The sequence below is a fragment of the Anabrus simplex genome, chromosome 3, assembly GCF_040414725.1.
Source record: "Anabrus simplex isolate iqAnaSimp1 chromosome 3, ASM4041472v1, whole genome shotgun sequence".
Taxonomy (NCBI): domain Eukaryota; kingdom Metazoa; phylum Arthropoda; class Insecta; order Orthoptera; family Tettigoniidae; genus Anabrus; species Anabrus simplex.
The window spans coordinates 474,861,642-475,005,820 of record NC_090267.1 but is presented as its reverse complement, the minus strand read 5'-3'; the positions used below and the strand labels follow the sequence as shown (position 1 = coordinate 475,005,820).

Genomic DNA, 144,179 nt, shown 5'->3' with positions numbered 1-144,179 from the left:
AAATGCCTTTATATTTACGTTGTTTTGGTGGTGTAATTTAAACTTGTGTGTAAAATTGGAATGCAACCTTATGCGCGACTCCGAGTGCCTGCAGCTGACTATAATATTATCCTTGGGAATATTTTGAATGAAATGGTATAAGTGAGTACTTCAAAATTGTTATCAACAGTCTGGTAAGTGGTCGTCTGGCATGATATTATCTCCAACAGACTTTCCATGTAAACTACTGGGTATTATTCTGCGGTGAGTAAGAAGCCAACATGCTACCTTCGTCGCTGTTTTGAATTAATATTTTTGGGAGACGTCTTGTGAACCACAACTTCGATATACTACTTGCAGGAGAGCAATGTTTATTCGCCAAATTATGTTCGGAGAAGGTTATCGTGTGAACCCATTTGATACTCTGGCATTTGCATTTGGCATTAATAATAATAATAATAATAATAATAATAATAATAATAATAATAATAATAATAATAATAATTGTTTTCTATCGAGAACTCATAAAATCTAGTTGCGAGTAAATATTCCTATGGGTTTCTAGGATTAATATTAATATCCTGCTGCATCTTGGTGATGTGATAGGATGGTTTTCCAGGCATTAATAAATGGAATATTTTCGAAGCTACTATATAAATATATTAGCTTTTGGTCACTCTCTCATATTTATATTTGTTAAGGTGAAATTTTAGGTAGATTCATTATATTTTCTTCCTTCTGAAGTATACGGAAGTTGCTAATTTTCTTAATATTATTTGCCTTGTATACATTGTTATATCGATCTTGTGACCATTAGGTTGAATTACCTTGATCTTATCTATGATTTTCGGTCGCATCCTTCATTATTGCATTCCGCCTATCTAAATATGCTCTACCAATTATATTATACTTAAACTAGTGATTAATTTCTATTGATGGACATATTTCTGCCCCACGAGAATAGTGTGGTTTTCAAGTGACGTGCTCTTTTAACAGGAGCTGTGACACGTAAAAGTGTGTGTAGTCTCTTGTATCATTAGCCTCATAAAGGCGAATGAATATTTAAAATTAATTTTAAACCCTAGTGAATACTGAAGCGTGTTTTGGGTCGAATTGAATTTAATTCCATTTCCTTTTTTTAAAAATTAATTTTCTTCCTTGATTATTATTTAATGTTATTTTATTGAATTTTCCTTTCTTTAAATTTTGGTTAATCGTTACTGATTTGAAGCTACACTCCATTTCAATTGTATTGTTGTTGATATGCTTTCGTCTTTTGTTTGCTTGATAACGGTGTGATTAGTTTTGCATTGTCGCGGAGTGAGAGTTGTAACAATAGTCGTGATGTGCAGACGTTCGTTGTTGTATGGCGTACCTATATTGTTGATGTGATGAACTGGGTCATGAGATGAGTTTAAATTGCTTCTATATTATTGTGCTACCTTATAATTATTGATTTCCTTCTATCACTTACTGTTTTTCTTTTTGATGTGGGCTCTTTTCTAATTTTATTTTTTGCCTTCCTTAATGTTTCTTGGGAACATTGTCGGTCTGTTAGAGGACGCGATTAAATGTTTTTATTTGAAACGCTTCCGTGTTCACTGAGGAATTTCAAACATGTAATAAATTATTTGGGGTAATTTTATTGGGACGCGCGTACCCACAAATCGGTGCACCTGAGTTATTAATGATTTTGAAAAATAATCATTATATTAACTTCCTTAAAGAAAGATGGTTTCGAGCTCGAACAAGCAAATTGTAATAAACAGTAAATTGTAATGAACCTCTAAGTTAAACTGAAGTTAATTCCGTCTGGAAAATATTGTTGAAATTTCTTTTAAAACATTGGTTGTAACTGTTGGTATGGTGACTATGATTGGTAGTATTGCTGTAAATGAGCCTTGTCATCAGTTTTTCCTTTTCTTAAGAGTTAATTGTTTTTAATTTTTGTTATATATTTAACTGCACCACCCGCCCTACTTATTCCTTTTCATTATATTAAATTTTGGTCTTTTGAAGTGTGACAGTGAGTGCCATTATTGTGAATTGCTCTAACTCATACTCCTTTCACCCTCTGTTATGGTCGTTGACCTATTGGCCTCGCCCAGATTCCCATCGCTTCCCCTTCCTGTGTTTGCGTTTATGGAGGCCCTTCTCTCCGTAGCTGGCATGATTCACGCTGGGAAGCGCTTCTTATATCTTTGGTGGCCGCGCTGACAGTAGAGGACTTGGGTTGCGGTATTGTGGTTTTACTTGTTCGATTCCCCTCTTCTTCGACTCTCGGTATGCCACGCTAGATAAACAACGTAATACGTAATCATACTTCATTTTACTACCATAAAACTGATAGTTTTGTAATGGTAACAGATAAAAATATGCATGCAACTTGCGAACTATTTTGCACTAATGCCTCGTGCTTAAGTTCTTCCATTCGCACAAAGAAGGTCCACTTTACGAATAAATTACATAATTCACTCTTATTTCAGCTTCAGATAAGTGTAAGTGGAGAGAGCAGTCCACCGATTTTTTATTTCGTATATATATATATATATATATAAACACTTACAACTATACACACTTAAAGTAGATAGAACAACAATCGGACGAAGGGTCAATTGATGGTAATACAATTTATAATTTAATGTCCAGAGAATTTAGCCAATTCATTGCCTCTTCACTTGCAGCATGAATTTCATGGTATCCTCCCTGGAAGCTCTGAAGTGGGCACATCATTACAACATGGTGGACTGTCTGAGCCACGTCACCGCAGTCGAAATGAGGGCTGGAAATTTTCCCCCACTTGTGGATCCAGAAATTGCATCTTCCAAGACCGGTCCGCACTCTGTTCAACGAAGCCCAGATTCTTTTTGGCAAGTTGAACCCAGCAAGTTTCCTACAAGGGTCAGATATCAACTCTAGCTGGTCAGGGTTTGAAGCAGCTCACTCTTCCCTCCAGGCATTCATCTTGTTGTACTGTGACTCAACCAGCCTCTTTCCTAGTTGCCATGATGGATGTCGAGATTTTAATCTTCCATTCTTCTGAGGGTTGCAGTGCTGATGAATCGGCAAGAGTGTATTTGCGGCACATTTTAACCATTCCTTTTTCAGAGCAGTTAGCCTTGGAAGGTGAGGAGGATGGATGTTAATTAATACTGGCAGCCATTTAAGTGGTGTGGATTTGAGTGTGCCAGACACTGTCCTCATGGTATCATTCAGCTAGACATCAACTGTGTGTGCGCTGTTGAACCATATAGGGCTGCAATATTCTGCGACTGGGTATACTAGGGCAAGAGCTGTTGTTCGGTGGACATTAGCATTTGCTCCCCAACTAGTGCCACTGAGTTTGTGAAGGATGTTGTTACGTGTTTTAACCTTTGCTCCTCTTCTGCAGAGGTGTTCATTATACGTCAAAGAGCGATCCAGCACAATACCCAAGTATTTTGGATTAGCACAGTATTTTAGCTGTTGGCCTCTAAATTGAACTTGTGGGATGTAATGGGCTCTCTTGTTGTCTAGATGAAAGGTACTTATCTCTGTTTTGTTTACATTGGGTTTCAATCGCCAGGTGTTGAAGTATCTTGTCAGTTTTTAGGATCTTGTGTGAGAATGGCTTCAGCGGTCTCAAAGCCTGTGGACTGTGATGTTAGGGCTATGTCATCAGCATATATAAACTTTCGGCACACAGTAGATGGAAGATCTGCCGTGTAGAGATTGAAGAGAAATGGAGCAAGAACAGAACCCTGCGGCAATCCATCATTTAATCTGTAGGATCTGCTTTTGTTTCCATTGAGATGTACTTTAATTAGACGATTGCATAGCATGTTGTTGAGCAACGAAGCTAGGGTCTTGGAAGGTATAATTTTCAGGAACTTCAGGATCATCCCTTTTCGCCAGACTGTATCATTGGCCGATGATAAATCCACAAACACAGCAACCGTTTTCATTTTTTCTTGAAAGCCCTGCTCAATATGGCTGGTTAGTGCCAGAACCTGATCGCAACAGCTCCTGTTAGGTCTGAATCCTGCTTGTTCAACTGGAATGTGGTGAAGTACTGTAGCTGAGATTCTGTTATAGATCAATCTCCCTAGTAGTTTGTAGCAGATACTCAGTAGAGCAATAGGTCGATAATCTTCCGCATTACACCCACTTCTCCCAGGCTTCACAACAGCAACTACTTTAGTTCTTTTAAGAAGAGATGAGGGCCTTCTTTTCATTAGGATGTCACTAAAGAATTTAGCAAGCCATTCCAAATTTCTAGGACCACTGTGCTTCACAAATTCGGGATGAATACCATCCAAGTCTGCTGTTTTCCCTATTTTGTTTCCTTCAAAGCAGCTGAGATCTCTGCAACAGAAAAATCCTCGGAGAACTGCGATTTTGTTTCAGCTCTGACGGAGATTCGAACCCATGTCCTTCCGGGCGAACCGAGCACGCCTTTACCGCCTCGGCCAGGCAGCCCGTACTAGTTTTTCTCAAATAGAAATATCATTCATATCACATGAGAAGTTTCCGAGTTTACCCTTCCGACAGTTTGGAGTGAATGTGCTGCTTTAAAAACATCACAAGGAACAAACTGTTATAAAAAAAAACTTCGACTCTGTGGTGTAGTGGTTGGTGTGATTAGCAGCTACCCCAGAGGCCCGGGTTCGATTCCCGGCTTTGCAATGAAATTTGAAAAGTGGTACGAGGGCTGGAACGGGGTCCACTCAGCCTCGGGAGGTCAACTGAGTAGAGGGGGGGTTTCGATTCCTTCCTTAGCCATCCTGGAAGTGGTTTTCCGTGGTTTCCCACTTCTCCTCCAGGCAAATGCCGGGATGGTACCTAACATAAGGCCACGGCCGCTTCCTTCCCTCTTCCTTGTCTATCCCTTCCAAACTTCCCATCCCCCACAAGGCCCCTGTTCAGCATAGGAGGTGAAGCCGCCTGGGCGAGGTACTGGTCATCTTCCCCAGTTCTATCCCCAGACCCAGAGTCTGAAGCTCCAGGACACTGCCCTTGAGGTGGTAGTGGTGGGGTCCCTCGCTGATTCCGAGGGAAAAACCGACCCTGGAGGGTAAACAAATTACGAACGAACGAACGAACGAACGAACGAACCCTTAAGTTTAACCAGCAGCTAATAACAATCTGCAGTGTTCATTCATTGCTTATAATATTTTTGTCCATCTGGAATAAGTATTTCTGTCCACATTATAATGGTAAAAATAGTGATTTTCTACTAATTTACTATAGTCTTCACAGACATGTGCCCTTAATGTTGTGTACTGATGAAACTAGTTGGGGGCTCAGTTATCAGTGATTCGCAATTGACTCTACTCAGAGAGCCGAGTTTCGAATCCCGGCAGCACTTGGTGTAAACATTTCACCTGAAAACTCACATAACATCAGGAAGAACATCCGACCTTGAACCCAGACCGATGACAAAGACCCAGAATGGCTCTAGCGACCCCTATAACGACAGAGATGAACTAGAGAAAATCTCTCACCGAAATGTATTCTGTAAACTCCATTTGCTACGACTCTCATACCAACATCGCACTTCTCAAACAAACTAAATGAAAAGTGATCACATGTCTACCTCTCTCTGAAGTCATTCACCCAGCATAACAACACTCTTTTGATAATGGATGTGCATTGTGAAAGAAATAATCACCAGACAATTCACTGAATAATATCGCATGCCTTGAAAATATCTCACTGAAAGGAAAATTGTTGGAGAAATGTAACTTAAATGGATGTTCATTACTGGGTTTTATATAGGAATTTATTACATCCGCAAAGGACTGGACAGTGTACGGTGATTAATGCCCATTAAGCAAAGTGGTTTACCTAGCGCATGAAGATTGAAACTCCGGCGCGCAGGTGATAAATGGCGGACTACTAGGGGGGTGGCTACGATAAAAGTTATATTTATGAGCGGTCTGGAAAATAGAATTGAAATTTATCTTATCGATTTTGATCGATAAAAGAGCAATGCATATATCGAAAGCCTCTAAAATACTTTAATGGGTGTCATAAAGGAAAATTTGGGAAGTGAATGAGCTCAAGTAATGCGGTGCTTGAACAAAGATTATACGTGAAGACTGTTTAAGAAGACAGTAAAGGGTTCAGAACGTTCGTTGGATTCCTCTGTCAACATTACCTAATTTTAAACAAAAGAGCGATGCTGGGGAAAACAGCTGCGGAATATAGGTCATGTCATAGGTCTACCTGGTTTGTCTATCGCCTGAATGACTGACTGCGGTTAATCCCACTAGTAACTACCTAAAGATTTCTCAAGGATGATAAGTTCTGGTGACAAGGATCTCGCTAATGTAGCCGTAGATTTTTCTACCATTATTAGGCCTATGCTCTGAACATCATAACTTCTCAATTTACATTTCGGCGCTGTCTAATGATCATGGATGGAAAACCCAGACATCAAACCAATCATAAGCTGCCATTCATATCGATTTATAGGTCCTACAGGTGCTAGTAGAGGGTGATTTTTTAACCTTATTGCCAACGTTCTTGTTTAAATTCACCGAGTGGTCAGTCTCTCTCAATGAATTTGTATGACTTAACGGAACGTGGCTAATACGTGTCCTACCCTAGGAAAAGCAACGGGATAAGATTTATTGAATTATTGTATGTACTACCTACTACGTGCTGGTACAACAAAATAAGTCTGGATAAGCTGAGGTCCAAGAAAACCGCTAAAACCGGTAATTACTTCAATAAAATGAACACATTCACAGTTCAGAAGTGATTTGAATTCTCATTAATGAATAATCTGCCAGCTGGACAACTATCCTTAGTCCTTACCATTCCATAATTTACGAAAAGCCTCCAACGATGGCACGGAATAAGTCGGCTGTTTTAAAGTGTTTGTACCCTACCGAGCTCGATAGCTGCAGTTGCTTAAGAGCGGCCGGCTGTACTTTAATTAAGGCCACGGCCGCTACCTTCCCATTCCTAGGCCTTTCCTATCCCATATTCGCCGTAAGACCTATTTGTGTCGGAGCGTCGTAAAGCAAATAATAGTAAAGTGTTTGTTCAATACAGTACGGAGCAGCAAGCACAGTAGACGGCTTGGGGGCGAACTTATCGGTCTCATTCATTTCTCAGAAGCCCCGTGGCTTGTTCGTGCAGTGAAGTCGTGAACTTGTTTTCACGTGTAGCTGTTCGCTTTCAACTCAACTGAACATTGACTGAGAAACAGGTGCTGATAATCACGTCTCTATATACACTTTTATTTTAGTTCTATTATAATGGGACTTCTCAGCCAAGTACCTTGTTCACGTCATCAACGTACCGCGTGCAGTCGTGGCCGAGTGGTTAAGGCGTCTGACTAGAAATCAGATTCCCTCTGGGAGCGTAGGTTCGAGTCCTACCGACTGCGAATATTTTTGCTTCTTAATTATTGATTGAGATACCAGAAGCGGTGGTATGTAACGCATATTGAAGTTCGTTATCAAAGTGTAGAAAGAAATTTCCTGAATAACCACAAAACTAAATCGTGGAACTTCCTTCTTGATCCTGCCAGATTTAAGTGTAAAGAAGCAAAGAATGATCGTGCACTACCCACTCTCAAACAGGCGCGGATAACAAGGGGGACTCAAAGGGCTCGCCGACCCTCCCTGCCCCCACCTCGTCGCATATTATGTTATACACGTTATCGTTATCTGCACTTTTCTTGATGGGGTCGGATGTGAAGTGAGATGAACCTCCGAGAGGATGCACTTCCTGACGTCAACCTCATCAGAGGAGTTGTGAGATGGAATGAATCTGAATGACATAATGTATGAGAGTAGGAAGGAAGGGGGTGAAACCCGGTTACGGTACATAGTCTACCCCTGTCCGAGAGCACCAAGGTGTCTGCTTAAGACTTTACAACCCCATTCATCGGTCGAATCACCATCAACAGCGTCATATGACCTCAGTCCATATGAGCATTGCGGAGAAGTTTTGAATTTAATCACTCAATCTAGTGATTATACGTTGTATACCACCAACGCTTCTACCATGCGGACCAACATTCTGATGTAGTTTTTTTTTTCCGCCAGCGGGATTCGAACCGGCTAACAAGGGTGTGAGATCATAAAGACTTCACGCCCTAACGCCTAACGATCATAACCACCGGACGTATGAAGGGACAAGGGCGACATAGTAGTAGTCCGTTGTGACCATTCGGTCGTACGAACTGTGGTTGGGTTTTCACATCAATAAAAAACCTGTAGGTCTACATTTTCCAACGGCATTTTGTACAAGAATCTGGCTAGGTGTTGGCTAGTGACAACAACAACAATAATAATAACAACAGCCAGGCTGAGTGGCTCAGACGTTTGAGGCGCTGGCCTCCTGACCCTAATTTGACAGGTTCGAACCTGGCTCAGTCCGGTGGTATTTGAAGGTGCTCAAATACGCCATTTTTACTGGCACGTAAAAGAACTACTTCGGGACTATATTACGGTACCTCGGCGTCTCCGAAAACCGTAAAAGCAGTTATCGGGATGTGAAAACCAATAATTTAATCACAGTTCCGCCCCTGTGATGTAGTAGTTGGTGTGACTAGCTGCCATCCCCGGAGACCGGGTTCTGCCACAAAATTTGAAAAGTGGTACAAGGGCAGGAACGGGGTCCACTCAGTCTCGAGAGGTCAATTGAGTAAAGGTGGGTTCGATTCCCACTTCAGCCATCCTGGAAGTGGTTTACCGTGATTTCCCACTTCTTCTCCAGGAAATGCTGGGATGGTGTCTAACTTAAGGCCACGGCCGCTTCCTTCCCTCTTCCTTGTCTATCCTTTCCAATCTTCCCACCCCCTACAAGGCCCCTGTTCAGCATAGCAGGCGAGGTCGCCTGGGCGAGACACTGGTCCTCCTCCTCAGCTGTATCCCCCGACCCAAAGTCTCAAGCTCCAGGACACTGACCTTAAAGCGGCAGAGGTGGGATCTCTCGTTGAGTCCGAGGGAAAACGCAAGCCTGAAGTGTAAACCGACTAAGAAAGAAAGAAGAAAGAAAAGAATGATAATCACTAGGGCTCGGATGTTTAAGACCTAAAAATAGCCCAAATAAGCAAGCAAATATGACCTCAAAAGTGACTAAATATGACCTCAAAAGCGACGAAATATGACGTAAAAATGGAAAAATATGACCCAAAAATGATTGATCTAAATATGGCCATTTTAAATTAAGTTATAAAGCGAAACAGCGATTCCTTTGATACATATTTGTTAACTAAATTGCTTATTCTTACTTTCATATTAATTTTATGAATATACATGTTTATCAATTATTCACAGTCTATTGTCCTCGATTTCCTCATCATTTGTGAATACATACCTATGAAGGATGAAGTTCGCTAAGATTATCAGATCACACAACGTGTTTAAAGTCAAAACCTGTTTGCACCCTTCATTGTTGGTTTAAAATACGAGAAAACTAGAAATAAATCTATATTTAAAAAAAATATTTTGGAACGTTTAAGGCCAGATTACATTAATATTATTCAAATGCGTTAAAGTTTAAATTGAGCACCACGTCAGTGCTGTCGAGTATATACTTGTCTTGAAATGTACTTGGACCTTCTCCTCGAAGAACATCATTTATCTTGCACACACTTCGATTAAGCACATTTTAAAGTTTCCATTTTACACTGACGCCAACTATTCCATGTGATTGTTGTGCTGAAAGTTGAACACTTCTCACATTTTCAATACTTGCATGGATTTCTAAGCTAGCAGTTTCTAAAAGAGTAATTGCACTCGATGTAATTCCAAAGTTCGACTTAATATATGCCAGACTTCCTGACAAACTGTAGGAAAACAATTCCTGTGCAATCTTCATAGAAGCGGCAGAGTATTCCACTTGTATTAAGTACAGATGTGATACGGAAAAGCAGTTTTGTGAATACTAGTTCTCATTTGGAAAGTTGACGATGATTTTGCACAGCTACAGCTGTCGTAAAACCGCCGAAATAAGACCGAAATATGACGTTCCTACTAAAATAACTAAAAATATGACCTTATGACAAAAAAATAGCCAAAATATGCATTTATATGACACATAAAAGTCACTTAATTGTGACGATAATCACCTGATTTGCACCAAAATCCAGTCAGGTAATAAAATGGAGACAAAGAAAAAATACGACTTTTCCTAAACATTCGAGCCCTAATAATCACATATCTTGAACAATTCAGAATAAACTTACACTTTATCTGCACTTAGAAATCACCGACTTTTACTGTCACATTGCTTCATTGAACTCTTATCCAATAATAAAATATATGTCTATGTTGAATACCCAGCCCAAACGCTGCTTGGATCCATAACAATGCTGCAATCAACTTACAGATAGCCTAGACGTCATTGAAGAAACATTCAATAGGAAATGAGAAGTAAGGTAGTTTACCGTTGCCGTTGGCGAGTCAGAAGGTGCTATTACATATCAGTCTGCCAAGTTCACTGAAATGAGCGAACTTTCACAAAGGTACAATAATAGTTAGGCCCTAATCTATTGGATAAACGAGAGTCGTGTTCGATGTACCTCCACTGCACTTGCTTGCTGCGAGGTTCGGCGGATGCAGAGTGAGTCTCGGCCCGGAAGTGGCTACGGCTCACGGTTACTAGACTAGACGGTAGGGGTCACGCGCAGGCTCGCTTTGGCTGGTGACGTCATGTGGCCTCCACTACCGAGCTTGCAGTGAACAGACCCATTGTAATTGTGCGTTTCTGTTAATGATTTGCTTGTTTTTATTTAACCACTTAATTAATATTTTTCAATTTTGTCAAATATAATTGCCAGTTGTTATGTGTAGGTAATTATGTTGTAATTTATTTCAGTATTCAGTATTTTTCAGAGCATTCTTCTTCTTCTTATTCTGCTTACCCTCCAGGGTTGGCTTTTCCCTCGGACTCAGCGAGGGATCCCACCTCTACCGCCTCAAGGACAGTGTCCTGGAGCTTCAGACTCTAGGTCGGGGATACAACTGGGGAGGATGACCATTACCTCGCCCAGGCGGCCGCACCTGCTATGCTGAACAGGGGCCTTGGTGGGGGATGATTGGAAGGGAGAGACAAGGAAGAGGGAAGGAAGCGGCCGTGGCCTTAAGTTGGGTACAATCCCGGCATTTTCCTGGAGGAGAAGTGGGAAACCACGGAAAAACACTTCCAGGATGGCTGTGGTGGGAATCGAACCCGCCTCTACTCAGTTGAACTCCCGAGGCTGAGTGGACCCCGTTCCAGCCCTCATACCACTTTTCAAATTTCGTAGCAGAGCCGGAAATCGAACCCGGGCCTCCGGGGGGGGGGGGCAGCTAATCACACTAACCACTACACCACAGAGGCGGACTTTCAGAGCATTACAAGTCATATAATAACACTGCTTAACACGAACAATTCTAGTAGCTTTCTCAGTACTAAATTATCTTTCGCCACGCAAATAAAGTATTTACGTTACGGTTTCCGTATTGTCTATCCATCCAGTGATTTTAGATCGCTTTTATACGCAGTTTTATTTCTAAAACGACTTACTAAAAATAAAGAAACATGACCAATCGCACGGCATGCTTTTTACCGTTGCTTTGGCGGGTTGTTAGTGTTACGGAGTTTTCCGTAGTAGGTAGAGGTGAAAGAAGGTGCGGGTGTGAATAGGTCTCCAGCTACGAAAGCAAAATTAATTTAAAATTTAACAAGGTTATATTTTCTTTTCAAAAACAAAGAAATAACAAGCATGGCAGGTACAAAGTAGCAAATCAAAAGGGTAGTTACAATATTTACAGAATTTGGGCTTCGCACCCTGACTTTACACTGCTTGGGCAATCAGCTCAGTTTTACCCCAAACACAAGTTTCAACAGAGGGGCAGAAAACCCCATTCATGCCTAGGAGCCCTTGCTCCAAATTACACTGAAAAGCCACCACGAGGCGTACAACACTCAATTTTCAAAAGAGCCACTCGCTCTCAAAATTTAAGCCTCTCCCAGGCCACACCAAACTCCACCTTCAAGTTGTCCTCACTGGACATAGACACAGGGGTAAAATACCCAACCTACTGAGGTCTATTAAATAAAAATGGGCAATTACATGACCTCTAAAATAACAATTTGAGAGGAGGCGATCTTGCACTCCTAATACACTTGTTTTTAAAAACCTAATCTGGCTCTAGGCCACTAATGCAAGGGCTAATCCCATACTACCGAGGTGACTTTAGAAAAGAGCAATTTGTTTTACATTAACGAAGAATAGGTTGAGAAAAAAGTTCACCTCAAGACAATGTGAGTGGGAGCTCCAGAGGGTTAGCACTCTCTATCCCAATATGCAGCTTAAAAGAGAATAGAAGAAAAGATCGTTACATTTTAGGAAAAGGTTACATGGAGGAACGCTTCGCACCCGCCCCGAGAGTTAAACTGCTGAGCTAGCAAAGAAAGAATTTATTAATCGGCCATTACCTTATTGATGACCGCTGCCGAGGAAAGAGGCGCTTCCCGCCTCCCGCTATGTACTTTATACACTGAAAGATGGAACAGAAGTGGCCCGGAGACCCTAAAATCAGCAGTTTATATCCTCTCGCGGAAGGTTCTAGGCGTTAGGGGAATGAAAACACCCTCCCACAAACTTTTTATTGGCTCGGGTACAGAAACATATCCAAGTTGGGGGAAGATACATCGGATTGGTCGGAAATAACTCAAAGAAATTCAGGATTGGTTAAATGCAAAACAAGGGGAAAGAGAGGGGTATACAGCCAACTTAAACAATAACTGAAATTTTTTTTTAGCAAAGACAAACATTTGAAATAAAAATTTCTCCAACAAAATAGTTCTTTGACTCCGCACTAGGTTGCACTATTGTTGATCTTCAGTAGTGTCCTCTAGAAGAGAAAGTTCACACTTCTTACTTCAAGTGAAACAAAACCACATCAAAAATGACACAGTTCAAAAACTCAAAATTTTCCACGTGGTGACATCTTCTGAGAAAGTAGAGAATTAATAGCGTAGATAAAGTTCAGACTTCCTCCAGCAGAGGAGTTTCAACTGGCGCACATTTTAAATTAGCGGAGTGGAGGTGTACCGCCCGGTACAGACCTCCCCCCCCAAAAGTTCCTCCCGGGGTGACAAATGAAATTGTTTGAAAACAAGGTCCAAGTTTTGATGTAGATATGGAGATTAATTGCCAAAAAAATTTATAAGATTTTCTTAATTTGGTTTGATTTAGTTTCAAAATTTTGTTGTTGCAGATGAAGAATAGTTTTTAAGTTTGTAGAAGTAGAATTCTGAGGATAAACTTTTAATACTTAAAAGTGATGAAAAATTTTGCAATGTCCACCAAATATTGCTGTTGAATTCCCGAGTGTAGTCATTGCTTATCGTAACTGTTCATGTAGTTGATGTTAATGAAGTTGGATGGCCAGACCGGCCGTTGCAGCTTGCGTCCAAAGGAGGCTGCTCGGACCCCTCAAGTACCCTGAGATACCGCTCGCCCGCACTATGAGGGGAGCAGAGGTGTTGAAACACGCCGCGCCCGCGGTGAACATATACAGGCTGCGGGCAAGTAGCTGGTCGTGCGCCGCACATCAGCCTTGGCCGGGAGGAGAGCTCCGGCTCGCCGTGCACATGTCGTCCTCGCTGGGGCCGAGGGGGGCCTTCCTCAAACCCAGCCGCGGCACAGCGCCGCGCGGCTGCGGGGGCACTGAAACATTAAAGCTAGGGGGCAGAATTGTGTTGGACCATCATGTTTCTTTGGAGGGCACAGGTATGTAGAGAGATTGAGGGGCCAGCGGCGTGCAGATATCCATGGCATTTCATCTAAGCCAGCCACTGTGTGTAGTGGAGCAGGAGACGGGAGCGTGGTAATGGCCGTGGCAAGGACAGGATGGCAGTTTAACAGATCGGGGGAGGTTTACAAGAAATGCTTAAATATAGAGAAATATAATAGAAGGAGCAGAATGCCTTAAGAGTGGAACTCAAAAAAAAAATATAACCTTCATATTCCTATCAAATTATATGAAGCAAGTTGACACAAGATTTACACCGGTTTCACCTGGGACAGGTGAACCCTAAATATCCTCTCGGTGGCTGGATTGCTTACTAACAATGTAACCGGAGTAAGATAATCGAGAATGATGCATGGCCCATGAAATCTGGGGGCAAGCTTGCCCGCGGGAACAAAATTCTTGACCATCACCTGGTCACCTACCTTCAAAGTGGTGGGTCTCCGTCCACGATCATACTTTTCTCTAACCTTTTCATGAGATACCTTAAGATTGGCTTTAGCCTTCTTCCAAAGATCTTTAATATTATCCGGATCTATTGTCTCGGGTAGAATGTCACTCAGAGACCAAAGGTTAGAGAGCGGCGTGTTGGGAACAAACTTGAACATCAAGGAAGCAGGAGTGAACTTATGAGATTCATGAACCGCCGAATTCAAAGCAAAAGCTAACCAATGCAGGGACGTGTCCCACCTGGAATGATCTTCATGATGATAGGCAATAAGTGCGGACCTGAGATTACGATTAACCCGTTCAGCCAGAGATGGTTGAGGGTAATAAGCAGAAGTAGTTACATGAGAGATGGATAAGTCAAAACAGAATTTACGAAATAAGTTAGATGTAAAAGCCTTAGCATTATCAGATACAATATATTGGCACGGACCAAAAGAAGCAAAAATAGAATTTAAGCAAGTAATGGTAGACTGAGCGGTAGCCAGCTTAGTCGGAAATAACCAAGAAAATCTGGTAAAACCATCTACACACACAAGGATGAACTTGTTGGCATTACCCTTTGACTGGGGGAATGGTCCTACATAATCAATATACAGGCGTTCCATGGGGCGCGACGCTTGCTGGGAAGACAAGAGGCCTACCTTGGTGGACATGGTCGGTTTACTAAGCAAACAGGATTTACAAGCCTTTACTAGTTCACGGATTTCACCGTCCATACCTTTCCAGATGAACATTTCACGAATCTTTTCACGGGTTTTAAAGATTCCAAGATGCCCTCCTAATGGGGTCTCATGATAATACTTGAAGATCATAGGTACAAGAACCGCTGGAACAACAACTTTCATCATCTTATCATGCCTCGAAGGGCAACATAGAACACCATTCCTCAGAACATAAGGGACAACATGTTCCCCAGAAGAAAGGGTTTCCATTATCGAAGCCAGCGTCGGATCTTCACGTTGGTATTTCTCGATATCCCTAAAGAGCATGGGAGCATCTGTTAGGATGGCATTAACCTTAGATAGTATGGACCCGGAAGGTGATGAACTGTCGACCGGTTCGTGGGTCTCGACGTCGTTAGAAAACATACGGCTGAGTCCATCAGCAACAACATTTTCGGTACCTCTGATATGTCTAACATCAAACTGGAAGGCAGAAATACGGATGGCCCAGCGGGCTATACGACCAGTACGACGCGGCCTACCTAAGACCCAGCTTAAGGCTTGATTATCTGTCTCCAGGTCGAATTTGACATGTTCCAGATAGAGACGGAACTTCTCTAAGGCGAATAAGACTGCCAAACCTTCGAGCTCATAGATGGAATACTTGGCTTCTTGAGCCGACAATGTCCTAGACGCATAGGCAATGGGGCGCCTCCCTAGTTCAGTCTCTTGAAGAAGGACTGCAGCTACCGCTGACGACGATGCGTCGGTTTGGACAATGAATTTCTTCGAGAAATCAGGCATAGCAAGTACAGGGGCATTACAAAGTGCTAATTTAAGGTCTTCAAAAGCGGCTTGTTGAGAAGGTCCCCACTCGAATTTGATGCCTTTCCTACGAAGAAGGTTTAAGGGCGCCGCTCTATTAGCGAAGTTAGGAATAAACTTCCTGAAGAAATTCACCATACCAATAAACCTGGCGATGCCTTTAATGTCCTTGGGAGGTTTAAAATCACGAATGGCCTGTGTTCTAGAATGATCGACTGCTACACCATCAGGTGACACAATATGCCCTAGGAAAGACATAGAGGGCTTAGCAAAGGCAACCTTGGACAACTTAACAGTTAACCCAGCCTTACGAAGGCGATCGAGAACCTCTCGCAGATGATCTAGATGTTCTTCAAAAGTCTCTGAAAATACGACGACATCATCCAAGTAGTGATATAAGTACTCAAATTTGATGTCGGAGAAGACCCTATCTAGTAGCCTAGTGAGTACAGCTGCTCCCGTGGGGAGCCCGAAAGGCACGCGGTTGTATTCATATAAATTCCAGTCCGTGGCAAACGCTGTAAGATGTTTAGACTCTTCGGCCAGGGGAATTTGATTATAGGCCTGATTCAAGTCCAAGATAGTAAAGAACTTGGCCTTACGAAACCATGAAAAACAAGAATGAAGGTCGGGAAGGGGCACAGATTGTAACACCACCTTCCGATTGAGAGCCCTGTAATCAATGACAGGCCTGAAGCCTCCTTGGGGTTTCGGGACTAAAAAAATAGGCGAAGAATACGCTGACTTAGAGGGCCTAATAATACCGTCCTTCAACATCTGATCGATGATTTCTTTTAGAGCCTTCATTTTAGGTGGAGATAGCCTATAAGGTGGAAAACGGACAGGAATCGAATCCGTGACCTCAATTTTGTATTCAATAAGGTCAGTAACACCAAGAGTATCAGAGAACACCTCGGGAAACGACTGACACAATTTGCGAATACTATCAGCCTGCTCCTCAGGTAGATGTCTAAGGTCTAACAACATCTCATCCTGGGTAGGCGAAATAGAAGAACATGATGCAGAATTACACTTTAATAGAGGGATATTACAATTAGAGGCAAATTTGAAAGTGCAAGACCTACTCTGAAGATCGAGCACAAGACCAGTGTGAGAAATAAAGTCCGCTCCCAATATAATGGGGCAAGACAAATGCTTGGCCACAAACAATTTAACTTTCCATGTGAATTGAAAAATACGAATTTTGACATATAAGGAACCGAGAATTTCTAATGGAGAGGAATTAGCCGAAACGTATTGGATCGCCGACAAACAATAGTTAGGAAGCTTACAAACAGATTTCAATTTTGAATACCAATCAGCCGAAATAATAGAACAAACACTACCTGAATCTAAGAGAGCTGTTATAGGCTCGTTATTTAACTCAATTTTGAGAAAGGGGACCGGTGCGGGGGAATTCGCCGCAATCCTAAGACACTCTTTGGGACCTTCAAAAGATGAATTTGAAAATTGCTCGTTCCCTGAATTTACAACCTGTTTACCCGGGGCTGAGTCTCGGGAAGATGGATTAGTCGACTCAGCCGAAGCCACTAGTCACCTTTTATTATTGGCATAGGTGGAATCTGCACCAGAAGTTGAGCAGGAGGGGGTGCTATTCGAATTGGGACAATTCTTGGCGATATGTGAGAAAGCCCCACATTTAAAACAGCCTTGTGATGACCCGGCTCCATTCCTTGTCCCACTTGACTTGATCAGTGGACACTTGTTGCGCAGATGGTCAGGCGACCCGCAAGCATAACATTTACGGGGATTGACTGGTCGGCGAGGTGGAGGCCGAGTATTTCTAAAGGAAGGCGGGGGTTCTTTCGCGACACGCAAAGAATCGGCGTATCTAACTCCTTCCGCTGAGACGGCCAATGCTTCAAGTTCAGAGAAAGTTTGCGGGCACGCCGCGAAACACAAATATGACCTGTAGGGTGGTGAAATCCCTTCTACAATAGCTTGTACAATCTGATCCTCAGGGAAATGAAGAGCAAACACCCTAGTATAAAACTTAATGTCCTGTATGAAATCAGCCAAGTTTTCATCCAGGCGTTGTACACGGTAATAGTACTTCTGAATAAGGGAGGACCTGGCCCTAGCCGGGATGAAGTTAGCTAGCAAATGGGCATGGAAATCCTCAATAGATGATTGCTCGGCAATGGCTCTTACGATTTTATCTGAGAGAATACCAATAGCATACGGATAGATAATTTGCAAAATTTGACATGGAGAAAGAGAAAACACAAGGGCATGATCCTGAAATTCAACTAGAAATCTTAAAAAAGAAATTACATCACTGGTGGTATTAACGGAAAACTTAGAGATACCTCTGAGCAACATTGCCAATGGATGAGGCAAGCTGCTAAACCCGGGTGACATAGTAGGTAAAGGTTTCAATGGCAAAGAAGTTAATTCAGAACGGATGTTACTCAATGATGCACGACGTTCAGATTCGTTGTCCAATGGGGCAGGGATAGTGTGAGCAGCAACGGTTATCCTATTAACTTCTCCCTTGGGAGGCGCTTCCTCACTACCTGCATTCACTGTGGTGGGTAAATCGCTTTTGGGAGGAACCTCCCCTGTTAACAATTGAGTGACCTTGCTAGATAATTCAGACATATTTTCAAGCAGCGTACTAGCTTCCTTCTTCTGAACGTCATTCAACTTTAGAGACAACAGATCGTTAACCCTATTCGAAAAGTGATATAGCCTAGCTTGCACACGCTTAATTTGATTAGGAGAAGGATCATTTTCATCAAAAAAACTAACTACAGAAGCTAGCCCAGTAATATTCTCCGTGATCGTGGAAAGAGTGTCGTCAATTTCTTTCTCTCCCAAATTGGGGATGGAAATGGGCAAATCTAGGGACTCTCTAAGCTTGTTTGTGTCTACTGCAACCGTGCCTCCAGATTGTACATTTCTAATAGTCAATTCATAGATCAACTCCTCCTTGCGCAAATAGTTAAGATGGAGAACATCGCGAGGGCCGGGCATGGTGACAGAACAATTTTGAAAAACTCAAAAATTCCAGCAACTGGGAAAATAGTTAGAGTTCGGAACAAACAATATTTAGCCGTCAAAAGGGGCTAAATTGAGACCCATTCAACCACGCTCTGCTACCACTTGTTACGGAGTTTTCCGTGGTAGGTAGAGGTGAAAGAAGGTGCGGGTGTGAATAGGTCTCCAGCTACGAAAGCAAAATTAATTTAAAATTTAACAAGGTTATATTTTCTTTTCAAAAACAAAGAAATAACAAGCATGGCAGGTACAAAGTAGCAAATCAAAAGGGTAGTTACAATATTTACAGAATTTGGGCTTCGCACCCTGACTTTACACTGCTTGGGCAATCAGCTCAGTTTTACCCCAAACACAAGTTTCAACAGAGGGGCAGAAAACCCCATTCATGCCTAGGAGCCCTTGCTCCAAATTACACTGAAAAGCCTCCACGAGGCGTACAACACTCAATTTTCAAAAGAGTCACTCGCTCTCAAAATTTAAGCCTCTCCCAGGCCACACCAAACTCCACCTTCAAGTTGTCCTCACTGGACATAGACACAGGGGTAAAATACCCAACCTACTGAGGTCTATTAAATAAAAATGGGCAATTACATGACCTCTAAAATAACAATTTGAGAGGAGGCGATCTTGCACTCCTAATACACTTGTTTTTAAAAACCTAATCTGGCTCTAGGCCACTAATGCAAGGGCTAATCCCATACTACCGAGGTGACTTTAGAAAAGAGCAATTTGTTTTACATTAACGAAGAATAGGTTGAGAAAAAAGTTCACCTCAGGACAATGTGAGTGGGAGCTCCAGAGGGTTAGCACTCTCTATCCCAATATGCAGCTTAAAAGAGAATAGAAGAAAAGATCGTTACATTTTAGGAAAAGGTTACATGGAGGAACGCTTCGCACCCGCCCCGAGAGTTAAACTGCTGAGCTAGCAAAGAAAGAATTTATTAATCGGCCATTACCTTATTGATGACCGCTGCCGAGGAAAGAGGCGCTTCCCGCCTCCCGCTATGTACTTTATACACTGAAAGATGGAACAGAAGTGGCCCGGAGACCCTAAAATCAGCAGTTTATATCCTCTCGCGGAAGGTTCTAGGCGTTAGGGGAATGAAAACACCCTCCCACAAACTTTTTATTGGCTCGGGTACAGAAACATATCCAAGTTGGGGGAAGATACATCGGATTGGTCGGAAATAACTCAAAGAAATTCAGGATTGGTTAAATGCAAAACAAGGGGAAAGAGAGGGGTATACAGCCAACTTAAACAATAACTGAAATTTTTTTTTAGCAAAGACAAACATTTGAAATAAAAATTTCTCCAACAAAATAGTTCTTTGACTCCGCACTAGGTTGCACTATTGTTGATCTTCAGTAGTGTCCTCTAGAAGAGAAAGTTCACACTTCTTACTTCAAGTGAAACAAAACCACATCAAAAATGACACAGTTCAAAAACTCAAAATTTTCCACGTGGTGACATCTTCTGAGAAAGTAGAGAATTAATAGCGTAGATAAAGTTCAGACTTCCTCCAGCAGAGGAGTTTCAACTGGCGCACATTTTAAATTAGCGGAGTGGAGGTGTACCGCCCGGTACAGTTAGCATTAAGTAGTCTATTGTAAAAACCTAACATTATATTATTGTATAAGTAATTATTTATAAATGTGTATTGGCCGGTGGAATGTTGGTGAAAAGCCCCTGAAGAAACGTCAACCTCTTCCACCATGTCAGGGGTCACTCGTTTTTAGGGGAAAGAGGCTTCCCATGGTGAAAATATATCGAATAATTTGTAAAGAGCATGATTTTGTTGCTCTATACAATTCCCATAGGCACTTTTTAAGCTGTTTGTACCACACACGTGGACACAGGAGTTTAGGACGTAAAATCCATTATTAATAGTGATTACAGTCTCTCCTACATAGCTGAGCTCTGGAAAGTTGTGGCATATTGCTTTACCCACAGTCAGTGATAACGGTTCAGCGGCTTTCCATACATTTTGCCTCTCCGTTTCAGTCACAAGAATATGCTTCATTGGAAGAGTATGCACATGTTGCAGGTCTTCGCCCTCACTTTGCATTTCAATTAATTTTGTAAATGCTTCTTTTGTAACAGATTGCCCACTTTTCAGTTGATATCCTTCCGCAGTAATTCAAGTGCATGAGGCACATCGGAAGAAAACCGCATCTTACATTCTTTACTTGATGGGTTTTCCAGCGAGGGTTTGTCCAACGAAATACTCAAATCAGTAATATATTTCCTATTTGAAGGTCCCATGTCACATACAACTGCTCTAAATTTAAATGCAGTGGTTTCTACGACTTGAATTACTTCTACTAACAGTTCACTTGACATCACTGTATCAAAGTTGTAGTAGATAAGTTGTATCCACTTTTGAGCTAAACTTCTCAGTACAATGACTTGGACATTATCATGGGGTCGTCTAATCATTTCTTCATTTTACCGGGCGAGTTGGTTGTGCGGTTAGGGGCGCGTGGCTGTGAGCTTGCATCCGGGAGATAGTGGGTTCGAACCCCACTGTCGGCAGTCCTGAAGGTGGTTTTCCGTGGCTTCACATTTTTACACTAGGCAAATGCTGGAGCTGTATCTTAATTAAGGCCACGGCCGCTTCCTTCCAAATCCTAGGCCTTTCCTGTCCCATCGTCGCCATAAGACCTATTTGTGTGGGTGCGGCGTAAAGCCACTAGAAAAAAAAAAAATCTTCATTTTGATCAAAACACAAGTCGTTGTTAACCTTCATTTCATCAAAGCTGAGAACATCTCTTTCAAAATTTGTAAAAAGACTTGACTGTATTTTTAAGATATTAATGCTCAACTCATTGAATCCAGGAGAAATAGAAAACTGTCTTAGCCGTTGTTTAATTGTAACTTCGCTAGGAAGAGGGTAATTAATCACGTCTCTAACAAAACACAATGCTTTATATGATATATGCCGGGCGAGTTGGCCGTGCAGTTAGGAGCGTGCAGCTGTGAGCTCGCATTCGGGAGATGGTGGGTTCGAACCCCACTGTCGGCAGCCCTGAAGATGGTTTTCCGTGGTTTCCCATTTTCACACCAGGCAAATGCTGTGGCTGAAGCTTAATTAAGGCCACGGCCGCTTCCTTCCCATTCCTAGGCCTTTCCTGTCCCATCGTCGCCATAAGACCTATCTGTGTCGGTCCGTCGTAAAGCAAATAGCAAACTTTATTTCTTCCGTAAGCCCCATTAGTATTGATAGCTCCTCATCGAATTCCATTTCGTTCGCCAGGTTGTTTCCAAGGAGTCCCTCGCCTGTCAAATGGGAGTAGGACTCCGTTACTCCCATAGGTCCGAGGCTTGCTTAGAATGTTCTGAACTCGGTAAATTCATGAAGCAGGAGCTGCCCTACTGACATATAGTCCAAGTGAGGAATTCTCCTCTAACGGGTTAGGGATCACCGGTGGATTGTATAGACCTAGCCGTCTGACCACAAGGAGGGCCATGACTCAGAATATGTCCGAGATGCCAACTCCTATTCCATAGCAACTGGTATCCCGATTCTCAGGACCACTTACTAGGCCACTCAGCTGTTGCCCATGGTTCACGAACTAGGACATGACTACAGTAACCCACACTATGAACCGCATCTATAAATAAATAAAATAAAATAAAATGAAATAAATAAATAAATAAATAAATAAATAAATAAATAAATAAATAAATAAATAAATAAATAAATAAATAAATAAATAAATCTCTCCTGGCCTGAGAGATGGCGCGGCGTCTAGGAGGCCACCCTCCTCTTTGTGGGAGTAGTAGTTGCAGCCATGTCTCAACCGTCCACTAGCTGCCAGCGTCTTGGAGAGTTGAACCCGGAACCCTTGACCAAAGGCCTGAACGCTGAGCATTCAACCAAGGAACCGAGCTACAGAGTCAGTGAATGAGCCATAATAAACTGGTTATACCAAGTATTGTTAACTACTCCCCTAATATCACCGAGTTTTCTCTAAGACTACGATAGATATTAAAAGGTTGATCCAGTCGTGCAATGGAGGTTGAAAAATGTTCCTCTCATCCTGTAGAGTAGGCGCTATTCATCACGGACCGCGATATTTGAAAGCGCTTGCATGGACCACGCCCAGTTCCTTCCTTCCGACCAGTGAAGAACTCAACCTTTTAATATCGATATTGCCTATTTAAGCGGGACACTGTAAATTAATTGCACGTCAATGTTGAATGTCACGCTATCATGGCACATGCCTTTCACTATTTGCTTCTTTCAATAAAAGTGGCTACGCCCTTCCGTGATTTCAAATGTGATTTCAATTTCTGGATGATCTGCTGCCAGTCTATAGAACGCTCTGGAATGCACACTACTTTCGTTCTATTTCACAGATGTTTGGATTGTTTAAAAATTATATTGGAATATCTGGAAATCACACTTTCTAAAGTGACCTAAAATTGAAGTTTTAAGGGAGAGACATTTTTCATACTGTCAACAGCCGAATTCAAACGCCACCTAGTTTAACGAAGTACCATTAATGAAATGAATAAACTAACTCACTTTATCTGTAAAAGGGGCTGCCTGGCCGAGGCGGTAAAGGCGTGCTTGGTTCGCCCGGAAGGACGTGGGCTCGAATCCTCGTCAGGAAGTCGTAAAATTTAAGAAACGAGATTTCCACTTCCGGAGGTGCATATGGCCCTGAGGTTCACTCAGCCTACACCATAAATGAGTACCAGGTTAATTCCTGGGGGCAAAGGCGGCCGGGCGTAGAGCTAAACACTCTACCCCATCACGTGCCGAGGTTAACAATGGTGGAAGCCTTTACCTTCCACTCCTCCAAGGGCCTTCATGGCCTGTACGGAGGTGACTTTGCTTTTTTACTTTATCTGTAAAATATTCCATTAATCACATTAAGTACATATAGCGCGCCTCTGCGGTGTAGTTGTTAGAATGATTAGTTGCCACCCCCGGAGGCGCGGGTTCGATTCCCGGCCCTACCACGAAATTTTGAACGTGGTACGAGGGCTGGAACGAGGTCCATTCAGCCTCGGGAGGTCAAGTGAGTAGAGGGGGTATGATTCAGGCATCCTCGAAGTGGTATTCCGTGGTTTCCCCACTTTTATCCAGGCAAATGCAGGGATGGTACCTCATTTAAGGTCACAACTGCTTCCTTCTTTCTTCCTTGCCTATCCCTTCCAATCTTCCCATCCACCCACAAGGCCCCTGTTCAGCATAGCATGTGAGGCCGCCTGGGCTTGGTACTGGTCCTTCTCCACAGTTGTATCTCACGCTCCAGGACACTACCCTTGAGGGGATAGAACTGGGATCTCTCGCTGAGTACTAGAGTAAAAACCAACCCTGGTCGATAAATGGCCTAAGAAAAAAAAAGAAATAAAGAGAGAAAGAAAATACTTACAGCCTACCTCACCTTCGCAGTTAATAAAAATGAGATAGGGGCTGATGGCCAAGATGTTAGGTCCCTTTAAATAACAACCATAATAAAATATGAGATGGTGCCTTGTTTGCTGACCGTGATGACCGTGCGGTCAGGGGAGCGCGACTAAGAGCTTGCATTTGGGAGATAGTGGGTTCGAGCCCCCACTATCGGCAGTCTTAAAGGCAAATGCTGTGGCTGTACCTTAATTAAGGCCACGGCTGCTTCCTTCTCACTTCTAGCCCTTTCCTATCTCATCGTCGTCATAAGACCTATCTGCGTCGGTGCGACGTAAAACAAATTGTAAAAAATTGTTATTTGTTTGTTTGTTCCGGATAGACTCGAAAACTACTCGACCGACTACTGAGCTGTAATTTGGTAATTATAATTACTGGGTATGTCCAAGTTTTGGGCAATTTTTGCCCTACAGTAACTAAAATAACGGCTAGCGGTTGGCCCTATCGAAAGAGGAAATGCACCGTGTGGTCTTGAAATTACATATTCTACAAGAAACGTCACTTGCACTTTCTTCGCAATTCAAACGATTTTCGAGAAAATTCATTCTTGTGTTATTCTCTGTGGTCGCGCGCATTAATGAAGAGGCTAATCATTTCGTGCGTAAGTAGGCATCACGTGAGGCTATGTTCTAGACCAGAGGTGTTCAGCTGGGCGCCCGTTGAGGCTAGCCCAGTGCGGCCGGGCTGTCGTGACGTAAACGCGGGCAGCCTACGTAAGAAGCATTTGTCAGAGTGAAGCGAGGGAGCGAACATACTTTGCAGGGAAGCGAGGAAGCATCGACGTTCGACTGTGATTACGAAGCTCTCCCCTACTCTTCAGTGAAGTGTCGACTGGGGTAGATTATGTTAAAACTTTAAAATCGCAACAACAACAAAAACTGACCTTGTCAAGATATTCCAGTTTGATTTATACTCCACTCGATATAAAAAGTCTGTTTTATTTTCTAATATTCATTCATTCAAAGAAAACTGGCACATAACTTTTGTGTTACAATCTACAGAGGTACAGGGTTTTAACGTACAGGCTACGATTTACAATTCCTTGGATGGGAATGACAGTATTTCTCCTCCTCCTCCTCCTTAATCTGTTTACCCTCCAGGGTTGGTTTTTCCCTCGGACTTAGTGTCCTGGAGTATGAGACTTTGGGTCGGGGGATACAACTGGGGAGGATGACCAGTACCTCGCCCAGGCGGCCTCACCTGCTATGTTGAACATGGTCCTTGTCAGGGGATGGGAAGATTGGAAGGGATAGACAAGGAAGGGGGAAGGAGGCGGCCGTGGCCTTAAGTTAGGTACCATCCCGGCATTTGCCTGGAGGAGAAGTGGGAAACCACGGAAAACCACTTCGAGTATGGCTGAGGAGGGAATCGAACCCCCTCTACTCATTTAACCTCCCGAGGCTGAGTGGATCCCGTTCCAGCCCTGGTACCACTTTTCAAATCTCGTGCAGAGCCGGAAATTGAACGCGGGCCTCTGGGGGTGGCACTAACCACTATACCACAGAGGCGGACATGACAGTATTTCTATTTTTTAAAATGTGAAATCCCTGTTATTCATTAAGCAAAATTAATATAATTACACGTTGCAACAATGATTTTGCAGTGTTGTAGTATTGTGTGACTTTTCCTTGTTCACTGAATTTCTGAAAATAGTATTTAAAATATGGCGAGAGGGAGTTTCATCAAGAGTATTATATTAGATCTATTAGAACTATTTCTAAAGCACATCTTAAAGTGTAATAGTGAAAACTGTAATGGCTTACGCACATTATAAACATATTTGAGGTTGTAGGCTTAATTCTTTATTGTATCCAGTCAAAATTCATAAACTGCAATGAACATAAACAACTTATTTCTTGTAGCGTAAATTGAAAATGATGTAGACTTCTGCCCTCTTTCTTTCTCTCACTATTTTCTGCCTCCATTTCAAACTCGGGTATCGCCGCAGTGATCGAGAGTGACTGGGAGAACTTCGCTCAATCTTCACGGCCTGTGTACGTAGCCACAGCGTCGCTGTGGTTGAACAGCATATGCTCACCGCCCGCCAGCCCGCTCACTTACAGTACAGTCACATTCAGTCGCGAAGCTCTAAGGCCCCATTCACAATGCAAACGTAACCGTAAACTTAACGACGTAACGTAACCGTAAAATTAACGTAAAATTTGTGGTGTTCACAATGGAGGAACGTAACATTAACGTAAAGAGTACACAGCAGCCAATCAAAACACTGCCATGTTATTTAGTACGGAAGTCAGGTTTTGGGCTATCTCGCAGTTTTATATTTCAATACCTAACTTAGATGGAATCAAACAACGTGGCAGCGGAATTCATATTACTTCAAACATCTATTGCTTTGCTCCTGGGAGCTGTGTAGGCCTACGGTACCTGAAAAAGGCAATGTAAACAACGGTGCAGAAAATGGGTTCATCCCTTGAATCAAAGAAGGTTATCTCAGGGCGATTTCGGTAATCTACTGTAAGAAATGACCCTCATCAGTTCGTTTTGGACATGCGGATGAAACCTGAACTGTTTGCCTTTCTTACGATTTGCTTCCCCTTTTCTAATAAAAAGAAATGTAAGGTCTCCTTTACCGACATCTATGACCCTATCTACCACACCCCGATGAGATGTTTGGATCTATTTGTTTGGATGATATCGTTTTCGTAAAATAGTAGTCCGTCATAATGTTAAGAAATATACAGGGACACTGTTTTATTTATTACAGGGATTCTCTCTCGTCCGTTTGCCAGCGCTGCGAGCTTGTCTTCCGCCATTTATTGTCAGATTTCATTACTACAGGATATTAATTTCCACCAATTATTTTTAGGTACAGCGTATTTGTAATTCTTTTTCCTTCTATCATACATAGCCTATACACTAAGATTATTTTGAAAGAGAATTACAAGTGTTTCGTCGAAAGAAGTCATTATATCGTGCACAACACACAGTGTTTACCTCTGCTCTGATTGGCTGGTTCTTAAAGTTAACGTAAAATTAACCGCAAGAGCTTGGAGTTTGCAATCCCTTAATTTTACGGACTCGCAGTTAAGTTTACGTCGGCGCATTGTGAATGGATCCATTAGATAAGATGGCCGCTAACTTCTAAGTTAACGTTAATTTTAAGTTTACGTTACGTTACGTTTGCATTGTGAATGGGGCTTAATAAGAGGAAGGTTCATCCACTTGACAGCTGAAGCGACACTAGCACCTCTAGCGGCGAGGTAGAGGCAACTTGCTAGCAGACAACAGATAACGAATTACCACCACAGTCTAAAATGGTCATAACTTCTGAACCATTCATGCAAATAATGTCCGGACAAGGTTTTTGTAATCCTTATGAAATAGTGGAGGAGGTCAAAGAACCATGGTAGAGCGCTGGCCTTCTTAGACCAACTTGACAGGTTCGATGTCGGTAGGTCGGTCACTTGCTTTCTGGGCTTACGCTGCCTGAACCGTCAACGATAGACCCCAAGTGTAAGCGTACGAATTATAGAGCATAGAAACCTCTACAAAAAAAAAGTCCGCGATGGTATATACTTATTTCGAACCGGTTGCCCTCTAAAAGCGATTTTATGTTATAGTCCGCGGTAAAGAAAAATAACTCCTTAAGATTAAATACATATTTCGATATTATCCTCGAACTCCTCATCGAAATAAATTGTTTGACCTCCTCCACTATTTCATAAGGATTACAATAACCTTGTCAGGACATTATTTGCATGAATGGTTCAGAAGTTATGACCATTTTAGACTGTGCTGGTAATTCGTTCCCTGTTGTCTGCTAGCAAGTTGCCTCTACCTCGCCGCTTGGAGCGCTGTAGTCGCCTCGGATGAAAAATATCATCGCGACTTGTATATATTAGACTGTGGTACAGTGTTGGGCACCCGCGGGACGGAACGCTCAGCGTGAGCACCTCTGTTCTAGACAATCCTTTTCATATTTAGTAGGTATAGATTTCACAGATGAGTTTGCTGGGGAGACCTAGTGTTTACAGTGCACTATGTCTTCTGGTATGGGCTAGAACTATTTTGATACTTTCATTGATCTGTCTCAGTCTTTTCCTTGGTTTTGACAGAATGAAAGTGACTGAGCGATGCTAGTAATGCTATTCCCTATTCCCTATGCTATGGATGGTGTGAAAATCTTACTCATAGGGTCGGTTGGTACATGCATTGCGATGGGCTTGGCAAACTGGTATGTAATATCAGCTTCTGGCTCAGTGAGGGAAAGCATTGGGAAACTACCTCACTCCTCATTTCCCTGATACCCCTCTTCAGTGATGCCTAGGCTGCATTCTATGACAGCTAATGGTGGAGCTGTTGAGGATTCAGCCAGCCTTCGGGCTCAGGACTGAGCATACATACATACAGATTTCACATTTCATTTTGCGTAGACTTAGAATTTTCATCTCTTATTCAGTTCATGTTCATGGTTCATGTTTGTGCGTTACTGTAGTCACGTCCTAGTTCGTGAACCATGGGCAACGGCTGAGTGGCCTAGTAAGTGGTCCTGAGAGTCGGGATACCAGTTGCTATGGAATGGGAGTGGGCATCTCGGACATATTCTGAGTCATGGCACTCCTTGTGCTCAGGCAGCTAGGACTATACAATTCACTGGTGGTCCATAACCCGTTAGAGGAGAGATCCTCACTTGGACTATGTGCAAGTAGGGTAGCATCCTGCTTCATGAATTTACCAAGCTCAGAACATTTTAAGCAAGCCTCGGACCTATGGGAGTAATGGAGTCCCACTCCCACTTGACAGGCGAGGTTGGAAACAACTTGGCGAACGAAATGGAATTCGATGGGGAGGTATCAATATTAATGGGACTTATGGAAGAAAGAAGGTAGAAGTGGCTGAGTCAGCAAAGAGGATGCATCTGGATGTGCTAAGAGTAAGTGGGTGGACTCAGGATATCTTATTCATAAGTTAGAAGTAACAGACATGAAAGTATAGCAAGAATGAACAAACCGGTGGGAACAATGGCAGGAGGGTACTCGGAATGAGGATATAAAGGCTAATTTAGGAATGAACTCGATGGATGTAGCTGTACGCATAAACCGGCTTCGGTGGTGGGGTCATGTGAGGCGAATGGAGGAGGATAGGTTACCTAGGAGAATAATGGACTCCGCTATGGAGGGTAAGAGAAGTAGAGGAAGACCAAGAGGACGATGGTTAGACTCTGCTTCTAACGATTTAAAGAGGTATAGAACTAAATGAGGCCACAACACTAGTTGCAAATCGAGGATTGTGGCGACGTTTAGTAAATTCGCAGAGGCTTGCAGACTGAACGCTGAAAGGCATAACAGTCTATAATGATAATGTATGTATGCATGTATGTTCAGTTATTATGATATTACCAGCTAACCCTGGTTACACTTCGCTGTGGCTCAGACTCATATGAAATATAAGGGTAGGTAAATATATGTATTCTAGCGAATATGAGATCAATTTCGCTTTTGAACATCCGGATTATATTGTTGTTATGTAACATTTTTTGCAACGACTCAACAATATGCCTTCTGATTCCAGTAGAGATTTGGCAGAGTGCATTCTATTGGTCATTTTCATCTCCGATGAAATATATTTTGAGAAATTATGATTGTACACTATGTGTATGTTGGGTATTCAGCCCGAAGGCTGGTTTGATCCTCCACAGCTCTGCCAACAGCTGTCATAAATAGCCTAGGCGTCACTGAATAGGCGTACTAGGGAAATGCAACTTGCTTTACGTCGCACTGACACAGATAGGTCTTATTGCGACGGTGGGACAGGAAAGAGCTAGGAGTGGGAAGGAAGTGGCCGTGGCCTTAATTAAGGTACAGCCCCAGCATTTGCTTGGTGTGAAAATGGGAAACCACGGAAAACTATCTTCAGGGCTGCCGACAGTGGGGTTCGAACCCACTATTGCCCCAATACTGGACACTGGCCGCACTTAAGCGACTGCAGCTATCGAACTCGGTACTAGGGAAATGAGGAGTAACGTAGTTTCCCGTTACTTTTCTCACCGAGCCAGACGTTGCTATTAGCCTGCATATGAGTCTGCCAAGCCAACTGAAATGCATGCACCAACCAACCCTATGAGCGATATTTTCACACCATTCATAATAGGGATTCGCTGCGTAAGGAATGGTATTACTAGCATCACTCATAGCTCAGTCACTTTCATATTGTCAAAGCCAAGGATGAGACTGAGACAGGTCAATGAAAGTAACAAATTTATTGTAGCCCGTACCAGAAGACATAGTTGACTGTAAACACTACATCTCGCCATCAAAGGCATAATTTATGATTATTGCTGAGAAAAGGAAGCAAAGGCTAATCATCTGTGGTAAATTTGTCCCTGAATTTTAAATGTCGGCATAAAATGCTCTGGTATAACCTTAGCGCCGAATGAAGTCATTTGAAAACAGGAATTGTAATTTCTTACGTTTTTGAGTAAATGTTTTGAGTCATCAGTCATTTCTTTTAATAAACTTTTCAGTGGTTCTTTTGGCTGCTCAAGTTCAGATAGCTCCACTTTTCCTCTCGTGAAACACATTCCCGGGGTTTCTCCTTTAAATTTCATTGCTGTGCAGTGCGAACAATCTTTGTCCATTTTTCCGATTTGAACGAATTTACATAGGTATTGTACCGTATCCTGTCTTAAATTCGGCCTAGTTCAGGGTAGAATCGCGTGGTACGTCCGGCTGGGGGCAATAAATCCTCTACTTACCAAAGTAAACTAAAAGTATACGGACAGGAAACGTACATATAAAACTAGTGAATGAGAACGCAGGTTATCGGATATGATAGATTTATCTAACTAAGAACATGAATTAAAATCATACTAAATAACAAATATCAAACAAAACAAAGCGAAGAACCGACCATTAAATTGGTCAAAGGAAGTGATCCGCACATTTATATGAATTGACATATTTAACAATGTATTTACATATTTACATGTTTACAAATTAGAAACGGGTAACGGACCCGAGTAATATGAAACCTGGTACATGGAATATGAATGGAGTACGACATTTCATTGGGTTGACTGCCTCGTGAAGTCCCTATTTTTTGCCCGAAGGCTCGATCTAAACCCGTTCATGAGATGCGAAAACAATATCCGATACACGAGTAATTGGCCTAATTTATATATGTATGCCGGGCTGAGTGGCTCAGACGGTTAAGGCGCTGGCCTTCTAACCCCAAATTGGCAGGTTCGATCCTGGCTCAGTCCGGTGGTATTTGAAGGTGCTCAAATACGACAGCCTCGTGTCGGTAGATTTACTGGCACGTAAAAGAACTCCTGCGGGACTAAATTCCGGCACCTCGGCGTCTCCGAAGACCGTAAAAGTAGTTAGTGGGACGTAAAGCAAATAACATTATTATTATTATTACATATGTTTATTCCGATCACTCGGACACAGATACGCAGTACAGTTATTACGTTCTGAGACTGATCGCATGAAGGCACTGTGGTGCAAATATAGCTCTTAGGTGGCGCCATGGTATTGTATCATGTCAGTTAGTCTCTCGTTCCTGTAAAAGACAGCTGAGTACATGCACTGGAAGCAGACGTAGGGTCGTTGTTGTGACGGTGATTTGAATGCGCCTGTCGGACGTTGAGATGTCACAGTTTTAACAACGGGCAAACATCAAGTTATGCCAGAAATTAGGCAAAACCGCTGCCGAAACGTTAGAAATGATGTAGCAGGTTTACGGTGATGGCGCATTGAGTCGCAGTGTTGTGTTTAGGTGGCACCGACGTTTTGTGCAAGGACGGGATAGTTTAGAAGATGATGTGCCTACTGGTCGGCCACAAACAGTTCGAACGGAACGCAAGATCCAGGAAGTTGCGACGTTGGTGCGTGTTAACCGCGCCCAATCAGCAGACGATCTCGCAGTAGCAATAGGGGTCAGCCATGGTACTTGCCACAAAATTCTGACGGATGACCTCAACATGTGTCGTGTTAACGAGCACAGTGTGCCACGAATCCTGTCGCAAGACCAACGTGATGATTGCATGACGATTTGTGGTGACCTCATCAGTAGTGCTAACGATAATCCGACGTTTCTCAACCGGATAATAACTGGAGACGAAACATCGTGTTTCCTTTACGATCCGCAACTGAAACGACAATCCGCCAACTGGAAAACGCCATCATCACCACGACAGAAAAAAACAGGACGAGACAGGTCAAAAGGCAAGGTGTTGTTGGAACTGTTTTTTTGATTCAAATGGAATTGTTCACATGGAATTCCTCCCATATGGTGCAACGGTAAACAAAACCCGCTAGAAGCAGATCCTAGGCCGTTTACGCGATGCAATTCGCCGTAAACGACCTGGGATTTGCCGTACAAAGAATTGGCTGTTGCTACACGACAACGCCCCTCCACATCGCTCTGTCTTTGTCCAAGTGTAACTTGCAAGGCAACAGGTGACAGTTTTGCCACACCCTCCGTGCTCACCTGACCTCGCACCATGCGACTTTTTCCTCTTTCCTCGCCTGAAAGCACTACTACGTGGGCACAGATTGCAGTCGTCCGAAGAGGTGTTGACGGCCACAAGAGAAGCGATACGGGACGTTCCTGCCAACTGCTTTCAGCGGTGCTTCCAGCAGGTATACCAACATTGGCAAACGTGCATAACGGCCAACGGCGAGTGTTTTGAGGGTGCATGTGGTTCTGTTTAAGTGGTTAACTGCCAACGGCGACTATTTTGAGGGTGGATGTGGTTATGTGTAGGTGTACGGCGTGTAATGCGGCATCGTGTGCAACATACAGAGTCGTGTGGGTGTCTATCCTCCAGGCGTCAAGTCTCAGAACTTAATGACTGCACTACGTATATAAAACACTTTTTCAGGACTGCGTCTAAATTACCCATCCAAAACAACACAGATACTAATCATATAGGCCCGTGCCCATGAGCAAGGGGTAAGGATAGAACCCCGCTTCCCCAAAATTAGCCATCGGGCCAAGGTCTCCCATTACTCAACAAAGGACAACATCATAACACACACAAAAAATGCGCTGGACACAACAACAAACAATACAAGATAAATATACATAAATTACACCTGCAAAATAAAACAGAATATGCACTTTAGTTGATAGAAGCGCCGGGATTCGATCCCAACATACTCAGGCTTCGAAGATTGCATGTCTCACAAAGACACAGCATTACCGCATACCTCGGCATGGCAGGGGACATCAGCTGGTTAGCAACATACATTTAAATAACTGGGGCTTTTGGTTGGCATTTCATGGAAATAACGGTATCTATTGTAAAGTCTTTCACTCACTCTGGTCCGCCCTCAGCATACAGCTGACTCGGAGGTTTTCTCTACCTGGGGGACAATTCTCTCGTCGGGGCTTGACCAACTTACTTGGTGCTGCATAATAGCACAAAATCCTCACTGAAAAATGTAGCTCACAGCCTGTACATTCTCGCATAAAAGCAGGCTGGCTTATCAATACATGTATATCATGGCTCCAAATAAAGCAACATGGTTTTCACAGCTTTTCTCCTATCATTTCACCCCCACAAATATCTCACGGCAATTCTAGCCTCACATATAAAGCATTCTTGGTTCAATGACCGTTACATTCATGAATTTGCCTGCAACCACATTGAAGACCCTGTTCTATTCCGACGTTGAAATAACTCCCCCGTTACATCTCCTTGCAGCAGAAAATTCATGTGTCATGCATAGAAACAACCTGATATTATGCTGTCTCTAGTCTACTCCGTATAAAATAGCGAAACTTATGACGCGCAGTACATTAGGTATTATGAAGAATCTGCCCGACATGTCTATCAAGAATCAACTCGTATAGGAATAAAATACCAATAACTAATGCTCACAACTATATCTAACCTACTCTGTCCCTTATTCCCATATAACTTATATATAACACTTTGCTCGGGGCCTGAACATGCATACAGCCCTGAACGTATTTAATTTTACTACTGAGCAAAGAAAATGCTGCACTGGCTTATATTAACAATTAATTAACTGGTTTAAGAATGGCCTAAACTAGTGCATTCAATATTACTTCACATGCTTATAGACCAAAAGGACTTAACTTAGCAGGCATCTCTCCATCAGTGAAGAATCACATGACCGCTATATCACGCGTGCCTAGCCCATGAAGACGGCACTCAGCACAGGGATGAAGGTCCTCGCCTCGAGTCCTTGATACACCATGGTTGTCGTCTGCTTGATCCTGGTCGAGTCTGGAACTGTGGATATATTTCAGAACATCTTCTTCACCGCTTAGCGTGATTGTACACAAAACTATAACCCTGTTGTTAGGCTACTGTTGACTATAGCCACCGCTCAGAGATGAGCCCCGACTGTGCGGCACTATTTACGGGAACCAGTTCGGTTGTAGTTAGTCCTTGACAGCGGTTATATTTTACACGACTCGCACAGGTTATTACCACGATACGCGTACGCGTTATAAATGTTTATACTACTTAATATCGTCACCAGTTCTTGTGAGTTAACTCACGGCGATTGTACAATAATATGACAACAGTTTCGCAAATGAACGTGTTCTTCTAAATAAATTGAATCGTATTACGATATGGTTTAGTATTGTACTGAATATCCGGTTGGCATGAAAAAGCAATTCGATGATATGAAGCTCGATTATTCAGATATTGCAATTGTTTACGTCTTCGCTGTTGATATAATCGTTCTTGGTGTTGTTGAGATGATTGTGCTGCACTTCTTCTCGATTCACTCGTAAGACTTCTAGTCTTTTTCCCGCTTATCTGCGGTTCTTCTACTCGCCTTGGGAAGTTTTGACTCTAACATGTTCATTGTCGTCTAACGTTCTTGATCAGTGTGGTTTGATATCCGTTGACGTTCTGTGATGACGGGTTGAGATCGGCGGCCTACGTTCGAATGTGGGCGATGCATTACAGATGATTAATGAATGTGGTACTATGACTTAAGACTAAAGTCTGCCGTACTATGACTAAGAATCTTTTATTATTACTTAAGGATATGAAGCTCGATCATTCAGGTATTGCAACTGTATACGTCTTATCTGTTGATACAATTTTTCTTGGCGTTGTTGAGACTATTGTGCTGCTCTTCTTCTTCTCGATTCAACTCATAAAACTCGTACTATGGCTGGCGAAAACACAGACGACGATCGACTACTTTTAGGGGTTTGCGGGCACAGGACACATTTATTCATGTTTATTCACATTTGTTCACATTTATATTTAAAATAACAGGCAATGAGTTGCCTAGTTACATGGAAGTGCATCTCGATCACGGCATGTTAGATTCCCGTTTAAAAAAACAAAAAACAAACAGACAATGAGTTGCCTAATTACGCGAACTTCCTAGCAAGAAAGGTACTTTATAAAACATGGCTGCGTGTTCCCATCCTCCTATATTCTTACCGTGCTATAATGATATAGCCTAAGTCGCTGTCGCTTAGCGACAGTCTGTCCATCAAGGTCGATCCAATCTTGGTGCGGATTTGTAATTAAATTAATTCCATAAAATTACTCATTGTAAAAAACGATCTATCCTATTTCGTTCAAACCACTTCCTAAACACTTTCGTATTCGAATGCAACGTTGTGTCAAAATTGCAAGTCAATCGACCGACTACTTTTAGAGTTTTGAGATCACAAACATACGCAAGCTGAATTTCTAATAAAGATTTTCAATATTCCGTTTTTATTTAGGGTAAAGATTTTCAATATTCCGTTTTTATTTAGGGTAAAATCTTTCCTAATATTTTATTGTTAGACGTGGTGTGACGATCACGGGCCTCAAACTGAGCCCGGCATTGGTGCCACTTACTTGTGCCAGGCTCTTCCTGTAATCTGTAAATGCACATAATGTTTAGCTTTTAACTCATGTACATAGACCACTGTTTATAGCCATGCTTTATTTAGGTGTGTTCTGTTTATGCATCGCTTATCGTTTTCAGTTTGTATGTTACTTTTTCATTATGACTTATTGTCTTTACTTTTTTTACTTTTATGCACCGGATTACTTTTTATTTTATTTCATTTTATCTGTTGTGCTTTCTTTCTTCATTATTTGTTCTCCAAATATTTTTTCTTTTTTTGCTATTTGCTTTACGTTGCACCGACACAGATAGGTCTCATGGCAACGAGGGGATAGGAAAGGCCTAGGAATGGGAAGGAAGCCGCCGTGGCATTAACTAAGGTACAGCCCCAGCACTTGCCTGCTGTGAAAATGAGAAAACACGGAAAACCATCTTCAGGGCTGCCGACAGTAGGATTCGAACCCACTATCTCCCGGATGCAAGCTCAAAGCCACGCGCCCCTAACCGCATGGCCAACTCACCCGGCAAAATCTTATTTAGCAGGTTATCTTTGATTTCGTAATAGAACGGTGCATGTTTTAATATATGTATTATCTTGTAATTTACGCGGTTAAATATAAGAGAGGGCCACGAGCCCTAATTTCACCACTGATTAAGTCAAATAATAAATAAATAAATAAATAAATAAATAAATAAATAAATAAATAAATAAATAAATAAATAAATAAATAAATAAATAAATAAATAAAATATTCCTTTGTGACCTCCCTTCGCCAATTCTTCTTCGTTTACAACCCCAACGGCCCTATAACATTCAAGGTCTGAAGAGGCTTTCATCTTTCCGCCTTTCACGACTCTTCCCTTTTCTTTGCCGATGACTTCATTTGTCGAAAGTTCGGACCTTCTTTCTTCCTCCTTCAAGTTGAAGAGAGCATAGATTCCACTTTTCACGGCTCTTTTACGCTGAGAACTTCAATTGTCGAGGTTTCGGACCTTCTTTCTTCCTCCTTCAAGTTGAAGAGAGCATAGATTTCACTTTTCACGGCTCTTTTACGCTGAGAACTTCAATTGTCGAGGTTCCGGACCTTCTTTCTTCCTCCTTCAAGTTGAAGAGAGCATAGATTTCCCTTTTCACGGCTCTTTTACGCTGAGAACTTCAATTGTCAAGGTTTCGGACCTTCTTCCTTCCTCCTTCAAGTTGAAGAGAGCATAGATTTCACTTTTCACGGCTCTTCTATGCCGATACCTTCAAATGTCGAGGTTTCGGACCTTCTTTCTTCCTCCTTCAATTTGAAGAGCCTTTCATTTTTCCACCTCCCACGGCTCTTCTCTGCCGATAACTTAATTTGTCAAGTTGAAGAGGTGATAGATTTCACCTTTCATAGCTCTTTTTTTTTTCCCTTTTCGATAACTTCATTTATCGAAGGTCGGACCTTCTTTCTTCCTCCTTCAATTTGAAGAGGCTTTCTTTTTCCCGCCTCTTACGGTTCTTTCCTCTTCTCTCCCGTTAACTTCATTTTTCGAATGGTTGGACCTTATTTCTTCCTCCTTCAAGCTGAAGAGGGGATAGATTGCACCTTTCGGGGTTCTTGCCTCTTCTCTGCCAATACCTTCATTTGTCGAAGTTTCGGACATTCTTTCTTCCTCCTTCGATTTCCTTGCTCATATGTCCGTACAAGAACAGGTACTTTAGCTAGCTAGTATCAAACAAGGCACGTTTCTAAACACTTTTGAAAAGCTCTGAAGCTCTGAATAAATTATGTACTTTGTTTAAATATCCTCAAGAAGTTTGAATAGTGTCCGGTTCCTAGCCTGAATGGTCAGAGTAAAGGTCTTCGTTTCAAAGGGTCCTCTGTTCAATTCTCGATTGGCCCGGGGGGTTTATTCACGTCTCGTTAATTCCTCTGGCTTGAGGACTACGTATTTATGTTATTCTTAACAGGCATCTCTTCATTTACACACCAGCATACCAGACTATCAAACACCACAGAAACACGCAGTAGTAAATATTTCCCGAACATCGGGAAAGGCATCCTGTCGTAAAACGGGGAAAAACCGCACTGAGTGCCGCCCCCTCCCAAAGTAATTGGGAAAAAGGCAGGACATATTAATTTCAATGGTCTGTGCTTGTACTGATTTGTAGTTTTATTTTAATCGATCTATTTTGTTTGTGAAAATGTGTACTTGGGCTGGAATTTATAGTTCTAGATATCTTTCCAGTAATTTGTAAAGAAGTATATAGGTGTGGAAAAATGAGGATGCTCGTTGATGTGTTACTAGCTCAGTGAGGAAAGCAACGGGAAAACTACCTCACACCTCATTTCCCTAGTACGCCTTTTCAGTGATGCCAAGGCACCTATTGCAGCCAATTGTGGAGTTGTTGAGGAAAAGCGGAGTGAGGTAGTTTGTCGTTGTCGTTGCTTTCCTCCCCACGCCAGAACAATTTATCGTTACTCAAATTTTTGAAAATGAAAGTTCGGATTTAAATACGTATTTAAGTGGTGTATATGATTATTATGGGGCTGGTCGTGATGGTAAAGGAGTACTCGGTTCACCCGGAAGGACGTAGGTTCGATTCCCAGTCAGGAAGTCGAAAAATGTAAGAACGAGATTTCCACTTGGGGACTTGCATATGGTCGTGAGGTTCACTCAGCCTACACCAAAAATGAGAACCAAGTTAATTTCGGGGGCAAAGGCGGCCGGGTGTAGAGATAACCACTCTACCCCACCAAAAGCCGAGGTTACGAGTGGTGAAATTCTTTGCCTTCTGCTCCTCTACAGGCCTTCAGGGCCTGTGCGAAGATGACTTTGTTTTGCTTTTATCTGATTATATATATATATATATACGTCCGACTCCTTGGCTGAATGGTCAGCATTGAGGCCTTCGGTTCAGAGGGTCTCGGTTCGATTCGCGGCCGGGTCGGGGATTTTAATCGCGTCTGATTAATTCCTCTGGCTCGGGGACTGGGAGTTTGTGCTTGTTCTAGCACTTTCCTCTTCATATTCAGACAACAAACTCCACTGCCAACCACCACAGAAACACGCAACAGTGGTTACATTCCTCTATACAGGGTTGGCGTCAGGAAGGGCATCTGGCCGTGAAACAGATCCAGATCCACATTTCCGACACAGTTCGCACCTGCGACCCCACAAGGGTTGGAAAATCGGAAGAATAAGAATTAGACGAATAATAATAATAATAATAATAATAATAATAATAATAATAATAATAATAATAATAACAAGAAGATATAAATGGGCCCCAGAGGATCTTAACTTGGGAGCGTGGATTGGTGACTACGGGGCCCTCAGCTGAGTCCTGGCATTGCTTCCACTTACTTGCTCCAGGCTCCTCACTTTCATCTATCCCATCCGACCTCCCTTGGTCACTCTTGTTCTTTTCCGACCTCGGCGGTATTAGAGAATTCGACACCTAGGCAGTCTTTCATTTTCAAGGCCCTTCGTGGCCCTTGTCTTTCTTTGGCCGATACCTTCATTTTTCTAAGTGTCGGAACCCTTCATTTTTTTCTCTGATTAGTGTTATATAGAGGATAGTTGTCCAGTTGTACTACCTCTTAAACCAATAATGACCATCACCACTTTCATGCACATCGATTATTTTTAGGCGAAGATGTGTATCGGTATTAGCAGCTTGTTCCATGCATGCTATAAACCAAGTACCTTAAAAACAACGAACACGCTTTGTGTAAGTTTCAGCAATTTCACGAGTGAATGTGAAGGAGGACCTCTACGTAATCATCTCCAGGAAAATATGGAATTTCGTGCTATGGACTACAAGTGTGTCACCATGAAGTTTTAAACCATCGACCACCGTCAGCGGCGGCGGGATGTAGAGTTTCTCACCCTAAGCTGCGTTTACACTAGCGAGACTCCCTCGTGAAAGTCGCTCGTACTCGCTTCGAGTAAAATTTCGCACTACCCAAAATTCAGAGCGAAAAATAGCGCGAGTGGGGCGAGCCGCCTTCGACAAACCTGAACCGCTTCTGTTCTTGTTTTGCAGCCAACATGGAAACTTGTTTTGTCCCTCCAACCGCTGCAGCCGCGTTTCCCATCATACCAATGTCATTTTTCATCAAGAAAGGGAAGAAGAAAAATCGGCGCCCTCGACGATGGTGGAGCAAACAATTATTCCTTGGAAGAAGCCAATATGGAAACAGCCTTATGAGAGAAATGGTACAGGAACCCATTGATGATACAATTAAGAGCTTCGTCCGCATGAGTACCCAAGATTTTGAACAACTCGTTTCACTGATCAGTCAAAAAGTTGAAAAACAAGACAACGTTCAGAAAAGCAGTACCGGTAACAGTGAGAGAAAGGTTGGCTGTCACACTGCGTTTCTTGGCAACTTGTGATTCGTACACAAGTTTGCAATATTTATTTAAAATATCGAAGTGCACAATATCAAAAATCGTCCCAGAAGTTTGTGATGCGTTGATTGAAACACTTCAGGATTATGTGATGGTAAGGAAAATAATTAATCGCATTTAAAACAGTAAATGGACTCGGTATTATATATGTATTTAAAAGAGTCAAATGAATAAATAGGAATGCTAATAATAAAAAATCACACAATATTAATTCAATTTAGAAATACATTTCGTATCCACACCGCACCCATTTAAAATTAGCGTTTGATATATTTGTTGATTGTTGTGGATCAATAAAAAAATGGGTGAAAATGTAAAATCAAGATAAAATAATGGAGGAAAAAATAAATCACAACCAAGTAAAATTAGTCGCAAGCGCAATAGCCCATCTAAATATGACGAATCCAAATGTTCAGCGCTTGTGCCTTCTGAATGTGGTGTCGTCTGCCCACTAGTGGAAGTTCTTCACAATGACCCAAGAATGCTTCAAAATAGGTACCGGTAGATTCAACAAAGTAATGAAATGACACAATTTTGCATTATAAACCAATAGTAATAGCTTACCTGATCCAGTGACTTTGCTCTTATTTTCTTACGATCTTTCACTTCGATATGATCCCAGTAGCGCTTTCATCTTCGCTTTCACTGTAGAGATAGGAAAGTTTAGTTGAGAACTAATTTCCTTCCACGCATCTTCTCTTTTATTGCGATTGAAATAGTTTTTGTTTTTCGAATTCCACATAAAATCTCTATTTTTGTAGAGCTCGATGAGCTGTAAGCACTGTTCTTGATTCATCCCTCGCGCAACTACGGGGACCACGTTTACAATGAGAGAAATTCGATGAGCGAAATCCTTTGATGCGCGGACAAAAACCGACTGACCTCCGGCTCGCAGCGAGGGCCCTCACTCCGCAGTTACTCAGGGGTGAGGGAGCGTCTACACTAGGCGCAATTCCCTCGCGAAATTATTTCGCGAGGAAATTGCGCTTAGTGTAAACGCAGCTTAAGAATGGCAGATTGAGGATCCAGACTTCCTGATGTGAAGACATCTCCTAAGTTAAGTCGATTACGTCTTATTTATATCTGTTCTATGTAGCTTTATTCTTTCTTCTTAGATTTGTCCTTCATTATCTAGTAATTTATTTTCTAGGCATTTTCTGGTTGTCTCTTCCGATAGAATATGTCGTAAAATTAGCACACTTTACTGATTAATGGCCACGTGGCAATGAGTTTGACAGCGAGGGTTCCGACAGAGTTATCCATGTGTTATCGAAACCATCCTTGCTTATGGTGTGAATTTCGTTACGAATGTGAGCTAATCTATGTCTGGCGAGTTCAATGAGGTAATATTTTGATAATGGTTTCGACATTTTCATGGAAATAGGACTTCTACTTGTACCTCACATTTGAGATAACTTGTCATCGGGATGTTAATTCTGAATTACGGGCATGAATTTAATTAGAGTACGTGCAATGTAGCATGTGATAATTAATTGGATTAGTTAATCATCGAGACGCATTTAAGGAGGATATGATGTATTTTAGGACGATGATAGGTCCTTATGTTTCGCGACTACACGTGTGTGATATTGGGATACGACGAGTTAGAGTCGTCATTGTGATGCACTGTATGTGTAAATTAGGTGGAATAGTTGCGTATGATATGAATCTTCGTGAAACTGAGTTTTTCACACGTTAATGTTGTAATACTGTTGTGCCTGATGCTGATCAGGATGTAATGAAAATATGGAATCTTCGGGACGTTATGCAGTTTAGTTAAGATGATAGTGTTTTCAGATGATAAAATAAAGTCCATGTTACTCGATGTACGCCCAAATTCGTGATAATATCCCAATCGTGTTTAGGAAATGCAATAATTTCGAGTTAAGGTATGGGTTGATGTTCATGAAGACCTTAGGTCTGGAGAACAGATCTTCAATTAAATATTTTAATAAGATTCGGTTCATAACCAGGCATGCTCACTCTTCAGAGTACAGTATTATTTCGCACTCATTTGGTAACTCGATCTTGTTGGTACATAATGGAATTTGTTAACAGGTGAGTGATAAGATTGATCGACACTCGACGACGTGTAAATATTGTAGATATTTTCTTCTTGATAACTTCAGTAGTTAGTAGTAGATGTAGTGATTTTCTAGTTGTAAGATAATTATTTTCTATGTGTTTTGATGTGCTGATGTGTGACACTTTGACAGTATTGATGATTGTGGATGGGATTTCCACACTGATGATGTTTCTTCATTTATTAATTTTCGCAAGCTCCTAAGGCGTGTTATTTTGTTCAGTTAATAACCAAATGATCATAAGTTCTGTATTAGTTCTCACGAAAAGATATGTGAGACGACATGAACAGATATATCCGACGTCTCGGATTAACTTAGAAAACATAAAGGCAAATTCAACTTTTCATATTTTATTTTATGTCAACCAAAATTTTGATAAAACGAATTTCATTCTTATATTGCCATGAAAGTAAAACTAATGAATCTTGGATATCTCTTTTTATACACGTTATTAAAATTAATGCATTTTTCCAGATTGTTCGTGGAATGTTTGGTTAAGACCTCATTTTTTAAGTAACAAATTTCAATTCGACTTTAAATTACTAATTTAATAACATTAAATCGAAGAAAATAATACACTAATAATGTAAAATACTCTGTTAGAATTGTAGGGAAAACAACTTACGTGTACCATCCCATTTGTCTGCATTTGATTTTGTTACATCAAGAGCCACAGTAAATTACGTAAAGTAGTGATCATATCTATTATCACAGACTGCAGGATGGCTAATTTCTCATTTTATTCAATAAAAGTGTCATATTTGTTCTACATTTTGAACATGGTTATTTTTCGAACCCTATGTTAATCCTGCCACATTCATTTATTTTATAAGCCTACAGCCATCGAACTGAACACCCCTGGGGTGTCTTGTGTTCGCTGACTGACTCGTCGGGGACAATACTTATGCTTATTCCATTGTGGTAACTCTCAACTGAGTGAAATTTGTATAAATAAAAGAACAGTAGCTTGAATTTTGTTGACTTTACTGTTTCAGCTCCGTGAACCGATCCGTGAATTATTTGCAATGAGATTTGCTGGCACCTTCTTCAGAGCGTGTTGCTTTAAGCTCAATATCTCGACAGCTGCAACTTCATCCCATAGTGGAGGGTGATAAGCTCGCTGGGAAGATCAACAACTAACAGCTCAACCAAGCGACAAAGTTATGGCCGCGAGGAATCATCTTAAGACTCGAGGTAGGAGGATAGGATAGCATATAAGCAGTGGCAGGTATTTATGAAGATTGATTTTATCATTTGTCTTTTTTAATACTTATGTCAGCGGAGATTGTTGGAGATTGTTTTATACTTTTGGTGGACATTTTATGGAAATTGTGGAAAAAGTTATTTTTCAACAGAATATTAAGTCAATAAGAGTATATTATTTCCTGTTACCATAAAATCCACAGGCAAGCAATCCAATGTTGAAAACATCCTAGGGATATGAGCTACGAATTTTAGGTAAATAAAATATAATAAAGTATGAGAAATATTCTTTATTTATTCATAAAAATTACAATCCTTTTCTTAATCATCGTTATCCAGTCGATTAGATTAGCAATTTGCCTTTTTCTACCACTGCGAGCGCTAATGTGAGTCAACTCAGAGTTTCACTTAAGCACCACTACGTGCGCTAATATGAGCCAATGCCGAGTTTCACTAAAGCACCACTACGAGCGCTAATGTGAGTCAATGCCGAGTTTCACTTAAGCACCACAATGTGCGCTAATGTGAGTCAATGCCGAGTTTCACTTAAGCACCACTACGTGCGCTAATGTGAGTCAATGCAGAGTTTCACTTAAGCACCACAACGTGCGCTAAGGTGAGTCAATGCAGAGTTTCACTTAAGCACCACAACGTGCGCTAAGGTGAGTCAATGCAGAGTTTCACTTAAGCACCACAACGTGCGCTAAGGTGAGTCAATGCAGAGTTTCACTTAAGCACCACTACGAGCGCTAATGTGAGTCAATGCTGAGTTTCACTTAAGCACCACTATGTGCGCTAATGTGAGTCAATGCCGAGTTTCATTTACTCACTTATAACTACATTAGGTGCGGACATTTAAAAAAAAGATCAAGAAAACGCCGGAGGGTATTGAGCCATTACACATTACAGAAAGGATTATGCAAATAAGTTAATTTGGCTAGGCTGTTTTTCCGGAACTGCATTTAGGCCGGAAGTGATTTTCGAAATTTGTTTTTGAGTTTGATAGAAGTACCAGAGACTTACAATTTGAAACCTTCCCGAGTCATTTAGCCCTTCAACTTTTGGCACATTTGATGGAATTGTTTAATTTTACGTTTTTCGTAGTCTGTCTGCTAAGAAATGTTTTCAACATTAAAACTCAATTGAGTGGAGTGGCCACGCGTGTCAATGCACTACGGCTATGGAGCCAAGATCTGTATTTGAGAGACGAGGGGATTCGAACCCCCCCCCCCCCACCGTTGGCTGTGCTGAGAATGTTCTGTGGTTTCCATTTTCACTTCCACGCAAATGCCGGGACAGTTCCCATCCATAGGCGACAGCCGATTTCTTCTACCTCCTTACCCAATTACAGTCACTCTCAATCATTTCATAATTAGCTTTTTAACTGAGGTTGGCGTCAGGGAGGGCATCCGGTCGTAAAACATACCATAAATTTCATCACACCTCATTTTTGTCCCCGTATCAGGGAACAGAACTAAGAGGTAGACATATACAAGGTGGTTGGAAACGACGTGAATCGGGTATATTAGCGTTAAAGAGTTGGTCACAGGACCCCGCAGACCCCGCGAGGTGATGGGGCCGATGGCCTGTGAGGGGCCCATGACTGTTTCTTAATTCAGCAGCTGAAGAATGATTTTACATATTGATAAAGCTAAAGCACACAACACAGTATTATTTCTAGTATAGAGGGTTATTCTAAACTTGGACCGTCATAGTACAGAGCTTTTTTAACAATAGGAGCACGGTGATTATTTCTGAAAGAATGTGGGTTTCCCAACCTGTTCCAATAATAACCATCCCTTGCTGCCACTCACAACAATCAACAAGGCTTTTGAAGTAATTAGCAAGTTCTGAGAACCCAGTAGTCAGCGAAGATGCGATAACAAATTCCCCCTGTGGGTGGGGGCGGTAGAATAACACCCACGGTATCTCCTGCCTGTCGTAAGATGCTACTAAAAGGGGCCTCAGGGGCTCTGAACTTTGGGGCGTGGGTTGGCGACCACGGGGTCCTCAGCTGAGTCCTGGCATTGCTTCCACTTACTTGTGCCAGGCTCCTCAATTTCATCTATCCTATCCGACCTCTCTTGGTCAACTCTTGTTCTTTTCCGACCCCGACGCTATTAGGTTTGCGAGGGCTAGGGAGTCTTTCATTTTCACGCCCTTCGTGGCCCTTGTCTTCCTTTGGCCGATACCTTCATTTTTCGAAGTGTCGGATCCCTTCCTTGTTTCCCTCTGATTAGTGTTATATAGAGGATGGTTGCCTAGTTGTACTTCCTCTTAAAACAATAATCACCACCACCACCTACGATAACAAAGATATCCTCCTTATCTAAACTCTAAATACTGAAGTTTCGAGCCTGCAGCTAACCTTCGATGGACGGTTGAGTTGTACATTATTTGGTCCTAGGAACGGGATTATTTCTTAATATTGTGATGGTCAGCGTCTTTGGTTACTACAGTATAATTGGAATATGCATTCTTTGTGTGTGTGTGTATGTGTGAGTGTTTGTGTGTGTCTGTGTTCGTACCATATAAGTGTATTATTTTATTTCCCTTCGGATTTGAAAACTAAATTGTGTAAATTATTATTATTATTATTATTATTATTATTATTATCGTTGCTGTTCATTGTGATTATATACAACCTTGTAGGCCTACTACGAAATAAACTTATAACTTTACTTATCTAGGAAACGAGAGGCCCATTTTCAGTTATTGCTGTGGGCCCCGAGCTTCTTAGCGCCGCTACTGCTTCCATCACTAGTATAAAAACCTTCCTTGGAATATTACTCTGCCTGTGTTTTAGCAGAAACTGGGATTGTTGTGCATTCCATCTGCACAACTACATCTCATGGCACAAAAGAAGAAATTAAGGAAGAAGAGTCATCGACCATCGTGATAATGACAAACAACCACACCCCCATCCACCCTCGTTTGGAGATAGCTGGCCGTAAAAATCCAGGTTCAGCAAAATACCCGCGGACGGAAACTTTGCGTGTTCCATTCTCCAGCATAAGGATAGCCCGTTGTTTTCTCAATCAATAGGTATATGGAAGCACTTCATCCTTAGGAATGCTTCTGTATAAAATTTAACAGGTCCAATTGAACAACATCACTTTATCCAGCAGCAAATAGCCTTAAACAGTAGCAGTGTTAAATTCGCGAATGTGTTATAATTTGGCTTATGGGACTCTATTTTGCGATATGTCGTGAATTTTATTCTCATATTATTAATCTGAACCCCCTTTAGACAAAATCTGTTCTATATCTAACACAATAGCGTCCAGAGCGCTTCACACTGCGCGAAATCCCTCCGCTGTACAGCTGTGAATGCACAGTGCAGAGTCGGGGTAGGAGTGGTGCCCGTTGGCACTGTGGGAGGGACGTACCCTGCAATGCTACTCGTATGTTTCATTATCAGTCCGTTATAAGACCGCTCCCTTGCAATGACCATATGACTACATCGTCAAAAAATGACAGCTTCTAAAAAGGGATGGAGTGGCGATTTGCCACACCAGTTTAAGAAAGAATGGGAGTTACAGTATTTTTTTACTTCAGACGAAGAGAACTCAAAAGATTGTTAACGCACAAAACCATGAATTATTGTAAATGAGAACAGCATTTAACATTATGTGTTTCAGAAAACATGTATGTCACTAGTTTTTAATTGGTGTGTAAAATAACTTGTACGTTTGCCATTGTAGAAATATTAGGTATTCTTTTTTTGTGAAGCTGTTATTGGGTGACATATGTTTTCTTGTTCCCTTTTGCATAAGAATGGAGAAATTTAATGAATAAATATAAATTGTGTGCGTGAAACAGTCCAGAGTTAACGCGAGCATAATTTTGAAAGGACATTTTTGCCGTTCTTTTCTAGCCTTTCCCTTCATATGACAAGCAATTTGATTAATTGTAAATAATATTTCATGAAAAATAAGTTTCTTGTTCTCGCAACGTTTACTGCAAAATACATTCGTCACCTAACATTTGACCTATAAACGTTTCTTGAACGAGGACACTCCCCCTCCCCGAGGAGTGGAAGGGAAGGAAAGACGTAGTTAAGGGAGGGGATGCACAGCTGCTATTCTGAGACACACACTGTTTGAACAGTGGAAGTCCAAAGTCCCTATTTTTAGATGGCGCTGGAGGCTATTCACAACGTGTAGATAGTTGTAAGCAGCTTCTGTAGATGGCAGGCAAGTACGCATGAAATGAGCGATTTTAACAATTAAAGGCCATTTGCCTCGACGCGAAGTATTTTAAGTCTAACCTCAATCAGTGGGGCCTTCTGACAAAGAATTAGTCATATAACGTCAAGTATTATGGAGATAATATTGGTGGATTGCATCGAAACTGACTTTACCCAATCGATTAACCTTGTTCGAACTCATATCTGTTTTAAGCGATAGTTCCCATGATGCTATTTGTGTTGTTTGAATTCCAACTGCTCGTGAGCCTGTGCTGTAAATCTTTGCTCCTTTTGATTAGGAATATATCTTATAAAGTCCTCCTGAAATCATATATTTCCTGTTTGAGTACACCACACGGACTGGAAGCTGAATTGTTCGATTTATATATTTGTATACATTTCCTGTCTCAGTGATACTCATATCTTGCGTATGCTGTGCTCTGCTGCCTTTCTTTTGACGGGATGTATTATTTGTCACAATATCAGCTTTATTTTAATGTGTCATTCATTTCAAGGTAAAGCTACTTGGTGGTGAGAGGTTATGATTGAGGTTATGTTCTCAATAACATAGTATACCATACGAAGTAGGGAAGTAGGGAAGTGCAACATAGTATTTGGAAATACAAATATATGAATTATAATGTATTGGGAATGGAAATAGTAGAACTGCATTAAAATCGTCGGACGAGGTGGGGATTAGCTGAGGGAGGAGCATGGGTAAGGAGGGTGGAGCTGCGGTTAGCATAACCAGCTGTACGTCACTTTGCCGGAACTTACTCCTCTGCGCTATCTGTTGATAATAATACACTAGTGCCCAAAAATTAAGCATAATCACTAAACGAGGCCATACCGCTTGATAGGAATATCAGATGGATTGCTGAACAAACGGAAGCTGAATCACACACACGATATGTCACACAACTTGTCCAGAAAACAGTATCAGAAAGGTTCTGATAGCTAAGGTACACCTTTGACAACAACTAACAAAACTTGGCAATGTCTTCCAGAACAAACTATGCTGCTAATAGGGGGTATGGTTACCCCTAACGGCCACACATGATTCTCAGTGTCGTGGCATGTTTTCTATCAGATGGTCCAAGAGCTCTTGTGGCAGTCGATCCCATTCCTTCGAAAGGGCAATCCGAAGGTCTTGGAGAGTCCTTGGTGGAGGCTGACGGGATGCAATTCTCCTCCCCAATGCATCCCAGGCATGTTCTGTAGGATTCAGATAAGGCAGACCTCGCTGGCCAGTCCATGCGATGAATGTCTTCCCCAGCCAGAAATTCATCCACCAGACCAGTGCGGTGCGGTCGGACATTATCGTCCATTAAGAGGAAGTCTGGACCAACCGCACCTCTGAAGAGTCGAACATGTGGTCTCAGTACCTCTTCTCTGTATCTCCGAGCGTTGACAGTGTTCCTCGGACCACCCGTGAAGATGTGCAGGTACGTACGGCCATTCAACATGATGCCGCTCCACACCATGACGCCACCACCACCATACTGGTCCCGTTCCACGATATTCCTGTGGTTGTATCGTCTACCTGGTTCTCTCCAGATTAATGTGCTACGAAAATCGTTCTGCAAACTGAACCGGGATTCATCTGTGAAGAGCACATGCCACCATTAATTCATGGTCCAGTTTCGATGTTGACGGCGCCACAGCAAACTGGCCCGTCTCTGAGCTGGAGTGAGCGGAATACACACCGCTGGACGTCGGGAAAACAGCCCTGCTGTTTTTTCCGGGAAACGGCAACCCCTCGGACGGCTGCAAGTTCCGCCGACAATTGTCTTGCGGGTGCACTCCGATTTCGTCGGGCGGTTAAAGCCAGATATCGGTCCTGCTGGGGGTGGTTACCCTTGGTCGACCTGGCACTGGCCTACGACTAACATCTCCTGTGCCTCGAAATCGTCCCCGACCGAGCTCGATAGCTGCAGTCGCTTATGCGTGGCCAGTATCCAGTATTCGGGAGATAGTGGCTTCGAACCCCACTGTCGGCAACCCTGGAGATGGTTTTCCGTGGTTTCCCATTTTCACACCAGTCAAACACTGGGGATGTACCTTAATTAAGGCCACGGCTGCTTCCTTCCCAGTCCTAGCCCTTTCATGTCCCATCATCGCCGTAAGACATATCTGTGTCGGTGCGACGTAAAGCCAATAGCAGAAAAATATCATCTCCGAAGCCTGGAAATGACACTTTGTGGCACATTCAAGGATACGGCGACTTCGGTCTGTCTCTGGCCTGATTCCAGGTGGCCGAGTATTCTGCCCTGCAAAACGGGGTCCAAATGCGTCGTTGTGCCATTATGTTTGTTACCGAGTTTTTGTGGTAGGTAGAGGTGAAAGAAGGTGCGGGGGTGAACAGGTCTCAGGCTACGAAATTAAAGTTAATTTAAAATTTAACAAGGTTATATTTTCTTTGCAAAATCAAGAAATAACAAGCATGGCAGGTACAGAGTAGCAAGGCAACAAAAGTACAATTACAGTATTTAGCGGATTTGGGCTTCGAGCCCCGAACTCACAATTCTTGGACGATTAGCCCAACTTTACTCCAAAATAAGTTTTAACAGAGGGGCAGAAAACCCCATTCATATCCAGGAGCACTTACTCCAAATTACACAGAAAAGCCTCCTCGAGGCATACATACTCAATTTTCAAGAAAGAGCCACTCGCTCTCAACTTTAAGCCTATCAAAGGCCACACCAAACTCCACCTTCAAGTTGTCCTCTAAGGACATAGACACGGGGGTAAAATACCCAACCTACTGAGGTCTATTAAGTGAGAAAAAGGTTAATTACATGACCTCCAAATTAACAATTTGAGAGGAGGCGATCTGCACTCCTAATACCTTTTGTTTAAAACCTAATCTGGCTCTAGGCCGCTAATGCAAGGGCTAATCCCATACTAAAGAGGTGACTTTAGAAGGAAACAATTTACATTACGTTAAGGAAGAATCGGTTACGAAAAATAAGTTCACCTCAAAACAATATGAGTGGGAGCTCGAGAGGGTTAAGCACTCTCTATCTCAATATGTAGCTTTAAAAGAGAATAGATGCTAAGAGTCTTTACATTTTAGGGAAAGTTACATGGTGGAAACGCTTCGGACCCGCCCCGAGAGTTAAACTGCTGAGCTAGCAAGAAAAGAAGTTATTAAACGGCCATTACCTTGTTGTTGAACTGCTGCCCGAAGAAAGAGGCGCTTCCCGCCCCCTGCTACGTACTTTACACATTGAAAGTTGGTACTGAAGTGGCGCAGAGACCCGAAAATCAGCAGTTTATATACTCTCGTGGAAAGTTCGAGGCGTTTCGGAAATGAGAACACCCGCCCACAAAAACTTTATTGGCTAGGGTTAAGCAAGATATACAAGTTGGAGAAGATACATCGGATTGGTCAGAAATTAATTAAAGAAATTCGGGATTGGCTAAATTCAAAACAAGGGGAAGGAAAGGGTTATACAGCCAACTTAAACAATAACAGAAAGAAATTTAACAAGGAACAAACTTTTGAAATAAAAATTTCTCCAAAAACAGTTCTTTCACTTCGCACTAGGGTGCACCATGGTAGTTCTTCAGTAGTGTCCTCTAGAAGAGAAAGTTCACACTTCTTACTACAGGTAAAACAAAAATACATCGAAAACGACCCAGTTCAGAAACTCCAAAATTTCCAAGTAGTGAGATCTTCTGAGAAACTTGAAAATTAACACAGTAGATAAAGTCCAGACTTCCTCCAGCAGAGGAGTTTCAACTGGCGCAAAGTTTGAATTAGCGGCGTGGAGGTGTACCGCCCGGTACAGACCTCACCCCCCAAAAGTCCCTCCAGGGGTGACACATGAAATTTGTTTGAAAACCAGGTTCAAGTTATGATGTTGCTATGGAGATTAATTGCAGAAGCATTTATAAAAATTGTCTAAATTTGGTTTGATCCAGGTTCAAAATTCTTGTAGTAACTGTTGAAGTAATGTCTTTATGTTTGTAGAAGTTGAATTCAAGAGGAAAAACTTTAAATTCTTGAAAGAGAAGAAAATTTTCTAAGTCCACCAGATATTGCAGTAAAATCCAAAAAAGTAATAATTGTTGATGTGAATCTTCCATGTAACTGACTAAATATATCAGTTGCCGATGACGTTGACGGCCAGGCCAGCCGCCGCTGCTTGAGTCCAGAGGAGGCCACTCGGACCCCTCAAGTACCCTGAGATACCGCTCGCCCGCACTATGAGAGGAGTAGTGGAGTTGAAGCACGCCGCACCCGCGGCGAACATGCAGGTCGCGGGCCAGTTACAGGTTGTGCGCCGCACATCAGCCTTGGCCGGGAGGAGGGCTCCGGCTCGCCGTACACAAGTCGACCTCGCTGGAGTAGAGGGGGCCCTTCCTCTATCCCAGTCGCGGCACGGCGCCGCGCGGCTGCGGGGGCACTGAAACATTAAAGCTCGGCGGCAGAATTTTGTTGGACCATCATCATTTTGAGGGCACAGGCTTTGTGGAGAGGTTGAGGGGCCAGCGGCGTGGAGAAATTCTTTTCATAAGCAAGCCACTGTGTGTTGTGGAGCAGGAGACGGGAGCGTGGTAATGGCCGTGGCAAGGACAGGATGGCAGTTTAACTGTGCGGGGAGGGTTTGCAATAAATGCTTAAATATATAAAAAAATATTATAGAAAGGGCAGAAGGCCTTAAAAGTGACACCCCTCAAAAATATAACCTTCATATTTCTTTCAAAATCATATGAAACAAATTAGTACAGAAATTATACCGGTTTCACCTACGACAGGTGAACCCTAAATATCCTCTCGGTGGCTGGATTACTTAATAACAACGTAACCGGCGTAAGGAAATCGAGAATGATACACGGCCCATGAAATCTGGGGGCAAGCTTGCCCGCGGGAACAAAATTCTTGACCATCACCTGGTCACCTACCTTCAAATGGGTGGGTCTCCGTCCACGATCATATCTTTCCCTAACCTTTTCGTGAGAACTTTAAGATTGGCTTTAGCCTTCTTCCAAAGATCTTTAATGTTGTCCGGGTCTATTGTCTCAGGTAGAATGTCACTCAGAGACCAGAGGTTAGAGAGCGGCGTGTTGGGAACAAACTTGAACATCAAAGAAGCTGGAGTAAACTTGTGAGATTCATGAACCGCCGAATTCAAAGCAAAAGCTAACCAATGCAGGGACGTGTCACATGAGAGATGGACAGGTCAAAACAGAATTTACGAAAAAGATTTGATGTGAAAGCCTTAGCATTATCAGATACAATATATTGACACGGACCAAAAGAAGCAAAGATAGAATTTAGACAAGTAATGGTGGACTGAGCGGTAGCCAGCTTAGTCGGAAATAACCAGGAAAATCTTGTAAAACCGTCTACGCATACAAAGATGAACATGTTGGCGTTTCCCTTTGACTGGGGGAAGGGTCCTACATAATCAATATACAGGCGTTCCATGGGGCGCGACGCTTGATGAGAAGACAAAAGGCCTACCTTGGTGGACATGGTTGGTTTACTAAGCAAACAGGATTTACAAGCCTTTACTAGTTCACGGATTTCACCGTCCATCCCCTTCCAGATGAACCTTTCACGAATCTTTTCACGAGTTTTAAAGATTCCAAGATGCCCGCCTAATGGGGTCTCATGATAGTACTTGAAGATCATAGGTACAAGAACAGCTGGAACGACAACCTTCATCATCTTATCATGCCTCGATGGGCAACATAAAACACCATTCCTCAGAACATAAGGGACGACATGTTCCCCAGAAGAAAGGGTTTCCATTATCGGAGCCAGCGTCGGATCTTCACGTTGGTATTTCTCGATATCCCTAAAGAGCATGGGAGCATCTGTTAAGATGGCATTAACATCAGATAGCATGGACTCGGGAGGAGATGAACTATCGACCGGTTCATGGGTCTCAACGTCGTTGGAAAACATACGGCTGAGTCCATCAGCAACAACATTTTCGGTACCTCTGATATGCCTGACATCGAATTGGAAGGCAGAAATACGGATGGCCCAACTGGCTATACGACCAGTACGACGCGGCCTACCTAAGACCCAGCTTAAGGCTTGATTATCTGTCTCCAGGTCGAATTTGACATGTTCCAGATAGAGACGGAACTTTTCTAAGGCAAATAAGACTGCCAAACCTTCGAGCTCATATATGGAATACTTTGCTTCTTGAGCCGATAGAGTCCTAGATGCATAGGCGATGGGTCGCCTCCCTAGTTCGGTCTCTTGAAGAAGGACTGCAGCTACCGCCGACGACGACGCGTCGGTTTGGACGATGAATTTCCTTGAGAAATCAGGCATAGCAAGGGCAGGGGCATTACAGAGAGCTAATTTAAGATCTTCAAAAGCGGCTTGTTGAGAAGGTCCCCAGTCAAATTTGATGCCTTTCCTACGTAGAAGGTTTAAGGGCGCCGCTCTATTAGCAAAGTTAGGAATAAACTTCCTGAAGAAATTCACCATACGAATGAACCTGGCGATACCTTTGATGTCCTTGGGAGGTTTAAAATTACGGATGGCCTGTGTTCTAGAATGATCGACTGTAACACCATCAGGTGAGACAATATGCCCTAGGAATGACATGGAGGGCTTAGCAAAGGCAACCTTGGACAACTTCACAGTTAACCCAGCCTTACGAAGGCGATTGAGAACTTCTCGCAGATGATCTAGATGTTCTTCAAAGGTTTCCGAAAATACGACGATATCATCCAGGTAGTGATACAAGTACTCAAATTTGATGTCGGAGAAGACCCTATCTAGCAATCTAGTGAGCACAGCTGCTCCCGTGGGGAGCCCGAAAGGCACGCGGTTGTATTCATACAAATTCCAATCCGTGGCAAACGCTGTAAGATGTTTAGACTCTTCGGCAAGGGGAATTTGATTATAGGCCTGATTCAAGTCCAAGATAGTAAAGAACTTGGCCTTACGAAACCATGAAAAACAAGAATGAAGGTCAGGAAGGGGCACAGATTGCAACACCACCTTCCGATTGAGAGCCCTATAATCAATGACAGGCCTGAAGCCACCTTGGGGTTTCGGGACTAGAAACATAGGCGAAGAATACGCCGACTTAGAGGGCCTAATAATACCATCCTTCAACATCTGATCGATGATTTCTTTCAGAGCCTTCATTTTAGGTGGAGATAGCCTATAAGGTGGAAAACGGACAGGAATCGAATCCGTGACCTCAATTTTGTATTCAATAAGGTCAGTAACACCAAGAGTATCAGAGAACACATCTGGAAACGCCTGACACAGCTTACGAATACTATCAGCCTGCTCCTCAGGTAGATGTCTAAGGTCTAACAACATCTCATTCTGGGTAGGTGAAATCGATGAACATGATGCAGAATTACATTTCAATAATGGAATTTTACAATTAGACGCAAATTTGAAAGTGCACGACCTACTCTGAAGATCGAGCACAAGACCAGTGTGAGAAATGAAGTCAGCTCCCAATATAATGGGGCAAGACAAGTGCTTGGCCACAAACAATTTAATTTTCCATGTAAAATTAAAAATACGAATTTTGACATGTAAAGAACCGAGAATTTCTAATGGAGATGAATTAGCCGAAACATATTGGATCGCAGACAAACAATAGTCAGGAAGCTTACAAACAGATTTCAATTTTGAATACCATTCAGCCGAAATAATCGAACACACACTGCCTGAATCTAATAGAGCTGTTACAGGTTCATTATTTAACTCAATCTTAAGAAAAGGAACAGGTGCGGGGGTATCCGCCGCAATCCTAAGACACTCTTTGGGGCATTCAAAAGATGAATTTGAAGACTGAACGTTCCCTGAATTTTCGACCTGTTTACCAGGGGCTGAGCCTCGGGAAGAGGGATTAGTCGACTCAGCCGAAGCCACTAGTCACATTTTATTATTGGCATTGGTGGAATTTGCACCAGAAGTTGAGCAGTAGGGGGTGCTATTTGAATTTGGGCAATTCTTGGCGATATGTGAGAAAGCCCCACATTTAAAACAGCCTTGTGATGAACCAGCTCCATTCCTTGTCCCACTAGACTTGATTGATGGACACTTATTGCGAAGGTGGTCAGGCGACCCGCAAGCATAACATTTACGGGGTGTGACTGGTCGGCGAGGTGGAGGCCGAGGATTACTAAAAGAAGGAGGGGGTTCTTTCGCTACACGCAGAGAATCGTCGTATCTAACTCCTTCCGCTGAGACGGCCAATGCTTCAAGTTCGGAGAAGGTTTGCGGGCACGCCGCGAAACACAAGTATGACCTATACGATGGTGAAATACCTTCCACAATAGCTTGTACAATCTGATCCTCAGGAAAGTGAAGAGCAAACACCCTAGTATAGAACTTAATATCTTGGATGAAGTCTGCCAAGTTTTCATCCAAGCGCTGTACATGATAATAGTACTTCTGAATAAGGGAGGACCTTGCCCTAGCCGGGATGAAGTTAGCTAGCAAGTGGGCGTGGAAGTCCTCAATAGATGATTGCTCGGCAATGGCTCTTACTATTTTGTCTGAGAGAATACCAATTGCATAGGGATAGATGATTTGCAAAATCTGACATGGAGAAAGAGAAAAAACAAGGGCATGATCCTGAAATTCAACTAAAAACCTTAAAAAAGAAATAACTTCACTGGTAGTGTTAACAGAAAATTTCGAGATACCTCTGAGCAACATTGTGAATAGATGAGGAAAGCTGCTGAACCCAGGTGACATAGTAGGTAAAGGTTTAAGTGGCAAAGACGTTAATTCAGAACGTACATTATTCAACGAGGTTCGGCGTTCAGACTCGTTGTCCAATGGGGCAGAGGTTGTTTGAGCTGCAACGGTTTTCCTATTGACATCTCCCTTAGTAGGCTCTTCCTCGCTACCTACATTCACCGTGGTGGGTTGATCGATTTTGGGAGGAACTTCCCCAGTTAACAATTGGGTCACCTTACTAGATAATTCAGAAAGATTTTCAAGAACCATACTGGCTTCCTTCCTCTGAACGTCATTCAACTTTAGAGACAACAGATCGTTAACTCTATTTGAAAAATGAAATAGCCTGGCTTGCACACGTTTAATTTGATTAGGCGAAGGATCATTTTCTTCAAAAAAACTAACTACAGATGCTAGCTCAGTAGTATTATCAGTAATCGTGGAAAGAGAGTCGTCAATTTCTTTCTCTCCCAAAGTGGGGATGGAAATGGGCAAATCAAGGGACTCTCTAAGCTTATTTGTGTCTACCGCAACCGTGCCTCCAGATTGCACATTTCTGATAGTTAACTCATAGATCAACTCCTCCTTGCGCAAATAGTTAAGATGGAGAACATCGCGAGGGCCGGGCATGATGACAGAACAATTTTGAAAAAGGAAAAAGGAAAAATTCCAGCAAGTGAGAAAATAGTTACAGTTGTAATCAAAGCAATGTTTAGCCGTCAAAAGGGGCTAAATTGAGACCCATTCAACCACGCTCTGCTACCACTTGTTACCGAGTTTTTGTGGTAGGTAGAGGTGAAAGAAGGTGCGGGGGTGAACAGGTCTCAGGCTACGAAATTAAAGTTAATTTAAAATTTAACAAGGTTATATTTTCTTTGCAAAATCAAGAAATAACAAGCATGGCAGGTACAGAGTACCAAGGCAACAAAAGTACAATTACAGTATTTAGCGGATTTGGGCTTCGAGCCCCGAACTCACAATTCATGGGCGATTAGCCCAACTTTACTCCAAAATAAGTTTTAACAGAGGGGCAGAAAACCCCATTCATGCCCAGGAGCACTTACTCCAAATTACACAGAAAAGCCTCCTCGAGGCATACATACTCAATTTTCAAGAAAGAGCCACTCGCTCTCAACTTTAAGCCTATCAAAGGCCACACCAAACTCCACCTTCAAGTTGTCCTCTAAGGACATAGACACGGGGGTAAAATACCCAACCTACTGAGGTCTATTAAGTGAGAAAAAGGTTAATTACATGACCTCCAAAATAACAATTTGAGAGGAGGCGATCTGCACTCCTAATACCTTTTGTTTAAAACCTAATCTGGCTCTAGGCCGCTAATGCAAGGGCTAATCCCATACTAAAGAGGTGACTTTAGAAGGAAACAATTTACATTACGTTAAGGAAGAATCGGTTACGAAAAATAAGTTCACCTCAAAACAATATGAGTGGGAGCTCGAGAGGGTTAAGCACTCTCTATCTCAATATGTAGCTTTAAAAGAGAATAGATGCTAAGAGTCTTTACATTTTAGGGAAAGTTACATGGTGGAAACGCTTCGGACCCGCCCCGAGAGTTAAACTGCTGAGCTAGCAAGAAAAGAAGTTATTAAACGGCCATTACCTTGTTGTTGAACTGCTGCCCGAAGAAAGAGGCGCTTCCCGCCCCCTGCTACGTACTTTACACATTGAAAGTTGGTACTGAAGTGGCGCAGAGACCCGAAAATCAGCAGTTTATATACTCTCGTGGAAAGTTCGAGGCGTTTCGGAAATGAGAACACCCGCCCACAAAAACTTTATTGGCTAGGGTTAAGCAAGATATTCAAGTTGGAGAAGATACATCGGATTGGTCAGAAATTAATTAAAGAAATTCGGGATTGGCTAAATTCAAAACAAGGGGAAGGAAAGGGTTATACAGCCAACTTAAACAATAACAGAAAGAAATTTAACAAGGAACAAACTTTTGAAATAAAAATTTCTCCAAAAAACAGTTTTTTCACTTCGCACTAGGGTGCACCATGGTAGTTCTTCAGTAGTGTCCTCTAGAAGAGAAAGTTCACACTTCTTACTACAGGTAAAACAAAAATACATCGAAAACGACCCAGTTCAGAAACTCCAAAATTTCCAAGTAGTGACATCTTCTGAGAAACTTGAAAATTAATACAGTAGATAAAGTTCAGACTTCCTCCAGCAGAGGAGTTTCAACTGGCGCAAAGTTTGAATTAGCGGCGTGGAGGTGTACCGCCCGGTACATTGTTGTCACGTTCACCACGAGGCTACACTCCGCACACTGTAACAGGGCATGCACGACTGAGGGAACATGGGGCGCAGGCACTGGCTGTGTTTACCTTGCGGTTACGCCGCTAGTCAAAGCAGAGAACACTCCTTTCCTATACAGAGCGAAAACGTAGGCTTGGTAGGTGCATATGTCGTGCGATTCGCGGTCTAATTCCTGTTGCCCTCCTTACTCGTAACTTATGTTTAACTTTGGGCTCTAGTGCAGTAAGGTATTGCACACAATGCGCATTGTGGCGCTATCTCTGACTACGGACTGAAACTACTAGCGGCTTGTGGCTTGGCACCGAAATTTATAATTGAGTTTCATCTCTATTCTGCTGATCTAACATGTCGTGACTCGTTATTTTCACAAATGCCCGTCCTGCATATAAGTTAAATTTTTGTCAATCGAACAAGTTGGACCCGTGGTCCAGGCCATGTACTGTATCCATGGGCACCCATATGACAGTTTGTAGGGGGTGGGGTGGGGGGGGGGGAGGGCTAGACGGGCTAGTATTTTTAATATTTTGGATGATGAATGGCAACTTGTATTCAGCGGTAGAATAACACCCACCGTATCCCCCGCCTGTTGGTGGAAGGCTTTTAAATCATTTTTTTTTGAAAGAAAGACACCTGAATACATTCGATTTTTGCCTTCCCCTGAGAGCTAGGAGAGGGCTGCGACCACCCCTTGCCCCCGGGCATGGGCGCCCATGACTATCCGCGTGCTTGCTTTCGGGAGATGGAAGGTTTCAACCCCACCTTTGGTGGTCTTGAAAATGGTTTTCCGTCGTTTCCTGTTTTCACACCCGGTAAGTATCTTAAAATATAAGTCCACGGCCGCTTCCCTTCTATTCCTATCTTATTGTCGGCGAAAAAACCTATTTGAGGTAGTGTGACGTTAAATCTAAGGAAAACCAACAACAACAACAACAAGTAAAAACACCGGGCGAGTTGGCCGTGCGGTTAGGAGCGCGCAGCTGTGAGCTCGCATCCGGGAGATAGTGGGTTCGAACTCCACTGTCGGCAGCCCTGAAAATGGTTTTCCGTGGTTTCCCATTTTCACACCAGGCAAATGCTGGGGTTGTACCTTAATTAAGGCCACGGCCGATTCCTTCCCATTCCTAGGCCTTTCCTGTCCCATCTTCGCCATAACCTATCTGTGTCGGTGTGACGTAAAGCAACTAGCAAAAAAAAAAAAAATGTAAAATGAGACGTTAAACCAAAAATATACTATAACTAGCAAATGTACCCGTGCTTCGCTACAGTATTCTACATTGTATTCGAATACCGAAGTAAATACTGTAGGCTACAGTATATGCAGTAAATAAGATTGTTTTAAAAGTGCATGTCTATTAGCGTTATCCGAGAAACAGCATGGGAAGTCCCCATACACTGTTTCCAATGTGAAGTGTTTCTTACGGATTTGTGTTATAATGGCAGGCTCACTTGCCTACTGCCATTCACAATCGATTTGGGGAGTTTTCGTTACAATGGCAGCCCCCTTTTCCTACTTCCAGACAGATAACAGTTGAGGAGTTTTTATTATAATAGCAGGCAACTACCCTACTATCAGTCGAAATTGAGTTGTCCAGTTATCATTATAATGTCAGGCCCCTTTTCCTACTGCCAGCAGCTTACCGCCAGTCACACCAAGTTGGTGAGTTTCCATCAAAATAGCAGGCCACTATGCCTAATGCCAGTCACATTTTAGATGAGAACATTTGTTTATAATTGCGGGCACCCTTGCCTACTGCCAAACACAATCGGGTAGGGGAGTTTTAAACAAAACTACATGCTCCTTTGCCTTCTGCAAGTCAAATCGAGAAGTGAAGTATTCATTACAGTGGGAGGCCTTCCTTACTAATGCCAGTTACACAGGAGTTGGAGAAGGACCCCATTCCTACTGCCAGTCAAATTCGGTGTGGGAAGTACTGATTACAATAGCAGACACACTCTTTCTCGATCGCTACAAATCGACATCAGTGAATATATATAGATCGACATAAGAAAGTATATGCTTGCTTACAACATTGCAGACCTTCATTTACAGGTTAACTGCTGCTAAACGGTACATCATATCGACAAAGGATTATACCATAAGACGCCGGATTTAGTGGCCTAAATGGCTGGTCCTATGATATCTCATCTATTCTTGGGTCAGATTGAATTAGAAACGTTGAACAGGGTAAAGTTTGTAAGATTATCTCACATTGCATTACTTTTCGGATAATTATGTGACAGCTACATACATAGCACTCACATTTGGCCACTGGGTGAGCCAATTTTCGTGAAAAGTTTGATGATTCTATATTTCCTATAAGTGATTGAAGGTATGAATTATGCATGTGAAAAGTCCAAATTTACTTAACATCGATTAATAGAGAAAAATCAAACGTAAAAAGGATACAGATACGACAAAAAGTCATAAAACCAAGGTTGTAGATCATTCCAGATTAAACGAAGATTGTGCAATCCGTTATGTGATAAGACTTCCCGAATGTCTGCACCATCATTAAAATAGCCTCCATATTTCAATATTCTTCGGGGATAAAAAGGGAAAAATTCAAAGATCTTGGAAGTTTTCCGTCCGTTACAGGCTAAAACGTATATTTTTGTCAAATTTCCATTTCCTTTTTCGTCTGGCAGATTATGCCGCAATCTGGATTTTGGGCGAGGAGGGTAAAAATGAGGACTTTCAGGAAACTAAACCAAAAAATATGCAGATGGTCATTATTAGCCCTTAAAAGGGTACTGTGCGAAAATTTCGCCCAAATAGTCAATGTAGAGGCACACAGTCGTTACGATTTTATTTATATTGATAGATAAAGAATCTGCTCCACGTACAACACCTTTTGGGCTATGTCCGCTGGACTTAACCTGCAAAACTGACCTTTCATGATATCTCCCTTATTAATCCTCCTGACGAAAAAATGCACATGAGAAAAACGTTTTAGAAATGGAATTCCATCACGTTTTGTCGATTTCCAGTCAGGTTGGTTTTGTACTGTATATATTGTGGAAGAGTAAAATCAAAATTTCGGTTCCCTATAAACCACCAGTCCATTCCGGGAACATGAAATATTATTGACCTTTAAAACCTACCTTTGGGCAGATGGATGCTAAATATAAAGTTTGGTTCGAATATCTTCAGTAGTTTTCAAGTTTTAAGAAATACGCTTTACACGCACCCGTTCTTGAGTTAAGTCCGATGGGACTTGTGCCGAAGAACGGTGCGTTAATGATATCTCCCTTATTAATCCTCGTATCGAAATGATGCACATGAGAAAAAAAAGGTTTAGAAATTTTCCATTAAGTTTTGTTGTGTATATTTTGTGGGAGTGCAAAATCATGGTTTCGGTTTCGTATAAACCCCCAGTCAGTTCAGGGATTTAGAAACGATATTTGCCCTAAAACCAACCCAAGGACAGGTGAATTCTAAATATGAAGTTTGGTGGAAATATATCCATTAGATTCTAGCACTCGCGTACATACGGAGTAATTAAGGAAGAAAATAATACAGTTAAGAAAGTTGAAATTAATAGAAAATGGATTATAACTGAGGATAGGCGGATAACGACTAAGATGTAAATGCCAAGTGACTGTATTGGAAAATAAAATGCCCCTCAAAAAATATGCTGGTGTAACAGAGGAGAAATTTAGGCACAGTGATTCTTAGGTAAACAGATAAGAAGATGACTAATGGTGTTACATCTTAATCTATTCGAAGGCGGTTATAACCTCCAACGATATTCCGCCAATATCCCCCAAATAGGCCGATTGACGCCTCCCTTGCCTTCTACCCAAGTAACAACCACGAATTTAAAAGCATGATGAGGAAAATAGCAACACGTTACGTCCCTACTGGCAAGCAGTCAGAGACGTTGCCATGGTAACTTGTAGGTTCGTTGTCAGTCTGTCGGTCACACGCAGGTTATGGTACCCGCAGAAAATAGTAAATTTCTCCTCTATGTGAAGAGTAAGGTACTTTACGAACATAACAAAAGTTGTTTATAATGAAGAGACGTTTCACGTACGGTCCATGGAGTTTACAGAAAATCAATAGTATAAGAGAAAATGGAGGAAAACCGTTCTGGTTTTCCTATAAACCCCTCATCTATTCAAAGATTTTAAAATGATATGCATATTGAAACCTTCCCCGGGATGAGTATACTCTAAATACGAAGATTGGTTGAAATCTATCCAGCCGTTTCGACGTGATGGTGGAACAGACAAACAGACAGACAGACAGACAGACACGAAAAGTAAAAGCCACTGATTCGGTCTTGATTGACCTAAAACGGATAAATATCTGAAAAATAGGCAAAAAAAAAAGAAATTACAGACAGCGGACCCCTACAACTTTATTTATATAGATAATTTTACTGCGTCATGACAATCTCGACTTGAACACAAAATCGTGGACGTCCCAACCACTTGGTATGACGTCATGAATTGTATGTCGAACTCTTGTTCCGTTTCTCTACGGTGTCGGATGTGAATTGAGATGAATCTTCGAAAGCGAGTTTTTACGACCGAATGCCCTTCCTGACTACAACCTCATCAGAGGTGTTAGTGAGATGAAATGAACGATGCGATAAATGATAGCAGGAAGGGAAAGGTTGAGACTCGGTGCCGGCACATAGCCTACTCCTGTCGATAAGCACCAAGGGTTCTGTTCAAGGCTTTACTTTTTCATCCGACGGACGAATTACCATCAACAGCGTCATATGACCTTACTCCATGTGATCATTGTGGAGAGGTTTGGAATTGAATCCAGGCTTTTGGCACGCAATCTAGTGATTAACAATTGTATACCACCACATCTCCTACCCTGCCGGCCAACATTCTGATGGTGAAATTTTTCGACCAGCGGGTCTCGAACCGGCCAACCACGGTGTCAGACCAAATAGACTCGACGCCTTAACAATCAAGGCTACTAGGCTGGTTCACGACGTAACCACTTCTTCTTCTTCTTCGTCTTCTTCTTATACCATTTTTCCCACACCAGTGTGGTCGCGGGTACGAACTATATCGCACAATTGGATGTGGCCCTGTTTTAAGGCCGGATGCCCTTCCTGACGTCAACCTTATATGGGGGATGTAATCACTATTGCGTGTTTCTTCGGTGGTTGGTAGTGTGGTGTGTTGTCTGATATGAAGAGGAGAGTATTGGGACAGACAAACACCCAGTTCCCGAGCCAGAAGAATTAATCAGAAGCGATTAAAATCCCCGACCCGGCCAGGAATCGAACCCGGAACTTTCTGAACCGAAGGTCAGTACGCTGATCATTCAGGCAACGAGTCGGACGAGGTCACCAGTTATTAATGAAGCTAATTTCAAAGAATATTTTCATCCGCAAGCCTCCGTGGCTCATGCGGCAGCGCGCTGGCCTCTCACAGCTGGGTTTCGTGGTTCATCTCCCGGTGACTCCACGTGAAATTTGTGCTCTCATCTTTCATTCCAGCCACACTCTCTAATATTTCATTTCATTTTATCTGAAAATGAAAACCTACAACCTGTTTTCCAGTCATTGACCGGGTCAGGGATGTAATGAATGAAGCAGATATAGGCTATTAGTACGACGGTGTCAGCACTTCCAAAGTCATTTATTAATGACCGATAGATCCTATTAAATGAGAATGGAGAGTGTTGCTGGAATGAAAGATGCCAGGGAAAACCGGAGTACCCAGAGAAAAACATGTCCCGCCTCCGCTTTGTCCAGCACAAATCTCACATGGAGTGACCGGGATTTGAGCCAAGGTATCCAGCGGTGTAGGCCGACGCGCTGCCGCCTGAGCCACGGAGGCTTCTAATTTTATCTGTCAGTCATTAATCATTGTAACCCTGTGGGTGGGGGTGGTAGAATACATTCACGGCATCGCCTGCCTGTCGTAACAGGCGACTAAAAGGGCCCTATGGGCTCTTAACTTGGGAGCGTGGGCTAGTGACCACGGGACCCTTAATTTAGTTCGAGGATTGCCTCCAATTACTTGTGTCACGCTCCTCACTATCATCTGTCCTATCTGATCTCGCTTGGTCAACTCTTGTACTTGTCCGACTCCGACTCTATTAGGTTCCAAGGACTAGGGAGTCTTTCATTTTCACGCCCTTCGTGGCTTTTGTCTTTCCTTGGCCGATACCTGCATTTTTCGAAATGTCGGATCCTTTTCATGTTTTCCTCTCACTGTGGGTGGGGGCGGTGGAATAACACCCAAAGTATAGCCTGTCTGTCGTAGGAGGCAACTAAAATGGTCCCCAGGGATTCTTAACTTAGGAGCGTGGGTTGGTGACTACGGAGTCATTAGCTGAGTCCTGGCATTGCTTCCACTTACTTGTGCCAGGCTCCCCACTTTCATCTATCCTATCCGACTTTTTGCTAGTGGCTTTACGTCGCACCGACACAGATAGGTCTTATGGCTACGATGGGACAGGAAAGGCCTTTGGAGTTGAAGGAAGCGGCCGTGGCCTTAATTAATGTACGGCCCCAGCATTTGCCTGGTGTTAACACGGAAAACCACGGAAAACCATCTTCAGACCTGCCGACAGTGGAATTCGAACCCACTATCTCCCGGATACAAGCTCATAGCCACGCGCTCCTAACCGTACGGCCAACTCGCCCGGTCCGACCTCTCTTGATCAACTCTTGTTCTTTTCCGACCCCGACGGTATTCGTTTTCCGAAGCCTAGGGAGTCCTTCATTTTCACGCCTTTCGTGGCTCTCGTCTTTCCTTGGCCGATACCTGCATTTTTCGAAGTTTAGGAACTCTTCCATTTTTTTCCCCCTCTGATTAGTGTTAATAGAGGATGGTTGCCTAGTTGTACTTCCTTTTAAAACAATAACCACCACCTCCAACACCATTAATCGTTGCCCTAAAGAAGTGTGACAGGCTTCGGCAGCCAGCACAGTTCGTATCCTGGCTGCTAGATGGGGGCTTCATTCGTTTCATTTCTGACCCGGTCGAATGACTGGAAATAGGCTGTGGTTTTTCATTTTCAGCCGTCACGTTCCTAACTCTATCTTAACCATTATATATCTTTTTTAGTTATAATGTTACCAAATACATTCCCTCGTGACCCTCGAAATTCTACCTGGGTGAACAATACTTCATATGAACTTGACTTCCTGGGCCATACTTTATTTCCCTTAGAAAAATAAATCTCCTCCTTGAAACTTTTACATCAAAAAGAGATGGCCTGTTCTTAATTTCATTTTGAGGGAGGCTTCTGAGTTTCAAGTACAATTTTTCTTTTATCTAGAAATGACTTGGAAATTAAAATTGTGCAAGTTATTGTAAGTTAGATGCTTCAGTCACAGATTTTACAGTCTTTCTTCTCGTTTTCTAAATCACGGGTTCTTTTTTCTTCGTATGACCTATTCTGTATGTGGCACACAACATCGACCTACTGGCTGACTGAGGCTGTATATAGCGGAGGAGTATGAGAAGGGGAAGGGAAGGTCTGTATGAAAGCTCTTTACGATGTTCTGCTTCATGATTTTAATCAAGTTTGGAGGCAAGGCAAGGCAAGACTGGCAAGGAAGACATGCTTGCTACTACTGCACTCTGGCGCCATCTTGTGCAACCCTCAGGCTACTCGCCCTCATTAGCATGGAACTTCCGAGTACGATGGCCTTTTATGAGCCAAAGCTCTTACCGCATTACGTGACGAAAACTTTTTCTCCCAAACCTTCTCTTTTCTTTTATTATCTCGTACTTTCTCCTTTCATCGCCATATCCTTTAGTTCTTATGTTACACGATCTTCTTATTTTCATTCTGTTTATCGTAGTTAAAATAACTTCTGGCTGGCCTATGTTCTTGAGAACGATATTAGCCAGTGAAGGCATCGTGTTGATGGTGCGCTATTTCACTGAAAGTTATTAAGACAGGTATATCTTCGTTAAATTTAGGATGCTCTTGTATCAGCTTCTCACTTGGTACCATCCTCGTTCTAAACCTCAGTCTAGAATCTTAAAGTCCTTGGACTGACCAGGAATTGAACCCGGAGACTGAGGGCAACTGGTAGACACGCTTCTCCTACACCACGAGGCTGACACAATGATAAATCTATATATATATATATAAAATAAGAGTTTTGTCTTACCTTGCTCAGAATTTGAAAAGAATAGTATTTCTGTATCGGTCATGTCCACAGTAACAAGGAAATGCACTTTTTACTTTTCCGTAATGTCTGTCTGTCTGTATGTACACGCATCACTAGAAAATGGCTAAAGAGAATGTAATGAAAATCGGTATGCAAAGTCGGGAAATAAGTCGCTACAATCTAAGCCATAAATAATTTTATTCACGGTGATGAAAATGGTAGTTTAGGGGAAGACCTAAAACTTTATTCTCAAATATTTATGTTATTAATGGTCCTATCTTAATGAAAATCAGTATGCAAAGTCGGAAAATAAGTCGCTACAATCTAGGTCATAAATACTCTTATTCATGCTGAAAGAAATGGTAATTTAGGGGAAGGCCTAAAAAAAATTCTACCGAGCTCGATAGCTGCAGTCGCTTAAGTGCGGCCAGTATCCAGTATTCGGGAGATAGTAGATAGTAGTCCTTTCCTGTCCCATCGTCGCCGTAAGACCTACCTGTGTCGGTGCGACGTAAAACAACTAGCAAAAAAAAAAATTCTGGAATTTTTATGTTATTAGTGAAAATCGGTATGCAAAGTCGGGAAATAAGTCGCTATAATCTAGGCCATAAATATTTTATTCACGCTCAGTGCAATGGTAGTTTAGGGTAAGGCCTAAAATTTAATTTTCAAATATTTGTGTTATGAGTGGTCCTATCGACAAATACTACATTACTAAAGTTATATATTATTAAATTTCCGATCATTTATGTCTTATACATTTTTTTGCTAGGGGCTTTACGTCGCACCGACACAGATAGGTCTTATGGCGACGATGGGATAGGAAAGGCCTAGGAGTTGGAAGGAAGTGGCTGTGGCCTTAATTAAGGTACAGCCCCAGCATTTGCCTCGTGTGAAAATGGAAGACCACGGAAAACTATCTTCAGGGCTGTCGACAGTGGTTTTCGAACCCACTACCTCCCGGATGCAAACTCATAGCTGCGCGCCCCTAACCGCAAGGCTAACTCGCCCGGTCGTACCGAGTATAACAGCCTGCCTGAATACTGGCGGGAAGTAGCTGGGGAGTTAGATAACTTTCTTCTTAAGCATGCCAATTCTCTGGTTCATAAATTTTCTGATGCTACTGGTACGTGACAAACTGGTTCATCATAGCAGTCTATCCGTACCCTGAGGCACTGATTGGAATGCGCAGTGTGTATGTTTAACGGAACAATAGCAGAGGAGTGTTCATGGCTGTCTGCGCCCTGGTCATTCCAGCACTGGAACTTTGGACTGTTAGATCGGCATCGTAGTACTGTTCGTTAAAAGTGAGAACATGTGCGATTTTTCATTTGAACGAGTATTTTATATGATAACACTGCTTTTAAACCCTACATTCTTACTGACGTTTTTCACGGGTACATCACCTAGTAAGTAAATATATACACATTCCGCCTCTGTGGTGTATTGGTTAGTGTGACTGGCTGCCACCCACGGAGGCTCGGGTTCGATTTCCGGCTCTGCCACGAAATTTGTAACGTGGTACGAGGGCTGGAAGAGGGGCCCACTCAGCCTCGGGTGGTCAGTTGAGTAGTGGGGGGGTTCGATTCACTCCTCAGCCATCCTGGAAGTGGTTTTCCGTAGTTTCCCACTTTTCCAGGCAAATGCCGGGATGGTACCTAACTTACGGCCATGGTCGCTTTCTTCCCTTTTCTTTGTCTATCCCTTCCGATCTTCCCATCACCCCACAAGGCCCCTATTAAGCATAGCTTGTGAGGCCGCCTGGGAGAGGTACTGATCCTCCTTCCCAGTTGTATCCCCGACCTAAAATCTCACGTTCCAGCACACTGCCCTTGAGACGGTAGAGGTGGCGTCCAACGCTGAGGCTGAGGGAAAAACAAACCCTTGAGGGTAAAACGAATTAAGAAGAAGGAGAAGAAGAGGATGAAGAAATACGTAAAAAATAAAAATTGGTATTAATTTTTACGGTGAATTAGATACATAGGTAGATACATTCTTTATTGGCGTAGTTAAGGCAATTAGGCCTTCTCTTACACCAAACCTGAGCCGGGCTGAGTGGCTGAGACGGTTGAGGCGCTGGCTTTCTGAACCTAACTTGGCAGGTTCGATCCTGGCTCAGTCCGGTGGTATTTGAAGATGCTCAAATACGTCAGCCTCGTGTCGGTAGATTTACTGGCACGTAAAAAGAACTCCTGCGGGACTAAATTCCGGTGCCTCTGCGTCTCCGAAAACCGAAGAAAAAAGTAGTTCGTAGCACGTAAATCCAATAAAATGATTGTTAATATTTACACTAAACCAATTATTATACATTAGAATGATTTTATTAATGATATCGTAATTAATACTAAATACAGTAAAGCTACTCTAACACAATCAAAATATGTTACAACTGAAATGAAGCTGAAATAAAATTCCACCTAAGTGAGACATACTTAGTTACATAATAATAATAATAATAATAATAATAATAATAATAATAATAATAATAATAATAATAATAATAATAATAGTGTAATAACACGATCGACAAAAGACTAAAACTGCACTGTTCACTCCCATCCTGCTGTAACTATCAACGCTCTTTTAAATAGCACTGTGGTTAGTATTCCTCTGACGTCGTCCTGTAAACGGTTCTATTCTCATGTGGCAAACACAGAAAATAAGTTTTCATATGGGGCAGTTCGACGGCGACGAATATGTCATGAAATTTCGAGAAATAATGGAAACGCGAATAGAAGTAAGATGGAAAAGATTTAGTAAGTACCGTACTCGGTGAAGGAGAGACAAGGTATGATGGTTAAGAAGAGTCACAACGAGTCAGGATTACAGTAGATGCATCCGGGAGATCGTGGGTTTGAACCCCACTGTTGGCAGCTCTGAAGATGGTATTCCGTTGTTTCCCATTTTCACACCATAGTTATTGTCACGGCCGCTTTCCTTTCACTACTAGGCCTTTCCTATCCCATAGTTGCTATAAGACCTATCTGTGTTGGTGTGACGTAAAACAAAGCAATAAAAATGAAAACTGCACTAGATTGAGCGGCCCAGTTACTGACTATTATCTTTCTTTCTTAATCTGTTTACCCTCCAGGGTTTGTTTTTCCTCGGACTCAGCGAGGAATCCCACCTCTACCACCGAAAGGGCAGTGTCCTGGAACGTGAGAAATTGGGTCGGGGATTAAAACCGAGGAGAATGACCAGTACTTCGCTCAGGTGGCCTCACCTGCTATGCTGAACAGGGGCCTTTTCGGGGGATGGGAAGATTGGAAGGGATAGACAAGGACGAGGGAAGGAAGCGGCCATGGCATAAGTTAGGTACCATTCCAGCATTTGCCTCGAGCAGAAGTGGGAAACCACGGAAAACCACTTCCAGGATGGCGGAGGTGGGAATCGAACCCACCTTTACTCAGTTGACCTCCCGAGGCTGAGTGGATCCCGTTCCAGCCCTCGTACCACTTTTCAAATTTCGTGGCAGAGCCGGGAATCGAACCCGGTTGCCCGGGAGTGGGAGCTTATCACACTAACAACTACACCAAAGAGGCGGACGACTAATGTCTTAGCACTGTGAATACAGCACGTTCACACATACCTTAAATCATTCGATAGCCTTATTACTCCAATTTACAGTGGGTTGAGCGTTGCATTAGGGGCTGCCTCGCCGATGCGGTAAAGGCGTGCTCGGTTCGCCCGGAGGGACGTGGGTTCGAATCCCCGTCAGGAAGTCGTAAAATTTAAGAAACGAGATTTACACTTTTGGAGGCGCACATGGCCCTGAGGTTCACGCAGCCTACATAAAAAATGAGTACCAGGTTATTTCCCGGGGGCAAAGGTGGCCGGGCGTACCCACCAAGTGCCGGGGTTTCGGATAGAAGAAGCCTTTACCTTCCACCCCTCGAGGGGCCTTCATGGCCTGTACGGAGATAACTTTGCTTCTTGAGCGTTGCATTAAAAGATAACACCATCACATATATATTTACACATAATTTACATAATGCTGGAGTCTATTCTTGAAGAATCTTGCATTTTTGGGAAAAAGCTCTAAGACAGCAGCTGGTAATGAGTTCCAATCATGATTTACAAACGAATATTTGCCGTAGTTAGTTTTCTGAGATTTACCTTTTACTTTATGCTGATGATATGTCCTGCTTATGTAACAGGGCTTTTCTAGTCGACTGTTCAACTCTCCCTAAGCTGTAGGCATTATACATGCCACACAACCGTGTTCGTTTCCTTCTAGTCTATAATGTCTCCCATTCAAGGTTTCCTATCATACTTGTCACACTACTTCTAGCAGGGGCGGTGCATGGTATTGAAGCAGGGTTGCACAACTACAAATAATTTTACATTTCATTGATCGTCTTTTCTTCTAATGTTTCTTCTAATATTCTAAAAGGGGCTGCCTGGCCGAGGCGGTAAAACATGCTCGGTTCGCCCGGAAGGACGTGGGTTCGAATCCCCGTCAGGAAGTCGTAATATTTAAGAAACGAGATTTCCACTTCCGGAGGTGCTCATGGTCCTGAGGTTCACGCAGCCTACACCAAAAATGAGTAGGTACCAGGTTAATTCCTGGGGCAAAGGCGGCCGGGCGTAGAGGTAAACACTTTACCCCATCAACTGCCGAGGTTACGGATAGTGGAAGCCTTTACTTTCCACCACTCCAAGAGTCTTCATGGCCTGTACGGAGATGACTTTACTATATATTCTAAAACGTGTTAAAATCAACCATGTTTGGTCGTTCGCTGTACTAATACTTTATAGCCAGCTTCGAACCAAACTCCGGGGGTTTGCTTTCGTATGGCAACTCCTCAGCAGGGACGAGCCTAAGCCTGTAAAGCATCAGGTAGCATGCTCGCCAGTATCGGTCTTTAGGGTGTTGCGCGAGACTAGCAAGTCCTCTATCGAGAAAAAGTTCCAAATGTCCTCGTTACAATGCGCCACTCTGCGGAGATTACTTCATTCCTACTTTCTCTCCTCTCGCCGAGGTAATTTAATTTAATTTTTTTAATTTAAAATTTTTGGTTTACGTTGCACCGACGCAGATAAGTCTTACGGCGATGATGGGGTAGGAGTTGGAAGGAAGCGACCGTGGCTTTAATTAAGGCACAGCCACAGCATTTGCCTGATGTGAAAGTGGGAAACCGCGGAAAACCATCTTCAGGGCTTCCGACACTGGTGTTCGAACCCACTATCTCCCGAATGCAAGCTCACAGTTACGTGACCCTAACCGTGCCGCTAACTTGCTCGTTAATTTCTTTTCCACGCCATAGCAGACCACCCACAATATTACCAACATCCTTGCTTCAGTGGAAAAGGAGGGCAAATTTTCAATTCAAGCGAAGCAAGAGTAACTGTGCCAGGCTGAGTGGCTCAGATGGTTGAGGCGCCAGCCTTCTGATCCCAAAGTGGCAGGTTCGATCCTGGCTCAGTCCGGTGGTATTTGAAGGTGCTCAGATTCGTCAGCCTCGTGTTGATAGATTCACTGGAATGTAAAAGAACTCCTGCTGGACGGAAAACCGTTAAAAAGTAGTTAGTGGGACGTAAAGTAAATAACATTAATATTAAGAGTAACTGTAGTTACAGTGTATAATTAGCCTCTTGTTTCCTGTGTTATAATTGCCAGATATATTTCAGTTTTAGTAGGAATATAATTCATTACTTAACAATAATCGAATTTATTGTTATTTCCGTAAACTTCTCACATAATAAAATATATAAAAATGTTACACTGAAAAATTTGGTGCTTCAGGTACTACCAGCCGCCACTGACTTCTAGGATTGAAATCGTTAAGTACGAATCTTGCAGCGTTTTTCTGTACCATCTCAAGTTCCATGATAGTCACCTTGTGTTGTAACAGTTTGAAATATTAGTTGGGTATCACGAATAAACCACAAATAAACCCTCTGCGGGAATCAACAGAACCAATAAGTCTTCTGGATGCATTTGCCTGAGGAGTCGCTCCCATAACACCATCGTCTCTTTGCCAGCATTTCCCTACAGTCAAGTTATTGTCAATCAATGACTCATCCAAGAAAAATACAGCTAATGCTCGATTATCCGGGTTAATGTGGGCCGGAGACTGCACGTATAACCGTAAACACGGATAATCGAAGATACACGTATTGTTATCGGAAACTGTGCATTTACTGTATTTAAAAAATATTCTACATATCAAATTTGAAAGCCCCCTGTATTACTTACGAATAGCTCGACGGAAACTGATACATTATTTACAATTTACTTTTAAAAGACACTGTATTTCTTATGAATTGCTTTCAGTTCACTTTAGGGAAATAATCGTCCAATCCTTTTGTGTTTTTGTTTTTCATTCATATTTTTTCTGACGACAGTCATCATTTTCTGGAGAGTCAAAATATTTGCTTTAATTATAACAGACTTCCTTTTTAAGTTTTTTAATTGCCATCCTATGCACGGATAATCCGCAGCCGGATGGTCGGGAGTTTGCTGTTTTTCTTTGTCTTCTTCCATGAAATTCTGTGTTGTGACGAAATATTTTGCACGTCAGTCAACACTTTCACCACACTCTAATAATAGAACACATTTATTCTGAACTCTCGTCCACACAAAGCAAAACATTCGAAGACAAGTTGGTCCCCATTTCCAACCTTTTTTTTCCCTCGTAAACTAATGACGAGTTTGTAAATGGTGTGGAAGACTTTATCCACAGTGTACAATTTTTCAATCGTATCTCGAATAATACGTTTGGCCTTTGGGGGCTATGAATTTTCACACATGACCACATTAGTCACTACCGTACTTGAAGCAGTAAATACATTGCTGTACAAAATTACCCCTGAACATTTAATTACATGTGCTACCCTAGAAAATAAGATATATTTTCAAACGCATAAGGCCCATACTACGCGGCCATAGAAAGAGTGACATTTTCAAGGCCGAAATTAAAAGGTTGTTTTCTTTGGCTGCAATATCAGTCTCCGATGCCTTGCTCTCAGAAATACGTGCGACGTTTTTTCTCATTTATTTCAAGTTTTGTAAGTGGAACAGTGGGTCAGATGCTTACAATATAATGTGCTTTAGATTTTCATCGTTAGCATTTGAGTTTTGGGCTTCACCGATAGCCTTGGTAGTCTTCAGTATACGGCAATGGCATAAGGGTATTCCAGTGTTGACAGTATTACGAATTTTGCATCAAGACTTGTTGTGCAAGATTTGTATTCATTTTGTGCATAATGAAGCAATGTTTGCTATTTACGTAGTAGAGCAATTACGTTCATGGAGTGACCGTCTAGTGTCACTGTGGTGCATTACGGCGGAAAGTCTGCACCACAAGATGTTGTCTTTATAGTTCTTCGCCAGTCCCCGCAAGAGACAGTTGTGTGCATACAGTATAAGCAGAACTACAGTCTCTGTTGTGAAAAATAGTTGAATGTCAGCGGCGGAACTTGAAAATGCCGTAGTTCGAGCAACGAGAAAATTTCAAGTTCTGCCAAAATGAGGGAAATCCGCTAGTGAAACTTTTGAGATGATCAAGTCAAAAGCGCCCGGATCACCACGACGAGTAAAAAGCAGTTAAAAGACTACGTGATCCTTAGCTCCAGTCCACGAACATATTAATTATTGTAGTACGTATAAAGGCGTACAGTGTGCTGCCTGCACTGTAGGCGCCAGTCAAAGAAGTTATTGACGTTCGCGAGTGTATGCCGCGTTGCCTACACTGTAGGCGCCAATACCCGAACTTATTGACTAGTAGTAGTAGACCACTTATCTTTCGATTAATCTTTGCCATCAGTCGCTGTACTAATATACCCAGACCCAATTTGGTACCAGCATTGTAAAGCACATTCCATTGGCATTGAAACGCAATTTGCGGATTTGCATTGTTCGAAAGCGTATACTGGATTTACATTTCAGTTTCCATGACTTATGAAACAAGCCTTATATTTTCCTCAGGATCTGAAAGAGCAACAACACAAGAAGATAACAAAAAAAATAGCGGTGAGTGTAAGCGAGGGTGTTGAAGATGCTGCTGCAACTTCTAGCATCCGCACGCCGAAGAGGAGTAAAATCAATGAAAAATCAGTGGCGTTTCCTGGGCCTGAAGTTCAGGCGTTGTTATAGAAGAACTTAATGGATTATATATAAGCCCGCAGATTTCGCCCCAATCCCCCTCCTATTTTTGCCAGACTATTCAGATCATAAAATTAATTAATTTAATAGGAAGGCATGAAAAAAGAAAGTCTGAAGATAATTACGATTTTCTTTTAGGGGTGAAATACTTACTTTGATTATTTCAGTCAGCTCACCATTTTAAAATCGTATATACTATAATAATATAATATTGCAAAACTAAAGTAGAGAAAATTAACAAACCATCGTCGGCAGCCCTAAAAAAGGCTGGGCATGATCGACCACTGTCAATCACATTTTTCACTGTAAGAAATTCATGAAATGCTAGCGATTAATAATTGTTTTCACTACCCATATTAAAACATTTAAACCTCCGACGTGATTGCGTAAGCGATAATACACTCACGCGGAACTGGGAACTGAAACAACACTTTGGTCAGGTTTAGCAAGCATGAGGCAAGTGTACTGAGAACGTATGCGTACATATGCGATTCCAGGTAGTGAAGCTGCCGAGTCGTTGACACACAACTTACACACCCTACACAACTTACACGACGCCACTAGCAAAAATATTTCCAAGAACCCTCCAGTGAGTTGGTGCGTGTTCAATAAAGCAACGTAATTTGCTTGTCCAACCTTATTTTGATGGAAGTGCGGCCTACCACGCAATCTTCTGACATATTTACTACAAACCTGTGGAGTTGTTTTGAAATAACTTGTTGTGTCTTAAAAAAAAGGTCGCTGTGCGGAGAGCGATTTTGTTTGTCTTAATATTAGGTTTAGGGTGCAGAAGCTGGGGCAGTCATCAAGGTGACTTAAAACAGATGTATAGGGTGAGTTAGGTAAGACATTCACATCCAATAAGACACGAAACGTTAAAAATATAGAAATTGTGATTTCACTTTCAGTAATGTAATTGAATCGGCTGGAGCTGAAAAGCATTAAGTCAAAATAGCCTGTTTCTTACACATTCAGTATTTTGGATCATTGATCTAACGGCATAAGAAAGAATTAAGTCAGCCGTTTCTTTATGATACGTATATCATGATCGGAGGAGGAAATCATTAAGTAAATGATTTGGTGCTTTTCAGCGCCGTATTCGTTACTCCATATTGGCCGCAGGAGTCGTAAATTTTATACATGTTTACAAGAAATGAAAACTTTATACCAAGATAATAAGAGCCATGTTGCCATAGCGTTTGATATTATACAACTAAATACTGTAAACGAAAGGAAAGCGTTATAACGTTCCTTGGCGAAAGTTTCGTTGTAAATTACATTTGTACATGATATAGGTTTTTTAAAGTTACAAATACATTTTCAGACAAAATATCATGTCAAGTATTGATTATTAAATGCTTTACGCCATATTAAACTGACAACAGAGCAGAAAGGTATTAACCCTATAATGCCCGGCGTGACAAATTTGTCACACGACTTTCAGATGCTATCAGAAGCTATAATACATCTCTTTTATTCTTAATGCCCAGTGTAGCACATTTGTCACACAGCCTTGAACACACTCTGGTGGATATTTTCTTCAACTGTGGTCCGAGAAGAATAAAAGAGATGTATTATAGCTTCTGATAGCATCTGAAAGTCGTGTGACAAATTTGTCACGCCGGGCATTATAGGGTTAAGTCACTTTTTCAAAATTAATTTTAAACATCGTTTATTACATTAAAATTGACCTTCTATTAACAAACGTATAACCCGAGTAGCTGCTTCACAATATTGAATATTAAGATTTGCGTTTGTTAAGTTATTTTTCTTTCTTCCTTAAACTCTTTACCCTCCAGGGTTGGTTTTTCCCTCGGACTCAACGAGGGATCCCACCTCTGCCAGTTCAAGGGCAGTGTCCTGGAGCGTGAGGCATTTGGTCGGGGATAACACGGGGGAGGAGGACCAGTACCTTGCCCAGGCGGTCCCACCTGCTGTGCTGAACAGGGGCTTTGCGTGGGATGGGAAGATTGGAAGGGATGGGCAAAGAACGGGGAAGGAAGCGGCCGTCGCCTTAAGTTAGGTACCATCCCGGCATTTGCCTAGAGGAGAAGTGGCAAACCACGGAGAAACACTTCGAGGATGGCTGAGGTGGGAATCGAACCTTCCTCTACTCCGTTGACCTCACGAGGCTGAGTAGACCCCATTCGAGCCCTCGTACCACTTTTCAAATTTTGTGGCAGAGCCGGGAATCGAACCCGGGTCTCCTGGGTGGCAGATCATCACGCTAACCACTACACCACAGAGGCGGACTTGTTATGTTATATTCGAGTAATTACATTTCTTCTCTCTCCCGAGAAATAATGAAAACTGATTTAATGCTTTAACGCTCTGGCCGATTCAATTGAACTTGCAGTAAATTACTTTTCGTGAGGATCAGTATAGATCTACACTGTTTATTACACCTAGCCTCAGAGTTTATTTATTTATTTATTTATTAAATATCCTAACAGTTCGAACCCTAACCATGTAATGTAAGGTGTATTCTGCCCGAAGGCAGGTCCGAACCTCCGCAGAAGTGTGCCTGAGCCGGAGTTTACGTACGGTACGGTGGCCAGTTCCTTTCCGCTCCTCCATTTCCTTACCCCCTACCAACAGCGCGTAGCAACCCCTCCAAATATTGACCACGCCCAATGTTGCTTAACTTCGGAGATCTCACGGGATCCGGTGTTTCAACACGATGATGGCCTTTGGCACCCTAACCGAGAAACCAACAAAAAAATCAATAAGCTAACCTCAATGGAGACTGAGCATGAATATACTAAAATCTTTTCCGATACCACAAATGCTCTACTAAACATGTATTTTTTCAACATGACACAGAGGATGCAGACGCACAAAGAGAAGTGAGAATCTCATCCACGATCTCCCCTGATACAGCCAATGACGTATTGTTCCCACATGAAGAAGTAGAGCGAATCATTCTACAACAAAATGATAAAAAAAGCACCAGGCCTGGATAGAATATCGGCCAACATAACAAAAAATATCCACTTTTGTCTCCCATCCTTATTTTTCACAGTGTTCAATAACTGCTTATCTTTGAACCATTTCCCTAACTCGTGAAAATTTGCAGTAGCCTCAGAATTATGGCCATAGCAAATTTAGAGGCGCGATGACTCGACAGAAGTCATAGATGCCATAGAATAAAATACAAATCAAATGAGTTTTTGTTCTCTTTCCTCTCTCGCAATATTGGTTCGCTTTTTGAATGGACTTTTTCCCGATCTTCAAACGTACGACTACCTCTGGTAGGTTTGAAGCCGCTATCTTGCAGTCCGGAGACCGACACTCTACACTCTACCACTGATCCACAGAGTGAGCTAGAGGAGTTAATGAAATGATACTAGGAATGGGGAGGGTGAAACCCAGTGTCAGTATGTAGCCGAATAACTCCAAGGGGTCTGCTCAAGGCTTTACGTCCCCATCCGACGGACGAATCACCATGAACAGAGTCACATGCTCTCACTCCATATGATCACTGTGGATGGGTTTTGAATCCCCTACCCTGCTGGTCAACATTTTGATGGTGAAATATTTTCGACCAACGGGACTCGAACCGGCTAACTACGGTGTCAGACCGTATAGACTTGACGCCTTAACGATCATGGACACAAGGTGGTCTTATTACTACGTTGTTGTCCGGCTCCGTGGCTAAATAGTTAGCATCCTGGACTTTGGTCCAAGGGGTCCCGGGATCCATTCCCGGTCGGTTCGGGGATTTTAACTTTGTGCCACACCATGTTACCCTTATGTTGTACCTTCTGATATCGTGTTCTTTATCGATGCCATAGATTAATATGACTGCTTTAATATTCTCGAACTGGACATGTAATTCATCTCTATTTGACAGATGGCAGCTCTTGGTATGAAAGCATTTCTTTCTTACTATTCTTTGCTTATTTTACTCTCTGAGAGAAAGGCAAGAATGGCTTGGATTGAAACGATGGAGGCGTTGGGCTATGAGATGATTTTAATATATTTTTACTGGTATTTAAAAAATATTATTTATTTGCCCTATATTATTTTCCGTTCTGAATCAATGTTTATGATTAAATAGAATCCATGGATTCTATTTCTCAAGACTTCAGGTATTTATCTCTTTAGCCTTTCTTGGCTTGCCATAGTTATGCTGATGTTACATGCTGAGAGAGTTTTGTTATGTATATTGATTTTATTTCATTAGCTGCAGACATTTTATGTCTTTCATCTTCTTTTAGTCTGCTTGTTGTGTATTTATCCCTACGTAGGGGCGGGAGATAAGACTGGTCCATGTGATCCGTGTGGATGATATGTTTGTGTGTGATTTTGTTAGAGACCTTTTGTCATTCTCTTCGGTTTCTACGACTGGCTGGAGCTTATATACTGTCTATATGGTTTATCGCTAATGCTGTGCATTTCATGTTCGTCTTTTCGGGCGATATTAATGTGTTACATAGCGTGTGTGCTGAGATTTGGTTGTGTTAACAACTGGGTGAGCCTTGCGTATATTTATGCAACCAGGATTCTGATCTATGCATTTGGATCAAGCTCACGAGCCTATGATTACTTTTGTCATTCTGTTATTAGTCTCGTCGTAACGTGTCTTGACACTATATAATTTATTCTACCTTGCTTATTTTGGTCTTTGTGTATGTGTGTTGATGTCGTATGATTGCTTGATCCATGTAATTTTTCGTGTCCTACGGATCTTGCTTTATTTCTATTACTTATTAATTTATCTTACACTTGTTCTCGGCTGTATCTGCCTGTTTATTTGCCCATTTTCGGGATTTTTCTCTCAGTTCTATTTATTTTATTTAATACATGTTTATTTACCTTCGTAACTATGACAATTCCCTTAATCTCTTTGTATTTCTTGTTTATTCCTCTTCTGCCAGGTTTCGTTTTCTGACATTCTTTTCTGGGGGGATACAGTCTCCTTGGAGATTGTTGCGGTCTTTTTAAAAAGGAGTACATTGATTTCTAGCCTGTTCCATTCCGATGCTATAATATTATTCTTTTGATGTGAAATGTTGTTTCTTTCACGTATCATTAACATTTTGTTCTGAGGTAAGAAATGCTAGGCATCAAATCTTAGTTATTTCTGTGAAGGAAGGAATTGAATATTATTGTAATCATTTTTCACTATGCTCCTGTGACGCGTTTACTAAAATACATAATTTTCGATTTTATGATTCAAATAACTCTACTGTTTTCACAATACCTTAAAAGATTATGAATGTGAGTATCCTTTCTCCCTTTGTATTCCCCTAATTGTTTTTTTGTGTTCTCATTTTCTTCTATTTACCAAGTCATGTCAATAAACCTTATTTTATCCTCCTAATCGTTATATGTTGGGAACATGCCTTTTTACTGCTATTATTATTTGGTTTAGGAGACCCGAATTCAGTTCCTGGCAGTCTCTAGCTGGTTTCGACCGTTCCACGAGAATTTGTGAGTTAGATTGGTGTGTTGAACTTTGATTAGTTTCCTATGGCTCAGGGGATGGGTGTTTGCGCCGTCTTCAGCATTAGAAAATATCATCATGGGTGGGGCCCCATTCTCACAGACAAGCAAGTGGCCTATAGGGCGTGAACTTGAAAGACGCACTAGCCACCAGCGTCTTGGAAAGGTGTAGCAATCCAACTGATGAGCCCATTGCTACACTGGGACGAAACGCTGGTAATTTCACGATTGAAAAAGTCTAAAGAGTTTAAAAGATTTTAACATTTGCAATCGATGAAATTAAATTATGGTTTCCTTCTAGGAAACTTAATTTTGATTTTAAAAAAATGTTTCGAAATAGCCATTGCCCAGATAGGCCGGGTTCCTTTGTTTGTTTTATTTTAGTTATTTTAGTAATGTTTTATTTTACCTGGCAAGATTAAGACCTTCAGGCCTTCTCTTCCATCTAACCAGGAACTTAAATATACATATATTACATTGTATTACTTACAATAACTAGATATAATGCAAAGTAAATTAATGACGATACAAGGATGGTGAGATTACATTAAGATGAAATAAATCAGATATAATAAGAGGATAAATTCTTAAAACTAATATCCTACATGTAAAAAAAAGAGGCAGTACATAAAATTTGATTTTAAAAGCAAATCGTATAAGAATTTTAGACTCTCTACCAGGACATCCATAACAATAGAATAGTTGTAAGTAGCAGCATAAAGTTTACAGATGATCCTTACTGGTGCATAAAATGTCTCCAAAGTGCTTCCTTGAAAGTGCGAATAGAGCTTAACCTCCTATACTTTCGGGAAGGAGGTTCCACTCACGGCAGGCAATTACTGTGAATGATTTATCTTAGATGGCAGTTCTATGGGTAGGTAAAGCAAGGATGGAATTATTAGCAGATCTGGTGTTAAGACTGTGATAAGAGGATAGGTATTTGAAATATGAAGTAAGGTAAAATGGCTGTGAAATATGAAGGATTTTATGGAGTGCGACGGATTTCTAGTCGGGGTCAAGATAGGTGGTTATATGAAGGAGTTACGTGGTCATAGTACCGTAGGTTACAGACGTATCTCACACATGCATTTTGACCACGTTGTAATCTGCTCAAAAACTTGCCCCGAGACACTATTTCTAGGTGATATCTGAAAGTTAATCAGTACTTAGTGTAAAGTGACTGTGTAGAGAGCAGAATTAATTAGCTTGAAGCAGAAGACTGATATATCGCGGTTGTTATCTGAGGGTAGCCAGCTCCCGTATTCTTGTGTGGCATAGTTCCAAATTGGAGACTCTAATCAAGGTACGCGCACTTCGATTCTTGCTGTGGTCTTAAATTAGATACACGATTTGTAGCGGAGTAGCCAATTACACGGGAGAGAGAACATTTGGCTGGCAATCTTTCGTGTTTAGTGAGATTGGATAGATTATGGAAGACTGCTATCTCGCTGCCTCTGCGTGCTCATAATAGAGCGAAAAAGATCCTTAATACGGAACTACCTTGAACTTCTTTTTATTGAATTGCTTTCAGAGGTTAATTCTGTTGCTGTCGTGATACATGTTCTTCTCCTCGATAATGTGGCCGATTGGCGCCACGGGAATGCGTGCTGCAACACAGCTTTGGTTTAACATTAACCTAGTTAATTTGCTCTAATAATGATTTGTCTTTAGCAAGCAATTACACCATGATTCATCCTGGGCTATGTAATTAGAGCTTAGCATGCCCTTTTCTCTACAGATCTTCATTATAAGTATATTTTGATTTCTGTTAATAACTTTTTCATTCTTATTCCGTTTACCGTCCAGAGTTGGTTTTTTCCTCGGACTCAGCGAGAGATTCCACCTCTACCGCCTCAAGAGCAGTGTCCTAAAGCGTGAGACTTGGGGTCGGGGGTATAACTTGGGAGGAGGACCAGTACCTCGTCCAGGCAGCCTCACCTGCTATGCTGAACAGGACTTGCAGGGGGATGGGAAGATTGGAAGGGATAGACAAGGAAGAGGAAGGGAGCGACCATGGCCTTAAAGTAGGTACCGTTCAGGCATTTGCCTGGAGGAGAAGTGGGAAAGCACGGAAAACCACTTCGGGGATGGCTGAGAAGGGAATTGAACCCTTCTACTCAGTTGACCTCCCGAGGCTGAGTGGACACCTTTCCAGCCCTCGTACCACTTATTCAGTATTCGTGGCAGAGGCGAGGATCGAACCCGGGCTTCCGGGTTGGCAGATAGGCTAATCACACTAACCATTAAACCACAGAGGCGGACAATAATAATGATAGTGATAACTCCACCATGAGTAAGGCCTTTCCGTAAAGTTAAAGGAGCGCCTTCTCTTAGTCTGCATCCATCTCTAGTAAAAACAAGTTTGTGAGATCATGGTAGTTTTCCTTTGTGGATTAGATGTCTCTTATATCGAAATTTTGGCGCAAACTTGGGTTCGGGAGAATGTTTATATCTGGATGTTAAACCAACTGTTGACTTTCCAGTGTTTTATTTTGATTTCCCGAAGTTATCAAAACTGCCATTAAATTAACCCATCTATCAAGATGCATGATATCAAGTTGATCAACCTATCATGAACGTTGTTATTAAAATCCCTTAACCTAATCAAAAGGATGATTACTAAAAACATCTAGATTATTCTGCCGAACCCGTATATAAGAAGCGAAATTTGATCATAAGCTGTCTGATCTTGCGGCAGACTATTAGTGTGTTCCACGGACAGAGGATAGAGGAGATCTCCTTCGGGAGATGAGAGTCGGAGATTTCGGTGTCATAAGACCTTTATGAACAAGGTATGGCAGTCAATTTCATTTAAGTGAAGCTACGGCGTGTGAAGCTAGGGAAGATTTCAACGTTACCCTTAGTATGTAATTGCTAGATCACCGGCTCTTTCCTCGATCAAAATGCAGGGTTTTCTCATTATTAAATGTATCCTTCAGTCTTCGGACTTTCATATTTTCTTTCTCTCATGGGAAATGGTTGAAATGTAAGGGAGCACGAATGGTTACCCTCGTTAACCTTCCTCTAAATTAATGCGGGGTGACTAAACTTTTCTAACGGTCTAAATTTCTACTCGTTTTTCGGCTGTTCATTTTTTCTTACTTAGTCACGCGGCAGCATTGGCTTAGCCCCTGTGTCATCGGGCCTTACGCCCACTTAGGTCTCCCGTTTTAAAAGTAATTTGGAGTGCTTGTGTTTCTGCCTCCATTTCACTGTTTACTTTCTGCCTTGCAAATGCAACCTTCTTTTTCCTTCTATGGCCGCGTAGTGTGGGCCTTAAGCCTCTGAAAATGTATCTTATTTTCGCGTGTAGCCTATTTGTAATTAGTTGTTTAGGGGTAATTCTGTACAGCAGTGTATTTACTGCTTCATGTACAGTAGTGACTAATGTGGTCATGTGTGAAAATTCATAGTCCACAAAGGGCAAATTGTACACTTATGTAAATTGAACTGCAGGATTTGAAACCCAGTTCCTTGTAAAACTTACTGGAAGCCAAGGCTTCTTTCTCTAAATGTGTAAATTTCTGAAGGGGTTACGTCCCCTTGTAAGATTTTGAAGACCTGCAGGTAATAATAATAAATAATAATCGTATGGCCTCAGCTACCGTGTGCAGACATTTCAATTTGACGCCATCTGGCTGTCTGCTCGTCAATTTCGACGTTCCGTTTTACTCTAGGCCCCCACTAGATGGCAGACCGAGTAAACCGAAACTCTCTTGGGCGTCTATGCCTGAGATTTAATTAATTTTGTCGGGTAAACACCAAATGTGTCACCAGAGATCTTTTACATGCCGACATCGTACGACATGGAGTGTCGAATGGACTTTTTTCCGCCCTTCAAAAATCCGACTACCTCTGCCGGGTTTGAACCTGCTATCTTGGGATCCGGAGGCCGACACTCTACCGCTGATCCACCTGCAGGTTAAAGTTTTTGACTGTTACACTCACATTGCGACTTGTATTCGTCTATTACGTAAATACTTTTAGCCTACGAGTTCCTGATGTTGTATTTATGCATGAACTGATATAGTTTTTCGAACTTCACAGCTCTTTGGCAAAGAAATTCACGCATTTTTGTGGTTGTATTTATGTCCAAAATAATTTAATACTAGAAAGAAGGCAATGTTTAAATTTTGGGTGGGTCCATTGTCCAGCCTTTCACCCCGCACTCTTTTTCCCCTCTCTGCTCTGAGGGAATCACCGTAATAATAATATTAATATTACTACTACTACTACTAATGATAATAATACTAATAATAATAATAATGATAATAATTATATAGCCCACTTGGTGGCCATGATAGTTAAGGCGTTAAGTCTGTATCGTCTGACACTGCGGTTAGCCGATTCGAATCCCGTTGGTCGAAAATATTTTCACCATCAGTAGATACTTTTCACGGGTTCTGGTTCCGCCACCGCCGCACGCCCCTGGGCGAGGGATCCTCCACGCGGAATGAGCTGACGAAGAGTGCATGCTTGATCTCACATGACCTTACTTGGCGGACGATTTGAAAGTAGGGTGGTTGGCTAAAAGTGCGCGACCGGGCGAGTTGGCCGTGCGCGTAGAGGCGTGCGGCTGTGTGCTTGCATCCGGGAGATAGTAGGTTCGAATCCCACTATCGGCAGACCTGAAGATGGTTTTCCGTGGTTTCCCATTTTCACACCAGTCAAATGCTTGGGCTGTACCTTAATTAAGGCCACGGCCGATTCCTTCCAACTCCTAGGCCTTTCCTATCCCATCGTCGCCATAAGACCTATCTGTGTCGGTGCGACGTAAAGCCCGTAGCACAAAAAAATAAAAGTGAGCGTTTAACCTTATCTTACGCTAGTTACTTGTACAGGCCTAACCTCACACACCCTGGGTTCAACCCTAGACCTGAGGGCGTTAACCTTACAAACCCCACTTCGAAGCCCAAGAGTGCAAGCTTAACCTAACAGCTAGCGTGATTATGAGTAAGAGCGCAAGCTTAAACTAGCAGGCATGACGTGGGCAGGCCTAACCTTACAGACCTCGGGTTCGGCCCCAGGCTTAACCTTAAAAGGGCGTTAATATTATAGACCCATGTTCGATGCCCAAGAGTGCAAGCTTAACCTAACAGCCATCGTCATTTTCGGTAAGAGTGCAAGCTACACCTAACAGGTATGACGTGTTCATGCCTAACCTCAGAGATCCCCGGGTTCGACCCCCGCCTTAACCTTAGAAGGGCGTTAACATTACAGACGCAAGTTTAGTGCCAAACAATGCAAGCTGAACCTAACTGCCAACATGATTATGGCCAAGAGTGCAACTTAACCTAACAGGCACTGATTCGACTCGAGGCTTAATCTCACAGGACCTGGATTCGACCCTAGGCTTAACCTTGCAAGGGCGTTAGCTTAACCTAACTGCTAATGTGATTATAGACAAGAGTACTAGCTTAACCTAACAGGCACGGGTTTGATGCCAAGCTTAACCTTACAAGGGCGTTACGGACTCAATTTTGAGATTCGATTCCAGGCTTAAACTAACTAGATAAGATGGGACATGTTGAAGGGTAACTTTAGGTGGGTTTTGACGCTGAACTTGGTGAAAGCTGAACTTGAAACAAGATGGTGGATACACATTGTACTGATAAGACTAGGGAGATGACGTAAGGCTTAATACATGTGCTTTTATTCATAAGAGCCATAACGTTGGAAGCTGAACTCAGAACGAGATTGCGGTGAGACAGTTATCATTGTAACACCGTATTTTCGTATGTAAAAGTTCTCGTTTCATTTTCATGATCGTGTGAACTGTTGGTGTGAAGAAAATCCTAATGGTGTTTATAAAGTCCCTCATTATGATAGGAAGATAGGTGTTTGGTGTGCTCTTAGTGCAAGACGAATAATTGTGCCTATTTTTTAGTGACGACAGTAAATGCAGAGCGGTATCAAGGTGACATTTTAATGCCGTTCTTCCATCAGTTAACAGGGGAAGAAAAATCGCGTGGGTGGTTTCAACAAGATTCAGCCCCTGCTCATACAACAGAAGATTCCCTTCTTACAAATTCGGAAGTGTTTTCGGACTTTACTTGTGGGGTAAACTGAAAGAAAAAAATGTATCGAACAAATCCTCACACATTGGAGGAATTGAAAGAAAATATTACGAATTAAATCAGGAACATTACAATGATAGAACTCTCTCGCGTCAGCCAGAATGTGGTTACCAGATACAATGCCTGTATAACCCAGGGAGGACGGCATTTCTAGCATCATTTATAAGGTAAGATTTCATATAATATTGTATACGCGCTTAAAGCAGGACGGCCGCGCGCGACATAATTTCGGCTAAGGCAGCTGCCGTAGCGCAGAGTACAAACACGGTGTGTTCGGTCGGATTTTATATGAGAGATCTTCTATACGGAGCAATCACAACAGGACCTATGGGAAGATGAGCCATTCGATGGTTTTCCAATATTTGCAACTCCACCGGAAGGTTTTCTCCAATTTAAAAAACCCTTCTGTTTCTTTTTGCAGCCAATTTGCTGTCTTAGATAAAACTACAACCAAAGCTTAACTTACGCTAAGGTTTCAAGGAGCTCTCCCGGTCCATATAGAAAATCCTATTAGAGCTTAAGTCAACAGTGCAATTTTACCTCTTAAAACTTTTTTCGCCATATTCGTTACTAAATAATGTTATTGGTTTTACGTCACTAAACTTCTTTTTCGGTTTCTGGAGACGCCGAGGTGCCGAAAATTTGTCCCGCAGGAGTTCTTTCACGTACCAGCAAAAACTACCGAGAGGAGGTTGACGTATTTGAGCACCTTCAAATACCAGCGGATTGAGCCAAGTTGGGGTCAGAAGGCCAGCGCCTCAAACGTCCGAGCCACTCAGTCCGGCATAAGTGTTACTAATCAACATGCCAGTGTTAACAAGATTCGTTACCTCGAAGCAAGTAAGCAGACTAGTGAGCTCGTGAAACTTCTGGATGAAATTAACCCAGCTATAAAGAGGGAGGCTAGCCACGGACAGTCAGTGCTGGACTCGGAGTGACAGTTGGGTTCCGAGGTGGAGTCGGTCTGAGACCCCACACTTGCAGACGTTGAAGGAAAACGATTTCCTGGCTTAAAGACCTGCGCCGTTGATATGGATGAACTTCCATCGACATTTTTCGAGCCACTGTTTCGAAAGTTGTCATAATCATTTGGATCGCCACCCTTCGTAGAGAGATGGCATTCTAAGAAGAAGAACTTGCAGACGTAATTCGTCATTGACGTAATATCACTATAGCCTTTTTAAAAGATCTTTTTCATCCAGTTTTTATCATGTTGAGTTTATATATTTTTAAGCTATGCCTTTTATCATTTAATGTCTTATCCGTTTGCGTCAATGAACAGTTTTTTCTTAGTTGAAGATGTTCCGATAATGGAACGATACATGTACCAATACAGACGATAAGATATTTTTACGTGCCAGTCCCGTGGTAGCCCCTTTCGTTACTTCCAGGAAGGGGCTAGTGGCTTGTAGGGTGGGGCAGGCTTTTCCGTTATTGTTCTCGTCAGCCGGCTTACCTGTCAGTTTCTTGGAGATTCAACTGGAAAGTTCTGCCTCTAGTGAGCTCGTGAAACTTCTGGATGAAATTAACCAAGCTATAAAAAGGGAGGCTAGCCACGGACAGTCGGTGCTGGACTCGGAGTGTCAGTTGGGTTCCGAGGTGGAGTCGGTCTGAGACTCGGTGTGTTAGGGTTCGGTGGCTGGGCTGAGGGTGGCAAAGGTGTTTGCCGTCGCTAGTGTCCCACCAAAGTCTGAACCAGGAGCTGTTGTTGTGGTGACGGAGCTTAGCCTACAAGAAATTATTACTTGTAGGTTAAGGAGGGAGAGATCAGCGAGTAGGTGGAGACGAAAGAACGGAAGACTGTACTACTGTGTGTTCGTGTATTTCTGTGAATTGAGGCTCAGCGAGGGAAGCCGCTATCGCGAGTGTGAAGGTAAATTGACCTGTGTTAATGTTCGCTGTTGTGAGTATCGTTCTGCTGTTGAATGCTGTTTAGTTGTTCACTGCATGTGACTCTGTGAATTACTGGACTATCTGTGTAGTGGAACCAACGAACAGTCATCGTGTGTTGTGTAGCCAGTGGCACTGTGTTCAAATCCAGCGGTCTACACACAGCTGCTGTATGATGTGACTGGACTTGGGGGAAAGTGAAAGTAAGGCTTAAGCGTCCGCAGGCATAGTAACGAGCTGGACCTCCTACTGTGCTGTAAGGAAGAGGGACTTGTGAATAGACTTGTAATTAGTAAGTGTAGCCATTCATAACTGGTTAGAATTGTGTGTGTTTAAATATGTGTGTGCATTTATTAAGTCATACTGAAATAAATTAAAGTAATGAAACAGATGGAGTTTTATTCGTAACAATATTAAGCTGAACATATTTAATAAATTGTACAGGTTAGCCAATCAATTTAAGTATTGGAAGGTGGAATCTTCTTTTTAAACCTGATCATGCAAAACACAAAAACAAAAGAAAGACCAGAAATAACTGTGCTCTTTTAACTACCGATGCGAAGTTTTACAAATAATTTTCCCCTTCTTATAACCCTTCCAGGGAATTCAAAAATAGTGTTTAATTGTCAAAACAAATAAAAATAATACTTTTAAGACCTAATGGATATTTCGTTGGCGTCAGTTTCATCCGTTCTGCAAGATTTAATGACTGTGTATATTCTTCTTGTGCACATTATTCTGCTACTAAACTAGCATGCATGTCTTGTACCCGCTTGTGAAAATCACTTCGTGCTGCTATTGAGGGTGGTTTTATTACTGTTTATCGATAGCGGTGATGCATGGGCTACCGCCGAACACTCAAGACAGCTAAAAAGCTACGTGACCTACAATTTTACGAGGTAACGCGAAATACGAGCCCGAGAGAGTTCGCTAGAATTCACTGTTTACCTTCAGGCAATATCCATTCTAATGAAAGTGCCGCAATATTTGCAGTCTTCATCAGGGCGGTTAACTTATCCACCTACTGAACATAACATAGAATTACTCCGTTTAAAATGTTATTTACTCGTAGATCAAGTGATTGGTTAAATGTGCGTGAAAAATTGACAAGTACAATTAGCAGTAATCGACCAATTTATTGTATTTTTAGCAGTAATTTACTGAATTATTGTACTTTTTAGCAGTAATTTACTAAATAATTGTACTTTTTATCAGTAATTTCTAAATACTTGTACTTTTTGCAGTAATTTACTAAATACTTGTACCTTTTAGCAGTAATTTACTGAATACTTGTACCTTTTAGCAGTAATTTACTAAATACTTGTACGTTTTAGCAGTAATTTACTAAATACTTGTACTTTTGGCAGTAATTTACTAAATACTTGTACCTTTTAGCAGTAATTTACTGAATACTTGTACCTTTTAGCAGTAATTTACTAAATACTTGTACGTTTTAGCAGTAATTTACTAAATACTTGTACCTTTTAGCAGTAATTTACTGAATACTTGTAACTTTTAGCAGTAATTTACTAAATACTTGTACCTTTTAGCAGTAATTTACTGAATACTTGTACCTTTAGCAATAATTAGTAAATACTTGTACGTCTTAGAAGCAATTTACTAAATTATTTTACTTTTTAGGAGTAATTCACTAAATACTTGCATTTTTTAAAAGTAATTTACTAAATAACTGTACTTTTTAGCAGTAATTTACTAAATGCTTGTACTTTTTAACAGTAATTTACTAAATTATTATAACTTTTAGCAGTAATTTACTAAATACTTGTACTGTTTAGCAGTAATTTACTAAATACTTGTACGATTCTAACTTTTAGCAGTATTTTACTAAATAATTGTACTGTTTAGCAGTAATTTACTTAATACCTTTACGTTTTAGAAATAATTTACTAAATATTTGTACGTTTTAGAAGTAATTTACTAAAGTATTGTACTTTTTTAGCAGTAATTTACTAAATAACTGTACTTATTAGCGTTAATTTACTAAATAACAATACTTATTAGCATTAATTTGCTAAATAATTGTAATTTTTAGCAGTAATTTACTAAATTATTCTAACGTTTAGCAGTAATTTACTAAATACTTGTACTGTTTAGCAGTAATTTATTGAATACCTTTACGTTTTAGAAATAATTTACTAAATATTTGTACGTTTTAGAAGTAATTTACTAAAGTATTGTACTTTTTTAGCAGTAATTTAATACTTGTGCTATTTAGCATTAATTGACTAAATGTACATTTTTAAAAATATAATTTTCTAAATACCGGTACTTCTTCTTTTTAGCAGTAATTTACTGAATACTTGTAGTGTTCAGCAGCAATTTACTAAATAATTGCACTTTTTTAGCAGTAATTTTTTAAATACTTGTACTTTTTAACAGTAATTTACTAAATAACTGTACTTATTAGCATTAATTTACTAAATGCTTGTACTTTTTAACAGTAATTTACTAAATAAATGTACTTTTTAGCAGTAATTTTGTAAACACTTGTAATTATTAGCAGTAATTCACTAAATATTTGTACGTTTTAGAAGTAATTTAAAAAATGTTTGTACTTTTTTAGCAGTAATTTACTAAATTATTATGACTTTTAGCAGTAATTTACTGAATACCTGTACGTTTCAGAATTAATTTACTAAATATTTGTAGGTTTTAGAAGTAATTTACTAAAGTATTGTACTTTTTTAGCAGTAATTTACTAAATACTTGTATTATTTAGCAGTAATTGACTAAATAAATGTACTTTTTAGCAGTAATTTACTAAATACTTGTACTATTTAGCAGTAATTGACTAAATAAATGTACTTTTAGCAGTAATTTTCTGAATACTTGTAAGTTTTAGCAGTAATTTATTAAATACTTATACGTTTTGGAAGTAATTTACTAAATTTTTGTACTTTTTAGCTCTAATTTCTAAATACTTGTACTTTTAGCAGTTATTTACTGCATTATAATACTTTTTAGCACTAATTTAATAAATACCTTAGTCTTTAGCAGTATTTTACTAAATAAATGTGCTTTTTGGCAGTAATTTTCTAAATATTTGTACGTTTTTGAAGTAAACTTTTTAGCAGTAATTTACTGAAATCATGTACTGTTTAGTAATATTTTACTAAATTATTTTAATGTAATGGTAATTTTACGCTGTGAATGGAACAGCGAAGAACGTATTCCATAAGCCTGGGGAATCGAGTATCCAATTCCGGAACCGATTCTGATATGGCATGAACACACAGAGCACGAATGTATTCTGCAATATGTTGTCTGTTGCAGTGGCGGCGATTAGGGGAAGGAGGCGACGGGGGCAGTGGCCCACCCAGTTTATGGAGAAAAATTAAAATGCATTTCCATTTTAGTCACCTAAGCATTGGAATAAGGGGCTGCCTGGCCGAGGCGGTAAGGGCGTGCTCGGTTCGCCCGGAAATGCGTGGGTTTGACCCCGTCAGGAAGCCGTGAAATTTGAGAAACGAAATTTCCACTTCCGGAGGTGCACATGCCTTGAGGTTGATTCAGCCTACACCAAAAATGAGTACCAGGTTAATTCCTGGGGGCAAAAGCGGCCGGGCGTATAGCTAACCACTCTACCCCGTCAAGTGCCGAGGTTACGGATTGTGGAAGCCTTTACCTTCCACCCCTCCAAGGGCCTTCATGGCCTGTACGGAGATGACTAACTAAACATAGCAATTATTAAAAAAAGCAATTTATACAAATCCTGTTGTCTATTACTTACAATAATAATAATGTTATTTGCTTTACGTCCCACTAACTACTTTTACGGTCTTCGGAGACGTCGAGGTGCCGGAATTTAGTCCCGCAGGAGTTCTTTTTCGTGCCAGTAAATCTATCGACACGAGTCTGACGTATTTGAGCACCTTCAAATACCACCGGACTGAGCCAGGATCGAACCTGCCACGTTGGGGTCAGAAGGCCAGCGCCTCAACCGTCTGAGCCATTCAGCCCGGCTCTATTACTTACATCTTTCCTTTAATTTCTTTAAATATAAAAAAAATACGTAGCGGAAATACGCACAAAACGTAATTCGATGCAGATAACCGATTCGTACAGCGCCACAGCAAGCAGTGGAGAGCAGCGTAGCAACGTGTAGAAGGGCGATTAATATCTGATGGCACAAAACTTGAGTTGATCACATGTGTAATTGTATTGATTTTAAACAAAAAATTTGTATTGATTTTCTGACACGAGAGAATACAAAATCGTGAACGGGGAATATCGGAACATGCAGGGAATGTTTGTTTTGCAAGAGACTGTCACAGGTGAGGCTTTCTATCTACTTTCTTCAACGGTCTTATTATAGAACTGTAATTTCTTTCAGGTGCCTGTCATATGTGTATATATTTGCATTGTTGTGCGAATTGTAAATATTTAATAGTTTTCTGGTTGTATGGCTCATGGGGCTAAAAGTCAAATACATAATAATACAAAAGAAAACGTGTGATTAACGTAAATAGTTACATGTGTAACTGGAGTGAAGCCACTATATTTATTTATTTATTTATTTATTTATTTATTTATTTATTTATTTATTTAATAAAGCCCAGCTTTCCACCAAATTGCATTGGCCTTCATCAGAGCATGGGAGGTTCTGCCTCCGACAGTGACCAAAGAAATTCTTCGAAGGAACGTGGAAGTCATGACCGTACTATCCATGGCCTACCCAAGTAAATGGACTCAAGGATCGTCGCGCTGTGCTGTGGTGGTTGGGGGATAAGTTACTGATTCACCGCCCTCTGTCGACAGTTTCTTGAGTGCGTCCCGCTGTGCCATGGTGGTGTTATGCATGTATTTCTGCAGTACAGGTCTCCATGCATTTGATAATTTGAAGCCGTCTTCCCTGTTGATGTTATTTGGGCGCAGCTCTATCTCTACGGCTTCCCTTACCAGTCGAGTATAGAAGTCTTTCACAGGTGCGATGACCTTCGTCTTGTCAAAGGGGATTTCATGGTCTGCACTGTAGAAATGTGGAGGATGAAAGAGTGACGTTCTTTACTGACCTGATGTGTTCTTTCACCCTGGTGCTACCAAGCCTTTTTGTCATGCCAATATACTTGCACGAAAAGAGCCAGGACAATTACAGACTATAGCAAAGACTGAAATGTGAAATTTATTTAATGCTCGAACTTGAGCGTACATTTCTCTATTAAATTAAATATACGAGGAACCACAACCACATGGAACTTCATACACCCCCGGTGTTTCAAGATGTGGCTTTTCTTTGAATGGTCGAAACAGGGATTTGAGCTTCCGCCTGTGGTACAATATAATTCCAGTTTTCATCACAGACCACCGCCACATATCCTTATCATGGCAGCTAATGGTGAAGCTGTTGAGGATCTAAGCAGTCTTCGGGCTGAGGATTAAAATTCGAAAACAACCGACCAACAGTAGTTTGGAATCTGTAGTTCACGGGGTCGTTGGGAAGAATAGCGAGACTCCGGATGCCGTTTAGGTCAAAGTTCCGCCCCCATCGGCATGAGGGGTGAGAAGGGGTGAACAGGAAAACAAAAAAAAAAAATGACCGAGTTTATGGATGTATGTGTGTATGTTCCAGCATAGCTCTCAACCAAACTTGGCATACAACTGACATGTTAGCTGGCAAAAATACTGGGGGTGGGCGCTGGGATGCTGTGGAAGCGACACGAAAAGTAGTGTCGAATCTACTTTTTTTAGGGATCGCTGAGATGAATAGTTACACTCCGGAAGCCGTTTAATTCCAAGTTCATCTCCCATCGGCATGGGGGTTGAGAAGGAATGAGAAAGAAAATGTCCAAAATGACAGATATTAGAATCGAATCTACAACAATTCACTTCACACATACATGACATGACGTATGGCTTTTAGTGCCGGGAGGACATGTTCACTCCCCAGGTGCAGGTCTTTTGATTTGACGCCCGTAGACCGGGACGCCCGGGAATCAAACCCGGTGTGACCAAAGGCCAGTACACTGACCATTCGGCCATGGAGTCGGACGCTTCACACGTAATTAACAAGTAATACAAATCTTAAGAGTAGACATCCAGAAAAGTACCCCTCCAGCGCTGGGTACCACAGCTAGTATACCGAGAAGGTACTAGAATAAGGCCTAGGAAAAGAAAGTCACCAGTGGGCAAGCCAAGGTGGATCGAAAATATTAACAACCAGTAATTCAGATATACCCAACTCAGCACCGAAACTTTACAATATATTTACAGACTGCACAAAGTTTACAAAGAATAATTCTCAAAAGAAACTTCTCCAACCGGAGCGTACTTCGACTGATTATTACATACATTACATACATACATTATCATTATAGACTGTTATGCCTTTCAGCGTTCAGTCTGCAAGCCTCTGAGAATTTACTAAACGTCGCCACAATCCTCGATTTGCAACCAGTGTTGTGGCCTCATTTAGTTCTATACTTCTTATCTTTAAATCGTTAGAAACCGAGTCTAACCATAGTCGTCTTACTCTCCCTCTACTTCTCTTACCCTCCATAGCAGAGTCCATTATTCTCCTAGGTAACCTATCCTACTCCATTCGCCTCACATGACCCCATCACCGAAGCCGGTTTATTCGTACAGCTTCTCCAACGAGTTCATTCCTAAATTAGCCTTTATCTCCTTATTCTGAGTACCCTCCTGCCATTGTTCCCACCTGTTTGTACCAGCAATCATTCTTGCTACTTTCATGTCTGTTCCTTCTAACTTATGAATAAGATATCCTGAGTCCACCCAGCTTTCGCTCCCGTAAAGCATTTTAAGCAAGCCTCGACTGATTATAACTAAAATTAATTCTGATTATACTATTTAATTAGGATAGTGTTCTGTCGAACATAATGTCACATCTCTTACATAAGATAAAATAGAATGCCAAACTGACAATCAGAACAAGGGTACATACTAGGCTACGAACCCCGTATATATGCAGAGCATACACAAATATCACAAACACTTACCCATTCACACGTCTATTTGCTGTCACAATCATCAACCTTTCACTCAACATACACTCCGATGCTCGCAGGCCAGCAGCCTTGGGTTTGAAAAGAACTCCCAAACTAGACAAGTATACCGAGAAGGTACTAGCATAAAGCCCTAGGAAAAGAAAGTCACCAGTTTCCGTCGCACCGACACAGACATGTCTAATGGCGACGATGGGATAGGAAAGGCTTAGGAGTGTGAAGGAAGCGGTCGTGGCCTTAAATAAAGTACAGCCCCAGAATTTGCCTGGTGTGAAAATGAGAAACCATGGAAAAACATCTTCAGGGCTGTCGGCAGTGGGGTTCGAACCCACTATCTCCCGGATGCAAGATCACAACTGCACAGCCCTAACCGCACTGCCAAATCGCTCGCTACAAGTAACTTGTCTGAGAAATAAAGCGAAAATGAGAAAGGAAACACTGGACGGATCCAGCCACCAAGACTACGTCTGAGAAGGTACGGGCATTCAATCCTGAAAAGGTCCGTTTGTTGCGAAGTCGAGATTTGTCCCCCAACCTCTATAGTCACTAAATTCATCAACGTCATTTGAATTTCAAAATTATTAGCGATGAGGGGGTTTCATCTCCGACATGGGGGCAAATACCGCCTGCTTGACAGATCGCTTTATCCCCTGCCGGAGCAGTACAATGGAGATTTCCATACTCATCGCGTATTTCTGGGAAACAGATGAGTAAAAGGGCATAATTTTCGCCCTGGGACTCTCGTATAGTCACTTCCAACAAACAAAAGGAAAAAAGGAGGGATAACAAGAAATACGGAAACAGAAAAAAAATAGGAACCATTCTCAAAGAATTGCGCAGGCGCATTTCAGGTGTCTGTTTAGCGTCTTTGAGAAACATTAAATGTGATAATTTAAAATAAAAGAACAGTCACGAAGGTTGCATTCATACATCAGTGACAATACCTAGCACCATCATAACTCTTTGTTGAACAGCATTACGATTACCTTTTCCTTGCCTGAAATATCCTTATTTCTTTTCTACAGGCTTGCATGATCCGATTAAAAGTGCTATCGCATGCAACTGATTTCATGTATAACGTAACTTGATGATCAGAGTGTGTTGGTTTCATAACATCAAGATTGCATGGCCGATAATATACCAATTACCACAGCGGGCAACAAAATGCTTGCGTTATCCGCACAAGATAGCCTGATTCACAAATTTCCGGCTGGCCGGACGACCAACCAACAGACCGGCGAGGGAAGGTTTTAGTTCATAATCACCAGCACCACCGAATTAGATAATGACTGGCGCCTTTGATGGATTACGATCCGCCGTGACGCAGGCGGGCGAGAGCCCATTGAAAGGGATGGACTCATCCAGGAGCTATAGTCTCTCCTTTATTTTACTTCAACACTGGGAATATTGGTTTTCTAAAACTTTTCTCCTCCTTTGGTTCGTATTAGAATGAATGCACGCTGTCGGTATGATGAAAAGTTTTCGTATCATTCCAGTTCCTTAATCAGGTTTTCATCAATCAACTCCCTCCTCCTGTTTTATCAGGACAAAGCACTGTGGCTGTTACCAATAGATTAGAATAAATCAGTAGTACTCTATCTAAAGGATAGAAGAAATGCATGTTTCTATAACGAATTTCTTTTGAGAGTCAAAGCATTCTGAGCGACTTTAGTGTAAGGCGACCAGATGCAAATAGACAAAAAAGAAGGCGAAACTATTTAAAAAGGAAGACAATGTCGAAAAAAGGACAAAAATCCTTCAATGAGAGTGTGAATTTAGACTTATATATTTTAATTTTCACATACATAAACAAAATGTATCAATTTCCATATGATACATACATCTTCATTATAGATTATTATGCCTCTCAGCGTTCAGTCTGCAAGCCTCTGTGAATTTACTAGTCGTCGCCACAATCCTCTGTTTGTAGTTAGTTCTGTGGATCCGTTTGGTTCTATAACTTTTATCATTAAATCATTGGAAATTGAGTCTAACCATCGTCGTTCTGCTCTCCCTCTACCCTTCTTACTCTCCATAACAGGGTGCATATTTTCCTAGGTATCCTGTCCTCCTTCATTCGCCTCACATGACCCCATCACCGAAGCCTGTTTATACGTGCACCTTCATCCACCGAGTTCATTCCTAAATTAGCCTTTATTTCCTCATTACGAGTACGCTCCTGCCATTGGTCCCACTTGTTCGTACCAGCAATCATGCTCGCTACTTTCATGTCTGTTACTTCTAGCTTATGAATATCCTGAGTCCATCCAGCTTTCACTCCCATAAATAAAAGTTGGTCTGAAAAAAGACCGTTGTAAAGACAGTTTAGTCCGAGAGCTGACTTCCTCCTTGCAGAATAGTGTTGATCGCAACTGCTAGCTCACTGCATTAGCTTTACTGCACCTTGAATCAATCTCACTTACTATACTACCATCCTGAGAGAACACACATTCTAAATACTTGAAAATATCTACCTGTTCCAGCTTTGTATCCCCAATCTGACATTCAGTTCTCTTGGATTTCTTACCTATTGAGATCAGTCTATAAAATAAAATCGTAATGACCGTGTGTCTGTACATTGACAATTTGGCGAAATTTCCGTACAGTTATCTGTTTCAGGTGTAATAATGACCATCTGCATATTTTTTAGCTTTGCTGTCTGTTTGTCCGTTTGTTTGCCTATTTATCTATAACTTGAAAACGACTGGATATATCACTACCAAACTTCATATTAGAATACACCTGTCCTAGGGTAGGTTTCAGGGACAATATTGTTTCCAAATCCCTGAACTGACTGGGGGTTTATACGAAACCGAAACCGTGATTTTGCACTCCCACAAAATATATACATCCAAACTTAATGGAAATCTACCTGCCTAAATGGAAATCAATTTCTAAACCTTTTTTCTTATTTGCATCATTTCGATACGAGGATTAATAAGGGAGATATCATTAACGGTCGGTTCTGCAGGCTAAGTCCAGTGGACATAGCCCAAAAGTGTTGTACGTTGAGCAGATTCCTTATCCTCTATATAAATAAAATCGTAACGACCGTGTGTCTGTTCATTGACTATTTGGGAAAAATTTTCGTACAGTTATCCGCTTCAAGTGCAATAATGACCATCTGCATATTTGTTAGCTTTAGTTTCATGAAAGCCCTCATTTTTAACCCCCTCTCCCTCCTCCAAAGCAAGATTGAGGCACAATCTGCCAGGCGCGCTAGAAAATTGAAATTTGGCAAAATTATATGTCTTAGCCTGTAATCGACGGAAAGCTTCCAAGATCTTTGAATATTTCATTTTTACCCCAGAAAAATATCGGAATATTGAGGAAATTTTGATGTCGGTGCAGACCTTCGTTTCGAGGTATTTCGTGGCTAAACGGTAAGTCGTATCACAAAACGGAGTCTTCGTTCAATTTGGAGTGATCTACAACTTTTGTCCTATGACGTTTCGTCGTATCTCTATTCCTTATATGTTAGATATGTCACTATTTCTCGATTATACCTACATTTTGCCCTTTGTACTCGTATAAATCGTAGTTAGAATCACGTATACGAAAGGTAGCTTTATCTAATTCTACACGAACATTGGCCCACCCGGTATTCATACGTGAGCCAAATTCTACGTTTGTAGCTGTCATATTTTTTTTTTGCTAGTTGCTTTACGTCGCACCGACACACATAGGTCTTATGGTGACGATGGGACGGGAAAGGGCTAGGAGTGGAAAGGAAGCGTCCGTGGCCTTAACTAAGGTACAGCCCCAGCATTTGCCTGGTGTGAAAATGGGAAACCACGGAAAACCATTTTCAGGGCTGCCGACAGTGGGGTTCGAACTTACTATCTCCCGAATACTGGATACTGGCCGCACTTACGCGACTGCAGCTATCGAGCTCGGTAGCTGTCATATTAGTACCCAAATGTAATGCACTGTGAGATAATCTTACCCGAATTTCACCCAATTCAACGTTTCTAACTCAATTTTACCCGTAAATAGATGAGAGAGGAGAAAATATCTTAAGACCAGCCATTTAGACAGCTAAATGAGGCGTTTTATGATACAATCCTTTTGTCGATATGATGTATCATTTAGCAGCAGTTAATCTGTAAATGAAGGTTTGAAATATTGTAAACATTCATATACTTCGTATATCCATCTATATACGTTCATTGAAGTAGATTTTTAGCGATGTAGAAAGGGTGTGTTTGTCATTATAATTAATATTTTACATCGAAAGTGACTCTCCACATCGACTTTGACTGGCAGTAGGAATGGAATCCTTCTCGAACTCCTTTGTAACTAGCATTAGTAAGGAGGGACTACCATTGTAATTAATAATTCCCTTCTCGATTTGACTGGCAGAAGTCAAGGGAGCATGCAATTTTCTTCAGAACTCTCCTAACCGTTTGTGTTTGTGAGTAGGCAAGTGTGCCCGCCGTTATAAACAAATTTACCCATCTAACATGTGACTGACATTAGGCATAGTTGCCTTGCTATTATAATGGAAACTCACCAACTCGGTGTGACTGTCATTAAGAATGGATGAGGGTGTACGCATAAACCGGCTTCGGTATTGGGTCATGTGAATGGCAGTAGGGAAGTTGCCTGCTATTATAATAAAAACTCCTTAACTGTAATCTATCTGGAAGTAGGAAAGGATGCCTGCCATTGTAACGAAAACTCCCCAAATCGATTGTGACCGCGCAGTAGGTATTGGGGCCTCCCATTGTAATGAAAACTTACCTACTCGATTGTGAATGGCAGTAGGCAAGTGAGCTTGCCGTTATCTTCACAACTCCGCAACTCGCACTTTACATTGGAAACAATGTATGGGAGCATCCCCCTGCTGTTTTTGGATAACGCTAAGAGACATGCAATTAAAAAAATCTTATCCACTGCATGTACAGTTATTTACTTTGATATCCGTATACAATGTAGAATACCGTAGCGAAGCACGGATACATTTGCCAGTTTAATCTTATAATGGTTAACTTTCATACCACACTCATTGCACCTATTTTAAAGTTCCAAGATATTAGACTGCAACCTTTCGGCACAACTTGCCATGAAGACCAGGTCGTCAGCATAGGCCAGACTGCTTACTACATTTCCATCTAACTTAATCCCTCCCTGCCACTTAATACTTTTCAGCAGATGATCCCTGTAAACTATGAACAATAAAGGTGACATATTACAGCCTTGTCTAACCCCTGCAAGTACCTTGAACCAAGAAATCATTCTACTGTCAATTCTCACTGTAGCCCAATTGTCAACATAAATGCCATTGACTGATTTTAATAATCTACCCTTAGCCACATACTCCCCCAGTACGGCGAGCATCTTTTCATTCGGTACTCGGTCATGTGCTTTCTCTAGATCTACGAAACATAAACATAAGTGTCTATTACTCTCGTAGCATTTTTCAATTACCCGCCGCATACTAAAAGTGTGATCCTAACAGGCCCTTTATGTTCTGAAACCACATTGGTTTTCATCCCACTTCCTTTCAACCACTGATCGCACCCTCCATTCAAGATGCCATATTATAGTTATTATAAAATATTAAATAAAATACTTAATCTAAAAACCACCTTGAAACTACAACATACCAGAAAACAAATCACAATCTGCACCTTCGTGGACTTCCAGAAAGCATACGACTGCATTGACCGGCAATCTCTTTTCCAAACATTGAGTGAATTACGGACTGGACAACAAGACTCAAAATATCATCAGACTAATTCTTACCAACACAACCTCCCAATTAAAAATTCATGGGAAATATTTAGATTTTTTTAGATAAAAACCGGTGTCCGACAAGGAGATGGGCTATCTCCACTACTCTTTAACGTAGCCCTGGCCAAAATCATGAGAGAATAGGAACAAGCTCTAAAAGAAAAAAGAGATTGGCAACCATTACTTATGACAAGAAAACATGTAAAAATCTTCTGTCTCGCTTTCTCAGATGGTCTCTTAACAAACGATCAACAGGCAATCAGCCAAATCGAAACCCTCAAGAAATGCTCAGAAAAATTCGGCCTGCAAATCTCCTTTCCAAAAATCAAGCTCATGCCCAACCACTGCAACATCCAGAATTTGAACACGAAATTTGGCACAATCGAAAAAGTAACTGAGTTCCGATATCTCGGAGAAATTGTAGTACCAACACGAAAAGAACAGAAGGTTCTCGATGTCCGCATCCACTCAACCTCGAATATTTTAGGCTTGTTCAATTCCTTTGTCCCTTTCTTTCTTTTTGTTTCCGTTTAAAGAACTTTGAATTAAGAGATTAAATCATGGGATATTTTCTTGAAGGTCACAACCATTTTACAATTTTTCACGTACCTAATGAAACATACAGTCAAACATCTGATTAAGTTATGTTAACGCTTATAACTGTTACTGTACATGATGCCGTGCATTCTTCTATACATTTTACTACCAGTTTTGAAAGAATGATTCCTGTGAAATTATCAGCGGCGCACGACCTAAACTGAACCTCAGTGCTCCATCTATCCTACACAAACGTGAGGAGACAGATCTGAAGAAAAACCATCCTATTTTGAACGAAAATCCATCTACAAAATGGAGTGTTTTACTGTTGTTTGTTAATATTTGTCATGTATAATTTGTCACGTAGTAATGAAATCCAATGCAGACAGGAACAACGGGAAAGCTCATCTGCTGATACTACACACAAAAGAGGGGAGTATATTCATTTGCAGAGTTCAATAGCCCTAAATAATAGTTTATGTTCAAAATATATCATTAATCTCCATGTCAATGACTCCAGGTTTCACGGTTTAATGCAGTACATTACAGTTCAGGCCAGTATCGGCCTACGATTGTAATCGACTTGTTGGCTAAATCTATTCTAATATTCAAACAATGACTAACATTTACAAATAGCTGAAAAGTAACTTTACAAATGTATCAACAAAGGCATTTTTTTGCTTTATTTCTTCCTTATTACGCTATAAAATGTAAACCACTCTTATGTTTTATCTCTACACATCTCCTCACATGAACATTTACAAACGTGATGTGCTTTTCCCTCTCACACATTTTCCAAATTATATGAAGTTGTTGTCAGTTATGAAAAAAGTACAATAAAGAAATAATTGGGCCGAATTACAGTTACTTAAGACATTTTATGACAGTAGTTGGGTTAAGTGAGAGTATCATGTGGAATATTCCATAGTGTAATTTGAGTGTATTTTTAGCAAGCCGTGCTGTGTGTACTATATGAGTGAAATTTATTAACTCACGTGAGTTTGTGTGATGTTCGATGAGAAAATAATAACGATGGTTCCTGGTAAACCCGTGCCAGATCCGAAAGAGAGTCAGGGTTATATTGATGATCTAAAGAATAAATCCCGTATAAAATTGCTTGAATTACTTGAAAGAGAAAACAAGATTTTATCTAATAAGAGTTTCATACCCAACCTACCTGATAAGGGAAAACGAATAACAGAATTCAGGGACAAAACACAAGCTCATTTAGCCCGGAGCGATGGAGTTGAGCAAGCTTGTGGATTGTTGTCTGATCTCTCTTTAAAGAACACCAAGAATGTGAGTGAAGAAATAAAATGGACTGGAATGTATCCAAGTAAGGAGGAAGCTTTGGACAGTGATGATGATAGTGACGCGCAGGAGCGAAATCCTATTAATATTCTTGCTACCCAAGGAGGAGTCGGGACCTACAAGAAGAGATTCAGGAAGGAAAAGGAAGAAGAAAGCTTGATTAAACCGTTTGACCTTGAGGACATTGAGAGTTTTAGAGCCAAAGACTCTGATAAGCAGAGCACTGTCGAACAGACTGATTCGCAGAGCAGCACTCCCAACGGACTAGTAAGGTAAGGTAAGGGTGTATTCTGCCCGAAAGCAGGTCCGAACCTCCGCAGAGGTGTACCTGAGCCGGAGTTTACGTACGGTAGGGTGGCCAGTTCCTTTCCACTTCTCTATTCCCTTACCCCCCCCCCCCACCAAAAGCGCGTGGCAACCCATCCAAATTTTCACCACGCCCAATGTTGCATTACTTCGGAGATCTCACGGGATCCGGTGTTTCAATACGGCTAAGGCAGCTGGCAACGGGCTAGTAAAATGTACCTTTAAAAATATTACAGTTACTTAAAAATACGCCATTTAACTTAATTGTTTTTTCTTAGTCCGATTACCGACGAGCGTTGGTTTCTTGTGAGGCGGTGTTGCTAAATCTGCACGTGGCTGAAGACCGGCACGAGAGCACCAGTCGAAGAATGAAATTTCGCCGCGGGGGGGATTTGAACAAGGAGCTCCAAGTTGGCAGTATCGCGTCATAGCAGGTACGTTACGGTGACACCGCTTGGATTTGATACTGATTTCTCAGCATGGCCCTCAAGCTAGCCCACGAAGCCCTTTTGAATTCACCCCCGAAGCGATCTGATGAGCTATATTCAGCAACAGATAAAACGACAACGGTGAGAGATCGAATTATTTAAAAAAAATATTTATCAGTTTGTCCAACCTTCTAACGCTCATAAACCTGGTTCACGTTATTTCCGACCTTCCTGTATACATATCACGTCTTCTTCTTAATCTTCTGCTAAGTGTCATGCCCAGTCTCCCGGACGTTGGCGATCAATGATAATGATGATAATGCTTGTTGTTTAAGGGGGCCTAACATCTGTCATCGGCCCCTAATGGTACGAAATGAGACGAAATGTAATGACAATTTAAAAGTCCAAAAATCATCCACTGACCAGACTTCAAAACGTGATGACGAAGAATAAATGGATGGATATGAATTTAAAACAATCAGTGGATCCGACCCGTAATGCCCCACATTCCCAGAAACTAGCGTTAAACAATAGTATTACTGACCAAGGGACTGCTTCTAAAGCACAATCCTGAATCGATGATGCTTGTACTCTAAATGGGTGCAAAATCCAGGTCATCGGCCCTTCATAATGATACTTATCGCTAGTAAAGTAGGAACATGGTATTTGTCATGTTACGGTACTAATGAAAAATAGCGTAGACTCGCAGTATTCCACACATTATGGTACTACTCACAGGTAATGTAATACGCACTTGTAACGCAGACCTAGGTCTACGGTGTTTCTCACATTGAGGCGCCATTTACAGGCAATGCAAACATATGGTGTTCCTCACATAGTGGGTACTAATCATAGGCAAGGCAGACCCATGGTGTCCCTCATATCCCTCATATAGTGGTACTAATCACAGGTACTGTAAACGCCGAAAGCACACACTGTCACTATTAATCACAAACCTATTGTGTACCTAACATAATTTCCGGCTTCATGGCTAAATGGTTAGCGCACTGGCCTTTGGCCACAAGGGGTCCCGGGTTCGATTCCCGGCAGGGTCGGGAATTTTAACCATAATTGGTTAATTCACCTCGTACGGGGACTGGGTGTATGTGTCATCTTCATCATCATTTCATCCTTATCACGACGCGCAGGTCGCCTACGGGAGTCAAATCAAAAGACCTGCACCTGGCGAGCCGAAGTCCTCGGACACATCCCGGCACTAAAAGCCATACGTCATTTCATTTCATTACCTAATATAGTGGTACTACGCGCAAGTAAAGGTGACCAATGGTGTTCCCTGCGTGGTCGTACTGATTACAAGTAGTCCCATGGTTGTAATTCGATCATCTTTTGGTCGCCCCTTTTAGTCGCCTCTTATGATAGGCAGAGGATACCGTGGGTGTATTCTTCGCCTGAGTCCCCCACCCACAGGGGGATGTGTGTCTGGTCTGTGAGAGCTATTTTATTTCACTCAAGTCCGCCGGCAAGGCGGTTTGGACCCCCCCCCCCCATCTGCCACCTGGTACGCGCCACGTGGGAGTATCATCTCTCCCCCTGCTAAGCCAGCGTAGTAGGTTCGTGGGGCGATCAATGTGGAGAGTGTTTTTCTGTCTTTAGCAACACGGTAGAGTTCTTCAGTACTTTTTATGCCTGTCCAGTCTTTAATATTCGTAAGGCATGTTGTTCTCCTCCTGCCTACTACTCAGCGCTCTTCAGTTTTGCCTTTCAAAATGAGATGTAAAACTGCGTATTTTTCACTACGCAAAACATGCCCTAGGTATGTAATTTTTATGCATTTGATGGTGGTTACCAGTTCTTTTTTTGCAGTTTTCTTTCTGTAATACTTCTTCGTTAGTGGCATGGTCAGTCCACGATACTCTGAGCATTCTTCTATGGAGCCAAAGTTCTAAGGATTCCTATCTTTTTTAATTATCCATAACAATATCAATCATAATGAAATAAAGTGGCCTACCTTTTTTTACTACAGAAGTGGTTGGACCGGCAACAAAGAAGCGTATTTTTGTAGTTAACAACGACGGCAGGAAAACGCTCGTGTGTAAGGACTCTTAGTTCAGTATGACCACATTTTGTGGTTAGTCCAGCGTCAAAATGTGGAACGGCCCGCATCATCGCGTATGTAATAATTTCGTTCGGCAAGTGAAATTCCAGTCACTCACAGTATGAATTCTGAAGAGGAGGCTGTACTTCTTTTGCACATGTGACGACGCAGAAAAGGAAGGAAAACGCGGAGAATGTCTTTACATCCAGTTGTAGAAGTCCGTCTGCAGTTTGGACAGTTTCATTCGTAATATCACGAACTTTGTAATCATCGGGATAAGTTATTCCACTTCTTCAGAATGCCTAAAAATGTTTTCAATGAGCTACTGCAGGAAACTGGACAAATTATTTCAAGGACAGATGCATTGATGAGGAAGGTCATATCGACAAAAGAATGACTCTCAATAAATTTAAGGTAATCTTTTTTTTAATATTCGATTACACTGCAAGTCAGTAATTACAGAATCTTGACTCTCTGGCTCACTACAGAATTGGGATAAGTTGGTACGTAAGAAAACAAATGCATTGAAGAACTGAGTGATTCTGACTCAACTGCGTTCTTGTGAGTGTGGCAGAAATGAGCTTGGAGTTGTGCAATTCGTGAGGAAGAACGGACGTATGTTGCCATGCAGGAAGGCTGTATCTGTGTCAGTGCGACGTAAATCAAATTGTAAGTAAACATTATTTCCATCTAGGGCAGAGCTTTATGGTATTGAGTTTTCATTTTCTAGTAGTATATGACTCACCTGTCACCTGTCTTCTGTGCATCAGTAGCAGAGTATCGGCTTCAGATGAAATTATGATGCAAATGTAAAGGACTAGAGTAGTACGCAGCCCGGAAGGCGGTTTCAAGAGGGTTGCGCAGTAACATTCGCGCGCTTTGTAGTATGACGTGTTTTCCGCTGAGCCAATATATTCATTTCAGTAAGAGGTGCCTGTTTGTGCGGGTCACGAGTGAATGTTTCTAGTTTTATTTGTAAATATCATAATCAACGAATTTAGGGAACTATTTTCGTGTGTACGATAGATCCAGGAAGAGCAAAAAGACAAGTATTCCGTCGACAGGCGAGGGAAATAGTATTTAAAGTGTATTTGTATTTGGTAAGCATGCAGCAGCAGGCGTTCATAGGCGGAGAAGGTGAGGAACGCCATGTTGCCACGCTTCAAAAGAAGACAGCACTCGCGTATGGCATCGGCCTGCAAACAGTACAGAGGATAAAACAAGCTTCGGAAATAAAAATAATGCGGTGTTCAGGTCGCCAGAGAAGAACCCTTAGAGGAAGAAGCCAGTGACGGTCCTTGATTTCATTAAAAATGTTCTGCGTACAACAATATTTGATATGTATAAAAGCGGCGAATATCCTACGGCATTGCAACTGGACCGTCCATTTACCTTCCTTAATATCTTGAAAATTTTTCCTCAACATTTTCGCGGGATTTGATGTTTAAAATTAATTTAGACTTTTAGAAAACGTTTAAGCCCACAAAAAATATAGGTCATCGCTTTGGAATTCAAGATATAACTGGAAGAAAAAATGTTTACACATTCATGCTGTTATGCTCTTTGCACTTCACCTTCATTTCTCTCAACTTCCATTTAACTTCTTTAATATCTCAAAACTTTCACTCAACACTTTTTCGGGATTTGATGCTAAAAATTAATTTGGACTTTCGCGAAACTTTTAAGCCTACAAAAAATATAGGCCATCGCTTTGGAATTCAAGATATAACTGGATGAAAAAGTTTACACATTCATCTTGTTATGCTCTCTGCCCTTCGTCTTTCATTTCTCTCAACTTCCATTTAACTTCTTTAATATCTCGAAAATTACCCTCAACACTTTCTCGGGGTTTGATGTAAAAATTAATTTGGATTTTCAGGAAACTTTTAAGCCCAAAAATATAGGTTATCGCTTTGGAATTAAAGATATAACTGGATGAAAAAATGTTTACAGATACATGCTGTTATGAGTAGCCATATTGGCATCACCGCACCTCATACTTCTGTCTTTCCCTGCGCAACGAAACCGCCTTCCGGGCTGCGTTCTACTCTAGTATAACTTGGAAGCAATTTCTTAAACCCATGGGTAAATATTGAAAATGTCGAGCTCGATTAGTTATTATTATTATTATTATTATTATTATTATTATTATTATTATTATTATTATTATTATTATTACGGAGTTATCCGTGGAAGGCAGAGGTGAAAGAAGGTGCGCGCTGGAATGGGTCTAACTACAAGTCTTAAAGATGAAATTAAAATTTAAATAAAGGTGATATTTTCAATAGATAACAACATTTAACAATTTTCACTAAGTGAAATAACAATGAAAATTCAGGTACAATGCAACTTTACAAACGACAGCACAAGTTAAGAGGATATTACAAATTCTGGGCTACGAGCCCCAAAGTCTGAGCTCTCAGCTCACAACCCCAAATTACCAAAGGGCAGAAAACCCCTCATAACATGGAGCACTTGCTCCCAACTTCACATCTGAAGCCTCTCTAAGGCACTTTTACCACAACACCATAAAGAGCTGACCCGCTCTCGATCTTTCGAGCCTATAAAGGCCATAACATACTATTACACTAAACTGCCATCAAGGCATAACTTATAAAGAAACAGGGGTAACTTGTACCCAACCTGCAGGGCCTTCCCAATGAAGGAAAAACAACAGGGTAAGTTACTGGCCCAAAGTACAGTGAGGACTGGAGACGTGAACTTGCACTCCTAAATACACATTTTAAAACCTAAGTGGCTCTCGGCCAATTACACAGGGGCTAATCCCAAGCTAGGGAGGTGAGTCGTATGAGAAAACTTTAACACATTAAGGAAGAGAAGAAACGGTTATGAAAATGGAGTCACCTCAACTTCAAAATGAAGGGGAGCTCGAGAGGGTAAAGCACGCTCTATCCTCGATTTACAGTTGAAGAAATTTGTAGTTTTTACTTAGACTGAAAAGGGATTTACATTTTGAAGAGATAGGTTACATATTAAAGGTTTTGAACCTTCCCCGCGAGTTAAACTGCTGAGCTAGCAAAGAGGAAAGAAAGATGTAAATCGGCCATTACCTGGTTGAAGAGCTGCTACCCGAAGAAAGAGTAGCTACCCGCCCCCTGCTATGCTTCTATACACTAAGCAAGATGTTGTTGAAGTGGCCCGGAGACAAGAAAATCAGCAGTTTTTATACCCTCGCGGAAAATTCGAAACCTTTCATGAATGATTAAACCCGCCCACAAAAGTTTATTGGCAAACAGCAAAACGTTTTACACAAATCGATGAAGAAACACCTTATTGGTGGGAAATTAATTACAGAAATTTAGGATTGGTTAAATTCAAAACAGGTGGAAAGGAAGCTTAATATTGCCAACCCTCGAATGAAAGAACAAAATTTAGTAAAGACAAAACTTATGAATACAAAATTTCTCCAAGAAAGTTCATTCCTTCGCACCAGAGTGCATAATCAGAGTTTTTAGTAGAGACATCTGTTAGAGAATGTCCACACTTCTTGATCAACAAAAGCAAATCAAAACACCCAGAGACATCTTCTGGTAAACAGTTGAGTTGATTCCGTTTTTAAAGTTCAGAGATTTTATCCTGTAGAGGAGTTTCAATTGGCGCAAGATTTGAACTTGGGTCGTAGAGGTGTACCGCCCGGTACAATTATTATTATTATTATTATTATTATTATTATTATTATTATTATTATTATTATTATTATTATTATTATCACCCTCATCGGAGGGTCTGCCTTACAAGGGCTGCACTCGGCTAGAAATAGCCACACGAAATTATTATTATTATTATTATTATTATTATTATTATTATTAGTATTATTATTATTATTATTATTATTTGCTAGGGGCCTTACGTCGCACCGACGCAGATAGGTTTTATGGCGACGATGGGATAGGAAAGGCCTAGGAGTTGGAAGGAAGCGGCCGTGGCCTTATTTAAGGTACAGCCCCAGCATTTGCCTTGTGTGAAAATGGGAAACCACGGAAAACCATCTTCAGGGCTGCCGATAGTGGGATTCGAACCTACTATCTCCCGGATGCAAGCTCACAGCCGCGCGCGCCTCAACGCGCACGGCCAACTCGCCCGGTATTATTATTATTATTATTATTATTATTATTATTATTATTATTATTATTATTATTATTCTTATTATTATTATTATTTACGTAGTTATGTACGGATTTTATTTTGTGTAAATCGTGGTCGTATAATTCATTATTTGTGTCTTGTGTAACAAAACATGTGAAGTTATGTCACGACACGTCTGCTGTATGTATATTAATATGAATTTATTTAATGTAAGGACATGTAATTAATAGTATATAATTTATTATTACAGTAAATATGACGTATAAATCCAATGTAATGTTGTGCAATACAGGGTACGATTCCAGAACAACGTATCTTGTTACTCGAGTTCTATATAATGTTCTATCCATTTGTAAATAGGTTATTGGAGACTCGAGAAAATTCGAGAAAACATGTTATGTCATACTTTTCTAGAAACCTGGCCAGGCAGGGTATATAAAGAGACAGTCTTGGGAGTGTATTTGAGTTGTTCGTGAGACTTGTTAGTGAAAGTCGTTAGTCGAGTGTGTGAAATGTTGTGATTTTGTTGTGTTGGTAGTTGGTTGACATGCTAATGTTGCAGTCTCCTTCTTCTTATTCGTAGAAGTGTTTTGTTCAACATGGTGGTTTATTAATGTGTGTGTATAATGTGTATACAATTTGTAAATGAAATGATGTACACAATTGAGATCATCTCGTGTGTGCTTCTTTGTATTTACGGCAAGTACTGTGAGTTTTTGTGCCTGAAGGTCTCGCAATACACAGCGTAACATCCGTACCCTGAACAATTACAAGAAAAGAAAGGGTGTGTAATGCCATGTGTAATGAACGTATCCGTATCGAAAGGCTCCATCATGATAAATGCTAGCGGGAACTTGTCCCCGTCGTCACGATATGGCTGAAATATTGCCCGAGTGAAAAGGAAAACGGTGCAGTAGGGCTGTGGTTGATGGACGGGATGGGTTACATCTGGCGACAGAGGTTGACATGTGGTCGAAAAAATGTTCATCTGCATTATATGGTAACGGAGAAGCGGCGACAACCGACCACACACGAACCACTTTTTGTGGTCGAAAACGACGACAGAAGAACACTCGCGTGTAAAGGCCCTAAGGAATAATAAATTTTCTTGCCCAGCTGTTCACTTTATCCCTAAGAAGTGCGCACGAAATAAATACTGTATTCAGCTACTATGTTACCAGCAGGGCTTGTAGGTAGTTATAAACGACTGTAGCTCGGCCTTTAAAGAGGAACCATGCTACTCTGGAACAAAACAATCGTGAACCGCTCGGTTTATTAAGCATTTAATTGGAATTTTTAAAATGTATTAAACACCAGTTACATGAAAATAAAAAAGTACATTTACAGCATATTCCGCAATAAGCACAAACAAAAAAATACGGACTCTGTCAATAAACAAATAAGAGACCGTGTATAACCCATTACTCACACAAACACACACACTCGGTCAGAGTGAAAATAAAATTGGTCTTGAGGGAGAAACACAATTAGTTTCATTTGATAGGCGCACGTCCGTTGTTGATACACTTCCATGAAATAACAGAATGTGTAAAGAATGTGGATTATTGGGGTTAGGAATTTCCCATTGTGCAGAGTGTCGGCCTCTGTATCCCATGATATTGTGTTTGAACCCGATTTGTGAAGAGCGGAAGAAAGTTAATTCGGCACTTCATGTGGTGCGATGTTACCTTGTAAATATATATCTAATGAAACATTCAGTGTTTACCAAGTAAATTTAAAAAAAATGCTATTTGCTCGGGGCGTCGACCTAGATAGATCTTTTGCTCCTACTTGCACCATATGTAAGGAATTTTCGTGTATTTGGAAATTGCGGAAGTGTAAAGTGTTGAATGTGAGGAAAGGAACATTAAGGACGACACAAACACCCAGTTCCCAGGCCAGGGATATTAATCATTTACAATAAAAACCCCAGACCCTGCCGGGAATCGAATCCGGGACCGCCGGGTGAGAGGCGGTCGCGTTGTTCCCTACACCGCGGGACCGGAATACGCAGTAAAATTAATTAAGACTCAGGAATAAGTCGTCTAATGGATCATGGATTCTCTGCCATCTAGTAGACTAAAATCGGACGTCAAAATTGAAATACAGGTACAGGCAGCCTCAATTACATAAAATCGAACTAGCTGCACACGAAACCTAAGGCCATTTATGATGATGATGATGATGATGATGATGATTTTTATTATTTTTTATCATTCCCACCTCGGTAGTTCAACGATTGTCTCTATTAGCTGCCGTCCTCGAGGTCCTAGTCACTTTCATTGGGGGTGTATCTGAAAAGAACTGAACCACCCAAGGACGAGAACACGAATATACTTTATCCACTGTATTATTATTATTATTATTATTATTATTATTATTATTATTATTATTATTATTATTATTATTATTATTATTATTACACTGGTGGAAAAATATCCAAACACCAAGAAGGGGTTTTGCTAGATTAACGAACGATAGTAGGCGTGTTTATACCAGGCGGCTCGGGAGCACCGTACTTTCTACTTTCAATTGTCCCGCATGCACTAGTGATGCATGGGATGCCTAATCACTTGTTTTCGAAGTAGTGCTACAACGTGCTGTATTGTGGAAGTTGTAAAACAAATAGCAGTCATTTTACTGAACACGTTCCATAACAGGGGTGCATCTGTAAATACGCCAAAGGTGCAAAAAATAATATTTAATTTCTTATTCATTTATACACGTGTAGACAATCCACTCTAGTAAAGAGGTGTTTGTATGAAACAAAAACTAATACTGTTCGGCGAAATACGTGTGTAGAAGGAAGACGTCTGTTTGGAGCTACGGCTGCATTCTCACCAGATTCTCCACAGATTAAAATGATGTCTGTGTATTCGTCGTTGCTGAACACACTAGCCATTGCCGATACGTGGACAGCAAATGTAGTGCTGCTGTACACTAGTAAATACACCAGTCTAGTACTATCAAGTCGTAAACGAGGTTTACTAATCAAAGGGGTTGCATTAGACGGGTAGCGCCGACGAACAGGCGGCGAACGACTGTCCGGTTGTTATCTCTTCATATTCTGACGTAACCTGCCTGCTGGCAGTAGTGCCCCTGTGAAAATCAGTTAGTAGACATCCCATTCGTCATTTGTGCATGCGGGACATTTATAAGTAGAAAGTACGGCGTTCTGAGAGATGACGTTGATTCAAATTTCCCGCAAATCGCACTAGCGTGGCGCTAGTAGCGGCCCCATGACATTGCACATTAGGTTTGCTTTAAATACCGGCTGTATTGTATGAGAGCGCTAGTTACACCAGGCCATATTCTGGCCAACCATGACCCTATGATAACCGACCACCAACAATAATAAAACAATCCTGTCGCTAGATTAAAACAACATCATATAATAGCACTCAAGGCCTCAATAGGCCGGCGGGCTGTAATTCTCATGGTTTAGGGCCTGCCTATACCAATTAGACTGTCACTACTGCTGCATTAGTTACCTGTGAGATTGACCGGAGTGACTGTGAGTGGGTCAAGAATGCCTTTACGATGACGAAGAGGCCAGTATCAACACCTTCCGCGCTATTGTAGAACGACTTAGCAAGAATGTTTCCACTGTGCATGCGTGCTGGCAACAGTGGTCACGAGAAGGTACGCTCGAATGAAGACCGGGTCCCGGACGTCCCCGTGCTACCACCGAGAGGGAAGGCCGCCGTATTCGGCGTATGGCTGAGGCGCAGCGGACTGCGTCTGCAGCAGCCATTCGAGTGGCAATTGGCACCACAGCGACCCACCGAACTGTTCGAAATTGGTTACTTCATGGACAGCTCTGAACCATACGCCCTGTGGCGTGCATTCCGCTTACCCCAAACCACCGCTGTCTTCGACTTCACTGGTGTCAAGCGAGAGCTCAATGCAAGATTAAGTGGAGATCCATTGTGCTTTCCGATGGGAGCCGGTTCTGCCTTGGTACCAGTGATGGCCATGTGTTGGTTAGAAGGAGGCCAGGTGAGTGCCTGCCGGCCCCGTGGTGTAGGGGTAGCTTTCCCGCCTCTTACCTGGAGGCCCTGGGTTCGATTCCCGGCCAGGTCGAGGAGTTTCCCCTGAATCTCAGGGATGGTTCGAGGTCCACTCAGCCTAAGTGATTAGAACTGAAGAGCTATCTGACGGTGAGATAGCGGCCCCGGTATAGAAAGCCACGAATAACGGCCGAGATGATTCGTAGTGCTGACCGTACGACACCTCGTAATCTGCAGGCCTTCGGGGTGAGCAGCGGTTGCTTGGTAGGCCAAGGCCCTTCCGAGCTGTAGTGTTATGGGGTTAGTTAGTTCAGGTGAGTGTCTGCATTCCACCTGTCTGCGACATCGGCACACTGGACCTACAGCGGGAGTTATGGTTTGGGGAGCAATTTCCTATGCCAACAGGAACACTCTTGTGGCTATCCCACGCACCCTGACTGCAGATGTGTACGTCTGTCTGGTGTTTCGACTTGTTGTGCTACCATGCATGAACCGAATTTCGGGGGTGTTGTCCAACAGGATAATGCACGCCCCCATACCACTGTTGTAACCGAACTTGCTCTACAGAGTGTCAGTATGTTGCCTTGGCAGACTCGAACTCCGGATCTGTCCCCAATCGAGCACGTATGGGATATCATTGGGCGACAACTCCACAACCGGCATTAACCGTCCCTGTATTGATCGACCAAGTGCAAAAAGCATGGAACTCCATCTCACAAGCTGACATCCGGCACATGCACGACACAATGTATTCACGTTTTCATTCCTACATTCAACAGTCAGGCGATTACACCGGTTATTATTGGACCGGCGTGGTGTATTTGCGATGGATTTTCTAGCTCGGTTGTTAACCTGTAGTCTTGTACCTTTAATCAATTAAACATATTACCTCGGCAAATATATTGCCAAAATTTCCGTATTCTACATTGCGTATTTCATGGTGTTAGGATATTTTATTTCTGTCAGTGTATTTTACATCGTTATGCCCGATTAAGGAGCATGGTTGAACTCATTTAGTTCATGTTTTTTCTTCCTGATTCTCCCAAAATCTCTTCATTCTCTCACTAAGTTTTTTCTGATTTCATCTGTCTAAGTGTTAGTGGTTCTGGTGTTGGTTTCGTCTGCAAATTGGTTATTTTTGAATTAATGAAAATGTCTTTTAACACTTCTTATCTACAAAACATGCCATTTCCTCTTCCAGTTTGACGCCGTAATTGCCCATAGAGATGAGGTTAAGGTACTCTTCCACTGCGGGCCTTATTACATATTAGAGCAGGAAATAAGGCCCAATTACATTAATTACGTAATTGTGCTATGTGGGAACCACGGCTACATTTACAATTATTTATTTGTGCGATCTGGTGAAAAGATACATCAAGGAACATTGTTTATTTGAAACAAATTCTTGTGTCTCTGTTACTTTAAGAGCAAACGGCAGTCTACCTGTAAGTGGGCCTTATTTGCCTCACCTACCTTATATTCGAATATGATTCTTAGGGAAGGAGTACAAGATGAAAATAAATAACTCCAAAACAAAAGTGTTGTAATATACTCGAACGAAGTCTGGTGATGCGGGTGATATTAGGTTAGGAAACGAAGTCTTAAAGGAAGCAGATGAATATTTTTACTTGGGTAGTAAAGTAAGTAATGATGGCACAAGTAAGGACATAAAATGCAGATTAGCACACGCAATGAGGGCCTTTCTTAAGAGAAGAAATTTACTCACTTCGAATATTGATATAGGAATTAGAAGGCTGGTTTTGGAGACTTTCTTCTGTAGCGTCTAACATTGTATGGAAGTGAAACATGGACGATAGTTAGCTCAGAAAGAAAGAGAATAGAAACTTTCGAAATGTTAACAGAAGAATGCTGAAAGTAATATGGATAGGTCGAATCAGGAATGAAGAGATACCGAATCGAATTGGTGAGAGGACATCGATTTGGCTAAATTTGACGAGAAGAAGGGATAGAATGATCGGATAAAACACTTAGCACTTGTTCAGTTGGTTTCTGACGGAAGTGTTGGTGATAAGAACGACAGGGGTAGACCAAGGTATGAATATGACATGCAGATTAGAACAGATATAGGATGTAGTAGTTAGGTAGAAATTAAAAGATTAGCACAGAATAGGGTGGCATGGAGGGCTGCATAAAACCAGTCTACGGATTGATATCTCAGACAACAACAACAACAGCAGCAGCAGCTTATTAATATAGAGTTCACGAAGGTTTCCTTTAATTACGATAGAAACCGATACTTCAGTATACAGTACACGACCTTTTCTCTGTCCAGCTATTGAGGAAGAAAGAACGCTTCTTCTTGGCGGAGATTTAACCGTAATAGTAGAGTTAATGGTGTAATCTAAGTCGTCGTCTGGGACTATCCACGTTTTGAGATTGCTTCCATCGATGCCATTACAGTGTCCCGGCCGCGCTAGATACGACTCCTTTCCATTTTGTCAATGAGCGCCGCATTCTCAGATATCATATTTCGATATCTTCACAGAGCACAGGTACTCGCGTACTGCAGCGCGGAGGACCCGCCTTGCAGGAAGACGAATAAAGACTTCGCATTACGAATGATTTGAACGAGTTTCGGTATACAACATGCGCTTGGGTGCTCTAATGTTTGAAATAAAATGAGATGTGCGTGTTTGTGTGACCAACCCTTGTCCCGTTTCTCTGCGGGTGAAGTGAGATGAATATTCGTAGCGAGTTTTTACGATCGGATGTCATTTCTCACGTTAACCTCATGAGAGGAGTTCATCATCATCATCATCATCATCATCATCATCATCATCATCATCATCATCATCATCATCATCATCAGTAACAACATATGCAGTTTCCAGCTGTTGGCCAGGTCTGCTTGGAAGCCCCTCCATCTCTTCTTGTCGTCCCACCATTTCTCACTCTTCACGCTTCCATATATCTTTTGGTCTTCCTCTTGGCCGTTTAACTGTAATCCCCATTTCGTGCATCTTCTTGGACATCCTTTCCTCTGTCAGTCTCTTCATGTGTCCTGTTCTGTAGTGTCTCTTCTTTTACTATATCAAAATACTTCTTCCCAGTTTCATCCCACCGACCCAAAGTCTCACGCTCCAGAACACTGCCCTTGAGGCGGCAGAGGTGAGAACCGCCGCTGAGTCCGAGGGAAAAACCAACCCTGGAGGGTAAATGGATTAGGAAAGAAACAATTTTGAAATATCGTTGTCCATTTTTTCGTCTATTAATATTCTGCCTGATAAATGAATTTTAAAACATCAATTGTTCTACATTCATTGCACAGGAAAGGGATATCACGACTAGACGCAACACAATAAAAATCCATACATTGATTCGTAATCAGTCCGCCTCTGTGGTGTAGTGGTTAGCGTGATTAGCTGCCACCCCCGGAGGCCCGGGTTCGATTCCCGGCTCTGCCCCGAAATTTGAAAAGTGGTACGAGGGCTGGAACGGGGTCCACTCAGCCTCGGGAGGTCAACTGAGTAGAGGTGGGTTCGATTCCCACCTCAGCCATCCTGGAAGTGGTTTTCCGTGGTTTCCCACTTCTCCTCCAGGCGAATGCCGGGATGGTACCTAACTGAAGGCCACGGCCGCTTCCTTCCCTCTTCCTTGCCTATCCCTTCCAATCTTCCCATCCCTCCACAAGGCCCCTGTTCAGCATAGCAGGTGAGGCCGCCTGGGCGAGGTACTGGTCATACTCCCCAGTTGTATCCCCCGACCAAGAGTCTGAAGCTCCAGGACACTGCCCTTGAGGCGGTAGAGGTGGGATCCCTCGCTAAGTCCGAGGGAAAAAACCGAACCTGGAGGGTAAACAGATGATGATGATGATGATGATGATTCGTAATCATCTGTAAGCGCCAATTTTAGGAAAAATGATCCTTTATGCGTGGTTTGCCGTAAACAAATGAAATCTTCAGTAGTGTAACGACGTTTCTTTCCCGATTAACATTCCCACCCAGAAATGTAAGTGCGAAATTTCTATGTTTCGAATGTTTCTACGATCGGTATCATCCATAGGAATGCTCCGTATCTCCCTGAAGCGTTAATATAAGAATGAACTTACAAAACATTGTAATCCATGAACAATGCCCTTTATACCAGGCGGCTCGCGAGCGCCGTACTTTATACTTATAAATGTGCCGCACGCACTAATGATAAATGGGATGTCTACTAACTGAGTTTCACATACCAGCAGACATGTTACGTCAGAATATAAAGAGATAACAGCCGAACGATCGCTCGCAGCATGTTCCTCAGCGCTACCCGTCTAAACCTCGTTTTCTACCGCATAGTACTAGGCTGGTGTATGGTACAGCAGAACTACATTTGTTGTCTGCATATCGGCGAAAGTGCGAAAGAGGCTGCCTAGCCGAGGCTGTAAAGGCATACTCAGTTCGTCAGGAAGGCCGTGGGTTCGAATCCCCATCAGGAAGTCGTAAAATTTAAGAAACGAGATTTCCACTTCCGGTGGTGCACATGGCCCTGAGGTTCACTCAGCCTACACAAGAAATGAGTACCAGGTTGATTCCTGGGGGAAAAGGCAGCCGGCCACTCTGCCCTATCAAGTTCCGAGGTTCCGGGAAGTGGAACCTTTACCTTCCACCCCTCCAAGTGCCTTCATGGCCTGTCCGGAGATGACTTTGCTATGCTTTTGAGTTCAAAGTGTGTTCAGCTACGACGAATACACAAACATCATTTTAATCTACGGATAATCTGGTCGGAATGCAGCCGAAGTTCGCAGACGGTATGCACAGGACTTTTCAAACAGACGTCTGTCTTCTGCACGCGTAATTCGCCGAACAGTATTAGTTTTTGTTTCATGCAAACAACTATCTTATAGAGTAGAATGTCTACACGTGTATACATTAATAAGTTATTAAGTTTTATTTTTTTTGCATCTTTGGTGTATTTACATATGCACCCTCTTATGGAACGTGTGCAGTAAAATGACTGCTTTTGTTTCACAGCATCCGAAATACAGCACGCTGTAAAGCTCTTTCGAAAACAAGTGATTAGGTATCCCATGCATCACTAGTACATGCGGGACATTTGTAAGTAGAAAGCACGGGCCGCCTGGTATATAATAAATACATAACACTTTATTGGTGAAACCCAGTTGTAATTTTACAATCAACATAACGCCCTTGTATCCACTAACTTGATAAGAGACGTTCTCGTAGCAATCGTCAATGGGCATAAGTAGAGGCATGAATCAATAAAGAAAATAACAACAACAACAACAAAATCCCTCCGGATTTGATCACGGGGCGCAAAAATGTGTATACTACCATTTATGGAGAACCCACGTCCTAAATACTTGAAATGATCTGCCTCTTTCGGTTTCTCCCTGCGTGGGAATATAGTAGTACAATGCATTCATGACATCCCCTGTCTTTCGTAAGACGCGACTAAAAGGGGGACCAGGAGCTCCCAACTTGGGAGCGTGGGTTGGCGACCACAGCTTCTCTAGTTGAGTCTGCATTACTTTCACTTACTTGTGGAAGTCTCCTCAGTTTTGTCTTTCTCATCTGACCTCCCTAGGTCAACTCTTGTTCTTTACCGTTCCCTGTGGTATTTGGTTCTTGAAGTCTAGAGAGTCTTTAATTTTTAAGCCCTAACTGAATCCTTCCCTGCCACTTGATACCTTTCAGAAACTTGATTATTTGTTAATCTGTTATCATCCATTCTATTTAGGCCTACATGTCCAAAAAATTTAAATCTCCTTTTTATTGTTTCTGTTATATTTTCTATATTCTGGTATATTTCCTTATTACTTCTTAATTTCCATTGCTCTGTTTTGTTTTCATTTGACCTAAGATTTTTCTCATGATTCTTCTTTCTAGCACTTCCAATTTATCTAAACTGTAGTTCAATACTAGACTTTCCCTTGCGTAAAGATATTCTGGTTTCATTACTGTATTGTAATGCCTTATTTTAAGATATTCAGATAAGTATTTGTTGTTGTTATTCGTCTCCTTATTATTATTAATTCTAAAGTTATAACCGGGACATACCTGCCATATTTTTTGGAGTGATACCTTACGCTGTCTCGACGCCTGATATGCTGGCTGTACAAGCCAGATCCACTTGCAGGGTGATTTAGGACCGTGTCTCGACCGCCATCTTGAGCCATAACGCTACGGCGACTCCAGGGTTTAGGGCTTGCAATTAAGTCAATCACTTGGCTGGCGTCTCACCTCCCCGCCTTCTTTATTGAGTGAAACGTTAACTGATACCAGATAAAGGCAGCCTTTCCTCTAACACGGGTCTAAAGAAACTTGAAAGGAGAATGATCATTAAATAAACTGGGGGCGGTTACTTCCATTTCCTTAATTGTCATTACGTAATGGACTGGGTGAAGAAACTTGCGAGCCTCAATTAGATATCACCAAGAGGTACATTTCATTCTTATGCCAACATTACTTTTCGGGATATATAAATTTAATATTTAAGGAGCTCGTAAAATCTATTCATAACTTGTAGACTTTACTAATCCTTATAGAAATGTTAAGGACTTTTGGGCTTATGCCTTGTCAAGAAAACGAGGTGAAACACTTTACGTTTCTCAGAGAAGTTTATTCATCCTTGTTCTCGTCCAGTTTCTTGCCTCTAGGGCAGTGGCGACTCGTAACAAAACTTTCAGGAGGTTCATTCACATTTCAAATGTACCAAAGTATAACGCAAATCGGTAAGAAATGACATACTTAGATCATTTCATTAAAAGTTAATTGTACGTTTCCTTCACCACTCATAATGTGGTTGAACCCCTATTATCGAGGGTCCGTTTTGTCTCAGATTAATCTGTGAGTGTACAAAACACCTCAAATTACAGTACTACTACTGCTTAAAAAAAACAACGATATTTGTTCGTGGCGTCGACCTCTAGAGATCTTTTGCCTCTACTTGCACCGTATGATACGAACCAGCGTGTAATTGGAATTGTGGAAGTGAGGAAAGGAACGCTAAGGACGACAAAAACACACAGTCCCCAGGCCAGGGATATTAATTATTTACAATTAAAACCCCTGACCCGGCCTGGAATCGAACCTGGGACCGACGGGTGATAGGCGGACGCGTTTCCCCCTATATCGCGGGACTACTACTGCTACTACCACTAAAATTCCGTACCCTAGTGGGGTAAGGTGAGTCTCCTAGAGCAGGGTTTCCCAAACATTGTGTGTCTGAGGTCTCCTCAGCACATCTCATCCATGTCCAAGGAGAACATTAATCTGTAAACAAAACAGTAAACAAAAGACATATTTTTAAAATGCGACTGTTTACCCTCCAGGCAGTGTCCTGCAGCGTGAAATATTGGGTTGGGAGATACAAATGGAGAGGAGGACTAATATGGTACCTCGTCCAGGCAGCCTCACCTGCTATGCTGAACATTGGCCTTGTGGGGAATGGGAAGATTGGAAGGGATAGACAAGGAAGAGGGAAGGAGGTGGCCGTGGCCTTAAGTTAGGTATCACCCCGGCATTTGCCCGGAGGAGAAGTGGGAAAGCACGGAAAACCACTTCGAGGATGGCTGAGGAGGGAATTAAACCCCTCTCTACTCAGTTGATCTCCCTAGGCTGAGTAGACCCCGTTCCAGCCCTCGTACCAGTTTTCAAATTTCATGGCAGAGCCGGGAATCGAACCCGGGCCTCCGGGGGTGGCAGCTAATCACACTAACCACTACACCACAGAGGCGGACTATTATTATAACTACTACGGTAAAACCTATATGAAATGCCGACTAGGACATTTTCCGCAAAAGCCAGGTTTCTATTTAATGAAAGTCTACTAGTATAAATTGGTATAAAATCTCTATTTATTCGCAGTAGGCACTTGAAAACACGTCACAGATTATCACAACGTATTAAACTGATCAGTAATCTGACTTCTTTTCTTACCGGTAGATACTCGTATAGACGTCAAACATGATCAGAATATATACAAATGATATTCTTTCTTGCTATCGCATTATTATACAATACATTTTCCACCAGTCATATAGTCCGGCTCGTTGGCTGAATGGTAAGCGCACTGGTCTTCGGTTCAGAGGGTCTCGGGTTCGATTCCCGGCCGGGTCGGGGATTTTAACCTTCATTGGTTAATTCCATTGGCCCGGGGGCTGGGTATTTGTGCTGTCCCCAACATCGCTGCAACTCACACCACACATAATACTATCCCCCACCACAATAACACGCAGTTACCTACACATGGCAGATGCCACCCACCTTCATCGGAGGGTCTGCCTTACAAGGGCTGCACTCGGCTAGTAATAGCCACACGAAATAATAATTATACCAGTCATATAGAGTTTTTTCAGTTGCAGTGTCCTTACTCTTAATTGCTTAACTTACGATTAAAACTTTGGCCTCAGAAATTACAACGAATATGTTTAAATGATTTCACCGTAGAGTGAATTTCAGCAGCTCCTTTAAACTTCTGACGACATTAGATACGTCACCACTTTGCACCCAATCGTTTATCCTCTTCTTCCGTTTCTCGTAGTGAGAACTACTGAAGCACAGGTGGTAAATTCCAGAGATGATAGCTATTTGCTGAGTAGAATGAATTCTCCACGCGGTCCAGTCAGTCGAACGGAACACCCGGCAGTTAATCCCCAAAGCAAAGAAAGTGGGAAAGAAGGAATATTCTTTGCCATATGTAATATCTGTCCTTACATCACGTTCCGTCTAGAATTTACAGGATGGTTAAAGTATTGTTACCGGGCGAGTTGGCCATGCGCGTAGAGGCGCGCGGCTGTGAGCTTGCATCCGGGAGATAGTAGGTTCGAATCCCACTATCGGCAGCCCTGAAGATGGTTTTCCGTGGCTGTACCTTAATTAAGGCCACGGCCGCTTCCTTCCAACTCCTAGGTCTTTCCTATCCCATCGTCGCCACAAGACCTATCTGTGTCGGTGCGACGTAAAGCCCCTAGCATTATTGTTAAAGTATTGCTAAACGATCCACTATAAGGACTGCAGGTTTTCTTTTCAAGGTCATATTTTGACTTCTGTTTCCGCGTTTGACAGTTTCCGCTTAAACCAAAGTGTTTTACATTACATTTTGCGTCAAATCATGGAAACTTGGTAATTTTACGTTAAAGGCAAGTTTCTGCTCAATAGACGGTTCGTTTTGAGAGGATTTTCTTTATTATTATTATTATTATTATTATTATTATCTATATATGGAAAGAATTTACTAAAAGCAGCTTTGGCAAATCTGTCCGTTCGTCCTACTGGATCGATTTCCTTCATTCCTGTTTTAATCTCCCCGGAATTACCTGCCGGTGAAACATGAGACAATGATAGGTCTCTAAGTCCAGTCAACTTTGAGAAATCATTAGGGGCGGTACGTGGTATTGTTGCAGTGTTACACAATTCCCAATAATTTTGCACTTCATTTGTCGCCTTTTATTCTGATGCTTTAGTTTAATAAAGCTAAAATATATTCGAAAACATGTTAAAGGCAACCATCTTTGGTCGTTCACTGCACTAATGATTCGTAACGGACCAATAAGCGCTGCTGGCTTCGAATCAAACTCAGGGGGTTTGCTTTCCTACGGCAACTCCCTAGCGGATAGCGCGGCGCAAAGTACCTCAGCAAGGACGAGCCTAAGCCTGCATAGCATCAGGTAGCATGCTCGCCAGCATCGGACTTAAGGGAGTTGCACGAGACTAGCAAGTCCCCTACCGAGAAACAGTTCAAAATGTCCCCGTTAGATTGCACCACTCTGCGGAGATTACTTCATTCCTACTTTCCCTCCTCTCGCAAAGGTAATTTCATTTCCACTTTTTTTAAAAAAATTACAATTTTTGCTTTACGTTGCACCGACGCAGATAGGTTTACGGCGACGATGAGATAGGAAAGAGCTAGGAGTTGGAAGGAAGACCGTGGCTTTCATTAAGGCACAGCCACAACATTTGCGTGGTGAGAAAGTGGGAAACAGCGGAAAACCATCTTCAGGGTTTCCGACAGTGGTGTTCGAACCCACTATCCCTTGAATGGAAGTTCACAGCTACGTGATCCTAACCGCGCGGCCAACTTGCTGGGTATTTTATTTCTCACGCCATACCAGACCATTCACAATATTACCAACATCTTACTTCAATGAAAAACAGGACGGAAAATTTTCAATTCATGTGAGGCAAAAGTAACTGTGCCGGGCTGAGTGGCTCACACGGTTGAAGCGCTGGCCTTCTGACCCCAACGTGGCAGGTTCGATCCTGGCTCAGACCGGTGGTATTTGAAGGTACTCAAACATGTCAGCTTCGTGTTAGTAGATTTACTGGTACGTAAACGAACTCCTGCGGGACTGAATTTCGGCACCTCGGGGTCTCCGAAAACCGTAAAAGTCGTTATATCATTATTATTAAGAGTAAGTGTAGTTACAGTGTATCAGTGCTGGATTAAGGTGTTTGGTGGCCCTGGGCTATTTAAAAATGTGGGGCCCCTTCTCCATAACATAACGTAAGACTATCATACTGAAGTCGTTATAGAACTACTTCCACTTAAATTGATGAATAGGGGAGTGTTGAAATAGACTACAAATTTTCTCTATTTTTCATGATAATATTTCGTAATGCCAAAACATATTTTACATTTGTCTCATCATCACTATCAAATCGACATACAAAACAGAACTTACCTTATTTTTTGGCACCACTAGCCTATTTTCTATCCATTTTACAAGAACATTACAGTTGTAACTTACGAATGGTTCAATAATCAGAGGTGAACTGGAAGTTTCCTTCCTGATGCAAAGATATAGTATAGCATGCGCATTCCACTGTGCTTCCCCTGTCCCCTCCTGCTCACTTCCAAGACCTCTTCCCCCCCCCCCGTTCCCCTCTGCCCGTACTCGCAAGCTGCCAGATTTAAATTTTCGTCAACAATAACCTTTACAATAAGTACAGTGCGTAATTAGCGAGGATTCGTGTTTCCGGACGGTAATTGATTCTTCAGTGATGAAATACTAACGCGGACAGCTGATAGGAAGGAAGGAAGTGTGCGTGTTCGATATTTTGCGAGCGTAAATATTCATATGCACGCACGGAGGTGGAGCAGCAGGCCGTTTTATACAATTTTAGGTTCGGCCGCCGGGGCCCCTTGGCACGCGGGGCCCGGGGCTGCAGCCCCTTTAGCCCCCCCCCCTTAATCCGGCCACGCAGTGTATAATAAGCCTCTTATTTCCTGGGTTGTAATTGCCAGATATATTTCAGTTTTAGTAGGAGTGTAGTTCATTACTTAACGATAATACAGTTTCGTAATACTTCTATAAGCTACACAAATATGGCACTGAAAATGTTGGTGCAACACCCAGCTTCAGGTACCACCAGCCGCTACCGGAAATCATAAGCTCAAATCATTAAATGATCACTCAAATACTTGCAGGCGAAGACGTACGCTAACCCGCAGCACATTCTGTACTTAGCAGGTTGCTGAGCGACTAACACTTTAATTAATACTGGCAAATGTTACCGTGCTTCGCTACGGTATTTTATCTTGTATACGGAGTTCTACGTAAGTTACTGCACACGCAGAGAGTAAGATTATATTAAACTGCACGTCTTTTAGCGTTATCCGAGAAACAAAATGGGGAAGACCACATACGTTGTTTCCGATGTAAGGTGCACGTTGGGAAAATTTAGATGATAATGGCAGGCCACATTTCCTACTGCCACTCATAATCAAGTTCTGGAGTTTATACAATAACGGAAGGCTCGCTTGCCAGCCGCCATTCACAATAAAGATACATAGTTTTCATTATAATGACAGGCCCCCTTTAGTAATGCCAGTCGCAATCGAGTTGGAGAAATTTTATTGTATCCAAGAAATGCTGCGCTATCTAAAGTATAAAGAAATCGAGATACGACAATAAGGCATAGGACCAAAGTTGAAGATCTCTCCAAATTGAGCAGCGAATGTGTAATCTGCTTTGTGAAATGACTTACCGTTTAGAAAACAGTTACTCCGAAACGAAAGTCTGCACCGTCATTGAAATTGCTTCCATATTTCAAAACTTTCCGGGAATATTCCCTCAAATGAAGGAGCGTCCAAGTTTCTGGATTAGCACTCGCATACATACGGAGTAATTAAGGAAGATTAAATTAATAGAAAATAGGATTACAACTGAGGACAGCCGGATGGGACAAATATGTAAATGCCAAGTGGATGCATTGTAAAATGAAATGTTCCTCACTAAATGTTGATGATTTGAATTACGGATAAGAAGGCAGTAACATAGGAGAAATTTGGGCGCAGGAATTCTTAGGTAAACAGATGAGAACTTATAGTGTTATTACTTAATCCAAAAGTGGCAAGACAGAGGCAAGAAATTGAAGCGTAAAACAGAAGTAAAAGAGAAATAAAATAAACTTTATAGCAAATGCCAGAAAACACCTTACGGTGTGAAATCATGGGCTACACTCCGCAGTACTGTTCAAATATTAACAGCCCCTTTAGAGCTATTCGATGACGATTGTAACCTCCAACGGGATTCCGCAAATATCCCGCAGAATGGCAGCATGACGTCTCTCTCGCCTTCTACGCAAGAAACAACCAAGAGTTTACATGAATTTTGACGAAAATGACATTAGCCTATGTTACTTCCCTGCTGGCAAGCAGCCAGATACGTTGCCATGGTAACCGGTAGGTTCGTTGTCGGTCTGTTGGCCACACCTTGCATAGCATGAAACCCGGAGAAAGTAGTAATTATCTCAGTCATTTGAAGAGTAAGCGAAATTAAGCTCATAAGAAAAGTTGTTTGAAATGAAGGGACGTTTAACATGCAGTCAACGGATTTTACAGAAAATCAATAGTATAAGAGAAAATGGAAGAAAACTGATGTGGTTTCCGTACAAATCTCCGTTCTATTCAGTGCAAATCTAAACTTTCCCTTTGATAAGTATACTCTATATATAAAGTTTGTTCGAGATGTATCCAGCTGTTTCGCCGTGATGGTGGAACAGACAAACACGAAAGCTAAAAGCCACTGATACGATCTTGAGTTGACCTAAATCGGATAAATGTCTGAAAAATTGGCAAAACAAACGAAATTACAGACAGCGGAACCCCTAGAACTTTTTATGTATAGATTGTGATTTACGTAATATCATTGCATGAAAACCATGTTTGAATACTACCTGTCAAGCCAGAGAGTATACACTTCCTCTGATGATGGAATATCACTATTCTCTATTAGATACTCTTTGATTCTCTGATCTTCTCCAGCTTCTGAATATACTCAACAGGTGGCAGGTGGCAGAACGTTCCTAATAATTTACATGCTGCTAAGAAAAAACAGTCTACGTACGCACACACGAGAAGGTATCAAGTGGACTAGCCTTCTGTATGACCATTAATAAAGTGCAAGGACAAATTCTTGAAAAAAGTAAGTTACGGCCAATTTTATGTTGCACTATCTCGGACAAGATCGTTTGAAAATTTTTAGATACGGCTGAATGTTCGAAGCAAAGAGAATATTGTGTGGAAATAAGTGTCAGAAGCTATGGACCGATTGTAGAAACGGTGTTTAGACGATGGCTACGGTTAAAAAATGCAAAAGTATGGCTGCCGCATTGTAGAGACCTTATTTATCACTTAGACACTGTCTAAAAACGATGTTCAACCGGTCATGTTTAAACACTGCCGAGAGCACTGTTTAACCTCAAATGAGAGGAGTGAATCACAATAAGAGTTTATGTACCATGAAACATGTAATTTGTATTATAATGTTGAGGCGATTCCGGGAAGAAAGGTTATCAGATGGTCTCTCTGTGGGTCGCCCGCTGCTAAATCTTAGTAATTCATTTGACATGTACGGGGAGATAGATCTTAAAATTAGGTTTCGCTTTTCAAGAGACTTGTTTCTTGAGACTGACAAAGGGACAGGCCGGAAACTGACAACTTGAATACAATTCTTGGCAACCGATATATTTTATTATAATTCCTTGGAATTATAGGTCCCTTCGACTACATACATGTCTGAATTACTTGTCCCAATCGTCAGAGGGCTGTCACATACATCAACTGGGAGTGATTCACTTATATTTACTGCCAAGTAAACACACATAATAGTGAAAACTAAAAAGTAGGTTGAATGTGGTTTTTATGTATATAATCGTATAAGTTTTCGGCTACTATCACATAGGAAAAGGAAAGTGGTGGTGATGGGGGTGGTTATTCTTTAAAGAGGAGGGCTGAGGAAGAAGAGTTGTGGCCATAATAACAGCTCTAGTATTTTCATGGTGTAAAAATAGGGAAATTACGGAAAATAATCTTCAGGGCTGCCGGTGGTGCGTTTCGAACCTACAATCTCCAGAATGCAAGGTACATCTATATGGCCCGTACAACACACTCGGTTACACATTACTATTGCTTCGTCTTCCCTTCGTCGAAGCTACCGTATTTACGAGTAGATTACACTCACTGTAACAACGCTATAATGAAAGCTATACTTCCCCGTACGGTGGCGTGTCGCTTTAGTGTCGATAATATGATGAGATTGTATTTCCACTGAAAGCGATACTCTTATCTGTGGGCAAGTCATGCTCATGTCTAGCCATATTTGAGTAATGTCTAGGAAGACAAACAGCTGGCTGGCGTTCGGCGCGCGCACTGGCGAATTTCATTGGTTGCGACAAGCAAAGTGTTGCGTGAAAGATACTTCTATCTCAATTTTCAAACCAATATTGAAACTTTAAACGATGTCTAGTTAAACATCGGCTGAACATTGTTTATGCAATGGAAGATCGTGCTCGATTTAGACATTGATTAGGTAGACGTTGTTTAGGTAGACGTTGTCTAAGGATTAAAACTAGTCATCGTTTCTGCAATCGGCCCTGTATTACGAATGAATCAGTTATTATGTGCCGGTATTAAATGTCCATGAAACTTTTGGATAGGGCAGGAAAAACAATATGACCACGACAGGCATATAATGACGAGTTATCTGACCTATTTATAATGAATACTGCGGAGCAGCATGGGTTCATATTATTATTATTATTATTATTATTATTATTATTATTATTATTATTATTATTATTATTATTTTCTGCGCGAATGGGGCACGTAGGACCATGCGGAATCATTTGTTGAGATTTCATCTTTGCCCAATAGTTCGTAATTTCATCGATTGTTGTAATTTCTGTTTCTCCGACCAAGTACATCGTGTTGGTTTTTTCTCATCCCTCTCAAATCCCCTTGCGAGAACAATTTTTCTGATTAAATTTCTATCGTGCATATTTGGTGATCCTAATTCAGTGAGGTGTTTCACTACTTGTTTTATGCCATTTTGATTTCGTACGTTTGATTTGCAAAAATTTTGTGTATTCGATAACTAAGTCTGGTGTGATTAATTCTTTCCAAATGGCTTAAAAATTAAAGTTCGTTCCAGTTGCATTGTATCAGTAAGTTTAGATATTTTTAAATATATTTCTGAATTGTATCTGGAGTAATGTGTTCCATTTTTAATCCTAGGCCCTAAGATTTTTCTCATGATTTTACTTTCTTTAATCTCTAATTGTTCCTTTAATTTTTGTGATGTAAACTGAGCGTTTGTGAAGCAAAAAGAGCTCCAGGTTTGATCACTAAAATATCCAAAATAGGTCCTAAAATCTGGCAAAAGGGTCCTTTCAATAGTTTTAATGATATATTTAATGAAGGAATATAATGTTTAAAATTGCAATATTCTGCTGGTGTGTAACTTATAGTTAAAAAATATGCGAGTGAAATACTTCATCTTTCAGACATTATATATTTTTAGATTAACAAAATTAAAAAAAGGAATTAGTCCGCCTCTGTGGTGTAGTGGTTAGCGTGATTAGCTGCCACCCCCGGAGGTCCGGGTTCGATTCCCGGCTCTGCCACGAAATTTGAAAAGTGGTACGAGGGCTGGAACGGGGTCCACTCAGCCTCGGGAGGTCAACTGAGTAGAGGTGGGTTCGATTCCCATCTCAGCCATCCTGGAAGTGGTTTTCCGTGGTTTCCCACTTCTCCTCCAGGCAAATGCCGGGATGTTACCTAACTTAAGGCCACGGCCGCTTCCTTCCCTCTTCCTTTCCTGTCCCATCCAATCTTCCCATCCCTCCACAAGGCCCCTGTTCAGCTTAGCAGGTGAGGCCGCCTGGGCGAGGTACTGGTCATTCTCCCCAGTTGTATCCCCGACCCAAAGTCTGAAGCTCCAGGACACTGCCCTTGAGGTGGTAGAGGTGGGATCCCTCGCTGAGTACGAGGGAAAAACCGACCCTGGAGGGTAAACAGATTAAGAAGAAGAAGAAAAAATGAATTACGTGTTTGATAAAAAACGTGCTTGCGGAATTAAGAATGAAATATTTGTTCATTTGGACATCCTGGAGAAAGAAATTGAAATTAGTATAACTGTAATCATATTTGGCTTAACCAAACTAGAGTTACAGAAATTGGAATTCGGAAACTTTAACCTCAGTTGTCTTTGTTGTACACCACATTAGTCCTCTCCAGGTTCTTAGGTGTAAAGCATCGTCGTTTTTCAGAGAGCACGTTGAGAAACATCGAGAAACTTTTCTCCACATCATCAGTGGATATTAAGCGTTCATACTTGAAGCACGTGACATCTTCCTTTTCAGAAACGCTCACATCAAAATGTTATGTATGTTGCATATGATTTGATACTCACTATTTTTCAAGCACCTAGTTCCATTTTATTTCATTTCATTTTCTCTCGTGCCGTCCGGCTCCGTGGCTAAATGGTCAGCGTGCTGGCCTTTGGTCACAGGGGTCCCGGGTTCGATTCCCGGCAGGGTCGGGAATTTTAGCCATCATTGGTTAATTTCTCTGGCACGGGGACTGGGTGTATGTGTTGTCTTCATCATCATTTCATCCTCATCACGACGCGCAGGTCACCTACCGGCGTTAAATCGAAAGATCTGCACCTGGCGAGCCGAACATGTTCTCGGACACTTCCGGCACTAAAAGCCATACGCCATTTCATTTTTTTCTCTCTTACCAGGTATGCTTCAAATATGTGTATTTACTAGAGAAAGGATGTTTAAGAGGTAGTGGGTGAACTAATGAGGATTCGAATTGAGAATGGGCAGTAAAAACATAGGCGAAAGAAGGTGACGTTGTAAAAAAGCCTTTAAGATCTAGAAAGATAAGTCGAAAACCGCCGAAAACGGTAAAATAGGACGAAGAAAACCCACCATTTTGTGGCCTATAATGACTCAGAATGAACCTACGTTATGTTCGGCTTTGACGTCGGACACTCGAGAGGAAATAAAATGATATTTCCTCAACTTCCTGGCCCTAGTCTTACGATGGCTGAAGCTCTCTCCTTCAAGGTGACGGATTACGGATTACGAGGGATGTGTATTCAGTAAGACACCCTCGGCTATTGATATCGGTTTCTTGATCAGGGTCGCTGTTTATCTTGACAAGCAGCTTCCCAACTATCCACACAAGAATGGTTAATTGTATTCCTGTACATCTGTCAATATTAAATCATTAACGATGGTGATTGTTATTATGCGGGCAAATAAAGAGGAGAACATGTACGAAAAGTCGAAAAACAGTGATAATTCAGTTCAATATGGTAAGTGCCTCCATCCTACCTTTTTCGATTAAACGACTGTAGAAGTACGACTATTTACTTTTCATATTCTTTCTACTTCTTTCAGTAAATCTATTTTTAGACAGGTGTTAACTGGATGTCCTCCATTTCTCTCTGTCCTGAGCATCTTCCTTCATTTGCTTGTAACTTCTTCCTCTTTTCACGTCTGTCAGCATTCCAAACTTTCTTAGTCCTCTCCCCTTTTTCCTTCAACTTTTCCCTCCATGATTTTCTGTAGTAGACAGCTTCTACATAATATGTGACCAATCCAAGATGTTTTACTATTCCGTATCATCATCATGAAGTTCCCTTCCTCTTCTACCCTGCTCACCACCTCCTCATTACTCACTCTATCGGTCAATTTCACTTTCTCCATTCTTCTCCCTAACCCCATTTAAAAACTTTCTAAATATTGTTCTTCTTTATGTTGGACGGTCCACGTTTCAGAACCATAAGACACCACACTACACAATAACATCGGCAAACCTCTTCCTAAGTTTGATTGGTATGCTCTAGCTGTCTGCAAACCTTTCACTCACTCAAAAGCGCTCTTTCCTATGGATATTCTGCGTCTCATTTCCTCTGTACCACTTCCATTGGAAGTTATCAAGCTTCCCAAATACTGGAATGATTGAATCTGTTCTAATACTATTCCGTCTATTGATATATTAATTGTGTCATCTCCTTTTCCTATTTTCATCACTTTGGTCTTGCCAATGTTCAGTTTTATTCCAAATTATTTGCCCACATTTACAATATTCTCCATCATTACCTTGAGCTCTTCTTCCATTACTGCTAGCACAAGCATCTCATCAACGCATTTGATGGTTTTTATTCTTATTATTAGCTTTTCAGCATATATATTTAAAAGTGTCGGTGACGTACAAAAACCCTGTCTCACACCTCTTCCAATACTTATCTCTTCAATTTGATCGACTTCTACTTGAACTAACACTTTCTGGCCCATATACAATTGCTTTATCAACCTTCTAACTTTCCAGTCTATACCAGTATCGTTCAGAATATTCATCAGCATACACCAGTCAATTCTGACTTTTCATATTGCACCCGTCCACCTCCCGAGTCCCAGACTAGCATTTATCTCAGGGGTGTCGGTTCATTATTTAAATCATCAAATATAAATATAACGGCATAATAGAACACGGGGATGAACGGAGCAACTTAAAATTAAAAGGGGGAAGGCTCGACTGTAAACTGAATTTAAGGACTCCATGATAGGACTAGGAACTGATTATTAACTTTAAAAAGGGCATAATCTAACTACAATAAAAAGATTATGAGAGTGGTTTCCTTTGAAATAATTTGCCAGAAGGAGCGGTTTATTACGCCATTTGACGTATAAAACTTTGATACACGTGGCAACAATATTTGAATTTACACACATGTTACATATATAAATCACTTGCCATACCGCAAGTGGTATCAATATCTTGCTGTGTTGCTTCTGAAATAAAATGACATTTTGGAGGTATAATTTACGGATCGATTCCATTTGAATCGAACCGTTGTTCAAAGATATAGCTTCCTTCTATCGGGAGCCCGAGCATAACCCATGTTACGGTCGGCTTCCCGATTTAACTAAGATGACGTACTCCGGCTATGTACATTTTTCCGAGACCGGTACTCGGACTGGGTAATGTTTCTCGTGAAGTGCGAAAACTGGATTCCACGGACAGTTCCTATCTTACGATATCCAGCTGATGCCATACCAATGAATTAGCATTTACATATTATTTACATGTGATCTGAATTGTTTCCAGTTAGCCTCAGTAGACTACTGCCACAGATGAGATAACGAGAAGCGGTGGGAAATACCGTGGCCATGGCCCCCCCCTCGCATCGCGAGCGAAGTAAACAAACACGCAAGTATGACTGTAACATCGTCCCGTACGGAGACCGTACAATAAAAAGATACCAAAAGACTCTAATATTATCATTCTCATTGTTCAAACATACGAATAGAGGGATGTTGTCACCAAACAATTTAATCCACGAAATTATCATCCTCGAAATTATTATTATTATTATTATTATTATTATTATTATTATTATTATTATTCAACGGTTCCTGGCACTGTCACGTTTGATTAATATCATCATTATTATGCGGGATGCAAACACAAATGGTTATTACTGTTATTATTATTATATCCCTCTCGTGATTATTATTATTATTAATGAATAGGTGACTCAAGATATTATTATTATTCACGTCACTTAAAAAGGTTATTATCATTAATGAACCGGTCACTTCCGCCAAATTATATATTAAGATATCGGTCGCAATTACAAATTAATTCACTGATCAACCAACGACATCATTACAGTTATTATTATGACAATTATTATTAATCCGACCGCGGTGATTTAACATCGTCCTTACATTGTTATTATTATTATCGGTTGCATATTATCATTTAGATTCCCGTTTAACATCCTTATCAACGCTCATTTAATTAAGGCGGTCCAATCCTTTATCTGCAATATTTATTATTATTATTATCACGACATCATGATTGTCCTCACTCGTTATTACAATGAATACAATATACGACCATTTCTGTGGAATCTGAACTCTCATTATCCTTAGATCCGTTGTATCTCAACGAATAACTGTGCAGTCTATTTATTTCGTACATGCTGTCACGGGTTCGAATTCTACCCGCTGCGTAACTCAGTATTTCTCTGTGACACTGCCCGTACATTTTACACTCATATCAATATCCTAAGTGTGTCTCGTACGGAATTTATTTTCCTCTCTATCTCAATATTCCTCTATTTATTTATTCCTCACAGAATTATCAACTGACTTATTTATTCATTTCGGACATCGTACGACCTTTTATTATCTGACTGCAAATTCTTTCACATTTTCTATCTCATTTGGATCTATGCCTTAGTTCATTCTCCACAAATAATCGTAACATCTTGAAATTATATTTACCAAAATTTGACAATCATGGTCTCGTAATATTAGCACTACATGTTCCGGCTAATGAATCGCAACTTCAAAACGCGACATTTATACGTAAAAAATATTGGACCGTAATTTAAACCACACGTTCATTAACATGTACGGATTATTAACACCGATCTACATTTCAATATTATTAATCGATCAAATTAAGTTATCACGCACTTTAATTCCAAATTAAAACGACCTCCCGTCATTAAATGATTCCCAATAAACTCAACACTTGATCACATAAATTATTATTATCTCCAAATCGTATTAAAAAAAATATCTTCACAAAAAAAGTAGTTATATTATTTATTTATTATTATTATTAATATTTAAAAAAATAATAATTTCGCCTGTAATACGGTAGTCCACTCTTATTATGTTTAACGCATAACCCCTTGTACAAATTCAATTTATTCTGGCACTAATCACTCCAGATATGATTTACTTGGAAATATATATTAATCGCATCTCACAAATTTAACAACTTCACTTTGAAAATATGACCATATTAATTTCAACAAAACACACTTGGTATGGCGAAGCTGGATTTTCCTTCCATGTCATTAAATGGCTCGTTAAAATGACAAAACATAAAAGCACATATCGGGTCTTATTTAACTAGCATAATCAAAATCAAATGTAAAGAAAATTATCGACTACAAAGAAAATATGAATGCATGCATGACTTAACGTACTACACTATATATACAAATTTACATCTCCAACAAACTGAATACATAAAAGACCCGATTATTTACATTATTATGATTTACTACTGTCCGTGCTACAAATTTAGGATGGGGTCGTTAAGCGACCCATCTTGTGACAGAAGGTAACCAAGTATAATCAAATTATTCCCATTTTTCCCATCACGATAACATTTCCCAAATATATTTTACAGTTTAGTACTCATCTTAGTTATCGGTATTCCATTGCAGCTTTGCAGACGAGAGGCTTCATCCAGCCCCTCTCTGCGTTTTACTCCTCCATCCTTGATGGCGTAGTTTCACAAAAGATTTCCTGGCACATTATTATTTTACATTCATATCTTGATTACCACAAACCTTCACCATTTACTACGTTAACACTGTATACTTTAATTTGGATACAACAAATTTCTATCCTAGACCCAAGAATTTAATATATTTACACTATTTAATCTTCGTCCACCTACCGCACAATGGACCTGGACACGTACGACGAGGTGTCAACTATTTCGCCCGTCGCGATACGCCCGATTTATACGGCATTCTTGACGTGTTCATGACATCGGTTCGGTATAGCTAAGTACAGGCTACTACTTCCTTAAAGTACTGTTCGTCACACAGTCTATTATGTACGTACTTATGGTGATATATTTTATACTACTCTCTTGCAGGGTAATTACTTTACGTCACTGATTATTCATAAATAACAAACACTATCCTACGTTAACTATTTCCAGATTTAACATGTTGCTTGAGCGCGATCACACTTTACAAACACTGGCGGATGCTCGCGCCATTAAATGACTGTACGTCCGTAGAATTCTAAGTTACCGGCGACCAACAGTTCAACTCCCGATATTCAATTCACGTGTGCTGGCGACCGTCAATTCAGCTCCAACGATTCAAGACAAGTGGCTGGCGACCGTCAATTCAGCTCCGTATATATGGATGAAGCCTTTTTCCCGCGGATTTGTTGACGTCATGCCCCTTAGGGAGGGGGTGGATTTTTAATATCGGTACTTGCACTCCGAATTGGAAGTTAAATTTTACATCAAATTAATCCACTCCGCTAGCATATCTGCTGGATAAAATATGAACTCCAGGTGATCACAGATTTAGGAGATATGGATGGATTTCGCTCCTCACATTTCGCGCCTTTGTAAGCGTCCCTGACAACGTGGTCTTCTTTCAGCCAATGAGATTCAAGCTGTCCGGTTTCCAAGAAATCCAGCCTTCAATTTATTTAATTTGCCATTAAGTATTGATTATTTTTCCATGCGTGACATCTAATAAATTCAGTACATTCATCCGCGTACTCATATTAATTTATTACTGAATACTTTTGTAATTACGAAAATATCTCATCCCTCATTCCTTAAGATGGTATCACTGAGTCTCCCATCAAATTTTTACTATTGGCCGGCAAGCGGTCACGTGATTTAAATCTCCACCTGCTCGAACTTAGGCTAGCGAACGTACACTCAGCCGCTGTAATTTTCCATGAGGTCATGGAATTTCCGTCCTACCAAAAATATCCCAAGGTCTTACTCATGTGGTGAGTTTTCTTTGTATGATTCTCCCCCTTCCTCTTTCTGACCAAGACTTATTTGTGGACTCTGGATTTACTTGTACGCCAACTAATGATATTCCCTGCTGTGAAGTAGCTAAAAGTTGTCGTGTTGAGCTAATCCGTCAGGCTCCAGTCTGTCGTCCTTCCTTCGCTCTGATTTCGACATTACCTAAACGAAATATTTTCAAATACACTCCTCTGTATTTCAATAAATGTATCATATTATTTTACCGATCAAATCATGATTGATTATGGGCCTAAGTCACTCGGGTTCATCTTCCTCTTGCCCAGGTAAAAAAAATCTAGTGAGCATCATGAGATTTTTTTTTTATGATGTGTCCATATCATCACTATCATGATTTGACGTCGGATCCTCTGTTCTGCGACGGCTATTGATTTCGTCTCTCAGCATCTGGTTCCTGAACCTTAACTCCTCGTTCTGTCTTTCGATTTGATGGATCGTATTGACAAATTCCTGCACGTCGCTGTCTATCTCTCCACACTCTGGACATGGCCTTGCTTCAATTGGTGTATGGATTACTTGGACTTCTTCTTCCCTTCCGTCATCTTCTTCATCCTCTTCTTCGACATCATCTTCTTCCGGCTCGTCATCTGCTTCCTCTCGTTCATCCTCTGCTTCTAGTCACATCCTTTTGTTTTCTTGTCCCGAATCGAACGTCGGTGCATTCGGGTTCAAGTCGCTGCCCCCTATCCTTGCTCTTTGGAATTGCAAGCTCTCCGCTCCTGTCGCTTCCTCATCACGGCCCCGATCATGGATCGCCTCCTTCCATTTTCTCTTGTTCAGCTCTTCTATATACCGCCTAGACTCTTGGTATCTGTCATCCTTCTCCTGACGAGATCCTCCCTGGTAATATCTTGGGTTCCCTTGATTCCTAGCTGGATACGGTCTATAATTACTTCTCTGGAATCCACGGTATCCCCTGTCAGCTCGAAAGTTCCCTTGGTTGGTTTGCCGGTTGCCTTCCGCAAAATTCCTTGGTCTCGTCCATTGTCGCGGCTTCCACTCCGTATTATATGCTCGACGAGGTTCTGGATCAGTACTAGTTCCCTGGTTTTTCGTACTAGTGGTCTTCGGTTCGATTGTCCGTTCGATATTATTCACCTGTTGGTCCCTGCTCCTAATTTGTCTTGGGTTCGAATGATGCGTTGTGAGGTCTAATTGACGTAATAAAGCCTCCGCATCGACAGCTGTCTGGACATTTGACGCTATCATCATTCGTTGGACCTCGAATGGCAATTGTTTTCCAATGGCGCTAATCAATTCTGTTTCGCTCATTGGATTATCAAGCTCCCGTAGCTTGTGAAATTGTGCCACAAAGTAATCAGAGAATTTCGTGGGTGAAGATGTCGAATATCGTCTGGAGTATACTTCCAGCCTTAACTCCTGCTGTTCCTGAATACTCCAGAACTTTTGGAGAAAAGCCCGCCGAAATCCTTCAAAATCTTCAAAAGTATACAAGAAAGCCCTGAACCATACAGCTGGTGCTCCGTCTAGGAATTTCTCGACCGTTCGCAGTTGTCGCTCTACTGGTATTTTATTCTCATTTATATAACCGGCGATTTCCCGGATGAAACCTTTCGGGGTAATATGCCCACGGGCATCGAACTTTGGTGGCTTGTCATCAGACATCTTAATGACGTGTACCACCGATGTCGGGATAGCACTTGATGACGTAGACGACCCATCTCTGTTTTCAAACTTGAAACCGTGTGTATCAGCATGGGATAGGCCTCCTTTCTTATGAATCCCCTGGTTATCATGGGGTTCGTATTCGCGATATTGGAGGTTAAAATCTTGGCTAGACGCTGATGGTTCCAACCTAGCCTTCAACATCTCCAAGTCTTTTCGCATGTCATCCATTCCGTCGGGATTACAACTTGACATTTCTTTTGTGCCGGAATTTTGCCCATTATACGCCTTGCATTGTTCTAATAGGCGAACTTCCGTGTCGGCAAATGATTGGCCCTGTTCGATTAAGTCTTCCGTCCGCTGGAATAACGCTAAGTTTGCGTCTTCGCACTTAGTTATTCTCTGGCTACGGTCTTCTAAATTTATAGTTAGTTCTTCGACTTTGTTTTTCAGTCCTGCTACGATGACAAGTGTACGTGCGGCTTCCCCACGTAACTCGTTCATGCCCTTGTCATGCTTGTCCAAGGTGCCAGCTATCTGCGCGCATTTTTCTTCTACTTGTCCCCGGACGATGTCATTCTCCTTCCTACACTCATCCCGAATTTCCTCTATGTGTGATTCTATGTCTTTTTTATCAGTTAATCGCAGAGCGGCGAGTTCCTTGACACTAGCGTTCAATTTTTCCTTAATTTCTGCGCGTTCCATTTGAGCCTCATCTCTAACGCGGTCAACCTTTTCATTAACGATGGTAATGTACGCATCCATGTGCACTTTTAATTCGTCTTTCGCGAAGTGACATGCTTCCTGGACTTGAGTTAATTTGTCCCTGAGTTCCTGTCCCATTGCTACGCTCGCGGCCTGAACTGCATCTATTTGTGCCTTGAGTTCTGTTTTATTAACTTCGCACGCAGCCTGTACTTGGTCTATTTTGTTTTCTAGTGAAACACTATTAACCTTCATTTGTTCTGCAAGTTCATGTTTAGTTGAAACATTATCAGCCTGCATTTGATCAACTTTATTTTCTAATGAAATACTATTAGCCTGTACTTGATCTACTTTGTTTTCTAATGAAACACTATTAGCCTGTACTTGATCTATTTTGTTTTCTAATGAAACACTATTAGCCTGTACTTGATCGAACCTACGTTCCATGTTCAGAGTTAAGTTCCGCATTAAATCCTCTAACGTGAGAGCTTTCATCTCTCCTTGTCCTTCTACCACTTTGTCCTGGGATCGCTCCCCACCGTCGTCAGACATTATAACTTTTCTTGAGAAAGCAAAAGGGCCGATCGGCCTCTCGCCTTGCTGCACACGAAGGAATACGCTATTGGGTCTAGGCCCTATCCTATGACATTATACCCCTACACTAACTTTCATTTAACAAAAAAAAAATTTTGACTATAAAACTTGTTTACATTTGCAGGTCATTCAACTTGAATGCTGGCTTGCGCCTAAGATTTCACAATAAACCGCTCCAATATAACAACAACAACAACATTAAAAACAACGATGAAGTTGGAAATCTCCTGCCCTGAAATACGTTAATTTTAATTTATACCATCTCAACCTCTTTTTAAATAACAACTTGAACTGGTGCTCAGTAATATTTTTACCATTTCAAGCCTTCCTAAACAACTGTTTATAATATTCATCTCATGTCCAATGACATTTAAATGGAGTCCTGAATAACAAAATAATATTAAATTCCATATGGGAAAAAAGAGAAACATCAAATCTTCGAGCTTATTGAATTTTGAATCATTGCCAAACTTGAAGAGATTAGCAATGGATTATATTAATAACTAGCCAAATCTAGCTCCGTTCGAAACTAACCTTACTCTAGCATGATATTACGTTACAAGTGAACACACACTTGACCGTGATGCGGTCATCAATTAATAAAAATCAAAAATTAAAAATATAAAATTTTGAAAAAAAGTATAAAAATATAAAAATTGATTAGCAATAAAATTGGCCTCTCTGCCGTTCTTAAAGCAACACTTTGCCGTTCTTAAAGCCCCACTTTGGGCCAGCCATTTTGCACCCGTCCACCTCCCGAGTCCCAGACTAGCATTTATCTCAGGGGTGTCGGTTCATTATTTAAATCATCAAATATAAATATAACGGCATAATAGAACACGGGGATGAACGGAGCAACTTAAAATTAAAAGGGGGAAGGCTCGACTGTAAACTGAATTTAAGGACTCCATGATAGGACTAGGAAGTGACTATTAACTTTAAAAAGGGCATAATCTAACTACAATAAAAAGATTATGAGAGTGGTTTCCTTTGAAATAATTTGCCAGAAAGAGCGGTTTATTACGCCATTTGACGTATAAAACTTTGATACACGTGGCAACAATATTTGAATTTACACACATGTTACATATATAAATCACTTGCCATACCGCAAGTGGTATCAATATCTTGCTGTGTTGCTTCTGAAATAAAATGACATTTTGGAGGTATAATTTACGGATCGATTCCATTTGAATCGAACCGTTGTTCAAAGATATAGCTTCCTTCTATCGGGAGCCCGAGCATAACCCATGTTACGGTCGGCTTCCCGATTTAACTAAGATGACGTACTCCGGCTATGTACATTTTTCCGAGACCGGTACTCGGACTGGGTAATGTTTCTCGTGAAGTGCGAAAACTGGATTCCACGGACAGTTCCTATCTTACGATATCCAGCTGATGCCATACCAATGAATTAGCATTTACATATTATTTATATGTGATCTGAATTGTTTCCAGTTAGCCTCAGTAGACTACTGCCACAGATGAGATAACGAGAAGCGGTGGGAAATACCGTGGCCATGGCCCCCCCCCCTCGCATCGCGAGCGAAGTAAACAAACACGCAAGTATGACTGTAACATCGTCCCGTACGGAGACCGTACAATAAAAAGATACCAAAAGACTCTAATATTATCATTCTCATTGTTCAAACATACGAATAGAGGGATGTTGTCACCAAACAATTTAATCCACGAAATTATCATCCTCGAAATTATTATTATTATTATTATTATTATTATTATTATTATTATTATTATTATTATTCAACGGTTCCTGGCACTGTCACGTTTGATTAATATCATCATTATTATGCGGGATGCAAACACAAATGGTTATTACTGTTATTATTATTATATCCCTCTCGTGATTATTATTATTATTAATGAATAGGTGACTCAAGATATTATTATTATTCACGTCACTTAAAAAGGTTATTATCATTAATGAACCGGTCACTTCCGCCAAATTATATATTAAGATATCGGTCGCAATTACAAATTAATTCACTGATCAACCAACGACATCATTACAGTTATTATTATGACAATTATTATTAATCCGACCGCGGTGATTTAACATCGTCCTTACATTGTTATTATTATTATCGGTTGCATATTATCATTTAGATTCCCGTTTAACATCCTTATCAACGCTCATTTAATTAAGGCGGTCCAATCCTTTATCTGCAATATTTATTATTATTATTATCACGACATCATGATTGTCCTCACTCGTTATTACAATGAATACAATATACGACCATTTCTGTGGAATCTGAACTCTCATTATCCTTAGATCCGTTGTATCTCAACGAATAACTGTGCAGTCTATTTATTTCGTACATGCTGTCACGGGTTCGAATTCTACCCGCTGCGTAACTCAGTATTTCTCTGTGACACTGCCCGTACATTTTACACTCATATCAATATCCTAAGTGTGTCTCGTACGGAATTTATTTTCCTCTCTATCTCAATATTCCTCTATTTATTTATTCCTCACAGAATTATCAACTGACTTATTTATTCATTTCGGACATCGTACGACCTTTTATTATCTGACTGCAAATTCTTTCACATTTTCTATCTCATTTGGATCTATGCCTTAGTTCATTCTCCACAAATAATCGTAACATCTTGAAATTATATTTACCAAAATTTGACAATCATGGTCTCGTAATATTAGCACTACATGTTCCGGCTAATGAATCGCAACTTCAAAACGCGACATTTATACGTAAAAAATATTGGACCGTAATTTAAACCACACGTTCATTAACATGTACGGATTATTAACACCGATCTACATTTCAATATTATTAATCGATCAAATTAAGTTATCACGCACTTTAATTCCAAATTAAAACGACCTCCCGTCATTAAATGATTCCCAATAAACTCAACACTTGATCACATAAATTATTATTATCTCCAAATCGTATTAAAAAAAAATATCTTCACAAAAAAAGTAGTTATATTATTTATTTATTATTATTATTAATATTTAAAAAAATAATAATTTCGCCTGTAATACGGTAGTCCACTCTTATTATGTTTAACGCATAACCCCTTGTACAAATTCAATTTATTCTGGCACTAATCACTCCAGATATGATTTACTTGGAAATATATATTAATCGCATCTCACAAATTTAACAACTTCACTTTGAAAATATGACCATATTAATTTCAACAAAACACACTTGGTATGGCGAAGCTGGATTTTCCTTCCATGTCATTAAATGGCTCGTTAAAATGACAAAACATAAAAGCACATATCGGGTCTTATTTAACTAGCATAATCAAAATCAAATGTAAAGAAAATTATCGACTACAAAGAAAATATGAATGCATGCATGACTTAACGTACTACACTATATATACAAATTTACATCTCCAACAAACTGAATACATAAAAGACCCGATTATTTACATTATTATGATTTACTACTGTCCGTGCTACAAATTTAGGATGGGGTCGTTAAGCGACCCATCTTGTGACAGAAGGTAACCAAGTATAATCAAATTATTCCCATTTTTCCCATCACGATAACATTTCCCAAATATATTTTACAGTTTAGTACTCATCTTAGTTATCGGTATTCCATTGCAGCTTTGCAGACGAGAGGCTTCATCCAGCCCCTCTCTGCGTTTTACTCCTCCATCCTTGATGGCGTAGTTTCACAAAAGATTTCCTGGCACATTATTATTTTACATTCATATCTTGATTACCACAAACCTTCACCATTTACTACGTTAACACTGTATACTTTAATTTGGATACAACAAATTTCTATCCTAGACCCAAGAATTTAATATATTTACACTATTTAATCTTCGTCCACCTACCGCACAATGGACCTGGACACGTACGACGAGGTGTCAACTATTTCGCCCGTCGCGATACGCCCGATTTATACGGCATTCTTGACGTGTTCATGACATCGGTTCGGTATAGCTAAGTACAGGCTACTACTTCCTTAAAGTACTGTTCGTCACACAGTCTATTATGTACGTACTTATGGTGATATATTTTATACTACTCTCTTGCAGGGTAATTACTTTACGTCACTGATTATTCATAAATAACAAACACTATCCTACGTTAACTATTTCCAGATTTAACATGTTGCTTGAGCGCGATCACACTTTACAAACACTGGCGGATGCTCGCGCCATTAAATGACTGTACGTCCGTAGAATTCTAAGTTACCGGCGACCAACAGTTCAACTCCCGATATTCAATTCACGTGTGCTGGCGACCGTCAATTCAGCTCCAACGATTCAAGACAAGTGGCTGGCGACCGTCAATTCAGCTCCGTATATATGGATGAAGCCTTTTTCCCGCGGATTTGTTGACGTCATGCCCCTTAGGGAGGGGGTGGATTTTTAATATCGGTACTTGCACTCCGAATTGGAAGTTAAATTTTACATCAAATTAATCCACTCCGCTAGCATATCTGCTGGATAAAATATGAACTCCAGGTGATCACAGATTTAGGAGATATGGATGGATTTCGCTCCTCACATTTCGCGCCTTTGTA

The 144,179-nt window shown here is 41.3% G+C and overlaps 1 non-coding gene across 1 annotated transcript; it reads left to right on the top strand.

Annotated features, from left to right (window-relative positions):
• Positions 1–7,275: 7,275 nt before the first annotated feature.
• Positions 7,276–7,357, top strand: TRNAS-AGA (transfer RNA serine (anticodon AGA)). Its single transcript has one exon. It is a non-coding gene; the product is annotated as a tRNA-Ser (tRNA).
• The last annotated feature ends 136,822 nt before the right edge of the window (positions 7,358–144,179 follow it).